General features: G+C 33.8%; 12 protein-coding genes across 12 annotated transcripts in view; 7 read left to right on the top strand and 5 right to left on the bottom strand.

The window, feature by feature from the left end:
* The window catches only part of LOC129890275 (uncharacterized), a 24358-nt gene extending 7076 nt beyond the window's left edge, over positions 1-17282 (top strand). The window contains exons 4-10 of the mRNA XM_055965849.1: positions 10890-11065; positions 12363-12584; positions 14032-14267; positions 14773-14956; positions 16061-16231; positions 16454-16530; positions 17189-17282. Coding sequence (XP_055821824.1) covers positions 10890-11065; positions 12363-12584; positions 14032-14267; positions 14773-14956; positions 16061-16231; positions 16454-16530; positions 17189-17282 — 1160 coding nt within the window. The remainder of the gene's footprint in view (positions 1-10889; positions 11066-12362; positions 12585-14031; positions 14268-14772; positions 14957-16060; positions 16232-16453; positions 16531-17188) is intronic.
* Positions 17283-32103: 14821 nt separating this feature from the next.
* LOC129890376 (uncharacterized) lies at positions 32104-38214 on the top strand. Its single transcript, XM_055965937.1, has 6 exons — positions 32104-32455; positions 33500-33576; positions 34718-34800; positions 36412-36575; positions 37633-37923; positions 38068-38214. Exons 1-6 carry the CDS (start codon positions 32159-32161, stop codon positions 38110-38112), a joined length of 957 nt encoding a protein of 318 aa, XP_055821912.1. The 5' UTR covers positions 32104-32158; the 3' UTR covers positions 38113-38214.
* Positions 38215-43230: 5016 nt separating this feature from the next.
* On the top strand, positions 43231-52436 carry LOC129888919 (enhancer of rudimentary homolog). Its single transcript, XM_055963984.1, has 4 exons — positions 43231-43378; positions 46701-46794; positions 51453-51573; positions 52015-52436. The coding sequence occupies exons 1-4, from the start codon at positions 43376-43378 to the stop codon at positions 52109-52111; spliced, it is 315 nt and encodes a 104-aa protein (XP_055819959.1). The 5' UTR covers positions 43231-43375; the 3' UTR covers positions 52112-52436.
* Positions 52437-54489: 2053 nt separating this feature from the next.
* LOC129890375 (pectinesterase inhibitor 6-like) lies at positions 54490-55532 on the bottom strand. The gene has a single exon (XM_055965936.1). It carries the CDS (start codon positions 55454-55456, stop codon positions 54872-54874), a length of 585 nt encoding a protein of 194 aa, XP_055821911.1. The 5' UTR covers positions 55457-55532; the 3' UTR covers positions 54490-54871.
* Positions 55533-56453: 921 nt separating this feature from the next.
* LOC129888918 (probable folate-biopterin transporter 2) lies at positions 56454-68285 on the bottom strand. The gene is made up of 5 exons (XM_055963983.1): positions 67111-68285; positions 58827-59086; positions 58618-58713; positions 58380-58550; positions 56454-57339 (listed from the first exon to the last, which is right to left on the bottom strand). The coding sequence occupies exons 1-5, from the start codon at positions 67514-67516 to the stop codon at positions 56734-56736; spliced, it is 1539 nt and encodes a 512-aa protein (XP_055819958.1). The 5' UTR covers positions 67517-68285; the 3' UTR covers positions 56454-56733.
* Positions 68286-74252: 5967 nt separating this feature from the next.
* LOC129888917 (mediator of RNA polymerase II transcription subunit 30) lies at positions 74253-78113 on the top strand. Its single transcript, XM_055963982.1, has 3 exons — positions 74253-74779; positions 76627-76725; positions 77675-78113. The coding sequence occupies exons 1-3, from the start codon at positions 74381-74383 to the stop codon at positions 77771-77773; spliced, it is 597 nt and encodes a 198-aa protein (XP_055819957.1). The 5' UTR covers positions 74253-74380; the 3' UTR covers positions 77774-78113.
* Positions 78114-80930: 2817 nt separating this feature from the next.
* Positions 80931-83589, bottom strand: LOC129888916 (conserved oligomeric Golgi complex subunit 2). The gene has a single exon (XM_055963981.1). The coding sequence runs from the start codon at positions 83405-83407 to the stop codon at positions 81179-81181; it is 2229 nt and encodes a 742-aa protein (XP_055819956.1). The 5' UTR covers positions 83408-83589; the 3' UTR covers positions 80931-81178.
* Positions 83590-86501: 2912 nt separating this feature from the next.
* On the top strand, positions 86502-94177 carry LOC129888915 (uncharacterized). Its single transcript, XM_055963980.1, has 6 exons — positions 86502-86716; positions 86895-86951; positions 90630-90783; positions 91001-91098; positions 91234-91299; positions 93808-94177. The coding sequence occupies exons 1-6, from the start codon at positions 86588-86590 to the stop codon at positions 93838-93840; spliced, it is 537 nt and encodes a 178-aa protein (XP_055819955.1). The 5' UTR covers positions 86502-86587; the 3' UTR covers positions 93841-94177.
* A 4255-nt stretch (positions 94178-98432) lies between these two features.
* LOC129888914 (probable monogalactosyldiacylglycerol synthase, chloroplastic) lies at positions 98433-111352 on the top strand. The gene is made up of 8 exons (XM_055963977.1): positions 98433-99303; positions 99572-99744; positions 102411-102572; positions 102648-102789; positions 105869-106093; positions 106972-107034; positions 107155-107229; positions 110904-111352. The coding sequence occupies exons 1-8, from the start codon at positions 98779-98781 to the stop codon at positions 111135-111137; spliced, it is 1599 nt and encodes a 532-aa protein (XP_055819952.1). The 5' UTR covers positions 98433-98778; the 3' UTR covers positions 111138-111352.
* Positions 111353-112056: 704 nt separating this feature from the next.
* Positions 112057-117525, top strand: LOC129888913 (uncharacterized). Its single transcript, XM_055963976.1, has 5 exons — positions 112057-112379; positions 112477-112572; positions 115208-115333; positions 115919-115958; positions 117145-117525. The coding sequence occupies exons 1-5, from the start codon at positions 112224-112226 to the stop codon at positions 117213-117215; spliced, it is 489 nt and encodes a 162-aa protein (XP_055819951.1). The 5' UTR covers positions 112057-112223; the 3' UTR covers positions 117216-117525.
* Positions 117526-118591: 1066 nt separating this feature from the next.
* Positions 118592-124958, bottom strand: LOC129888912 (protein PHOTOSYSTEM I ASSEMBLY 2, chloroplastic). The gene is made up of 3 exons (XM_055963975.1): positions 124658-124958; positions 119006-119155; positions 118592-118864 (listed from the first exon to the last, which is right to left on the bottom strand). Exons 1-3 carry the CDS (start codon positions 124865-124867, stop codon positions 118769-118771), a joined length of 456 nt encoding a protein of 151 aa, XP_055819950.1. The 5' UTR covers positions 124868-124958; the 3' UTR covers positions 118592-118768.
* A 4402-nt stretch (positions 124959-129360) lies between these two features.
* Positions 129361-136325, bottom strand: LOC129888910 (uncharacterized). Its single transcript, XM_055963974.1, has 7 exons — positions 135901-136325; positions 135679-135801; positions 134963-135180; positions 133803-133946; positions 132457-132674; positions 131818-132076; positions 129361-129951 (listed from the first exon to the last, which is right to left on the bottom strand). Exons 1-7 carry the CDS (start codon positions 135983-135985, stop codon positions 129817-129819), a joined length of 1182 nt encoding a protein of 393 aa, XP_055819949.1. The 5' UTR covers positions 135986-136325; the 3' UTR covers positions 129361-129816.
* Positions 136326-144179: the final 7854 nt, after the last annotated feature.

Genomic DNA, 144179 nt, shown 5'->3' with positions numbered 1-144179 from the left:
CGAGGCAACAGTATTTATTTTGGATGTTGACCCTATTCAATTTCCTTTAGTCTGTGCACATTGTCATACCATCATCCTTCTTCTTAACAAATAAGACTAGAGCACCCCATGGGGATGCACTAGGACAGATGAAACTTTTATCAAGGAGTTCTTGGATTTGATCCTTAAGCTCCCTTAATTCTGTTAGAGCCATGTAAAAATGAGGGATAGAGATTTGATGAGTGCCCGATTCCAAGACAATACAAAAATTTATATCTCTATCCGGAGTCATATAAGGCAAATAAGTACGAAACACCTCCTTAAACTCAGACACTACATGAATAGACTCAATTGAGAGGGATTCGGCTTCAACATCCCGAATATGAGCCAAGTAGGACAAACAACCCCGCCCTACCAATTTTCTAGTCTAGATGAAAGAGACAATCTTAGCTGGCTTAGGTTTGTATACCCCTTCCCACTCTAAGCTTTCCATACTCAAAATCTCTAAAGTCACAATCTTAGAATTACAGTTAAGAAAAACATAACAGGGGGACAACCAAGTCATACCTAAGATTACATCAAAATCAATCATATTCAAGATCACCAAATCAAGCAAGTCTAAAAATCCTTAAACATAATAGAACAAGCACGATGGACATGGGTGAGTATAATAGACACTCCAACTATTGTAGAAACATGGATGAGGGCATCAAGCATATCATAAATCGCATCAAAACCCAAGGAAAATTGTACTGACACATAAGAGTAAGTATAACCCGAATCAAATAAAATAGTAGTTATTCGATCACAGATAAGAATGGTACATGTGATTACTACATCAGATGCCTTAACCTCTGTCCTGCTCGCAAAAGCATAAAATTATGCCATGTCATCCTGACGGCCAACCTCTCTACCTGGATGCACTGGTCCTCTACCTGCATTATCGTTCCCACAGTCTCCATGGCCTCTTTGATCTCCTCTTCACCCATCTTGTGAACGTCTTTTACCATTATTACATCCGTCTACCAGTACAACTACTTTGGTCTGCTGCTGTGCGGGGTCAGTTATGTGAGGGTGGGGGAAATTTCTCCTCATGTTCCCTAGTTCCCAATAATTATTACAACTGCGGTCAAGCAACGGCCTGCTGCTTGATGCAAAAGAAGCTCTTTGACCCTCCTAAGTAAGCTTCTATTGTGGAGTCCCTAAGTAACCACCCATAGAAGTGATTATGGCTGACTGAATTGGCGGCACTACAAATGTCGGCCTACCTGAAACCTATGGAGTAAGAACCACTAAAGTTACATGTATTATTGGGCTTTTTAGCCAAAGCCTTGGCCTGCCCATCCCAATGAACCCCTTCTACTTTCTTCACAAAGTCTATCACTTCATTAAAGCATATACATGCAGAGGTTATTTCAATAGACGGTACCTGTAACTTGAGATTTAATCCCTTGACGAACAATTGAATTATCTCCTCCTCAGTAGTCACCAAGTACATAGCATATCTGGACAAGGCATGGAACTTAGCCTCATAAGTAGCTACAGTCATGCCAATGTGCTCGAGACCTATAAACCCATCCTTCTTGTGATCTCTCAGAGTCCTAGGCATATACTTTTTAAGAAATAGGGCATGAAATCGAACCCAAAAGAGTAGAGAAAGAACTGGTGATCGACATTCCACAAAGGCTTTCCACCATTACTTAGCTTCAAGGTTCACCTTGAAGCTGGAAAGTCACGAACTCAACTCTATGTTTGTGTACTATGCCTAACTTGTGAAGTAGTCTAGAATGAACTCGTAGGCATCCTCACTCTCAGAACCCTAGAATACTAGAGGTATGTCAGCAACAGTCTGAAGATGCTCTATACTTAACAAGGAAAGAGCAAGTATAGTATCAGTACACATAAATTAATGGTGTACTGATATAATCACGTGGATATCACAGTGAGTGCAATTTACAAAAGTAACCACCGCATAGTAAGGACAGACATATACATACATATGTTACTAATTATCATTTCATAAGAAACATACAGTTTTAGTGTCAATTCTCAATACCACAGTCAACAATGGTCCTCTCATAGGACCCATACCCAAATTGTCAGTTTGTATCAGTGTGGTACTCGATGCATTATGTGTCAGCTTGACACCCGATTCAATACTTATGTGAGTGGTACTCGATCCAATAGTTAGTATATGTCGGCATGACACCCTATCTAATATTTAACGGCATAGTATCTGATCCAACGGTCAGAATCATAATCATAATGAATAGTTCATAGCTTGCATAATTAAGTAATAAGTTCAATGCATGCAATTAATCACATTAGTCATTTCATCAAGTTCATTACATCTTCTCTAGTCACATACATGCATTCGATACTTTCAATTGCAGTTAACAAGCACATATAACATAGACAGGAAAATAAACCATCACCTACCTCAAAACCAAGACTTGAGGACTCTAAAGAGATGGAGATTTTCCTTTCCAAAAGTCTTTTGCCTGGTTCTTGGTCTTAAAACAACCAAAATTATAAGGAATCAATAAACAATAGCCTACGATACCTGAATTATATCAAAATTCTAACCCTTGATGACTTTCATAATCATCTCTCCCAACTAGGACTTTTTCCATCATTAATTTAGTTCAACCGTTCCCCTAAGAGGATTTTCCTATATTCTAAAGTCTAGGAATCAAATTAAAAGTTAGGGTAATGATTAAGAGCCCATTTGGATGGGCTTAAAAAAGTAACTTTTATGTATGAAGTGTTTTTTGAACTTTAAAGTGCTGAAAGTTATTTTTATAAATAAGTAGTTGAGTGTTTGGATAAAAGTGCTTAAATGAGGAAAATGATGTGAATTTTAAGGTTAAAAGAATAAAAATGGTAGTTTGGAAATTTAGTTAAAATATGAGGGATATAAAAGTAATTTTCATGATCAAAGATAATGACTTTAAACACTTAGAAAAAAATAATTAGGAATCCTAACTTTTCATTTTTGACTGACTTTAAGAACTTTATGGCTTAAAGTTAGCATTAGGCAAATACGTCCAAAAGCTAAAAAGGGGCTTTAAGTTGATTTTGACCAACTTAAAGTCAATCCAAACGGACTCTAACTTACCTTTAGCACAAAAATTGGTGGAAAATTGAAGAAATATCTTCCTAGGTCACTTCTAATCTCTCAAGAAAAAAGTGAGAGAAATAAAGATGATTTTGGGACTTTTTCCCCATTCAAATACATGGTTGTCCCGTCATAGCGCCACTTACCCTGCCATGGAGGCCCCACTATATGGGAATAATCCCATCGTGGTGGGTTGCACGAGAACAGAAACTGGTAACTTACGTTCCAACTCTTCATTTCAAACACACCCTCAAACCATGATATTATAAAACTAACGCTTCACTCCAAGATCTACTACGGGAGATCTACTAGCCTCAATTTGATTCTGTAAAGCCGTACATGCTTCTTAATATCTTGGATATAAACTCAAGCTATCAAAATCAAATTTTAATCACTCATCCATTATCGGATTACCCAAGACCTCACCGAACTTAATTTCACTCAAGTCTGACATATGCTCAAAATTTTCAAGTTACTACTCAGAAGTTTTCTGGCCCAATTTCCTTTCCCATTGGGTTATCCATAATGACGGAAATAGATCGTTACAGAACTATGATCTCCATTATATTTTTTTATATTAATGAGGAAGCACAAATGATCTCGATATCACTAAGGAATCTACCAAATGTCCATATGATCAATGCTGAATCATTTGGTGCATTACTTCCTTTTTGATCGATACTTTGGGATTAACAATTTAGTTTGGCATCTACCTTTTTCTATGAGGATTCGGAAAATAACCATTTGGCGCTTCACTTTCCAATTTCATTGCGACGTTGGTTGAGATAATTTGCTGCTTTAATTTTTGTTTGATCTTGGCGAGAGGATACTTGGAGAATACAAGATTTTGGTGAAGATAACTTGCTTATTTAATTTCATTGGAGCCTTTAAGAGAGATCACTTGGAGAATCCACAATGTTGGCAGAGATAATTTGCAGCTTCAATTTTCATTGGAGCCTTCGTGAGAGACCACTTGGAGAATCTACCTTTCTTGTGGAGTTGACGAACACAACTTGCAACCTCTCTCTTTATTGAGGTCTTGGAAATATTAGCCTTTGAAGTAGCATTTTTTGATCCTTGGAGAGCAAGTTGACATCACATCTTCCTTTGCAGCTTCACGAGAGAGACACTTGGAGTACCTCTCTTTCGATTTACGAAGAGAAAGCACACGATATGAGCATGATGAGGAAAACACTTGGTGTATCCCCTCTAACTTCGTTGATCTACAATTTCATGCTTCAAGCTTCAATGTGGAATAACGTTGGGGCACTCTTCTTCTTCTTGACAAAAGAAGTACATGAAACGTCTAATTACTTACACTTTGTGAATTCCAACTTTGCACATCTTTGCAAGTATATTTATTTTCTTATGTAGGAGGGATGGAATTGTGAGCCACTATCCCACAGAATGGAACTCAACGTACTACAATACATAAAAATTTCAGATCAAAATTTCTTCCAAATTGTTCGGAATTAAATTCTGAAGATAATTTTGAAATTTGATATGTCTATTTCATAACATTGCGCGACTGTAATAGAAAATTAATAACTCGGCGTAGGAGCCTCTCCATGATGAGCTAATTTTTTCATTTTAAAGAGGAATCCAAGAACTGCAATACATGTAAAAATCATTGCCAAAAACTTTACAAATTTGTACCAATATACATTTGAAGTCAACTCAAATTAATTTCAAAATATGTTGGTAAGTTTTGCATGCATTTGAAGTCAACTCAGATTTATTTCAAATTTTGATGGTCAATTCCGCAACCTTGAGCGACTGTGGTAGAAAATTCATAACTCAACATAGGAGCCTATGAATCATGAGCGTCTTTTTTTGTTATAAAGTGTGAAAATCATGATCAAAATCTTTACGAATTTGTACAGATATGCATTTGAAGTCAGCTCAGAATTTGCCTTGCTTGAATCTTCTCCTTTGCATATTTGGCAAAGAAATATCTAGCTCATGTGTTATATATGCCACTTCAACATGTCATTGTGATAATCAAGCAATATGGACCTTTATTTTATTACTTTATTCATGTGATCGAACTTAGAATAACACTATAAGTTTCCTTAGTATCTTTATGAAGAGGAACAAGCCATAACTTAGTTTAGAAAAATGAGTATTTTTTTAACCTTTCATAGTTCAAAATTATTGGGTGAGGAGTAACATGCAATTTATGCTCATACATCGAGGAGTGTTTCAATTTGCAGTTTAGCCTCGTTCATCAAGGAGCATTTCAGAGAAGAATTCCATCAATGTAACTTTTCTTCTAACTCTTTGTGATGAAGCATTATTGCACTTCGATTTAATGTTGGATTTTATGCTTTCACATAATTGAACCTGATTTCACTTGATCTTGTGTTGACTTTCGAAAGTTGTAATTTATAAGTCCCTTGCTTCTTTTGTCGTTTGCCAACGCCCAAATTCCAAATGTCACCATTTTTTTCATTGGAGATGTCATCTACCTTGGATGTATTAGTTATTTTCTTCAAGGCAAGAACTTCAATTCGTTCAAAGCTTCCAAACTATAGTATGGTGATTTATTCTTCAATTTTTTGTGATGCCACAAGGCGCACAGGTTGTAGAGCTTCTGAAATTAAATCATTCTTGTGGTGAAGTTTGATACTAGCGTGGTTTGTCTCAGTTGTCTACCATCATCTATAACGATATTTTCATCTTGTACTAATGTCATGATCTTCTTATTCAGGATGAAACATTTTGTGGTGTGATGATTGACGATGAGATGAAATTTACAAAATTTAGGATCGCCAACTTTGTTGGATTTTTTGGGTTTATATGACGTATGGAGTTCAATGACTTGCTTGGTTAGCAGCTCATCAAGAATTGCAAGAAACCTCATTAGATCCATAATCAATCAAAGTCCTCTTTTTGGGACTAAAGAGGTATTGCCTCTATCCTATGCTGGCTATGTAGTTTATAGAGTTCGAGTTATCATTTATTATTACCCAAATCGGTGCTCAGTAACAATCCCAAAAGACTCAATATACTCATACACTCAATCAAATCGTTATAATCAAATCATCTCATCTAGTCTCGTTGGACTCTCATCAAACTCAATCTCATATTAATCATCTACTCTTTTATTTAAAATATGCTTTCAAACTCGTTCATACATCTTTAAAACACCATCTCAAAATAATTATTTATACTCAAAATGTTCATGTTCAAATAATAGAAATTTTAAAGACTTCTCATAACTCATTCTCACTCAAGACTAATGCTCATTTAAAACCCAATTAAATATGCATAGACTCAGTTTAAAATCATACTCATTTAATGTGTGGAAACCATTCTCATCACCTTAAAATAAATGCATGTTAATATAATGATTATTAACTTAACTAGGGTTCATGTGAATTAAATCATAAACGACAATTTAAGAACGCAAGTTATGGGAATCATCACAATATACTCATATATATATATATATATATATATAAAGAACTCAATAAGAAATTACATAGATACTTCAAAAACTCAATTTAACGGGATTGAAAGTCAAACTCAAACTCAAACTCAATTTTGACTAAATGAAGATAAAGGGCACGGGAACGAAATTAGTCCAACATTGTGATTAAACTTATATACCTTGAACAAAGATTATCTCACCAAAAATCAAAGATATTTTTCTCCTCTCTAATCTCTTCTCTCAAAAGTTTTACGTACTAATGAGAGGAAAAACCCTTTTGGGTATGATAAGGGACTGATTTTTGGTCCCTAAATGTACAGGGTTAAGTTGAAAAAAGATGAAAAAAGACTAAAATAACCCTCATTAAAATCTAGATGGGCCCCTCTACGGACGGGTACCACAACCTGTGAAGCTCGCCATGATTCGTAGTAATGGTCGTGGTCTTGATCCGAAATGGGCTAGGAGGGGTTGAGTTCCACGGAGGCCACTATGGTCCGTGAATGCCACTACCGACTATGAACCCTATCGTCGTCATCTCCCGATTTAAGAAGTTTTGGGGGTCAACTCCATGAAAGGACTATGGTCCATGGTGCTGACCATGAGTCATGATCCCTCTCATAAAATCCTCCCCTAACTCCTGTCACTTTAACGTTCCCTTTCTACGGGCCGTGAAGTTGAGTACGGCCTATGAAGAGTCTTATGGTTCTTTCCTGGTGCAAATTTTCTGGTCTTTAGAGTTAGTTTAGGCTAAGAACTTCAGGAGTGTTATAATATCTCTCTCTTGGGATCATTCGTCCTCGAATGATGACTAGGATATGACCTTACTCAAGGCATGAATTTAAATCAAGAACTCAGATACTCAAACATTCAAATAATCATTTACTCGGACTCAAGAATACACATCATATACTCAAACTCGGAATGAACATCAACTCAAGGATAGAAAAAAGAATATTGCCATCAGCATCGTCATAAAAATGCACGAATAGATGTGGGTAGTTGGTTTTTATATCCTCTTCGGCTTTTCATGTAGTCTCCTCAACAAACTGGTTTCGCTATAGAACTTTGACTGAAGCGACCTCTTTGGTTCTCAATTTAGAACCTGACAATCAAGAATCTAGATAGGAATCTCTTCATAGGACAATCTATCTTTCACTTCAATATTTTCTGTAGGAACAATGAGTGAAGGATCTCCCAAGCACTTCTTAAAAATAGAGATATGGAACACTAGATGAACGACATCTAACTCTGCTGAAAGCTCTAACTCATAGGCAACATTGTTAATTCTCTTTATAAATTGATAAAGACCAATGTAACGCAGACTCAACTTCTCTTTCTTCCTAAATATCATAACTCCCTTTATGGGTGAAACCTTCAAATATACCCAATCATTCATCTCAAACTCTAAATCTCTTCTCCTAACATCAGTGTAGGACTTCTCTCGACTTTGTGCAATCTTCAGCCCTTGATGAATGATCTTTATCCTTTTTGTAGCTTGATGAAATAAGTTCGGCCTTATCAACTCAACTTCACCAACCTCAAACCAACTAATTGACGATCTACATATCCTTCCATAAAGAGCCTCATATGGAGCCATTTGACTGCTCGAATGAAAGCTATTATTGTAAGCATACTTAATAAGTGGAAAATAGTCATTCCAATTACTTTTGAAATCAATAACACAGGCTCTTAACATATCTTCAAGAGTCTGAATAATATGCTCTACCTGACCATTTGTTTATGGATAAAAAGCAATACTAAGATTCATCTTCAAACCCAAACCTTTTTGGAACGACTTCTAAAACTGCATAGTGAATTGAGTACTTCTATTTGGATTGACAAAGGAACTCCGTGCAACCTGATTATCTCTTAAATGTACAACCTTGCATAATCCTCTGTCATGTTTGTAGTTTTAACGAGCAAGAAGTGGGCTGATTTGGTCATCCTATCCACAATCACCTAAATCGAATCATGTTGTCTACGAAATCATGATAAGCCCATAATGAAGTCTATATTGATCATCTCCCACTTTCATTCTGGAATTTCAATGTTCTGAGCAACACAACAAGGCATTTGATGCTCAACTTTCACTTGTTGGCAGTTTGGGCACTTGGACACAAACTTTGTTATATTTCTCTTCATTCCATTCTACCAATATACTTCTCTCAAGTCATGATACATCTTTGTAGAGCCCGGATGAATAGAATATCTGGAGCTATGTTACTCTGTCATGATTCTTTCTCAAATGCCATCAACAATTAGAACACACAATCTTTCTTGATACCTTAATACCCCATCTTTCTCTTTGGCAAAAGCCATGACTTTTTCCTTATGAACATTATCCTTCAACTGAAGTAGAATGGGGCCTTGGTCTTACTTTTCATTCACCACAACAAGTAGAGAAGATCCAGCTCCATTCTAAATAATAGCACTACCTTCACTAGATTCAATAAGTTCAACTCCCAAATATGCGAGTTTTTGCACCTCTTTAGCCAACTCACTTTTTCCTTCCTTCACATGGAAAGTGCTCCCCATAAATAATCTGTTAAAAGCATCAGTAATAATATTATCTTTACCTGGGTGGTAGAGAATGCTCATGTCATAGTCCTTGAGCAACTTAAGCCATCTATTCTACTTCAGGTTCAGCTCTTTCTAAGTAGACACATATTGAAAGCTCGTGTGATCAGCAAATACATCAACATGCACACCATAGAGATAGTGAAGCCAAGTCAGAAGAGCGAACATTACGGGTGCTAACTCAACGTTGTAAATTAAGTAGTTCCTCTCATGAATCTTTAAGTTGCCTGGAATCATATGCAATAACCTTAACCCTCAACTCGTACTCAACTCATTCAAGACTCATGCTCATTCAAAACCCAATCAAATATGCATAGACTCAATTTAAAATTATACTTCTTTTAATGCATCAAAACTATTCTCGTCAACTCAAAATAAATTCATGTTAATACAATGATTATCAACTCAACTAGGGTTCATGTGAATGAAATTATGAACAACAATTTAAGAATGCAAGTCATGAAAATCATCACAATATATACATATATATAACTCAATAAGAAATTACATAGATAACTCAAGAACTCAACTTAACGGAATTGAAACGCAAACTCAATCTTGACTGAATGAAGATGTAGGGTACAAGAACGAACTCAGTCCAACGTTGTGATTACCCTTACATACCTAAAATAAAGATTATCTCGCTAAAAATCAAAGACCTCGCTTGAAAACCTTAAACCCTAGCTCTTTTTTTCTCCTCTCTAACCTCTTCTCTCAAAAATTCTACGTGCTAATGAGAGGGAAAGCCCTTTGGGGTATGATAAGGGAATGATTTTTGGTCCCTAAACATATAGGCTTAAGGTGGAAAAAGGTTAAAAAAGACTAAAATAACCCTCACTAAAATCTAGACGGGCCCCTTTACGAAGGGGCACCACGGCCCGTGAATCTCACCACGGTCCGTGGCGATGGTCGTGGTCCTGAGTTGAACTGGTCAAGGAGGGGTTGACTTCCATAGAGGCCACCATGGTCCGTGAATGCTACTACGGACCGTGAAGCCTATCGTGGTCGTCTCCCAACTTAGGGAGTTTTAAGGGTCAACTCCACGGAAGGGACTACAGTATGTAGTGCTCACCACGAGCCATTGTCCCTCTCATGTACACCTCCCCTAACTCCCGTCACTTTCTTGGTCCCTTTCCACAGGTCGTGAAGCTGAGTATGGCCCTTGAAGGGTCTCGTAGTCCCTGCCTAGTGCAATTTGTTTGGTCTTTTAGAGTTAGTTTAGGCTAAAAACGTGTTATAGTGTTTTCTTGAATGTAGAATGATCTAGACCTTTTTGAGATGTATTTGATCTCTGAGAACATGAGGAAACACTTTGTCGCTTCAGGTTGATATCCGGAAAAAACTCCATTGATCAGAAGAACTATGTAGTAAATGTTATTGCTTTCTCCAATACTTGAAATATTTTCAGAAATGCTTTGAATGTCATGTATATTCTCTATTTATAGTTGTAGATAGTGGACAAGGTTGCTTATAATTCACCAAAATGTCATTTTGACACTTGACAAACTGTAATTGATTCTTGAATTTGACTGAAACTACCACATCATTTGAACACATGACGTCTTCTTGTTGATCTTGGATACCTAGTCACTGTGATACGTGGCATGGGGTTGGGCTCCAAGGTGTAATGAGTCTTGGACTTAAATTTATTAAAATGGACTAATTAATTTGTAAAGTCTAAATAAAAAATAAAACAAACAGCTAACTGAATTAGGTTTATATTTTAATACCCTTTTTTTTGTTTTTATTGGTGTGAAAGATATTTCTCCTTTTTTTTTGTAGGATTTGAGGTTCTAGGATTTTTTTATGACATGGAAGATCACCATTTTACAAAATCCTCTCACCAATGGTGGAGATGGGGGGGAAAACAAATTCCTAAAATTGCATCGGAAGAAGAAGAAATTATTATCGGAGAAGCAGAAATTCGTCAACTTGCTAATTTTCCAATTTTCGGAAAGGTATAATTATATGATATTTGACACTTATTGATTTGACTTATATATAATATACATATTATTTTTTGACCTAGGTATTTTAGATTTTTATCTAATTTATAAATATTATAAGTAAAATAACCCTTTTATGAATTTGTTGCAAACTCTAATGCTACTTTTTATGATTATTGTTTTAATATTACATATTTTAAGAATGTATGTATGTGCATTCATACTTGTCTGTGTATTCAAGTTTCATAGGGAAATTGATTTAGTAGGTTATTTATAATTTTTATTTATTTTATAATTTTATAATTTTTTATAGAGATCTGAAAAGATTATTTTCTTCTATTCATATTATAAATGATCAAAAGATCTCATTTCTCGAAATTAACTTAGGCTAAATAAATAGACAGACATTCAAACTTGATCCAAACTATCAGTTTAGTTGTGAATTTGACAGTTAGGACTAAGTTTAAGTGATGTCCATGTATTGTCTTTCACTTATCTCTTATCTCTTATCTTTCTTGGCTATCAAGATAAACAAATGTTGATTGTCATTCATAAATTATTTTTAAATTCTAATTTAAAAATAATTTTTAAAATATATTATAAAATATACCTCTATTTTTATTGATTAATTTTGTCTTATCTATATTGAAATATATTTATAAAGTTATATTAGAGTTTTCTTTATTCTTAATTAAAAAAATTCTGCTAATTTTATCATAGAATGTCATTAGTTATATACCAAATCCATAGTTTCCACTCTTGTTTGTCTCTAAAATAATGTCTCTAAAATAAAATGTACTTGTTCTATAAAAGATTTATTACCATAGATTACAAAAATCATGATTTTAAAGAAGTAACAGAAAAAGAAGATAAGGGTGAAATAGATATTGTTAAAAAATAATTTTAAAAATGGTGAGAATATCTATTATTTATAATTTAAGAAGGAATTTGATTTTTAAAATAAAATTTACGAGTATAAATAATTTTATTCCAAAGATCCACAAACAGAAGAATCAACATTAGTTAGTACACAACAACAATAATTTTATAACTACGTCTTGATCCCAAATAAGTTAGAATATTTTAAATTCTTTCATCGGATTTTAACCCCTGAGATTGAACAAATTCCTAAGAAAAAATAATCAAACATATCTAATCATATATTACAAAAACCAAAACTCATAATTAATATCAGGTCTGAAATAATTTTGTAGATCACTTATAAATTTACATACTTTTTATAAGAATTTTTATTTTATAAGCTCAAAAACTAAATGAATAAATTATTTGTTTGTATTTTATTTAACAGGTTAAAGTGAATGATAATCATGACAATAATCTTTGGTATTTTCTGAGAAAATCAAAAGAAATTGATAAAATTGAGCATGAGTTTGAAAATTTTCTAATAGATGGGTTTGGAGAACCTATAGAACACTTCATTTGGTTTACTGGAGAAACAGTGGTACAACCTTATTGGTTGCCCCAACCAGGAGGGTATCCTGGCAAACCAGGAGAGTCAATCCGTGTACAGGTACGTACTCGATCCAAATCGAAAAATCAAATTAATTAAATAAATTATTTTTTATTAGATTTGATATTACATTTTTTAAAATTGATAATATTTAATTTGGTTTAAAAAGTATTAAAAAATTAATCTAATCGAATTGAACTGACAAATTATATACATATTTTTTTTAATAATTATATATACATAATATATTGTTCTTATAAATATTTTTTTAATACAAAAAATGTAACACACTAATTTAAAAGCAATGCATAATATAGTTTATGCATTATTCAATAAGTTTATGTTGTTTAGTAATTGAATTAGCTAACAATATAAGCAGGAAGTTAAATATAATTAAAGTTTTGATATAAGAATTATAAGATTCAAAATGGAACGAAAATAATATTTCTTTTTGAATGAATTTTTGTCATCTTTGTTTCTATCGTTTCTTTTATTTTTAATTTTGGTTAATAACTGAATAACCAAATCAAACTAAAATGAAATCAATGAAAGTCAAACCGATGAATATATATTTTATTTGATTTGATTTTAATAATTTAAAAAATAATTAAATAAATTTGATTTTGGTTTTGACCAATAACCAATCCAAATTGATCTGTGAATCTCAAAAAAAGGTTATATTTATCCCTTAATCATATTTTTTTGATATATTTATCATTGTCATTCAATTGTTGACACATAGTTATTTTTTAATTGTTAAACCCCATATCTCTATTTTTATCATCATATGTGGCATCTACATGAATATATTTTTATCACAATTAAAAATTTACTCTCCATTTAATAATTTACCCAATCCAATTATTAAAATCCGATCCATCCAATAGTGAAGACCCATAAAACCTAACTTCAATACTTGGTTAAGCGTTAACCTCGAATCTGTCTATTGAAGTCTACATTAACTAAGGATAGTTGTGTAGTGGGCAATAGTCATATTACTTAGGCTCGAACTCTTGTGATAGAGTTGTTGCAAGCCAAGGGGTGGAGAAGGTTAGTATCTAGTTACAATAGATTGTAATAGATAGATTTGCTTTTGCACCTTAGTGAAGATTGATTTGGAAATTCTGTGGAACAGGTCGTAGTTGTTTCTCCCTTGAACAAGGAGTTTTTCCACGTAAAAGTTTTGTGTTATTTACTTTTGCATTCCATTTATTATCTTTTCTTAGTTAACGAGGACCTGGTCCCATAGTATAGTGGACGCATACATTCCAACATTTGATATCAGAGTAAGGCTCTCTAATTGGCTAACACCCAGAGAGATTCCGGTGAAAAAATGGCTTCTCCACTAAATTTGAAGAAAGTTCAATCATCGACAAGACCCCCTTACTTCAATGGTCAATTCTATAGTTGGTAGAAGACTCGTATGTATGACTTCCACATGGCCAAAGATAGTGAATTATAGGACATTTTTCTTGATGGACCCTTTGTTCGCACAACTAAATTGAAGGAAGGAGAGGTCACCAAAGTTATTACTAAAATAAGGCAACGGTACAGTGAAGCTGACAAAAAGAAGATTAAGAAAAATTACAAAGCTAAAAAGTTTATCATATGTGGCATTGGAGCTGAGGAGTATAATAAGATCTCAGCATATGAATCAGCCAAAGAGATTTGGGATTGTCTGAAGAATGCATATGAGGGAACAGAGCAAGTCAAAGAATCCAAAGCTAGCATGCTAACCACTCAGTATGAATTTTTTGTTATGAAAGAAGGAGTGACCATTCACAAAATATATACCAGGTTTTCCTCCATAACAAATAAGCTAAGGTGTCTAGGTGAACCTATCAGTCAAAGCAAGCAGGTCAGGAGGTTCTGAGAGTTCTTCCAAAGTCATAGGAAAGCAAGGTAGATATTATCACTGTGGCAAAGGAATTGAAGACACTCACCATGGATGTACTTATTAGAAATCTAAAAAACTCATGAGATGAATAAGCAACATGACGGTTATAAAAACGAAAACAAAAAACACAAGTCCTTATCTAACTCGCACATTTCACAAAATTATGAGAAAACATGGTGGATTCAGAAAGAAAAGATATTTTGGGCGAAACCTAAATAACGTTAAAGTTTGTCACAGATACGGAAAGCCAAGGCACTTCATTAGAGACTACCCTAAGAACAAGGCTGAACACAAAGAATACGTCAAGCCAGTAGGTGACAAATGAAGGGACCAGGTTGCTGACAAATTCAGAAGAAAGGCAACAACAGATCTTGTGGTGAAGAAGACACTTGGTGTTTTGAAAAACTCCTCAAGTGAATCTGAAGAGTCAGAATACCCTGAGGATGCATCTATGCTGGTAATGAAAGATGATGACAAACTCTTCAACACATTTTTTTCTTTCATGGAAAAATCTGATGATAAAGCTGAAGAAGAGGTAGCATTACTTGATCTTACATAAAATCTTGATATTTACTCTATTAAGAAACTAAAGAAGCTAGCATGTGTGTTGATTGACTCTTTGTGTGAGTTGAATGCTGAAAAGGATTTCCTAAACAATAGCATTGACATTTTTCAAGATGAAAAAATTGCTTTAGCTCTTCAATTATCAGATCTTGAAAAAAAAACTTGAATTGGAGACTGAAAGAACTGAACTCATGAATATGCTTAACATAAGCTCTAAGTCAGGAGAGAAGCTAAAAGGCAAGGCCATTAGTATTGAGTTTGAACTTGAAGAAAAACTAAAAGATTCAGAGCTAAAACTATTTATGTCACTAAAAAGAAATACTCAACTAGAAAGGAATCTGGTAAAACTCAAGAATGATCTGCATGAACCACTTAAGTGGACTACATCCTCCAAAATGCTGCATGACATGACTAGTTAGAGGAATAATAATGCAAAGGGTCTAAGTTCTAAGCTATGTGAACATGATAGATCCCCCATTTAATCCTCATAGCAAGTATGTATCTATGTCAGATAACTTGTTGTGTCTACGGTGTAGAAAAAATGATCATCTTAAGAAGGAATGTGAAGTTTTAAAAAGGGTGTTTGAAAATCAGTCAAAAAATGCTAATAATAAATCCGTGAAAAAGGGAGCAGGTTCAATAATTGGAAAATTCCAAAAAACAATTGCCCTCTTGGACCAAGAAGTCATTAATAACACCTTTGTCTGCCTTTTGGGAGCTTAAATTGAAAGGTTCCTAGAACTGATAAGTGATTTCATATGCAGGAACAGTCAAGAAGAAGCAGTCAATGCTTGTTCATAGATAGTGGATGCTCCAAGCACATGACTTGGAGGACTGAAAACTTTCTCTCTCTCAAAATGTTACAAGTTGGTAGTGTTTTATTTGGAAATAGAAAAAAGGGTTATATTTTGGGGATAGGTAGAATTGAAAAATCCTTAGAACATTCCATTGAAGATGGTTACTATGTAAATGGGCTAAAATATAGCTTGTTGAGTGTCTCCCAAATCTATGATAAAGGGAATAAGTCAAATTCTTGTCTGAGAAGTGTTTGGTAACACGTCTGTCTACAAATAAGGTGATTCTCACAGTCAGAAGATGCAAAAACATGTATGTGGCTGATCTCAGTTCTGCTCAAAGTGACAACCTGACATGCCTTAGGGCTCAAGATGAAAGTGTTTATCTATGGAAAAGAAGACTGGTACATGTGAGCACATCTCTTCTTAACAAACTTATTGTTGGGGACCTGGTTCGTGGTCTTCCTAAGATAAGATTTGGGGAAAACAAAGTCTATGATACATGTGTTAAGGGAAACCAAACCAAAATTTTCTTTTAAGTCCAAAAAGGAAGTGAATACATCCAGACCTCTTTATGGTCCTGTAAAGATCCAAAGCAGAGGTGGGAAAAAGTACATTTTTGTGATTGTGGATGTTTTTCAAGATTTGCCTGGACAATGTTTTTGAGATCCAAGGATGAGGTAGCGGATGTATTGATCATCTTTGCCAAGATGATTCAGACGAAGATGAACTACAAGACAGCAGGGATCAGGTCAGATCATGGGAAAGAATTTGAAAACTCCAAGGTTCAAATGAAGGGATTCATCACAATTTTTCAGCTCTAAAAACCCCACAGCAAAATAAAGTGGTGGAAAGAAAATTGAACACTAATGGAAATTGAAAGAACCATGTTGATAGACTCTAGCCTTCCAAAAACCTTCTGGGCTGAAGCTGTTAACACGGTATGTTATATTACAAACATGTGTGTTTAATCAGATCCCTCATCAACAAAACTCCATACGAGCTAATTTCAATCAAAAGCCTATGGTGATTCATCTTAAAGCTTTTGGGTGTAAGTATTTTGTTCTTAACAATAGGAAGGATGATCTAGGCAAGTTTGATGCCAAGAGTGATGAAGTTTTGTCTGTAGGATACTCATCTTCAAGTAAGGCATATAGAATTTACAATAAGAAAACTCTTTGTGTAGAAGGAAGTGTGCATGTGATCTTTGATGAATCTGAGAGCATCGAAAATTTAAATGACAAGGATAACTCGGAGATAGTAAAATTCCCACAAGTGCAAAGAGACAGTGTCTTAGATGATGAATCATTAGAAGCTCTATTTTAGAATGAAGAAAATAACAATGATGATGATAAGTGAAGGGAACAAGTGTTGGAACCTAGTTCACCATAAATCACTTGTGAAACCAGTCAAAAGCACCCAGAACCTGATGATGAAAATGATGAAGCTGATGGAGCAGGTGATACTGAAGATTCTCAACTGATATCAAGAGCTTCAGGATAGAAGCATCAGTCATCTCAAACCTTTGGACAATCTAATTTCTCCATTGGATTCTAGTATTCATACCATATCCAAAACTACAAATCTGATGACTTTCTCGGCTTTTCTCTCAATCATTGAGACAAAAAATGTTAAAGAAGACTTGTGTGATGCTGACTAGGTAAACTCAATGCAAGAAAAATTATACCAACTCGAAAGAAGTCAGGTTTGGCACTTGGTTCTTAGACCCTCTGACAGAACTATCATAGGGACCAGGTGGGTGTTCAGGAATAAGTTGGATGAAAATGGAATGATCACCAGAAACAAGTCGAGGCTAGTGGTTCAAGGTTATAATCAAGAGGAAGGAATAAACTATGATGATACTTTTGCTCTTGTTTCCATAATGGAGGCTATTAGAATTCTCATTGTTTTTGCAACATACATGGAATTTAAATTATTTCAAATGTATGTTAAGAGTGCCTTCCTAAATGGATATTTTAAGGAAGAAGTTTATGTGAAACAACCTCCTGGATTCGAGGGCATTAATCACCCAAATCATGTAATGAAGCTTGATAAGACCCTATATGGATTGAAACAAGCTTCCAGAGCATGGTGTGAAAATCTCTCAAGATTTTTATTGGATCATGGTTTCAAAAGAAAGAAAATTGACAACACCCTCTTTTTGAAATCTAGAGGGAAATATCTGTTAATAGTTCAAGTCTACGTAGATGATATAATATTTGGAGCAACAACAAATTCACTAAGCAAAGAATTTGCAGATCTTATGAGGAGTCAATTTGAAATAAGCATGATGGGAAAACTCAACTTCTTCCGTGGATTACAAATTAGACATACTCCAACAAGCACGTATATATATATCAAGAGAAGTACATCAAGGAGCTGTTAAAGAAGTATCATAAGTTAGACACAAACTACACCTATAGGAACCAGTTCAAAGCTTGACAAAGATGAATCAAGTGCTAAGGTAAATAAGACTATTTTTAGGGGTATCATGGGGTTACTTCTGTATCTTACAGCAAGCAAGCCCGACATTATGTTTAGTGTGGGGATGTGTACAAGATTTTAGGGCCTATCCTAAGAAATCTCATCTTAAGGCTACAAAGAAAATTTTGAGACATTTGAAAATAACTGAAGGGTTGGTTCTATACTATTATGGTGGTGACAAATTCAATTTGGTTGGATATCTGATGCAGATTTTGTAGAGTACCTGGTTGACAGAAAAAATACCTCAGGCATGGCTCATTTCTTAGGGTCTTCACTAATCTCTTGGGTACAAAGAAATAAAATTATGTGATTTTTTCTTCAAGAGAAACAGAATATGTAGCTGCAGCTTCTTGTTGTGCTCAATTACTGTGAATCAAGCAACAGTTGGAAGATTTTAGGGTCATCAATGATACGATTCCATTATTGTGTGATAATACAAGTTCTCTCAACATGGTATAAAATTCTATTCAACACAAGAGGACCAAACACATTATTTGAGACATCATTTTCTTAGAGACAATGTTGAAAAAAAAATGTTTGTGTGAAGTTCTGCAAACTAGAAGACCAAATTGCTGACATCTTCACTAAAACCTTGAGTTAAGAATAGTTTGAGAAGAACCATCTGATGTTGGGTTGATAAAATTCAACTAATCCTTCATTACTTCTCTGTTTGGCTAGATCTAGAGGATAGGTATCTGGCTTAGACACATTACAGCTTGACAAAGGCTCAATCTTTATACCATTGCAGGTATACATGCTCAGTTGGATCACTGAAATAGAAGTTACAGAACGAAAAGATTGAATAGCTTATACTCGACACTTGAGAGGGACCAGGTCCCTTCTTAGAGATTAGTATTCATCTTACTACTTTTTGAAATATTATAGGAATCATTGAAATTGCCACATTTCACTCATCTTATCTCTGAACTATTGTCTTTTCATTCTAAAACCTCAAGAGACACATATTCATAGGGACCCAACACAACCTTTCACCCTTTTTAAAACTCACACTCAATTCTTTTTTCAAAACACATCACTCAAATCCTTCTCTCTCTAAAACCAAATCAACGGCCTCTCATCTCTTCATCTTTGTTTTGAAATTCCTAAACAATATCTCAACCTTTTTTTCCCTTCAAAAAAAATCCTTCATCAAATACAGAAACTCTCTCTTCTCAAAAAACAATACTTCACCCTCCGTCCCATACACTCTTCTCTCAATGCTGATGAGTTGAAACTCACTAATAGAGTTGTAAAACCCTCTACAGACCAAGATCTCATAAATGTCTACCTCTATACATCCTCCCCTTCATCCTCTCTAAAAGAAAATACCTTCATTCTTCCGAAGAAAAGGGAGCCTTCCAAATTTCCCCAAATTATTTCTACCGAAGACCAACCATCTTCCTCACAAGCTGGTCCCGTATCTTCTTCTATGTCTGAAAGACTCTTTGAAGGAGATTTACTTGAAGAAAAGTGCATAGAACATTCTTACAGCAGAAGATGAGTGGGTTTTTGAGAGTATAACGGAAATGAGAAGTGACAGTTTCAAACTTTCCTTCTCTAATGTTAAAGAAAAATCCTCTAAATTGCATCTTGTTCTTACATCTCATGTATTTGATCAAACACCTATAAATGTTGTAAAGTTTGTGAGTGTTGATGAGAACTAGGAAGCTGACAATGAAGATGATGAGCCCTTGATATTGAGGGCTAAGTGAAGAGTGGGTAAAGGTCAAAAGAAGGAGGAGATCATCACAATTGAAAGTTCCAAAACTGTAGAAAAAGAAAAGAAGAAGTTAGATAAAGGGAAGAAAGCAATTGTGGAGTCTGGAAAAGATGAAAAGAATCACCCCACAAGAGGGTCTCAAAAAAAATTATAATGCAATGGCTGCAAACAATCTAAAACAATAAAGAAGCGAAGGCAAAGGTCTCAGTCGGTAGTTGAAGAGGAAGATATCCCAAAAGAAAAATTGATCAATGTCTCCAAATAAAAAGATGGAAGTGATACTGAGTCAAATACTATGATTTCTAAAATTAAGAAAAGAAGTTCGAGTATGGTCAAGAAAGGTGTCAAAGGTACATAAGTTGACAAGAAAAATACTAAGGGTGGTAGTAAGAGGAAGAGGGAGGAATCTGCTCCAGCCAAGGGACCAGGTTTAGTAAGCAAAAAGTCAAAGGTAGAAAAGGTTCTGAGTAGTCAAGAAAGAATTCCAGTTCTTAAGAAACAAAAGGTATTGAGTGGAAGAGTATTTGATACAGAGGCCAGAGGAAACCTGGCATGAGTGATTTGATGGACGTTGTGGAGACACAAGGATGGTCCCATTTGTTTGAGTGGCTTATTCCTACTCTTCATGAAGAAGAAGTGCATGAATTCTACTTTGACTTAGAATTTACAGATGATGGCGATTTTGATACTATGGTGAAGGGTGTCAGCATTCATCTGACAGAAGAAATTTGGGGCCAAATTCTAGATGTAAATCAAGTGGGAATAAATTCATTAAGAGGAAAGAAACCTACCAAGAGATTTATTCTTGAAGCTAGGAAACTTCCTGATCTAAATTGTGCAAGAGTGCTTAAAAATATCCTAAAGGGTTAGTTAAACTCTGCTTCGAGTTCATCAACAAGATGTTGCTTCCCAGGTCTGAAAAGCACATTGTGGCCTCCTCTGCTGATTTGTTCTTGATGGAAACTCTAAGTAAATTGGATTCCTTGAATTTGCCTGGTCTAATAATGGAACATATAATCAAGATAATGACGATGAAGGATAGAAAACATGGTTTATCATATGGTGATCTATTGACAAGGTATTTGATCACTTTGGGGTAGAATTAGGCAATGGAGTACCTGGACTATCAAGCAAGCCTCCTCACAAACTACCTTAGTAAAATGTGAGTGTATTGAAGGAAGGGTTGGAAACAAGGAAAAGGCTCAAGTGTTAGGCTTACTTGATCAGCAAGGGAGGTTGAAACACCAAGTGGAAGAGATGATCGTCCTGCTAGCAAATAGAGATGCTGAAATTGCTAGGTTGAATGTTCAACTGCTGCAAGCCCAGAATGAGGGACCAGGTTCAAGTGAGATATCAAGGCTCTAAGTGGAGAATGAGCAGTAGAATGCTGAAGTGAAAGGTCTCATTCAACAACTCCTACAAGCGCATGCAGACTCTAGGATGACTCTCTTACTCCAGTCTCTTGCTCCTAAACCTCCTGCCCTATAAAGCCTTCCCCTTCCATCCTTTTGGTTCAGTTTCTTTTGTTTTCATGTTACTAGTCTCCTTTGGTACTGATTCCTATTTATTTTCTAAGTTGTATTTTATAGTACTATCTTTTTATTAAATGCAACTGTTTTGTCTTTTCTTATTTAATGTTATTTTTTAATGATTCTGATTGTGTTGTGCTTGCCTAAGCGGTAGTGAGCCTCTATTTTGTTATGCATCTTTGTTTGGTTTACTGTGTTTTGTTTTAATGATGCCAAAGAAGGAATAAATGTTGAGGGATCAGTATACAATCAAGAGGAAGCTAGGATTAAGAGGGAACAGGTTGAGTGATATGGTCTGATTTAGGGGGAAGCTGTGATTAAGGGGGAACAGGTTGAGGAAAGAAATCAGGTTTGAGGCTCACCCGAAAAATACACGACATGGTTTTTCATCATTTAAAAGGGGGAAATTTTGTTCTGTGTTTTCATGATCAACAAACCATGAAAACTCATAGTCGGACCAGGTCGTATCAATTTCAACTGACTTCTGCCAAAATACAAGCCAGCTGTAATGTTGACAGGTTGGTGAAAATGTGACTGTTGTCTACTAACTTTGTGGCTCTGCTGCACCAATTAGAGATACCGAGGTTTCTCTTATTGCAACAATTCAAAAAAGAATATTTTCACAAACAAACGGTTGTGCTTTTTGGAGATTGACAAAAAGAATCTATCAAGTTATTCTATCAAGGAGCAACATACAATATTTGCACTCAAGGGACCTGATCTATCACTTCTAGTGGAGTCTTTCCTTAAGTGTTATTGTATTTGAGCTATTAACCATTTTAAGATTGATTTCTAATTTATAAAGAAATATTGATCAGTTAGTTGTCATTGAAGTGTTGGATTCTTGGTTAAGCGGTAACCTCGAATCTGTCTATTGAAGTCTACATTAACTAAGGGTAGTTGTGTAATGGGCAATAGTAATATTTCTTAGGATCAAATTCTTTAGAGTTGCTGCAAGCCAAGGGGTGGAGAGAGTTAGTATTTAGTTCCAATAGATTGTAATAGATAGTTTTACTCTTGCACCTTAGTTAAGATTGGTTAGGAAACCCTATTGAACATGTCGTGGTTGTTTCTCCCTTGAGCAAGGAGTTTTTCCACGTAAAAATCTTGTGTTATTTTCTTTTGCATTTCATTTATTAGTTTGTCTTAGTCAACGGGGACCTGGTCCCATAGTATAGTGGACACATACATTCCAACATGGTTGAATATTAATAAACAAAATATAGACATTTACTTAAATAAATAAAATTGTCACTACTTAATTTAGGTATCGTGTAGACGCCTATCCTATTTCCAATCAGATAGGTTAATTTTTACCATCCAACAAAAATATACAGAAAATCACTTTTCAAATCTCTTAAATAAATGAAAGATATAATGAAGTATCAAATTTACGAATTTCATAACATTAATAAGAAAATATTCAAAACTCAACAACCAACCCTCCTGATCTAGTCTAGGCAAGTACAAGAGCTCTTAAATCAAAACAAGACAAGACAAGACAACAACTTTCGCCAGACAGAGATATACACAAGTTGAGGACGAGTATTTGTTACTTCAAATAAGAGATTTTTAGTCAACCTGCAATACATCTATCTGTAAAAAAGAATATATCAAAAGTAGAATCATGAGTGCACCACACGTAATAGTATAAGTAAACCCGTCAAATAGGCCAGTTGGCCCCTAACCGGTCCCCTAAGACCGGCCCATTAAGGGTCCAGCACGGGGGAGACCGAATCGGGCACCGACCCAACGTAAAAAAGATTTGGGCTGGTCCAGTCTATTTATCGACTCGGACTAGTAAGATCGGCCCGATAAGGAAATCGATACCGGCCCGCCGGTTCATCGGTTCGGGATCGGCCCAGTTCAAAAAAATATTATTTTTTCCAAAAATTCCAGATGGACCTTTTTCCAAAAGTGCCGAACATTTAATCATTTTTTTCCACCAACAATCATCTAATTCTCTCAATTTTTCAATTATCTCTTAAAGTGATATCAATCTTTTATTATTTTTAACGACATCAAGTGGAAGTTTTCAACTTTCAAGTGTTCAACATTTCATCAATTTTATGATTCTTTGTTTAATTCCGATAATTTGGTATAATGTTTCCTTCTCTTACCTTTATTTAGTATATTTAAATATTTAATTTTTGTGTTTATAATTTTTATTAGTTAATTTGCATAATGGATAAATTAAAAAATATAGATAAAAGTGTTAAAAATTTGTGTTCTAGTGAAGATAGTGGTAGTAAGAAAAAAAGTGCTCCCGGTAAAGGTAGTACAAATAGAAATTATTTTTGTATGCCTGAAGCACCACCTAGTGAATTTGGAGAAATAGGTGTAGGTGCAAATGATATGAATGAAAATGAATTTCAAAAAATTACGGTATAAAAGAACCAAATAAATTTGAAATAGAAATAAAATAAGATGATAATGATGAAGTGGATGTTACACCTACTAGTCTTGATGTAAATTTAGGTAATACTCAATCTAGAACTGTTAATCTTCCTCCACGGCCTGTAAAGGAAAGAAAAAAAACTAGTCTAGTATGGCATTATTTTGAAAGCATTGCCGGAACAACTAAAGTTCAATATAAAGAGTGTCAAAAAAAATTCGAGCATAAGACCGGGGTTAATAAAGGTAGAACAAGTTAATTGACTAGACATCTAGATAATGAGCATCGTAGTTGAAAAAATGAATAGGGTGTTACTGGGCCAGTTCAAGTTAGAATAAACCCACAGACTAGAAAATTAACGGAGACTTATAATAAAATGAGGGACTGTAAAGAGATAGCGAAAATGATATTTATGGTTATCTACCTTTTTCATTTGCTTCTTCAGATGCTTTTATTCATTATATACAATCAATTTATAATCTCACGTTTAACGATATTCCTAGAAGTACTTGTACATCAAATATTTTTAGACTTCATGGACAATATGCATATTATTTACATTGGTTATTAACAAATCTTCCATTAGAGTTTCACTTCTTTCTGATCTTGATCATGCTATAAATAAAAATAATTATTTAACTGTTACTTGTCATTAGATAGATATTGATTTTATTATGCAAAAACGTATTTTGGCATTTCAATATGATGAATACCGAACACATAATGCACAATTTATTTGTGATTCTATATCAATGGTTGCAAATTGAATACAAATTTTTATGTATTTCTTTTGATAATGCATCTAACAACACCGTTGTTATTAATTTTTTGAAAACTGAGTTTTTCCCTTTTTTAGATGATATTTTTCATATTAGATGTGTTTGTCATATATATAATTTAATTGTTAAAAATAGACTTTATTTTTTTGAGCCAACAATTAAAACAATTAGGTATGCAGTTGGTTCTATTCAAGAAAATAATAGAAAAGCTAGACTTAAAGAATTTTAAAAAAAATGCGAGGAAAAATAATCTTAGACCTAGATTAATGCTCGAAGAAATTGAGACTAGGTGAAATTTGACTTATAATTTTTTAAAGACTTGTAATATTTATAAAACGTCTATAACTATAATTTTTAATCAATATGCATATAAATTTCATGAAGTCATGTTGGAAGAATCTGATTGGACTAAAATAAATGATGTTGTTATATTTTTAAAATAATTTATTTGGATACCCTTGAATTTTTCGATGCTTATTATCCTACTGTTTTCAATATTTTAGCTTATTTAGCCAAAATTTCTGTATTGCTTATGGAATATCAAAGGAAAGTTGATTACAAAAATGATGTTGTTGAAATGATACAAAAATTTTAAAAATATTTTTTCCTATTCCTCCTATTTATTTAATTAGTGCTATGTTAAATCCGTATATAAAATTTAATACTATGTCTGAATGCGTTCGCTTTATATATATTTCTATAGAAATTGAAAAAGATGAAGATCCTACTATGTTTAAGGCGATTGGTGATACAAGTAATCATATTCAAACATTATATAATCATTATATTGATTTACTTGATAATGCTACCCCTAGCCATATTGTTCCCTTATCTTGTCCTTCTGATGAGCCACCATCTTCTAAAAGATAGGCACGTGGTATGCCTACCTATAGTTTTTCTAATTTATCTATTTGGAATAGAATATAGCCTACATCACAATAGAGCATAAATCGGGATGAGCTTAATTATTATTTGGGATAAGCTCCAGAGACCTATGATGAAAATAGTGTCACTACACTGGAATGGTGGAAGAAAAATCAAAAAAAAATATCCAGTATTATCAACAATTGCTAGGGATGTGCTAAATATTTCAATGTCAACTGTTGCATCGGAAAGCGCATTTTGTCAAGGAAGCCAGCAGATCGGAGACAATCGACACTCTTTGAAGAGCAATGCCATGAATGTTTTAGTTTGCCTCAGAGATTGGATTAGATCAGAGCGTAGGAATAAAGGAAGAGTAGAAGATACGGAAAAAAGACGAAAAACTTGAAGAAATAATGTCAATTGGAGATCCTTCGGCACAAGCTAGTCCAAATTACGGATTAGTTGATTTTGAAAATTATGAGTCAATTCCTGTTAATGTTAATATAGATGAATTAGAAAAAATAATTCAAAATATGTAGAAGTCAAATATTAATTTGTATATTTTGAATTTTATCAATATATTAATAAAGTCAAAGTCTTTGCATTTCTTAATTTTTTTCCCCACAAATTTTGTATGATTCAATTAAATAATTATTTTTACTTCACATAATCATCTAAGAAAAATTAAATTTGTACTCACTATAAGATTTCAATACTTAAAAAAATATTATTATTAATAAATAGTATATTATGAGTATATTTGTTATACATTGTGAGTATATATATATAATATAATGTAAGTAATAGATTGTATATTGTGGATATATTAGATATACATTGTAAGTATATATATAATATAATGTAAGTATATTATTATAATAAATAGTATATTGTGAGTATACTTGGTATACTTTGTAAGTATATACATAATATATAATGTAAGTAATAGATAGTATATTGTAAGTATATATAATGTAAGTATATCATTATATAATAGATAGTATAATGTTAGTATACTTGATATACATAGTACGTATATATAGTATAATGTAAATATATACATATTAATAGATAGTATATTGTGAGTATATTTGGTGAGTATATTATTATAATAGATAGTATATAGTGAATATATTAGATATACATTGTAAGTATATATAATATATAACATAAGTATATTATTATAATAGATAGTATATTGTGATTATATTATATATACATTGTAAGTATATAACTATAATAGATAGTATAATGTTAGTATACTTGATATACATAATACGTATATATAGTATAATGTAAGTATATACATAGTAATAGATAGTATATTGTGAGTATATTATTATAATAGATAGTATATTGTGATTATATTAGATATACATTGTAAGTATATATAATATATAACACAAGTATATTATTATAATAGATAGTATATTGTGATTATATTAGATATACATTGTAAGTATATAGCTATAATAGATAGTATAATGTTAGCATACTTGATATATATAGTATGTATATATAGTATAATGTAAGTATATACATACTAATAGATAGTATAATGTTAGCATACTTGATATATATAGTATGTATATATAGTATAATGTAAGTATATACATACTAATAGATAGTATATTGTGAGTATATAGTAAGTATATTATTATAATAGATACCATATTGTGAATATATTAGATATACATTGTAAGTATATATAATATATAACATAAGTATATCATTATAATTGATAGTATATTGTGATTATATTAGATATACATTATAAGTATATATAATGTAAGTATATAACTATAATAGATAGTATAATGTTAGTATACTTGATATACATAGTACATATATATAGTATAATGTAAGTATATACATACTAATAGATAGTATATTGTGAGTATATTTGGTATACTTTGTAAGTATATATATAATATATAATTAATTATATCACTATCATATATAGTATAATGTTAGTATATTAGATATAGATTGTAAGTATATATATAATATATAATTAAGTATATCACTATAATAGATAGTATATTGTGAGTATATAAATTGTTATAATTACTTCTAAATTAAATAGATAACAATACACTATATTGATGATTGACTCAAATTTTTAAGTACATAAAAGCCGAAAAAAATATCAAGCCCAACGGGCCAACTCGGCCCCGGCCCATTAAGACAGGCCACCATTCCTTAATGGGTCATGGACCAATTTTTTCACATTATTTTTATTGTTGAAACTTTGTCCGGACCGGCTCATTAAGGGTGCCGCCCGGCCTGGTGTGGGCCAAAAAAATGAGCCACCCGACCCAATTAACAGCCCTAAGTATAAGCATCATCGGCTAACCAAAATTAATCACACAATACAAGCATAGAAATCACAAGATCAACATGGCTCATTCTTATACGATCATCTCATTCATCCAACTTAACATTCTAGCCCTTAGACATTCATTTTAATAGACGAGTATATTTAATGATTAGTCACATCACCCATATTACTAGACAAGCAATATATAGTAATAATTCAACATGTGTAACCACCACAAGATAGGTCATATCAATAAAAGCTCACACAGTCCTCAAGTACAATCATCACAAGGTAATTCACATCATTGTCAGGCCACACAATCGTCCAATGACTCAAATGCATCATGAACTCACGTAACAATAAATAAAGTGTACATACATGCTAAGGGACTTATTTATGTCAAGGAAAAGACATAAAATTTCCTCTAAAGTTATACCAAAAAGTTAGTTACACATTTAAATTATCATAACGATCTAATACACACCTAAACTACCTAAAAGTGGAATTATTACCCCTATAACTGACGTGGCAAAGAAAAAAAGAAAGAGTAGCACGTCAAAAATTATGTAAAGTAAAAAAAAATTAAAAAAAACAAAATCACTCCACCCCCACGTCCTCCTCTTCTTCACACCCACCTACCCTCCTCTTCTTCACACCCACCTCTATTTACTCCCATTTTGAATCTTGATTTTTTTTCTTTCAAAACCCATTAAAGTAAAAAAAAATTAAAAAAAGAAAAAAAAAATCACCCCAACCCCACGTCCTTTCTTCTTTACACCCACCCACCTACCCTCTTCTTCTTTACATCCACCTCTATTTACTCTCCATTTTGAATCTTGAATTTTTTTCTTTCAAAATCAATTAAGAAGAAGAAGAATTCTTCTCCCCATTTTGGTGGAGAAGACGATTGGGTTTTGGGAGGGGGGGTCGGATGAGTAGTTAATAATTAATTAGAAGTTAATTCGTATAAAATATAGTTAATAAAATAAAAGTTAATTAATAAAGAAAAGAAAAAAAAATATAAAAAAATCGGGTGGTAGTTAATAATTAATTAGGAGTTAATTAGTATAAAATATAGTTAATAAAAGAAAAGTTAATTAATAAAGAAAAGAAATATAAAAAATCAGATGGGTGGTTAGTAATTAATTAGGAGTTAATTAGTATAAAATGTAGTTAATAAAAAAAAAGTTAATTAATAAAGAAAAAAGAAAAAATATAAAAAAATCGGATGGATAGTTAATAATTAATTAGGAGTTAATTAGTATAAAATATAGTTAATAAAAGAAAAGAAAAGAATATAAAAAACTATAATTTCTAACGTGGCGAAGATGTTACACTGACGTGGTGCCATGTGGCGATGACATGGTACTGACGTGGTGCCATGTGGCAGCGAGTATAATAGACCACATATGACGAGAGTGGTGTTATGCGTTTAGGGAGGTAATAATTTTACTTTTAGGTAGTTTAGGTGTGTAATATGTCGCCATGATAGTTTAAGTGTGTAACTGACTTTTTGATACAACTTTAAGGGGGAATTTATGCTTTTTCCCATTTATGTTAATAGCCATGACCTGTAGGTAGGGGTGTTCATGGTTCAATTTGGGTCGGTTATTGATTAAAACCATAACCAAACCAATTTAATTGATTTTTAAATGTCTAAAATCATAATCAAACCAAATAAAATAATAACCACTGATTTGGTTATTGTCGGTTTGGTTCGATTTGGTTCGGTTTTTTGATTTATGACTAGCCGAAACAATTCAAATATTCTCTCTCCACATTCTTCAAATTTTTTATAAACTCTTTTTTCCTCACGGCCCACAAGGGCGAACTTTGCTGCATATTGAGGGAAAGACATACAGATGGTAAATCAAGTAAACCAAACTTGCAACGCAGTTTAGATTTAAAAGAACAAGTCAAACAGAGGTTCCAAAATACAAACAACTTTGTCCATTAAAATGAAAAAATTACATATTTAAATTAAACCAACTAGAGAATCCATAATATAATTAATTTTATCTTTAATTAAATTATAAAAATTAATAATTAAAAGGTATAAAATATCTTTAATTATTTATGAAAAGCTAATATTATACATATAAATAATTATAAATTTTATGTATATAATTATCGATTTGGTTCGGTTATTTGTTCGGTTATTTTTTACTATAACCATAACCAAATCAAATATTATCGATTTTTCAAATTTAAAACCAAACCAAACCAAACCAAATGTCGGTTTTTTTATTCGGTTTGGTTAAATTTTCTATTTGGCTTTGGTTTTAACCAAAACTGTGAACAGCCCTACCTGTAGGAGACCAATTTAATCCATGTACCATACCAACATGGTACACTAATAATTGTATGTGGGTTTCATGAGAGAACCGATTGGTTGTTGTGTTGTGGTTGTTTTACTAAGTAGTGGTTGCCTGTTCATATTTTGTGTAACTAGAACTGACCGTGTGATCTACCAATACTGTGTCTGTGTAATGATATTGCACTTGCTCTTTTTTTATTGAGTACAAGACATATTCAGTCAGTTGCTTTGCGACCTCAACTGTGATTCTAGTGTTATCTGAATCCAAGGGTGATTACACTTGTCCAGGTTACCATGGATTCGTCCTACTTTTCTGATCAACATTTCGAACTCAGTCGATATTCATAGACTAGTTTATTGCTTTCTAATTTGAGGTTGCATTCTTTTATTTTTAGACTTAATTAGAATTTTGATACTATGACTTTCAGGTTTTAGGGAATTATTTCCGCGTATGTTTCTGACAATGACTATATTCATGGGGACTTAGTCTTTAATTATTTAAAATTGTTTTCTTAGTATCTTATGTGATGAGTTAGCTTCTTTAAATGATTTTTATGAATTAAGTTTAAATTAGTAATTAGTTTTTTCATCAAAAAGTTAGTGTTGGTATTACTTACGACTGAGTTGGATGGTGAAACCCTGCCTCCTCCTTTGCTAGCCCGTATGTCACTTATTTTCTTCTTGAAAATAATGTTGGATGTGGAGGGTTCCCCCGGCTAGTGGGACACCTTTTTCTTTTTTTTTTTATGTTTAAAATAATATATGTATATATAAAAATAGCACTGCTTTTTCCCATAAAGTAAAAAAGGTAGTATAAAACTATCCAAAACCTTAGACTTTCTCCTTTTTTTTTAAAAAAAAGAAATTTGTTCTTTGGGTTATTGAGATCGTGAGATGAATCAAAAAACATAAAATTAACATATTTCTAAAAATAAAAATCAACTGATTTTAAGGCTTATTATAAAGGTCAAATAATAAATTTTTAAAAAGGAAAATAAATCTAATTATTGAGTTTCTTTTTTTTTCCACGGATTTCATTTCTTAAAATATTTTTTTCATATATACTTGTCAAAACTCACTTTAAGGTGGCTTATTATATATTTATATTGATATAAAACAAAGGTTATGTCCAAGAACATGGGAGATTACTTAATTCTACTTAACAAGTTATTTAAATTTTTCTTTTTACCAAACTTTTTACAATTTTGTAAATTAGTTATTTAAAAGGGCTTTCAATTGAAGAAATATTAGATTGTTAGATCACAAGAAACACATTGCTCCCTTGGTCCCATATATAAGAAAAGTTATTGTTTATTACCAAGTCAAGAATAAATAAAGCCAACTCATCATCAATGAGAATGACTTGATCCCTACGTATTTTTATTTTTTTTACTTTTGTTTTCTACAATGACTTTTAAATTAATTTGTGTGTACCTTAAATGTTTGAGTGAATATAAGTTATTTCTCACCAAAATAATAATATTGGATAATTTTATCCTCCAAAATTTAAGTGCTACATGCACGATTTCGTTTTTGACAATAAACAACCTTATTGTATTCATGAATAAACAATCTCAAAGATCGTTAATAATGTGTTACCATAATTAATAACAATCCAACTAGGGAAAACAGAAATTCAAATAGTTTTATGTTATAGCGAAATAGAAAACATGGCTAAATCAGTTCATGTTTATCTGAACTATTCGATAGTTAAAAAAAACTGCAGTTAGTATTTACACGACATTAATACATGCATAACTTGTGTTTGCTAATAAATTATTTAGTCTAATATTTATTATTTTTCATCAAAATAAATATCAAATAACACTGTCTACAAAAGTATGAACACCCTACCTATTCATGCATTCATATATATATATATATAAAAGGTCACCATTGTTCAATATAGCTATAGATAGAGAAAACTCCTTTCCCCTTCCCAACCAAAAACCTCCCAAAGAAGCAATCAAAATGGCCTCTATGGTTTTTGCATCATCACCTTTGAATGCTCAATCATTTGTCAAACTAATTACAAACTCAAATTATTCTCATTATTCATGTTATGTTCCTTCACCCTCTAGGGTACATTTATCCTACAAGAATATTTCTCATATTGAGTCTTCCAAATCTTTATTTATAAAGGGTGATAATAATTTCTCTTTTTCATCACCAAAGTTTCCAAGAGTTGCTTCAACATATTCTCCATCTTTGAATATTATTAAAGCTTGTATAAGAGAAAATGTATATCATTACCCAGCATATGATTTGGTAAGAACTTGAATTGCTTTCATTTTATGCTAATGATTTTGAATTTACAACATAATTTTCATGTTTCTTTCTCATTTGTTCTTTCCTTTATTTATTCTTAATTTTCAGGTGTTTTCAATCTTTGCTTCAATTATCATATTATTTTTAATTGTTACTATTCTCTTGAACTATATTTTTAGCACGACTTCTTCACTATTATATTTTCTTTCAATATGTGATACTGATTTGCTTTATTTGAGTCAAGGACATGGACGGATCTGGAGGGGGTAAGGGTGTTCACCCGATCCCCCTCAACAAAAAGTCATATTGTATATACAAGATATTTTATTTTAGTATATATATATATATATATATATAAAAAAATTGAATCCCCTAAATACAAGACTAGAGGATGACCCAGTAGTTTAGAGGTTCAAAATTCATCTTTAAGTTCTAAATTTAAATCTCAAACATTATATTTTTTTAATAAATCCTCTTAGTAAAAATTATGGTCCACCATTGGTCGAGGATCTATCGCAAACAACATATTTACCTTCATAAGGTACATAGAGGCAAGACTGCATACACACCATTCTCCCAAAATTCACTTGTAAAATTAAATTGGGTATGTTGGTGTTGTACTCACTCCATCCCAATTTATTCAGCATTTTTCATTTTTCGAAAGTCGATTTGACTGATTTTTAAAAGTTAAACCGAATTAGATTGACTCAATATTTTTTAAACTAATATTTAGATATTCAAAAATTAAACTAAAAAGTAGTATGAACTGCATCTCTTCTCATGTTAATATAATGAAAAAATCTACATAATGAAAATATTGATCAAAATTTATTAGTTTGAAATATAAATTTCGAAAAAGTATTATTTAAGTTAATACACTTGTTACCTCTTTATTCTATAAAATTCTTTTGTTGTGTCAAACAAATAGATATATTCAAGATTCTCCTTTCTACTAAATTTTATGCCAAGATAGTTAAGACTATTTCATAATTATATTTATAACAGTTACGTATATATTAATTGTTTGTAATATATCTTTTACAGAAAAAAGGACACTATGTCCAGCTCAACGACGATTACCAGGGGATGATTTTGCTAATTGTTAATATTCCTGTGCAACGGTATATATCTCAAATTGTTAATATCAAATAATTCCTTCATTTTAATTTGACTGTCTGATTTTAATTTGATATGATATTTAAGAATATATAAAAGAAGACTTTGAATTTTTGAATTTTGTGGTCTTAAAATAAAGATTATGAAAAATGTATCAAAATGTCCTTTAATCTGATAGTCTTAAACATTGACACGTGAAAAATGTTGAAGTGTGACCATTTCATCTAAAAGCTTAAGTTGTTAGAAATAACACACTTTTATTATTTAATTGTATTCTCAATATACCCCTTCACATGCGGGTCTAATTCTTTTTTATGGACCAACCATGTGGAAATTCTTTTTGTGATATGGGTGCGGTGAGATTTGATCTCAATTCTCAATACATATATCTGCTCTGATATCATATTAAATTGTGTGACCATCTCATCTAAAAAAGAATAATAAAAAAAATACATTTCTTTTAGAAAGGACTAAAAAAATAAGATAACTTAAAATGGAAGGAATATGTATTTATTCTTTGGATAACCAAAAAGTCTTCAACTTTATACCAAATGTCTCCCTTGTTTATTCAAAAGTATTAACAGCCTACGACAGAAATGCAAGGTAAGGCTGCGTACAATAGACCCTTGTGATTGGGCTCTTTTCCAAACCCTGCACATAGCGAAAGTTTTAATGCACCGGACTACCCTTATTAACTCTTAGTTAAATACCACTCACGCTAAATTGAGTGATTTCTTTGTTTAAATAAAAAAGTTTAGCAACTTTCGTGCAATAAAATAAAAGTTAAATGAATATCGATCAATGAAATTTTACTCTATTTTTTTCGTAAAGCGAAAATTAAATCATTGATCTTCAATCTTTTGAATATCAATTAATTAATATTGTTGCATATATATACGATAAAATCACTCTATAAAATAACATTATTTGTCTAGATATTTGTTGACTACTGTAGCGAGATATCATTCTAGAGAAAATATAATATAACATCATATATATGCAAGTCGCCAGTTCCAAAAAAACTTTAATCGCTATAATAAAATATCGTTATAGAGAATGATTATTATAGAGAAAAATATAATTTCAAGTTTTTTTTTCTTTTTTTTCATTGTAAAATATGAACATATTTTTCGTTTTTTGTTGAAGTTCTATATGGACAAAAGGGGAGATTGAGTTTCTCAATGATCTACGTGAACATTACAAAGGCAAAACATCCTGGTTTGGGAGAGGTACCATTTTTCACCTCTCTTTAGTTATCGTTTGTCTTCTATAATTTATTTTTATTTTTGGAAAATAGCATTTTTAGTTCCTCAATTATTGATATATTTATGTATTATGCAATTTGATCAAATACGAAGTTTAAAAAAAAATTAAAAAAGTATTGAAATAGCTGATTAAATAGGACATGACGTATTGTTTCCTTGATGAGGAAATGACAAGATGAGTTGCATGGATATAAATTATGATGAATGCATATACCACAAATACATAAGAATTTACATAGTCATACTCAACTAGTTTGAGACTGAAACATATTATTATGATTGTAATATTTACTTGAATTTTTTTATTTATATCTTTCAATTGTCATATGATTATTTATAAGTAATATTTTTAACTCAATTACCCAAATAAAGTTTTGGGTGATGTTATATTCGCAAAAAGTCTAACCTACATAGACACTACGTGTATCAAATTTTATTCTTATGCTAGGCATTAACCATTTGTCAAGTTAAGCTCCTAAAAGGTAAAATAACTTTCAAAATAAAGAACAAGTATATATTCAACTTCTAAAAGTCTTTTCAAAATCAAACATAAAACAAATAGTTAATTGAATTAGGGTTATATTTTGCGGAAAAGGGTCAAATATATTCATGTAGTATTGAAAATAGTTTAAATATACTCTTGTTATACTTTTGGGCTAAATATGCCCCTCTTGTTATACTTTCGGTTCAAATATACTCTTCTATTATACTTTGGTCCAAATTCGCCCTTACTTTTAACGGAATAACACTTGAAAAGCTTAAAATTAAATAATTTATTCCCAATTTTAAATATCTGATTTTTTAAGAATAAATAAAATTTCCAAGTATTAAGAATAAATAAACTTAACTATTTATTGGGGCTTATTTTAAGCACAAAATAACTTTAAGTTGGCCAGCCAAACACTCAAAAAAAGCTAAAAATAGCTTATAAGTCAATCCAAACGGCGTTTAGTTCTCCCTTGAAATACCTTATTTTCTCTAAGTTAATATGTTTTGGTTGGATATTTGGCTGCTTCTGTGGAAATGGCAGAATGCATACATGCCTAAGAATTATTCATTTACTGCTACATTTAATCATATGAGAATTATTCATTACTGCTACATTTAATCATATGGTGTATTTGTCACTTTGCTTTAAATACGGATTGTTGATATTTTCATAGTTGTCCTTGTATGTTTGCTTTAGATATTATGAGATTCATCATGATCTTTTCTTAATTGATTCATTTCTAAGGAAAAATAAACTCAAATTAGTACTTAAAAATTTTATTTATTCCTAAAAAAAATTAAATATTTAAAATTTGGAATGAGTTATTTAATTTTAAACTTTTTAAGTATTATTCCGTTAAAATTAAGAGCGAATTTAAACTAAAGTATAATAACGGGGTATATTTGAACCGAAAGTATAATAGGAAGGGTATATTTAGCCCGAAAGTATAACGATGAATATATTTAAACTATTTCCAATAGTACAGAGGTATATTTGACCCTTCTCCGTATATTTTGGTACTATTTTTTTGTTTTTATTGGTATGAAAGATATTTCCCCTTCTTATTCTTCTTTTTTTTTTTTAAGGATTTGAGGTTCTAGGATTTTTTCATGACATAGAAGAGCTCGATATTAAAAAACCAAAATACAAAAAGGAAAATGAAGAAATTCCTGAATATCCACCGGGAGAAGAAATTCTTATGGGAGAAGAAGAAGTTCTTAAACTTGCCAAGTTTCCACTTTTCCGCAAGGTAACCATAGGATATTTAATATATTCATATTTCTTATACATAAATTTAACAAGTTCACAAAAAAAATTAAAAATATACCTCTATTTTTATTGATTAATTTTGTATTATCTAAATTAAAATATATTTATAAAAGTTATCACATTAGAGTTTTCTTTATTCTTCATAAAATTAATTAATTTATTTTGCTCATTTCATTATAAAACGCCATTAGCTTATATATTCAATCAATAATTTTCACTCTTTTTTTTTTCGAAAATAATATTTACTTTTTCTATAAGAGATTTATTAATATAGATTACAAAAATCATAACTTTAAAGAAGTAAAAGAAAAGGGTTTAAAATGTCCTTAAACTATTTAAAATAAATAAAAATGCCCTCAGTTTATAGTTTGTTTCAAAAATGTCCTTGCCGTCAATTTAATGGGTCAAAAATGCCCCTTTTCAAATATATATATTTAAAAACAATCTTGTTACTTATAAAAATATTGCTTTTAAGGAACTATATTCATGTTTTCTTTCTTTTTAAACCACTTTAAGTAATAAAAATGTAGGAAATTATTTTATTCTTCTTAATCTCATTTTATAAATTAAGAAAGAATAATTTCATGTACTCTAAATTTTAACGGATAAAATATGTCACATAGATATATATATAAGATCATAATAAATTCATCATTAATTTTTTTCAAATAACGATTAAAAGATAATTATAATAAAATAAGAAATATTTTAAATTTTTAAATTTTTTTTAATTGAAGTAGAATAAACATTTGCTAATAAAAGAAATATTCTTAGAAAAAAATGTGTTGAAAGGAAAATAAATAATATATTTACAACGGCAAGGACATTTTTAACCCATTAAATTGACTACAAAAGCATTTTTTGACCAAACTATAAATAAATGACATTTTTATTCATTTCAAATAGTTTAAGGACATTTTAACCTTTTTTTTCTTCTTTATATTATAAATGGTCAAGAGAGATCTTGATTCCCCAAAGAAGAAGAAGAAGAAAATTATTTGTTTGAACACTAATATTGTATTGTACTTATTTAACAGGTTAAAGTGAATAATAATCATGATGAGCATTTCTGGAATATACATTTCTGGAATAGTAATCTTGAAGATGGTATAAATAATGATCTTTGGTTTTTTCTGAGAAAATCACTAAATACCGGTGAAATCAAGGAGGAGTTTGAAAAAATTCTAGTAGATGGGAATGGAATACCTGTAAAACACCTTCCTCGATTCGACGGAGAAACGCTAAAACCTAGGAACGTAAAACCAGGAGAATTTCCTGGTGAACTCGGATCAGAATTACGAGTAATCAATCCTTCCTCCCCCGTAAAGGTACCTACTTAATTTTGTCTAAACCCATAATTCATTTTTCAAAAGTAATAAACTATTATTTTAATATAAGTAATCAATTTATTTACTTTTTTTTTTTTTTAATTAATGTCAAAGCTGACTCTTCTTTTTTTCACCTATTTCCAGGAAGCCATTGATGAATATTATCGAAGAGACAATACCCAGTATTAAATAATTTACATCAAAGTTAATAATGTATTGTGAACATTGTAGTAAAAATATTGTAATAATTGGGACATAAATTATGAATAAATATTGTCTTACGTATTTATTCTTATGTTTTACCGGAGCTTCAAGAGCTAATTTCATATTATTTTAAAAAAAAAATCGAAAATATTAAGTCCAACACAAGATATTGCACCAGTATGACCAATTTTTTTTCTTTTCACAACAGTGTTTATACGCTCGGTATATAGTAATATTTTCTTTGTCTTAATTAATGTGGTACATTTGAAGTTTCGAGATTCAAACTTTTAAATCCTAAACTTAAATTCGAACATACAAACTTTAAGATTTTTAAAATAAAATTTATATATTTGAAAACTATAGAAAATATATTATAAATCATAATAATTAACAACTTAAAATATCTAAAAAAAACCATATATAAAGAAATTTCAGTCAAAAAAAATTTAATTGACTCTCAAAATTTTAATTATGCCATAAAAATTGAGATGATGAGATCATATACACTCACTTTATATAATATATCAACCTTATATAAGGATGTATATGAATGTATAAGAGGCTCTTACACACGTTTTTTTTTATAATACTATATGAGCTTATACAAAAATTGGAATATATCTCCTATAAACTTCAACCCCCAAACGTATATAATTATGTACACTATTAGAATTTTTACTTTAATTTACATTACTAGACATGAAGCACATAACAATAATTTACCAACCAACAAGTGTAATTACGATAGAATAGATCATATCACATAACATAGGTCACACAATCATCAAATATCTCAACATATCAAAAGAAATCAGAAATCTGAACATCAATTCACACATCAACACTAAGGTGTACAGTACACTTGTTAAGGGTCTTATTTATATCCAATAATCATGACTTGCAGGAGGTGAACTTCGTCCATATACCGTACCGGCGCAGATTCATAAATAAAATGTACGCCCTAGAATTTGGGACATAAGTTTTGGGTATGAAAATATAAGTTTTGCGTGTAAAAACGTAGGCTCTGGATGTTAATTTTGATTTTTATTGTTTCTAAAGTATTTTTGCTATAAATCATACTTTATTATTATTGGAGTAGTGATATTTATACTTTATGTTATCATATTTTTCAGGTTATAACAATTTTTTCTTAAATATATAAGTAAATAAAGCAACTCTCATAAAAAAAATGGAACTAATCAGAAATAGTTTTTTAGACAATCGTGCCTCAAACTGATAGGATAGAGATTTCATATCACTATGTTCCTTATGCAATTTTAATCATTTTTTTGTCATTACTTTTACCTTTTTTATCCTTTCCTTGTTTGAAATATATAAATAATAATCAATGTAAATATTAATTGAGGGAGGGAAGAATTAGTAAATGTGATATGGATGATGATTTTATAGTCCCTCCGTTTCTATTTATTTGTCAAATATTTCCTAATTTGATTTTCCTTTTTACTTGTCATTTTGACAAACCAAGAAATGACAATTTTTTTCTTCCTACTATACCCTCAATTTATTAATATTAAGTTAATGTCTTTGAAAAATGTAGTGACTACATGTGTTTAAAACTCTATTAATTAATAGGGGTAAAATGGTAAACTCACTATACCAATCATTATTTTCTTAATAGGTGTGTCAAGTCAAAATTTGACAAGTAAATAGAAACGAGGGGAGTATTATAGATTATCTCGACTATTATCATTCTATTGTTACCTCTCTTAAATATCAATTATAAGTATTATTTTTAATAATTATTGTTGATTTATTTAAATTTATTTGCAAAATTATTAAAAGTGCTATTTTTGCTTATTCTTTTAGTAATAAATTATAAATTTAAAGATACATAAGATATACGCCTCGTAGATTTATGAGACTAACACCCCATGCCTCGAAACTTATGCATCGTCCCATATTGCATAAAACCCTTTGCCTCACGCCCTTGTCTTTTGAAACACCGTTGTAGATATATAGAGAATGCAAAGTTAATTTTAATTTTTGAATTTGCTTCAAAATTCTCTAAACCTCAGCAATATTGGAGAAACGATCACATTAATATCACATATGCAAAAAGTAATCTGCCATTGTTTTATAAATTCACTATTTGCATTAACAAAAATACAACGCATTTTTTAGTTATTTATTCTTATGTGTGTTCACTTATTAATAATCTTTAGTTTGTGATGAATAAATAGGGATTATTTGGAACAGTCAAAAATATTCTATATGATATTGTGCATGGTTTTGTGTAATCATTTCAAATGAATAATTAGTATGAAGCAATACACAACTCTATTATAAATTAATGATAGAAGCATTATCAAATGAATCTATGGTGAGAAGGTGTAGAGGCAATGAAAGAAAAAATAGTTCAATACATTTTTATTAATAAATGATAATGTTATATTTTATCTTAAAATATTTATCTTCAAATGTTTTAGCCTTGTCACTTTCGATTCATTAGTAGCCTTCAAAGTAGCAATTATTTTCGATAAATGACCCCCTTTAATTTTTAAATTATTTGTTTCAATCTTGACGCCTTTCAAGGACAATTCTAAATTATGTATGTAAGTTATCTCAAAAAAAAATAATCTCATTTTCAATATTCACAGGAAGAAAATTATCATAATAGTCAAAAATACGAAAACAATAATAAAAAAGTATACAAAATAAAATTGACGAATCACAATAAAATCATTTTATCAAAACAAATTTAAAAAATAAAATCATATATAAAAAATAAATTTACATTCAAATAAATAAAGTGCTCAAAGTGAGATTTTTGTCGATCAAATTACACAATTGCATTTTTTAAATATAATTATTTTGTGACATTTCCTAAATTAATATACTAGATCATTAATGAGATTATTTTAAATTAATATTAGAATACTCAAGGAGAAAAGAAGTAAAACCTGGCCTTAATTGTCTCTAAATTTTTGGGACAATACGTATGTAAAAGAGCATATATATTTGTTTGAGTTCTTTTTAAGTTTAGGAGTGGTGTTTTTTCTCTTTAAAATCGAGTAATTTGTGTTGGTTTGAAGTTTTCCATCCAACTATAGCTAAATATGATTTTGATAGTATGGTAAAGGGTAAAAAATTTTAAGGAATACACTTTCTATCTCATTTTATGTAATATTTTTTTCTTTAAAATTTATCGAAAAAAATTTCTCCTTATTATATCCACAATGATTTATTGAGTAAGAAAATAGGGAAAATTATACAAAATGAAAGTCGGAAACCAAAAGGGCTATTTTTCTTAGAAAAATGCATAAAGGGCCGATCGTTTTTGTGAAAAAACAAAAGGGACAAATGTTTATTCCTCAATGATACCATAACATATGCAATATATTGTTATGGTATCATTGAGAATTTTCTCTAAAAGTATCTCATTAAGAACTTTCAATATCATAATAATATACGAATATATTGTGGCACTATCATTCATTTAATATCGAATGACTTAGGAAAAACATTTATGATACCATCATAATATATATATATATATATATATATATATATATATACACACACACACTATAATGGTATCATTCAATATTTTTGTGATGGTATCATGTCAGTATATGATATATACTTGAAGAACTACTCATTGATGAATAATACCATGCAATTATATATGATATTATGTGATGACATCATTGATATTCACATACTGCTAGGGGTGTACATAGACCGGGTTGGTTCGGATTTTTTACAAACCAAACCAAACCATTTGTGTCGGGTTATTAAATTTATAAACCAAACCAAACCAATAAAAGTCGGGTTTTTCGATATCAATTTTTCTCGGGTTTTTCGGGTTTTTTCGGGTTTTCGGGTTTTTTCGGGTTTCTCGGATTTTTCATAGTATCTAATAAAAAGCACAGAGCAGTGCTTCTTAAAAAGAGTTCTAGTACAAAATATCAACATATAAGATGGAGGCAGAACATTGTTTGAAGTTTTAACTTTATAATATAACTTTATAAGATGTTTTTTTTTTGTATATTATTTAGATGACCTTCTCAAGTCCAAATCTAAATGTAAGAAAGAAAACAAGAATTATGAAAAATTTTAAAAAAATATTTATAAATTATATTTTAATAAATATTTTTATGTATAACATAATTTAAAAGTAGTATATCTATAATCGGGTCGGTTTGGGTTCGGTTTGACTTTTTTTAGTTAAAACCAAACCAACCCTATAATGGTCGGGTTTTTTTTCCAAACACCAAACCAAGTCAAACCAAACCACTAGTCGGATTTTTTTTCCGGTTTGGTTCGGTTTGTCGGTTTGGTGCGGTTTATCGGTTTGCCCTGTACAGCCCTACATACTGCGATGGTATCATACATGATTTGAGGAGTGTTGCTGATTATATGGAACAATCCTTAGAGCCCGTTTGGATTGACTTTAAGTTGGTCAAAACCAACTTAAAGTCCCTTTTCAGCTTTTGGACGTGTTTGTCTAATGCTAACTTTAAGCCAGAAAGTTCTTAAAGTCAGTCAAAAATGAAAAGTTAGAATTCCTAACTTTTTTTTTCTAAGTGCTTAAAGTCATTTTCTTTGACCATGGGAATTACTTTTATATCCCTTATATTTTAATTAAATTCCCAAACTACCCTTTTTATTCTTTTAACCAAAAAATTCACATAATTTTTCTCATTTAAGCACTTTTATCCAAACACTTAACTGCTTATTTATAAAAATAATTTTCAGCACTTTAAAGTTCTAAAAGCACTCCATACATAAAAGTTACTTTTTTTAAGCCCATCCAAACGGGCTCTTAATAATACCATGTCAGTATATGATGATATCATGGAGATGTCGCTGAATGATTGAAACAGACATCAATGATACAATCATAGTATATAGATATACTGTAATGGTATAATTATTGAAGCAAATAATATCATGTCAGCATATTGATATTGCGATTATATCTTGATCGCGAGTCACATGCTTGGGGGCATGAATTGTAAAAGAATATTTGTGTGTAATTATTTTATTTTTACGAGGCACGTAATTAATTTTTCCAAAAAAAAATAAAATAAGCGGTATTATTTTTGACTCTTTGCCCTTTTGTTAAAACCCATAACGTGTCGTCCCGTCAACCTGTATATTTGATTGGAACAACATTGGACGGAATAATTGTGAAGCCGTTCCCCTTCTTTGTTCCTTACCGGGTTTTCCGATTCTCCGTTTCGAAATCTCAGCAAATAGAGGCTCAATCCTTATTCACTAGTAAATGGTAATTCCGACATTGTTTTTATGCTTCTTCCTTGAATTTTATGTGATTTTTCTATAAATTTACAACTTTTTTTTGTATTTTTTGACCAAACATTGTTAGGGTTCCGATTTTTTTTTTGCTTTCTTCAATTGTGGGTGTATTTAGGGTTCTTAATGTTGTAGATAAGTAGAAAATAGGATCTTTATGCGATTTGTAATAGGGGTTATGAATTTATATCTTATTCTTTTGAACTTTGTGACATGGTATGGTAGTTAAAGCTGATTTTTTTTTTTGTGTGTGTTTTACCCCTACTTTTTGCTTTTGTTTGCTACCCTCTACCCTCTTGGATTAGCTTGATTTTACTTTTTGTATAACTCTCTAACTCCCCGAGGTAGGGGTAAGGCTATGTCTTTGTGCACTCTAGCCTCTCCAGACTCCACTTTTTATTTGCTGAGATGATTATGCATCAGCTGGCTTAAAGCCTTTGACTAACATAATATCTTAGTTTAGGCTGATTAAAAAACTGCACTAGGTAATGCAGCTTTATTTTTATTCTTTTACTTCTTTTTTTCCTTTGGTGGGGTGGAGAGGATGAAGGGGAATGATATTGGTGATATCTGAACCTAACATCCAGGATGCTACAGCTTCAGTATCATCTTAGTTTAATAAAAAAAATTCCCGATGGAGTAAAGGGAAGTGGATGAATTGTTTGAAAAAGGAGGGAGCTAGCCTATATAAAATGAAATGGGGTGCATAATTTGGTACTGTTGAATCTGCAGTTAAGGGAATATCACGAGCTCTTAGAATAAGAGCTCAGGACTTCACGGCTTTGAGGCATACAAGTGTTGTAATGTGTTTTTCCATGGGTATCTAGTAACCATGTGTCTAGGGGGATAATAGGCAATTTGACCGCAAAATCAATAAGAAATTCTATATAGAACAATTACTTTTTTGGGTTTGTGGGTGGATGGAATATTAGTACATTTTTAGCTTACCGAGGACCATGACCATCGAGAGTGTGGAGGTGACGATTAGTGTAGAAAGTTAGTAGGAAGTTGGGCGTTTTTCTTTTCCATTCTAAGAGTATTAATATTCTTCTTCTTTTTTTTCCTTATCTTTAGATTTTTATTACTACCTGTTTGTTTCTTTAACCTCGATAGCTTTTTTTCTTGCTGCTTGTTACTGCCGCCTCTTTTCCATCATTCTTTCAGCCAAGGGTGTACCAGAAACAACCTCTCTACCTTCTCAAGGTAGGGGTAAGATCTGTGTACACTCTACCCTCTCTAGACCCCACTTGTGGGATTACAGTGGGTTTGTTGTTGTTGTTTGGTTTGTGGGTGGAGGAAGAGGGGGAAAGAGAATCCTGTGGGTGATATTAATCATGCACTACTCGAGTGTTAGATGAAGTTGCAACCACCAGTTTACAACTCCAATCTTGTCTTAGTTTAGCTTTGTGTTTTGTTGTTGGAATCTGTGTCGTCCTTTCTGTTTCTTGGAGGAAATGAGGTAATCAAAAGGGTTGATGCAACAAGGTTACTGATTTCCTGTGACTTCAGCTTTGGTTTTCAATAGTTATATGCAACTAAATTGTTTAAACATATACAATGGTTGAACTTTTCTTTGTAATGAAGAGAAGCTTTGTTCACAAAGGAATGGTTGATCGGTTGAAGCATATTAGAGACAATCTGGAAATTTCAGCTTTTACCCCAGGTACAACACTTAGTGTGAGGTTAGCTCTGACCTCAAACTGACCAAACAACTCCGTCATAGAGAGAATGATTCGAAAGAGGCTTTGTGTTACACCTGTTACCCCCCATTATGCCATTATAAACTTTATGGTAGCAAATTGATGGTTAGAAGAGCAGTTTTACGCACTAATAAAAAAAGAGCAGTTTTGCACTAACTATGTCCCACATATGATGTATCTGTAATTGTTGTGTTTCCATGTGGTGGTTGGCATATTGTAGAAGTAGATTAGCTGAACTGATGAGCAAATCAGTTGTCTCTCTTTCATTTTTGGTGTTTTTTGAAACTTATCTATTTAGTTATTGTTTTCTGGGGTGAAGTGGGGTGCAAGAGGGACTATGATTACTAGTGAGCACCAGTACAAAGTCTTCGCTTTTCCCCCTTTCTAGAAAGACTTCACTTTTCCCTTCTAGAGCATTAACAAGTACATGAATTCTTGTTTTCAAAAGTCTAGAGAAGAGATTATAAATTCATACACTCGAAGCTTATGAATATCTGAAATTATACCAGTCATACACTCGATGCTTATGAATATCTGAAATTATACTAGTCATACACTCGATGCTTATAAAGTTGATAGTAGTAAAAGTCATTGAGGGTATAGTATTTTCTACTCTCTGCTAGTGGAGAAACACTTCCTTGAGGAAGTTCCACTGTGAAATAATTTTAATAAGTTGAACCTTTGTTCCAGTTAACCTGGCTTTACTGATTTTGAAAGAGGCTTAACTCTACATAATGAGGACGTTTAGTTGGTTCATATGGATGGTATTAGCTTCTTTTGTAATAGTATCCTATTGCTCTCTCATGGCCACGCTATAAGGTATTCTGGTGCTGCCTCAATAAGGTCTTGTCTCTTTCTTCTTACCTTTTTCTTGGTCAACATCATAATAACCCCTTGTCTTATTGTCTTTACCAAATAGCATTATTGCTTGGGCTGTACTGGATCACTTTCTCTTTTAGATCTTCTTTCAGTGGAAACTGGAAAGATATGTTTTTGGTGACCAATGATCCGTATCCTTGGACGTACTGTAGCGCTTTCTCTTTTAAGATGTTCTCTCTGTGGAAAGAGATTTTCTTCGTGATTTATGATGCTTATCTCCAGATGTTGCTTTTTCCTTTTGGAAATGTTAAGGTGCCCAAAGTCTTCAATCCTCTATGTGTCATAAGTAACATTTTCTGAATACAAGGACATCTTTGTCCACTTTGTTTTTCTTTTGAGGGGTAAAAACATACAAAGACACACCATATGCATCTAGTTAGAGATAAAAGTTCTGATCATCTACAACACTAATTTAAACAGTTGAGAGAAATAAATGTACATGATTCCATCCCACTTTATGTACAGTTGTTCCATCTTGGGAAATCCCCAAGGAGAATATAGCTACTTCATCGGGCTTAGAGATTTTTAGGATAAGTTGTATGTGCATTCTGATGTAAGGAAAGTGGTACAACATTGAATTCTAATAGGAGTTCTGTATGAGGACAACATGATCTCATTGGCATGATGCTTATAACTTTAGTACATCAAGAACAAGATGAAGGAAAACTCAAAGAGCTACTAGCATATTTATTTGACTACTCTTTGGGTGCAATGCAGGCAAACAGGCACACTATTGTTCTCATGCAGACATCTCCGAACCGAGCAACTCGCACTTTCATGGATTATGAGTCAATAAGTCAAGCAATGGATGGTATGTATTGCGACATTGCTATAATTGCATTGGCACTTAATATATTTGTCCTTTTCTGATTACCTATGCAATTGCTTTGAGGCAATACTTCATTTCCCCCTAAATGTAGGTACCAAAGTTTAAGGCACAAACTAGGAAAATATGTCAAGTTCACAAACTTAATTAATCAACAGGATTTGTATCAGCAGCATGAAATCTGAAACTAGAATCCAAAACATTACACCTGTAGTCCTTGCAAACAATTTCATTATGTATTATTATCCATAGAGAAAATCCTTCTCTTTCCAAACTTTGACGAACACTTATTCTTTTGTCTTCTCACCGAGTTCAAGGAACTTTGTCTGGCTAATTCAAGCGTGTTAGTGTAACTTCCTTTTTGTTCATCTCACTTCTAAAATTATGGTGGACTAGAATTTTTTTGGTTGGAGAAATTATGTTGGACTAGAGCTAGATGCATATAGGAATGATGTCTATCTTTTGACTTCCAGGTAAAGGAAATCAAGGCAAATAAAGAATCACTCTCATGATGGGATTAGATAGTAGAAAGGAATGGGACCTATACCTACTTTTTAGGGATGAGTAGGATCTTAATGTTGAAGGGAAGGGATTTATTGAATCTCCATAACTTCGCATTTTTTTGCTTTGCATTATAGGTGGCACTACGCATACATAGGTGGTTGCTTTCTTGAAAGCTTGTAAAACACTAACAAAGATCTGTTGTTATAGACCCCATGACAAGCAAGAAGGTTCATTGTTGGGATGTTAGTTCTGGTATAATAGTGGAACTTAACATATACTATAGCTAGTAATGAGCTTGTAAGGTGAATTATCCAAAATAATTTAAAAGAAGACCTGATAAGATAGGTTTACTTACATATTAGCTTACTAGTTTTTCTTTGATGTATCTGTTGGTATGTTTCTAGAAATTGTAGTAACTGGGTTCATAGGTCGTGTTTTGATGATTAACTGCTCAAAGTTTTTCTCAAGTATTTGTACTTGAGAAGTTGTAGTGTTCATGAGTTGTCTTGCTCCCAGGAAGTATTGGGTTTCTAAGTTATTATCTTGACTAACAAGGTTTCACCTTGTTAGATAACCATCTTTTGTTGTTCTCAACTTCTCATCTCCCTATCAATCAACTATGTCTCAATCTCAAACTAATGGAGGTCATCTATATGAAACATCTATATTCTAGAGAATTGATCATGATGATTTTCTATACTAAATGCAACTTAACCTTAGCCTTTCTTTATCTTGGCTTGGAACCGGCAAGTAAAGCTCACATAGGCTTAACTTTCTCCTCTCTAATTTCTCTTTTCCTTCGCTACAATTTGTGCTATTATTCACCAGTTTTCACGGATATAGTCTTTTTGTACTTATTATCATCTTCTGGTTGACGTGAGATGAGCTTAAATGGAACACACAAATAATGAGCACCATCGCCAACCCCAAACTTGTTTGGGGTTGACGCAGAGCTGTTGTTTGCTTGCATTGCTCCTCTCTCGATGTTGTCAGAATGAAACTGAACTTGTTTATGGATGTTTTTCATTTATAAAAAAAAATTATGCAACTGCTATAGAAGGTAATGGGACTTCATCAATGAATAATTTTATGAACCAATATCAATTTTTCCCACATTAAATTAGTCCAACATCATCCCTAAAAAACAATTAGTCCAACATAAATAAGCTTCTTGCCTCTTTGAAAATGATGCAAAGGGGTGATTAACACTTGGCAACTTGATTAAGCACAAAGTAGGAGGAGGGTTTTAGCTCAAATGATACTTGTGGATGTGTTGTCTTATAGATTTGTTGAAAAACAAGGGTGTAAAAACCTTATGAGAGTCACAATAACCTCAACTTTCGAACGGGGTTTGCCTAGTGCGATTTACCTCTCATGTGTGGTTTGCGAGGTATTACACAGGAGCGGGGTTTACCCAATAAGCACCACCCAAAGGGTAGTGTTTGTGGGTTCCCTTTTCATTAAAAATAACCTCAACTTTCAAACTACTCCTCTTAGAACATTGACACAAGAATGTTGTGAATTTTCTAGTAAAGAGAAACCCAGTTTGAAAAAGATTTTAAAAGAAGCACATTCGGAAATTTGTCTTACAACGGATACTTGGACTTCTTTGGAAATAATCAACTATATGTGTTTTACTACTCATTTCACCGATAGAGATTGATTTTTGTTAAAATACTCAACTTTTGTCCCATCTGTAGTCATAAGGGCGATGCTAAATGCTTGCTTTATTGAAGTTTGGAAAAAGTGTTCATTATTACAGTGCTAGAATCCAATTATTATTTTTGGAACATTGACACAAGAATCCAATTATTATTTTTGACAAGAGTGCTAGATCCAATTATTGCCCATCAAAGAAGTGTCTAAACAATTGAATAATTGAGGAACTAATATGATTTATGATCAACACCTTCATTTGTGATCTGTTGGTCATATACTTAACCTTATTCTGCGAGATGGTTTGAAAGAAATTGGTGATTCGATCCAGGATTAAGAAGCTCAAAGAATATTGTGAAATAAGCAGAATGATTGCTCCCACGGTGACTCGAACCCATAACCTCAAGGTTGGAGGTGGAGGGTGAGCAAATCAATCTAATTGTTGTGTTGTATCTAACGTAAAGTATGTAGAGTTCTAATGAAGAGACATATCAAAACATAATAATTTTCTACAAGTTTACTTATCAATTTAACAACATTCTTTAAACTAATTAATCCTTGATAGAATATCTTTTTATAAACCATCTTGCTCAATAAGATTAAGTACATGTGCCATACATCTCACAGGAACGTGTTTATCATCCAACATATTAGTTTCTCAATTATTCAATCATTTAAACACTTCTTTTACCGGGTGATCATTGGATCTAGCATTATCAATCATAATAGTGCACACCTTTTCCAACTCTAATTAAGCAAACACTTAGTAATAACAATTGTCATAGTATAACCCTTATGACTAGAGATAAGACAAAAGTAAGTAGTATTTTATGCAAAATCTAATATTTTGTCAAATAAAATGAAAGTTGTAAGACAGTTGATTTTTTGCAAAGAAATTCAAGTATTTGTGGTAAGACAAAGTTCTTAATGTTCTTCTTTGGAAAACTTTGTTTCACTTCACTTATAGTTCATAACAATCTCTTGTCAATGTTGACGAAAAAGATCGGAAATTGAGGTTATGTGACTTGTAATGATTTCAAAGCCCACTTTTTCAACAAAATTGAAGGACAACGCATCCACAATTATAATTTGAGCTAAAGCCTTTCTATTTGTGCTTGATCAAATTTCTTAAGGTTAATCACCCCTTCCTTCGAACCACTTAAAATCAGTTGAAAGCTTTTTTCCGTTCGACTAGTTTAAATGTGTGGAAATTTAGGATACTTATTCATATGATTATTCATTGATGATGTACCATTACCTTTTCGTAGCAGGTGGATAATTTTTGTCACGATACGTGATTTGCTCCAACAATAAACAACTCCATTAGAATTAGTGTGCCTCTCAAAATGTTCCCCAAACAACAGATCTAGGTTGCATGACCTTCCGTTTCCTTTGATTCTTCAACTGGATTGGGCATAAAGTGTTAGTATGCAATCATGTGAACCCCTATTTTCAAATAAAAGACCTGAATGAATAGAGGAAATGAAACCATATTCAGATCAGAATCATAAACAGATTCAGAAAGCAAACTTGAACATTATAGAGTGAAGTCAACCATAAGCATCTCTAATCTCTAGGACAAATGAGAGAAATACATAAAAAATAAAAAGCTTACCTGGAGTCCTGGACTGGGTACTTATATGAGAAAAATAAGTTTACCTGGAGTCCTGGACTGGGTACTTATATAGTATTATTTGATGGGAGAGATTTTGAGTAATGTGTTACTTGCATATTGTCAATTATTCCCATTGTTTATTCGATTTAATTTTTTATTAGAAGGGGGAGTGTGAAGAGGAGAAGCGTAGATACCTCAGTGAGGAGGTGTGATAGGTTGGGAATGGTGGGCGTCAGGAGACGTAGAGGCAGGCCGAAGAAGTATTGGATGAAGGTAATTAGACATGATATGTCGCATCTTTAGCTTACTGAGGATGTGACATTCGATAGGAGGATTTGGAGGGCATGGATTAGAATAAAATGTTTGTTGGTAGTTGAGCGTTCTCTCGCTTTTCTGCGGGATAGACTTGGTGGCTGTACCTGCACCTACTTTCTTACCAGTAGTATTAGCAATATTCTCGTAGTTTCTTATTCTTCGATTTCAGTTATCACCTGTGTTTGTTTGTGCTTCGGTCTCATTATTTCACTGTTGTTACTACTCGTTCTTTTGTATGTTGTGTACTGTTTTCCATTTCGCATTATTTTGTTGTTGTTGCTGCTTTCATTTCTATATTCCCTTCTTCAAACTACTTTGAAATGTTTTTTAAGCCAAGGGTCTATCGATAATAGCCTCTCTGTCTCTATAAGGTAGGGGTAAGATCTGGGTGCGCTCTATCTTAAAGTGGTTATGTTGTTGTAGATGGAGGAAGAACTTATCATGGGCAGAAAACTTTCTCATTTTTTGCATAAATTATTTACCATGTGCATGTAATTTAAGCTTCAATGCTCCCTCATGTTTAGCCATTTTCTAAGATACTTTTCTCCTGCAGGAATTTGTGCTTTGTATGAGAGGAAACTCAAGGAGTTGAACCCAGCCATCAGAGAAATCACTTACGACATCTCAGATCTTTACAATTTCATAGATGGCCTTGCTGATATGAGTGCATTAGTGTACCTCTTCCTCCTGCTCTCTCTCTCTCTCTCTCTCTCTCTCTCTTTCACAAACCCAGATTCCACCTGTGCACCCTTCAATATAATCCCAAACCAGAGAAATATGCAAGTATTGCACATTTGGTTATTGACACAGAAAAGCATATATGAACATGGAAATATGGCTCCCTAAGAGCAGGTCTTTAAATGCTACTGCTTTTTCACACCAAAATTTTCAGTTCATCTCATTGATTTTGAAACACATACATACATCTTACACACGTTTCCATTTGACCTCTCGGGTTTCTGCACTTTCAGTTCATGAACAGGATGAACTGCTACGTGCACGTCAAACGATTGGCCACTGGTCCATCAACCAGATAGAACACATTGTTCATATTCTTAGCACTCATTATGCTTTTGAAATGTCAACTAATTCCAGCATTCTTTGTTGACTTGCAGGTATGATCACTCAATCCAGGCTTACCTGCCCTATGACCGACAGTGGATAAAACAGAAAACATTGCAACACCTGAAAAAGCTGGCATCACAGAGATAATATATCTTGAAGGCTAGTTTCTATATACCATATTCAATTAATTTCCTGTTGGCTTTTATGAAGAAAAGAAAAAGAGCTGTGGATTGGCGGATTGCAGTTTGGAGTAAAAATCTACGTATGATATGCTTATTTTCCCTGAAATCCAAATCCTATCTGCAGAGCGTCAAGTGGGAAACCAACTGTTGTCGGAACTGAACCTACACTGGCCTTGCAATTTGAATTGTGGATGTATAACTTTGCATAGTTCTGTAAATTGTACGAGCATTTTAAACTTGCTAATGATTTGATTTCTCAGCTACTTTTAGTGGATATACAAGTTTATCTATGATACTGAGCCTCGTTTCTTCTCGGTACATTTACTTAAACAAATATATGGGCATAAGAGAGTCTAGGTGTTGTTCAAGCCTAATTTGCTGTTTTTTAATCTTTATGCATTTTGTGCTGATGGTCTATCGGAAATAGTCTCTCTACCATCACAAAGTAGGGGCAAGGTTGCGTACACATTATCTTTCTCAGGCTCCACTTGTGGAATTACAATGAGTATGTTGTAGTTATTTAATCTTTATGCATCTTCTATCTAAAACTCAGACTTGACTAGTCTTGATTTGTGTTCCATAAGACTTTTTGAGTTCTCTTATTCTCAAGGACTCAGGGCTTGAACACGAGAACTTTAATTAAGAGTAGAGAGATTTGATTGATTGTATTACTTTTCTTGGTGATGCTTGATTCTTTATTGGTTTGTATTTGTTTGTGTTTTTGTTAAATTTGGCGTCCCTCCATCCAAAATCATTTGTCTATTAGCTAGTGTTTTAGACAATAGCTACATCGAATTTGAAATATGAATGGATGTTACTAAATGTGAAAACATCCATGAATGTGACATTCTAAAAAAGGATGATAAAGTACTTATTACAATAATAATATGCCCATAAAGTGTGCATAGACATTCTACACGTCGTGAAGGTAAAGAGGTTATTTTCAATAGATTCTAAAGAGATTATTTTCAATAGATTCTCAGCAATATTTTTATTATGATCAAATGTAAACCTATTTTGTACTCTTCTAACAGATTAATTGGATTATTCTATCACTCTGTTGGTTATGCTTCCGTTATTTACTTATTAGAATTATTGCATATACTATCAAAGAATGTGATGCAGTAGATGATATTGCTCCTCTCTTAACCAAAGGTCTTGGGTTCGAGCTTTGGATATGAAAAAAAATTTAGTAGGGATCGCTATCCCCGAATGGGTCCCTACCTAACGCGAGTTCGGATTAGGACTCCAATGAGGGTATCAGACACCAACTGCAAAATTTTTTGCTTATTGGGTTATAAAAATAGTAGAAATTCAAATAAGTTCAGAGATCATACAAAAATTCAAAATATAACGGTGTTTTAAGATTATAATATTCGTTGATGAAAAGGTAAAAAAAAATGGACAAAAATCTAATTAAACTTTGAATTTATTTTTTTATTCATAGGTTTAGACAGTAACCACTCATCTTGAACTCGATGAGCAATTAAGTTACTGTACAACGATCCACACTATCACTAATAGAATCTTGTACTTTATTTTTTCATGTCTAATCTATACTTTATTAAAAACACGAATATCTTTAGAAATGTTGATTAATTTTTTGCCTTTTGTTAAAAGATTCTCTTTTAGACAATATTGTCTTTTCCTATTTTTCCAATTTTTTTTTATCTTTATTATAATATTTAGAATTAAAAGGCCCTAATAAATATGGTAAAAAGAAAATACATAGTAGGTATTATTAGAAGAACTAATAATTAAGGAGTGCTAAAATATATGATAAAAATAAAATATATTTTTAAAAAAGAAATCCTAAAAAAATGATAAAGAAAAATATTAAGAATATTGAATAAGATCACATCGCGTACGTGATTTGCACTTTTTAAAATAGATTTTCAACTTTTATTTTAGTCAAACACTAAACATGATAATTAGGAAGTAGTTGGTGTCAATAAAAATATCTTTTATCCTTAAATATTTACATTAGCGTTTACAAGAACTAATAAGAAAAGGACTCTATTAAAAATGTACTTTCTAATGACGAATTTAAGTTGTAATAGATTATATTTATATTTATATTGATAGATTGTGCAACACTTACATAAATGCAAAAAGTTAAAGACTCCAAATTTGAATCAACATGAAATACCCATGTCATGCACAATAATAATTTAACCACGAGATCAAAAGAATAACATTTATTTATTTTTATTTGCATAAATATTGTATTTATTTTAACAGCAAGTACTATTTGTTTACTTTTTTATATATATAAAAAAAATTTATTGACGTGACACATACGTGCAAAGCATGTACTCTAAACTAGTTATTTATAAAAGAAAATGTGACTTAATGTTATTAATCTTACACAGAGCCCAGAATTACATGATTCAACATATATATGTACAATGCACACGTCAAGAAACTAGTCTATTTTTTTTTTAAAAAAGAAAATCTTTCACCGATATGTAAAAGATATTTTTTATATTATCAATATACTCTAACCTTTGATAGAAGCTGATTATCAAAAACAATAACATATCCAATGTAATTCTATAAGTACGGTCTAGAGAGGGTAGTGTGTACACAAACTTAACCCCCACCTCGTAGAGATAGAGAGGTTGTTTCCGATAGACCATCGGCTTAACCAAAAAAAAAAAGCATTTCAAAGTAGTTACCAAGTTACTAATAAATTCATATAAAGAAAAATGTCTAAGTTCTTCTATTATGAATTTTCTAAGCATTGTGGTCCAGTTGTTGCAAGCTTGTTGACTAAAGCAAGTGCATTACTAGTCATATAACTCACATTTGAGACTTTGTTCAAGAGTAACTTAACTTGTTTTCTCTTTTTGTCTTCAAGTCCATCGAAGCAAGTGTCTTCATCAGTTAGAGCAGTACTTAGCCAAGTGGTCACATCCCCCATTTGGTCATTAAAAGCTTGGCTACTAAGTTTTCTTAGCACCCCTAATGAGTTGTGTAGATTGTCAAGTGCATCTTGCAAACAATCAACACAGTCTAAAATAGCAATTCTTCCTTTTCCTTTCAAGAAATTGTGTTTCCTTAATTTCAACAAGGATTGAGTTACACCCTTGGCTTGACTTATTGTCACCGAGACCCCGGCTCGGGCCCACTTGCTAGGGTTGTCCTTGGCCGTGCTCGAGAATGATGCTAGCGAGTGGAGGCAGAGGTCCTGGTATCGAGTCACACTACATGCATCGCGAACATAACTTTTTCCTCCCTTAGTCGAACACGTTGTAGAACAAATTAGTGTAGTTAGCCATGCTAGGACTAGCATAAATCTCCTAGTCATGAATAGAAAGTAAAGATGTCTAATTGAAGCAAATAAGAAATGGTAATACAATGCTTATAAACAACTTCATGAAGTCTCACCCTTTTAAAGAAATGATATATGGGTGACTTTATTTGAGGAGTTTGTAAATGAAGCAAGAAAGTGGTGAATACATTAAAAGAAAGCAATTGTGTCTTAGATATGAGGGAACAGATCTTTAGAATAATGATGATCATGTTAAAAAGGCCAAAAGGAAGGTGAGGTTCACAGAGGAAAAGTTATTTTATGTCCATTTCTAACTACACTTTCCTGGAAATTGAGTAAAGAAAAACACAAGAAATTAAAATCAAGAAAAGATGAAATCAATTAAGAACTTCTCTTGCCCAAAATAAAATAAAAATAAAAACTTATTTTTCTACTTTCTTTTCTCTGTTAACCAACAGAAGGGAAAGTGTATTATCATTCTTTCCTCTTCTTTTCCTTTCCTATTATCCCTAGGTTTCAAACAAACTCGGGGGAGTTTTTGGTAATACATAAATAGACACTTAAATCTGACCTGAGTTGGCAAGTAAGCACTCTAATTTTGAGAGTGCACATCTAGACACTAAACTTAGTTGCAATTGGCTGCTAAACACTCCAACTCGTCCCCATTGTATCTCGTGGATACCCGATGCTGACGTGACACATAAATTTTGGAGATGTCTAGTTAATCATTTTGTAAGTTGGAGTGTTTAATTAACATGGTAGAGAGGAGTTGAGGTGCCTAGATATGCATGCTCAAAGTTGGAGTGCTTACTTGTCATCTGGAGCCAAGTTTAAGTCTCTGTTTATATATTAGGCCAAAGGCATTCATCTTCAGAACATAAAAGTAGAGTAACAAGAGAAGAAAATTGATAAGAAAGTAGAGCATCTTTCAGGTTTCATATAACACAATCCATTTCTGAAGTTTCAAGCTGTAAAGAAGAACTCAAATATATGATAAGAATTAATCCAATACTTGTAAAAATTAAGCATCAAATGGTAAAAGATCAAGCTGAATACATTATACTTATATAATCCACAAGAAACAAGTGCCTTGAAAGTTTACAGACGGTGTGATTTCTGTTTTCACATGCTTGCTGTCAATGTGACAAAAGCTAGTAAAAATACAGAGGAAAATGAATCTTCTATCCAACAACTTTTACTATCTAAACTAAACCAAAAAAATAATAATGGGTGGTGTCTAAAACTCGTACCCGGTAATTACTTCTATAAGTATAGTTATGGAAATAGATTAGCTGAAAGGCATGTAAAATCCGCTATCTAGTATCCATGTTATGAACCAGGGAAACAAGTTCGATATTTTCATTCTGAGTTGCTGAGGTTTCAGTGGTTTCTTTTGAATCGGACATCTCATCAGGAAGGATAGAGGAGTTAGGATCACTTCTGGGAACCAAAAATAGTATAAAAAGTGGAGTGATTCTCAAAATGTTCCTTATCAAAATTGCTAGCCAGAGATTATGAAACTTTGTCCTTGTAATTTTGAAGACATGAAGCAACAATCCACCAAACCATGTTGATGTCAGAAGTCCGGTATTGTCAATTGACATGAGCAAGGCGAAAAATGTGCCTTCAATGCCAGGAGGACAGAGCTTGGAACTTAGCACAAGAAGTGGCATCCACTTTAGTCGTCCAACCATTTGAGTTACACTTGCATCCATCACCATGAAGAAATAATCAGGTATGCCAATTTTCAAATTTAAACGCAACACTAGCACCAAATCTAGCATTCCTGATAGACCAAACAATAACTGAGTCCAAAAGAGCAGGTCTCGAAAAGAATGGTCTTTCAATCCATATTGGTACAGTATAGCCCCTAATAGTGCTCCAATGGAGGCTACTGCTGATATGTATCCAATATACTCCTGCAGGAATAACACAGTTACAGAATTTCACATTTCCATTGTGAGTTCCTCTACCAATAATGCCAAAAAGTACGCATGTTTAATAGAACGCATAATACATACACATACACTCAAACTTGGCCTCTACCGGCAATTAAATACTCTAACATTGAGTATGCACATCTAGACACCTCAACACGTCTTGTTGTGTCAGCTAAACACTCCAACTTACAAAATGATCATCCAGACACCTTCAAAATTTATGTGTCACATCAGCATCGGGTGTCCACGAGATATAGTAGAAACGAGTTGTTAGTTAAGACCAAGTTGAAGTGTCTAGATGTGCACTCTCAATGTTGGAGTGCTTGTTAATATATTGTGCCTTAATAGAATATCTCATGTGGCCTTCTTTCATTCTGAATAAGAAAAGTTACATGAAATAGGAAGAAAGAAAAGTGATTCAATCAGGTACATCAATTTTTGTTATCCCCAAAAGAGTACAAAAAACACTTCTAATCTGATAATAGGTTCTCTAATGCAGTCACAAATGAACAAGAAGTCAAACCAAGATGTCAAATGAAAAGATGGGAGAGGCCTACTGTATTAATAGTTGATAGGGTAAGCAACATTTGGCTTGGCATCTAAGCAGGTTAAGTGCCTGTTTGGCTTAGCTTATCTAAAACAACTTATAAGCTGCCCCCAATTATTTTTTGGGCTTATTTTAAGCACAAAATGGCTTTAAGTTGGCTAGTCAAACACTCCAAAAAGTTGAAAACGGCTTATAAGCCAATCCAAACGGGCTCTAACTTGGGCCACTGAGTTCCCATATTTTGTTTTTGTCCTCCTATAATTTGTCTCGTGTTGTTTGTTAGAGGGGGATAATCTCAATTATGCAGAACCTCTCTTTGTGTGACATCTCTTCACTCTAATTAAAGCCTTACAAGTTGGATATTTTGGAAATGCCTTATTAGTTTTGTTTAGTTAACAGTAAGTTAAATGAATTTATGATTCCAAAATGTACTTGGCTTGATTGGAATTTTGCATGTCTAACACCTATTCACCTTCGAAAAATGTGGTCCTCCCTCTGCATCTGTTGCCCAGTAGAACATTCCTTCCTGGATATCTACACTCACCGCAAAGGATAAGTACATATAAAGACATGGTCGCCAAACTTCCGGGCATTTCAAAGTATTCCACATAGCCTTGGCAGCATCAGTTAAGTTCTGACTTACCTGAGGACGGATTATGATTTTAGAGACTGAATTGTTCACAAAATGTATTGAGATGAGATGTAAGTACCTGCTGATAAGCAAAGCTGTGTGTCTGAGATTCCTTGAGCAAAACTCCTACCAAAATAACAAGCCCGGCTGGTATGGACAATAAGCCATATACCCCCTTTTTTTTCAAAGAAAAGGATTCAGAAGTAATCTATACTATATTTAGAGATCCACTAGACTTCCCATAATGAATATATAAAAAGTTGTTTAAATCATGGATAGAAAGCTAACCATAGGGCCAAGTAAGTGAACTAATATGCCACTTAGAGAAAATCCCACTAGTGCCCCAATAGAGGAACTCAAGGCACATAAGCTTTGCATATCAGCTGCAAGGGAAGGATGAGAACCACTGTTTTGCGCCACACATGCATCAACAGTCACGTCAGCTATAGCAACCGCAGCACTTCCTGCTGTCAAGGAGAGCAGTGCAAGCACAATATGCAAGTTCTTGTGCAATGATAAGAACAGCATGGAGACAACTCCAAGAGAACCTGGAATCATTAATGTCAAGCTTTCATATAAAGAAATTAAAAAATTGCAAATATGCCAAAGAAATAATGAACAGATAAGATATTCAGTTAACTTTTTCATTGAATTATCTTTTTGTTGAAGTGTGTGACCATTTTATCTAAAAGCTTAAGCTGTTAGAGAGAGCACACTTTTATTATTTAATTGTATTCTCAACATTCCCTCTCACATGATGTAGCAAATCACAAACCATGTCAATATTCTTCCCACTTGTCTTCATTTCAGAGAGATCATCAAAAACATGACCCATAAACCAAAGCTCTAGGGAATCAAGCCACCACAAAAATTAAAAAATTAAAATAAAGTGGAGGGTCCTCCATTTTCTATAGTGTTATTGTTGGAGTGTTAGGGAATAACAGACAAAAATCTGTATTCTTTGATCATTGATGTCCATCCTATCATATCACTGATAGAGTACCAAAAGCAGAAGATTGGACTGAACGAAGTTGGCATGGAAACCAAGCAGAGTACTGAAAAAATTAGCAATGCATGGTGGTGCAGCTTTGACCATTGTACTCTTCTCAGCTAGACTAAACGAACTATGTGCTGAACATTGTTGTTTTTGTCTACTGAGTATTAGAATGGTAGAGCAAAATGAATGCCATCCCTCTAAGAATTGAGAACATCTTGGAATGAACGGGGTTCAAATCAAGAGTCGAGACAAGTAAAGCAAAATGAAGATTGACCTCTTTAGAATGGAAACCAGGTAGAGCAGCACGAACATTGACCAGCTCCAGTAGAATAACACTAAAATTAGTCTTTTCTTTCCCTTAACTATGATATACTCTGTGAAGAATAAGAGAAACCAAGACTACACAAGTTTGAGAATACATGAAAGCAATGATTCTCGATCAGTTGTGTATCCATTATATATATTCTTGTCGTACTAACAAAGTTATAAATCCTTGGAATATGATTACTAATTTTCTTAGTATCATCTCGGCATTACAGTACTAAATATTCTTGTCGTACTAAATAGTAATTCTCTAGTAACAAATCTTTGATTCCAGAAATTTCCTAACCTGATGATATACATCTTTTTTGATAATGTTAAAATTATTGACGAACGAAAGCACTAAGTCCTACATAAGTTTACAAGTTCAATAATATACTCACTTACTTCAACTTCCTGTTGTAGCTTCCAATAGTTATGATTGAATAACTACAACTGTTAGGAACTTCAGAGATGTTCTTAGTTTATGCATGACAACCAACAAAGTTTTATTTGTTTGTATTAAACCTAACTGGAGTTAGTTAGTTTGTTAGAGCTAGTGCTAGTGGGATCGATGAGCTGTCATTAAGTGGTCAGGAAGGTTCAAGCTATGGCTGCCCCATGGGATAGTGAAGTTGTTAGTAACTAACTAGTGACAGCTATATATATAGCCTACTTGTATACATTGTAGCTTACAATGAAAGCATCAATAAAAATGAATTCTCTCCTTCCCTTCTCAATACTCTGTATGCATAGCATCTGAGTTTTAATTTCTGCAATGTAGTATATCAATTGTTTGTAATTTGACATGGTATCAGAGCATCGATCGTTTTCGTTGTAGTTTTACTGTGAATTTAGTTCTTTTTTGAGATCACCATGGCAGTTCATGAAGAAACTGCATCCACAGAGGCATCACCTGTTATTGTTGTTGATCATCATCATCCGTTGTTCCTTCAAGCTTCAGATACGCCAGGAGCAGTCATAATTCCAATCAAGCTTACAGGACCAGAGAATTACATGCTGTGGAGTCGATCGATGAAGCTTGCTCTTCGAGGGAAAGGCAAGCTTGGATTCATTGATGGAACATGTACAAAGCATCAGTACAGAGGAGAATTGGCTGAATTACGGGAAAAATGCAATGCGATTGTGCTTTCATGGATTGGTTGTACAGTGGCTGATGAGCTGATGCCAACTATCTTGTATGCATCGCATGCTAAGCAAGTTTGGATTGAGTTCAAGGAGCGTTTTGATCGATCAAATTTGACGAGGATCTATCATTTCTGGACTGAAATTGTAACATTACGGCAAGGTATGGATCCTGTAACTACTTACTATTCGAAGTTGAAAGATTCATGGCATGAGTTAGATATTATGGCACCATTGCCTCACTATGATTGTGAGGAATCACGTCCCTACCTAGAACATCTAAGATCTCAGCGATTGTTACAGTTTCTTATGGGACTAAATGAAAGCTATAGTCAAATTCGAAGTAGCATTCTAGCTAGGACTCCTGTTGTTACAGTAAATGAAGCCTATGTTATAGTTTCACAAGAGGAGAGTCAAAGGACTTTAGGTGTTGTTGATGACAAGAAGGAGGTAGTTACATTGTTGGCAGGGAAGTCAGTCTTAAAGGCCACCTTTTAAGAAGGAATTGGAGAGGGACACTTCCAATGGACCTCAGAGATTTGATTTGTTTTGTGAATACTGTAGGTATAGAAATCATAAGAAGGACAACTGCTATTGATTGGTTAGTTATCCACCTGGTTTTCAGAGTAAAAACAAGGAGAATAACAATGATGGAACAGGACACTCTAGATCTAATGGAGGTATTCAAAATGGTGATGGATCCAACACATTTGGAAACAATCAAAACAATGTTACTGGATACAGACATCAGGGTAGAGGTCAACACAATTCAGGTGGATTTAGGCCTCCTAGACCTCATGCTAGAGGAGATTCATCAGGCATTAGGCCTCAAGCCAATGCATCTCACACGGCAGAATCATCCTCATCTAAGGGATACTTTTTCAGTGATCGGCAATATGATGAAATGCTACAAATGTTAGGGAAGGAAGGTACCCCTGAATACTCATCAAATCTAGCAGGTATCACTGCACTCTTATCTTCTGCATTAGCACATGAATGGATAATTGACACAGGTGCTACACATCACATTACTCCATTTAAGGGACTTCTTACTTCACTTAAAAAGTTACAAGATGATTGCAAAGTTGAAGTACCAACTGGTGATAGATCTCAAATCAGTAGTGAACGAGAGACATTAGTCATGGGAGATCAAGCTATTCACAATGTGCTACATGTTCCTGAGTTTAAATTCAACTTACTCTTAGTTTCCAAACTAACCAGACAATTGTCTTGTGTTGTTACTTTCCTACCTGATTTTTGCATCTTTCAGGCACTCTCCAATGGCAAGGTCATGGGGATTGGTAGAGAAAGAGAAGGTTTATACATACTAAATGATTGCTTTCCACACACAGTTAACACATCAGCCAATATTTCAGCTAAGATTACTAGCAGTGCAGAAGACACTCTATGGCATTACAAGCTAGGACATCCATCTGGTGCAGCCATGCAGCATATTACAGCCCTTTCTAAGAAAATACATCCTCATGTACATTACCAATGTGACATTTGTCCACTAGCTAAGCAGCATAGACTTAAATTTCCTGTTCATTCTACTAAGGCTATAGCCTGTTTTGATGTAGTTCATCTAGATGTTTGGGGACCCTATAAGAAGTCTACATATGACATGAAGCATTCCTTTGTCACTTTGGTTGATGATCATAGCAGATATACTTGGGTTTGCTTGATTCAATCTAAGAATCAGGTGTTTACTGTATTGAAAAATTTCCTGTCATTAGTAAAGAATTAGTTAGGTGTGTCTATCAAAATATTTAGATCTGATAATGGTAGAGAGTTTGTTAACTCACAATGTGATACTTTGTTAGTCCGAAGAATTTGTTCATCAGACTAGTTGTGCATACACTCCTCAACAAAATGGGACTGTGGAAAGAAAGCACAAACATATTTTAGAGGTGGAGCATTGAAGTTTCAAAGTGGTATACCTATCAGATTCTGGGGAGAATGTGTGAGAACTGTTGTGTATCTCATCAACAAACTTCCCTCACTGGTGTTGAATGGGAAATCACCATATGAGATGTTATTTGGGAAACAACCAAAGATTGATCATTTAAGAGTGTTTGGATGTCTTTGTTTTGCTAGTGTGCTTCCTAGAGGGGACAAGTTTCAAGAGAGAGCTAGGAAGGCAGTGATGCTGGGTTTCTGTGAAAGACAAAAGGGGTACAGGCTATATGAATATGAGACTGGAATTCTATTTGTCAGTAGAGATGTTGTATTCAAGGAGACAGTATTTCCTTTTAAGGAAGGATCAAATTGTGATGCTGAAGATATATTCTCTGTCATTCCACTTGGAGCCACTGATGAGTCAGCTGCTGAAAATACTTCTACTCAAGAGATAACTCAAATCCCTACTATAGTCCCTAATATACCCACACCAGATGATTTACCATCCGAGACCACTGCAATCACAGTTCCAGCTGTCAATGGGAATGACAATTCCTTAGACACATCTCTAACCAACAATGAAGCTCCTCCTGATGTTGTGCACCATGAAGAACTGCTAGCTATTCCTTCTAAAGTTCCAAGAAGGGTTCCTAGAAATGCCAAGCCTCCTATTTGGCTCAAAGACTATGTTACTACTGCCAAGAATGCCACCAATTGTGTGTATCCTATTGATCATTATATTGGTTACTCACACTTGTCTAGCAAGTATCAGGCTTACTTGAGTTCTTTTTCAGTCATTCAGGAACCAACAACATTTGAAGAAGCCTCTCAGTACCCAGAATGGGTAGATGCAATGCAGCAAGAAATCAATGCTTTAGAAGACAATAAGACATGGGAGCTGGTGCCCCTACCATCTGATAAGCAGCCTATAGGGTCCAAAGGGGTGTATAAGGTGAAGCTCAAGGCTGATGGCACAGTTGACAAATATAGAGCTAGATTGGTTGCTAAAGGCTACACTCAAAAAAAGGGCTTAGACTACCATGAAACCTTCTCTCCAGTGGCAAAGATGGGGACTGTTAGGACAGTTATAAGTGTGGCAGCTTCCAAAGATTGGAACCATTTTCAAATGGATGTCAGTAATGCATTCTTACAAGGAGATCTTTATGAGGAGGTGTATGTCTTTGCCTCAAGGATTTCATAGTAAGGGGGAGACTAGAGTGTGTAGGTTATTGAAGTCACTATATGGACTCAAGCAAGCTTCCAGACAGTGGAACATCAAATTGACCACTGCCTTGCTTGATGCAGGCTATAAGCAGAGTTCACATGATCATTCTCTATTCACTAAACATTGTAGTGATGATATTGTGGTGTTATTATCTATGTGGATGATATACTACTTACAGGGAGCAGTTCTAAACTTATTAATGATGCCAAACAGTACTTGCACACTCAGCTCAAAGTCGAGGATCTAGGGGAGCTAAAGTACTTCCTAGGGATTGAAATTTTAAGGTCTCAACATGGGATTTTAATGAATCAGAGGAAGTATAAATTGGACCTCATATCTGATGTGGGATTGGCAGGAGCCAAACCTGTGCATACACCATTGGAGCCCAATGTCAAACTTACCTAAGTTGAGCATGACCAGTGTACAGGAGCACAAGATGATCCATTATTTGAAGATATTCACAGTTATCAAAAGCTTATTGGGAAGCTAATTTACTTAACAATTACTAGGCCAGATATTTGTTTTGCAGTTCAGTTATTAAGCCAATTCATGCAGCATCCTAAGCAATCACATTGGATGGCTGCATTGAGGGTTGTGAGATATATCAAAGGGTAACCAGGATTGGGAATATTCCTAAGGAAAGGTCCTATAGATAAAATGGTGGTGAATTGTGCTTCAGATTGGGCTGCCTGTCCCAATACAAGAAGATCAGTCACAGGTTTTGTCTTGCAATTAGGGACTTCATTGATCTCTTGGAAATCCAAGAAACAACAAACAGTGAGTCGCAGCTCAGCAGAGGCAGAATATAGCAGCATGGCTGCTGCAGTTGCTGAAGTCATTTGGATGGTTGGATTGCTGAAGGATCTATGTGTGGAAGTGACAACTCCTATCCAACTCTATTGTGATAACAAGGCAGCTATGCAGATTGCTGCAAATCCCATATTTCATGAACGTACAAAACATATCGAGATTGATTGCCATTTTGTTAGGGAGAAGCTGAAGGAAGGCCTTATTCATCCAGTTCATGTGTCAACCAAATTTCAACTTGCAGATTTGTTAACCAAAGGATTGGGAGTGGCTCAACACAGTTTTTTATTGTCCAAGCTGGGAGTTCTTGATATTTTTCACCCTCCAGCTTGAGGGGGAATATTAAAACTAACTGGAGTTAGTTAGTTTGTTAGAGCTAGTGCTAGTGGGATCGATGAGCTGTCATTAAGTGGTCCTAGTGAAGTTGTTAGTAACTAACTAGTGACAGCTATATATATAGCCTACTTGTATACATTGTAGCTTACAATGAAAGCATCAGTAGAATGAATTCTCTCCTTCCCTTCTCAATACTCTGTATGCATAGCATCTGAGTTTTAATTTCTGCAATGTAGTAGATCAATTGTGTGTAATTTGACAGTTTGAAATCCTAAGGTTAGCCAAATCACAGCAGAGACCAAATCACTTCGTGATTTCTTTCTCATCTACCTAAGCCTTTATGGACAAAGTTACTCGATACCTTACTAGTAGGAGGTTGCAGGTACCCCATAGAATAGTCAAGGTGCGCACAAGCTGCTGTGGACACCACTGTTATCAACAAAAGAATCCAAAGGCTACCTAAATAAGAAAATATTCATGGAACCTGCTCCGTAAGACGTGTCAAATGGACATGTTATGTCATATTTGAGATGATTGAAATAGATAGAGGAAAAAGAACGAACTATGATTGAACCTATACAAAATCTATTTGTGTCGACATGAATTAGTTTAAGTATATATTGATTAGTGAGTAATATTCTTACCTACCCTACTCACCACAACCCTTTCTTTTGAGCAAGTGCAAAAGATGAAATAGAAATCTTAATCCTAGATATAGTAGATAAGCTTATTTTCTAGTGCCTGTAAAGTGTACTATGAAGTCTGGACATTCAAACCTGAAGCACTACACACTCGGTGAAAGAATAGTGTCCATCTCAGAAACTTAAGGCAATGGGGCGGCGCAGCTCAAGACATTATAAACGGATAAACCCCTTTGGAACCCTTACACAAACAAATGTGTGAAATAACCCAAAATTTTGGAATAGGTTTGGCTTTCATATCATATGAAAGAATTTGAACATCCTACCGGAAACATCAAGACAATGGGTGGAGTGCACCAGGCATTATAAGCTTGCTTGCGAAAACCTTACATTGCCCATGGAGGATAAGAGTATTCAACCCCTTAACTAGCACTACATTTTTGTTTACTTTTTTGAACATTCCCAAGAAGGAAACTACTATTTCTAGACTCACAAGCTTAGTTTGTGACTCACATTTGATTCCTTCTCCATCAAAGAATTAATAGATGATTTAAAATATTACGATGCACCAACAATTGCGATGTCATGTATGTTCTTAGCTGATGATGAAAACCCATATGTTGACTTTCTCACAGGCGGCATTCTTGGAAATCTTATACTCACCATTTGAATACAGAAATGTAATTCAAACACTCAACTCAAAGTCCAAGCCTAATTTTGAGTTGTTTGTAACCGACCAGTGGCTCAACTGAAGCTACATCCTGAACATGCTACGAAAGGAAACTATTTTTCAGTTAATATGGCTCTAGCTTTGAACTTTACTGATAAAAGCTTTCTTTACATAAAGAGCTAACTATGTGCCAGTAGCATACTCAATGACAAAAAAAAAAAATCAGATAGCTAAGGCTAAGAGCAGGAGAATTTAGCTATAGTTCTGGAAAAGATATCACATTTGGATCTTATCCTTTTGTACCAAGGTTCACAGCTATTCATGCACCTAATTCAAACTAAAGTTTTCATTTTTTTTAATTGAAATAAATCCACTCATAACATGGGAATATCCAGTTTTAGTAAGTACTACTACAATGTTACATGGACAGATTCCAACTAGCTATCATCCTTGAAACAACATTAACTACAGCTAAACTAACAGATAATCAAGACAAGTTTCTAAAATAAGCAGTAAAACTTAAAAAAGCTAAATGGCATTGCATATTTTACCCGCAAACAAGAAATAAGGTCTGCGACGATACCCCAAAATGGGAACAGCATCAGTGAGAAGACCCCAAAGAGGCTTGACCATCCAGGGGATTGAAGTTATCCCTGAATAAACCTGAGATTCAGAAGGCTGCACTTTTTGTACATCCTTCATATAGTACTCTGTGCTTATGCGGGAAAAAGCTCCACCAAGTCCTTGGCTTACTCCATATACAATCACAACACTAAACACAAAATTCCAGTGCAATTCCATAGCAAGCATTTTGAACCAGTTGATAGGAGCACAAATAGCACTACAGATCCCACCATTATGCTCATTTTCTTGCACTTCCTCCTCCTCACTATGAATAATTTGAAGTTTGGCTTCTTCCCCCTCACTATGAATTTGAAGTTTCTCTTCTTCCCCCATCACTCCCCAAATCTGCAAAATGGGATCCCAAAAGAACAAGAAAACCCCAGTTCAAGATTGAGTCTTTTCAAGATTCTGGTACAAAAAATGTCCTGGAAAAGTCAACTTCCAAGCAAATGAAGATCCCAATCTGTAAAACCCCAGTTCAAGATTGGGCCTTTTCAATATTCTAGTACAAAAAATGTCTTGGAAAAGTCAACTTCCAAGCAAATGGGCATCCCAATCTGTAAAACCCCAGTTCAAGATTAGGCCTTTTCAAGCTTCAGGTACAAAAAATATCTTGAAAAGAGTCAACTTCCAAGAAAATGGGGATCCAAATCTGCAAAACCCCAGTTCAAAATTAGGCCTTTTCAAGATTCAGGTACAAAAAATGTCTTGAAAATGTCAACTTCAAGCAAATGAGGATCTCTTATGCTTGTTCTTCCAATGGGGTTTTAGAGATTTCTTCCTACTAAACTTTAACTATCTTATGTCTGAAAAAGATTCAAACTTTATCTGATCTGAAAGCTAAATGCCCAAAAATATGCCTCCCAAGACCATTAATTATTCTTTCATCTTGCATATTGCTACAAAATCTCTCTCTGTGTTTGAGAAGGGTAAAAAACAAGTAGATTCAAGAATGGTTATTGGGGACAAGGGAAAGTTTCAAGGTAGCTAAGTTTTAACAATTTTTTGTTCACACTTCACATCAACTTCAGAATTATTATAGTAAAATCCAACCCCCAAGGGAGGAGGAAGGCTGTAATAAAGTAGCATTTTCAAACGAAAGATTATACGGCTACTACCTGCTGTTTTGTCTTTGTTAACGTCCATACAATAATAAAGAAATTACATTTCATTTGTCTATTTTGTGTGGATTTTTAAACTTCAGAAACTTTGATTCAGTTGATAATTATGAACTCTAACTTTGTTATTATAAAAATAGACACTTTTAACTATTCAAGTCTTACACAAATAGATACATTCTCCCTAAATGGCATCTTACATTGTGTCCTACGTGGCGTCCTAGGAATATTATGTCACGTAAGATACGTGTGTCTACTTATTCAATTTTATACAAATTTAAATGTTTATTTATACAGCCCCAAAGATGGAGAAAATAAATATCAACTGAAACTTGTGAAACCAAGTTAAAGTATATATTTTTGTGTTATGCCTTTTTTATATATATATATAAACATTTACTCTATTTTTTCAATTTGTGTGTTCTATTTTCTTTTTATGATAAAGGATATTTATTTTAACTCTCTTTCACTGCACTAACCTCAAAATATAAACACAATAGAGATAAGTGTCAAAAATACACCTGAACTATATCTTTTTTGAGTTTCAAACCTAAACTATTAGGAGTGTGAGTTTCATACCAAAACTATCACTTATTAGTGTTAGTAAACTGTATTGGAAACAAATAATGAAACAGCAACAATAAATTCTAAAATAAAAGACAGAACTATAACTGAAAATAAGAACAATGTTTGGAAAAATTATGTAAGAACAATAAACCGAGCCCACTGAATGCACATTGTATCCTTAAGGAAATTATTCCTCTCAATGTACCCAAGGTTTTGGAATGTTTCCTCTCAGGATAGAACGATTTACTCACCAGAATAGCGGTACAGCAAATTATGGTGATTTTGAACCACTCGAAGGTAGCATATCACATGAATTTTTAAGAAGTGCAGAAAAGAAGAAGAAGAAGAAGATGTCTATCAATTTTTTTTCGTAAGGAACAATTATGAGGATTAACTGATATATATAGCCTGTTTGCATCCTTTTTGAAAAGGTATCTGTTGGGAAAAGGTTTGCCAAAGGTTTGAAACTTTTCAGACAAGGTTGCAATCTTTCAGAAAAATTTCGTTGGAAAAACGGAGGGAAATATTTTAAATTAATCCGAGAAAGAAAGAAACGGGTCGGGCCACGAGTCAGGATTTTCAATTAATTAATCATATCAATGGACCAAATTCAAATCCAAATCCGAAGCCGAAGCCGAGCCAAGCGAGCGACGAAAATATACCGAGACTTAAAAAAGTTCTATTGATGGGATGGCATGAAGAAGGACATAGCAAGGTTCGTGTCTGAATGTTCAAATTGCCAACAAGTGAAGGCCAAACATCAAAGGTCGGGTGACCTAACCCAAGACATTGAAATCCCTAATTGGAAATGAGAAGATGTGAATATGGATTTTGTAGTGGGTTTGCCTCATACCCGGAAGCACCATGATTTGATTTGGGTAATTGTTGATAGAATGACTAAGTCAGCTCACTTCCTATCGGTTAACGCTTCCTATAGTGCCGAAGACTATGCCAAGTTGTATATTCGGGAGTTAGTGAGGTTGCATGGTGTGCCGTTATCCATTGTTTCGAATTGTGGTACCCAATTCACTTCTTACTTTTGGAGATGTTTCAAAAGGGCCTCGGTACTAAGGTAAAATTGAGCACCGCATTCCATCCTCAAACGGATGGGCAAATCGAAAGGACGATTCAAACACTAGGGGGTATGTTAAGGGCTTGTGTGTTGGAGTTTAAAGGAAATTGGGATGATCATCCACCGCTCATTGAGTTGCCTATAATAATAGTTACCACTCAAGTATTGAGATGGCGCCGTTTGAGACTTTGTATGGGAGACGATGTAGATCTCTGGTTGGTTGGTTCGAAGTAGGTAAGATGACCTTGTTGGGCCCCGATTTGGTACTTGATATTTTAGAGAAGGTGAAGATCATTAGAGAAAGGTTGAAGACGGCTCAAAGTCGTCAAAATTCCTATTCCGATACTAGAAGAAGGGATCTTGAGTTTAATGTGGACGATTGGGTGTATTTGAAGGTTTCACCCATGAAGGGTGTGATTCAGTTTGGTAAGAAAAGGAAATTAAGCCCTAGGTATGTAGGGCCTTATAGAATCGTGAGACGTGTTGGCAAGGTTGCATATGAGTTGGAATTGCCATTAGAAATGGTCATGGTTCATCCGGTGTTCCATGTTTCTATGTTGAAAAAATGTGTGGGTGATCCTAGTTCCATTGTTCCTTTGAGAGAGTGAATGTTGGAGAAAACTTGACCTATGAAGAAGTTCCGGTTGAAATTTTGGACCGGCAAATTAAGAGATTGAGGAACAAAGAAGTTGCATCTGTTGAAGTCCTTTAGAGTAATCAACAAATCGAAAGTGCTACATGGGAAGCGAAAGCGGATATGATTAAGAGATACCCTCATCTTTTTCCCTTTACCCAAACCTAAGGTATTAAGTTGTCTTTGCTCAATTACTTAAAATCCTTCCATTTCAACTTTTCTTGTCATATGCATACAAAATTATGAAATATATTTCGAACGATGTTTTAAATTACACTATTGCATTAATGATGGGTTGTTGGTTTACACTCTACTCTACTCAAGTTAAGTCTTTCCTCATTCGAGGATGAATGTTCCCAAGGGGGAGATAATGTAACACCCCCTAAAAACGTTGTATATGATGTTTCAATTCTCGATGAAAATGATATCGCTTCTGTATTTTGGGCATAACTTTTAATAGGATGGTCCAAATTAGGTGATTCAAATTTTGAAATAACCCTAATATCATTATTTATAACTTTTGTGAAGACCATATTTTAAGTTTCGGAGGTTAAGTAGGTCAAATAAATTAATTATTGCAAAGACATGGTGCTATGACGAAATGGAGTATTTGTAGAAGAAAAATCATATCTCACTGTACGATGATCCAAATTGGTTGATTCTTGAACAACATGAAAGTAGACTTCTAGAGCAACAATTCATATTAGACACCAAATCCTAATGAGAAAGTTATCTTTTTCAAACGTAGCTCCGAAAAAAGGATATTCCGTTAAAAGAAGGTTCATCTCACCAAGCATGGAAAGATCTAGATCCATTTGACATCACCCATGACATCAATAGTCCTCCATTTGACATCACCCATGACATCACAATCTTCTATTAAATTTTCAGATTTTTCTTTATAATTATTTTAGTTATTGTTAGGTCCCCCCTTCACACCTATAAATACCCACCTTATTTCATCATTTTGTTCATCAAACTTTCTCAAGCAACTCTTCTTTCTATACACTCCCTTACTCATTCTCAAAATATAGTTTTAGTTCTTAGTAGGTAGAGATATTATTCCGGTGATTCATATACTCCGAGTAGTACACAAAATGCTCCAGTGAGGAGAAAATGCTAGGATTCAAGAGTGTTTATTAAGTCTTTCGATTTTGAGTAATGCTTCGGATTCCAAGTATGTAAGACTTCAATGAGAGTATTCCTTTCACTCTCATGTCTAAAGTATATTTATTATATGATAAATTATGTTTATTTTCTTTAAACTTTACTCTAATATGTGTGGGTATTGATTCATGGACCCTTTCATCCATGAAGCGCAAATGAATTATCAAAGTCTTCTATTTAATTCAAGTATGTAACTTTATGGGTTTTCATATTATGATTCTAAATGTATAGATTATTAAGTATTTGAAGTTTAATTACTTATCTTATATTAGCATATGTAAGGCTTCAATGAGAGTATTCTTTCCACTCTCATGCCTAAATTATTTTAATTATATGATAAATTATATTTATTTACCCAATTCTTTTCAAGCTTCACTCTAAGGTATGTGGATGTTTATCCATGGGTTCTTCCATCCACGGAGTCTAAAGCTCTTTCAACTAAATCTCTTGATTTCAAAAAAGATGTTCTTATGGGTAATTCTTATTTCTACTTAATAGCATGAATCATGGTTAAACTAATGATTATTGATCTATTTTTATGCAAAATGATTTCATATGTATGAATTGATGGTTTTCAAGTATTTTTTCCATATTTAGCTCTTTAAAGGTTTTTGAAATTCATGGTGGGTTGTTTAAAACATGATTTTTAATTAATTAATTTCAAATTACTTATGCATAATTTCATTTATATACATGTTTGAAAGTTGAAGTGATTTAAACCCACCTAGTTTTACTATATTTTCAATGAAGTTTGACTTGAAATCTTTGACTCCAAATAAATGTTTATGAAAGCAATGTCTATGATCAAAAGGGAGTCTTATGAAATAAAAGAATAATGAAATGCTATGAATGATGGATTCTTTATGCTATAAGGACAATTCTTGCATATTTGAATCATTAAAGCTTTTAATGAGCTATTCCACCGAATGTGATATTTTGAATTCTCAAGCTATATACTATGACTATTTTGAAGTATTAAACTATTCCGTGGGATTGACTTAGCACCGAATGGGGCATTGAGGTGGGATTCGGTAAGGGAATCCTAGTAGCAACCCCTTGTCTCATTAACTATGTGCCAACATAGGAGCTCTTGTAAGCTTAGGCTAATGGATCCATGAAAGCCTTACAGTTAAAGTTAAAGAAATGAATGAAGTTGACGGAGTTCTACCCGGCAAGTAGTCTCCCCGGTCAACGTAGGGGGTTACGTTGGATTTCATGTAATAGTTCGCATGGTCTTAACTGTCGGTTATGGTCATTTTCTCACAAAATGAATGTTTTAAAGGATATATATATGATTGATTATGCATGCATTGCATTATGTTTCATATTACATAAATGTTTTAATATTTCCTCAATGTTCATGCATGCTTACATATTTAGTACATTCAAAGTACTAACGCATACTCTTTTACCTACATGATATCACCATGTAGGGACCGGTACTCCTCCTCGTTCTCCTCCACATGGCTAGTTGAGATTTTGTTTGAAGACTACTTTTGGTGAGTTCCTATGTTCCGGGAACAATACTTCTTTATCTTTCTAGCTTATGATATGTTGAGATCTTTAGACACTTACTATGATATTTCTTTCTATTATGATTGAGGGTGAGCTAGGACTTGTATTAGCCCCGTTAAATCTAAAAATTAGAGGTATTGTTGGACATATGTAAATTGAAGATTTACTATTAAAGGCTAAAAGAATGTTAAAAGACTTGTTTGAGGTATTTTCGGGTTCCTCATTCGTCATGTCACGTCTAGGCTCTAGGCTTGAGTCGTGACAGAGTTACTCTCTTGCTGCAGTAGCAAGTAGGTCATTGACAATATAATAATTAATATATTAAATTATTAACATGTTTTGTTTGCTTTATATGGTAAATTGATAGTAGCGGTATGTAGGGTTTCACTTTATATTGTTTGATCATTTATAATCTTTCTCATAGCCGAAGACTCAATGCCCAAGATAATTTATTTTTAATAATTTTATATTTTAAAATTTAGTATATATATATTTCAATATATTTTTTATAAAATAAATACCTATCTAATTATTCGATACGGTTATAAATTTATACTAAATATCATAATTTTTTTAAAAAAAATCTAAAAATCGATTCGGTTCGGTTCAGTTCGGTCGGTTTTCAGAATAATTTTGACACCGCTATAAGTTACTTATAAGCTATTTTCAAATTTTTAATGCTTGACTAACCAACTTAAATTTTTTTTATTCTTAAAATAAGTCAAAAAAATGATCTGTTTGACTTAGCTGCTTAAAACTAAGCCAAACAGACAATATATTAGTTTCTCCTAGAAGCCGTTTGAATTGGCTTATAAGCTATTTATAAGCTGTTTTTAGCTTTTTTTTGAGTGTTTGACTGATCAACTTAAAGTCATTTTGTGCTTAAAGTAAATTTCAATAAATAGTTAAGTTTATTTGGATGAGAAAACAGCTTATAAATAAAAAAAAATAAAATTGGCCACCTATTTTTTTTTTTTTTAACGTAACCAGTTTTCAACCTATAGCTTATTAAAAATAAGTTCGGCTAGTAAATTAATTCTCCTTAAACCTTCTCGCACCGCCTATCGCCACCACTCCGCCGTCGCCGATCTAGGGTTTTGACAAGCTGGTGACATTTTTCCAGAATGGAGGACAAAGGCACCACCATGACAAGCCCTAAAACCATACAAGAACTCGCAGTGGAAGGGCAAAAGCATTTAGAAGACACAATAGAAGCAGCACATCAAATCCTATCCGCCATGAACGATGAACTCTGTAACCCATCACTTTGGTCCACTCCAAATACAGCTACTTCTGCTGCTGCGGCGTCGGCGGGTGGAGTTGCTGGTGCTAGTGCTGTTTTGAGTAATGGACAGCAGCATCATTCAAACGGAGACATTTCGTCCGATACTTCTTCGTCTTCTTCTGCATCTGCTCAGCATTTGGATATTGGTGGTGGTGCCCTTGATGAATCTCGTATGCGTTATAAGTCTTCCATTGCTTCCTTGCGTTCTGTTCTTACGGCAATTTCTAATTCCCAGAAGGTAATTCTAAGTATAGAAATGCATATTTAAAAAATAAATTGTATTGGTCTCACCGGACAACTAAACACTCCAACTTGTTTCCATCGTGTTTGTGGACTTTGGAAGTGTCTAGATGATCATTGCGTAAGTTGTAGTGTTCAACTAACATAGTGGAGACAAGTTGAGGTGCCTCGATGTGCATTATCAAAGTTGGAGTTTTTACTAGGCCAAGTTTGAGTGTGCCTATTTATGTATTATATTTTTTGTATTAAATATAATTTGTATGGTTAAGATAGTGATCCAAGCAGAAGTTAGTTTGATATAATCATGAATCAACTATGGAGCGATCATAAACTACTTGGATTCAGCTAATGGCTATGGATAATCAAACAACCGAATATTATATTCATAAGTCAAGAAGTGCTTATCCCCATGTCTAGAGTATAGGAATTTGGAAATGGAATTTGGAAATGCTTCACTTATGGTTACAATTTTGTCAACACTGGCAATGCTTAATCTGTTTTGTCTTGTGGGGTTAGTGAAACAAGTGATCAGAACAAGAGAAGTGGGATTGAGATATGCATTTGAGACTATGGTTTTGCAAATTTTGCTGTGTGTATTCTTGGTTTTGATCAACTTGCCTATATACAATGCTCTCTTCTTTAGGCAAGATTCCTAGCTCTGTTGCAGTTCAGTCAGTTGTCTTCACATTTTCTGCTTGCACATGTGTTATTAGTGCACAACATTTTGGATCCTTTTAGCAACAATGTATAATCTTGGAATGAGGTGAAGTGCTCCTTAATTAGTTATTTACCAGAAGAGCTCAAGCTTCATGCACTGATGGTAATTTATTCTATAGTGAAGTGTCAAAAACACATTTAAACTATCTCTTTTTTTTAGTTTCACACTTAAACTATTGGGAGAGTTGAGAAACTAGGGGTGGCAAATGGTTGAATTGGATTGGATTTGGATGGACTAAATATGGATTGAGCCAGAATTGGATTACAATCCACCCATACAAAACATGGGTAAATATGGATTTGGTCAAATATTGTTTTGGTAAATGGTTCTAACACACTTTAATCACCCCTACCACCCCAACCCCCAACCCCACCCCATCCTATGTTATTATTTTTTTAAAAAAATATTTTTTCATACAAAAAAGAAATTTATTTTTTTTCTACCCCATCCCCCACCTCAATTTTAATTGCAACCATAAGTGAAGCATTTCCAAATTCCTATACTCTAGACGTGGGAATAAGCACTTCTTGAATTATGAGTATAATATTCGGTTGTTTGATTATCCCTAGCCACTAGCTGATAAAGCTCAACTGTGCTGCTTACCATTTTTCTGATTTGTCCTATATCCTTCTGGGTCTCTGGGCGGCTCTGTTGGGCAGTGGGAAAGGAATTCAACTAGGTTGTTCTTGTTTCCCCTGTTTAAATGCTCATGAGGTGTAAGTGTTTATACTAATAAATTACTGGGCTTTATTCTTTTCAAGAAAGATTGAGCTGTAAAATCACATCTCAGGTCCTTGGTTTTGGTGTATGGATTGCCTTACGTTTGTGCATTGGAGAATCTGGTTATGAGTTAAGAATTTTGTAAGCTGTTTCTATTTGTCTGTTTTAACAAATAGATCACTGACGCTGTGTGCCTTTTTGTTGCTCAACATATGAGCCACTGCACATTAAATGAGTTTAATAAGTTATTTGAATTGCGCAAGTATTTGATCCATTTTAACTGCAAGTTGTCAAACTCTCCTTCGTGTTGTGTCTCATGATTAACAAGTTATATTTTCTTGCACGTTTTGGAAATTTTTTGATTTGTTGTATGGTATTTCACACTCATTACTGACTATGTTAGCTAGGCAAAAGCATTGGAAGCTGCTTCTGCTAGTGGTTCACTATCTGCTGCAGATCAAGCTGAAATTGAGCAGCTGGAGGACCGGGCCACTGCATTAAAAAAGGTATTTATAACATATCAAATTTTGACGTCTTGGAATTTCCTTGGAGTTTTGCTGATTTTGGTGGTGCATGGTGGGTGGGGGTTGGGGAAGCGAATCATTATGCCAACATTTGAACCATGACAGATTTCTTCCTTGATCCATTGGGTAATTTCCTCTTCATTAAAACTAGGGGTGTCAAAATAAACCCAACCCAACCCGTTTAAGTTTGGGTTGGTTATTAACCCGCCCATTCATTAGCTCATCTCATAAAAATATGGGTTGATATGTAACCCAAATTGGCTTAGGAGAAATTTTGTTAAAATATTTTTAAAAAACTTTATTTTTCAATTTGATATGTTATATATAGCCATAATAAAGAAAAAATTAATTTTATTAGGTATTAAATAGTTTAAAAGAACAAATAAAACAATTAAGCTTAGTAAAAGGATTGGGTTGGGTCTTGACCCGTTATATAACCCATTAGCTAACTTATTTTGACCCAAACTAATTTGGGTTGTGTTGGGTCTTGACCCAATTATTGTCTTAACCCATTATGACCCGTCCAAACTTGACCCAACACGCCCAATTGCTACCCCTAATTAAAACTATATTGAGGTATACCACATGTTACATTTCCATTCCGGACCCTCCAAAAATGTCTCACTGGAAACCTCAAATCTGAACAATTTGACTTTGTGATATCATATAAAAACTTGGTTTCGACATCCTCTGCTTGTTGTACATACTGTATTATTATTAATTTTATTCCTATTACGTTAAAATTAGTCAAGTCATATTTCATTTGCTTGATATCTCCCCCTAGTGACAATGAGAAGTCTTCAATGGAAGTAGAGTTTTATCATACTTGAGTGCATGCCTATAAGCTTTCTATTATCTTACGGTAGTGAAAAAATCAAGTTGATAATGTGATCAAGATTTAAGCATATTCTATTGTTCTTTTAAATTGCAGGAGCTTGTAGACAAGAACAAGCATCTCAAGCTTCTGATTGATCAGCTTCGAGATATTCTTTCTGACCTATCAACATGGCGGAGTCCCTGTTCTACATGACTCTGCTGCTATAACTTCAAGCTGATAATTAAACCGGTGAGGTGTTAGAAATGTCAAAGGGAATTGAATTCAACCCTACGAAACTGTTTTCTTTTCCTTCTTTTGTACAGAGGTTACTGCTAGATTCAAACTATTTGTCAATCGACGAACATTTACAATACTCCTGGTTGCGGTGCTACAGTTGTTTATGTTTAGATGTTCTGTCTGGTCTGAAATAAGCTGATAATATGTAGAATATAATCTGTTAAGAGTGGGAAGACTGAAAAAGGAAAAGGAGACACCTTTTGATCTCAACTTATTATGCTAAATTTATTTTGTTGTACACTATAATTGCATTGTATCTTGGTTTGCTCTAGTGATGAGCTTTTCTGTCATTTCCCCATTATTCAGAGGTTTAAAAACATAGAGCTTTTGGAAAAGACATATTACATGCACTAATTGAGGTGTCTAGATATGCATTTTCAAATTGTCAATTGAAGTCAAATTAAGGTGCCCTTGTAAAATAAGTTGGTGCACTACTGGTCTTTCTTATTTTGATTATTAAATATTTAGTGATCTTGATTATAGTGATTATTGAAATCAATCATTTTATTGAAGTTACGTGTAGTGGTTTTGGACAAGAGGAAGTTGCTTGGATGGTAAACATTACTCATTCTAATTTTTAGATTGTGAGTTCGAATAATTAAGGGAGCAAAAAGGTGAGAGCTTCTGGGAGGGAGGGGGGTTAAAAATAAATAAACATGTAGTGATTTTGACCGAATTGAACTATTGAACTACGTCTTTCCGAAATTCCCTTTAGTTCGGATTTTCCAAACCCAATATTGTAGGTTTAAATAATTTTCAGGACGCAAGATTGTGTGTTTAACTCCTATCGATCAGATGGTTCAACATATTCTTTTGTGATTAATCAAGGAAAATAACCTTATAAAGACCTTTTGTGGATTATTTTCAAATTAAGTACGTATGAAAACAAAGAAGAAGAGATTTGATATAAAACTAAGATAATCAAGCTAAATGAGATATGGCATAAACCTAATGTTGGAGAAGTTATAAATACATTGTATTGTGAATGTCTATTATATTATTTTTTGAATAAATTTGAAATTAAATAGACATGTTGCAAGTATTTTAAGTAGACATGTTGCAAATAGCTTCTTGAATAGCCCTGCAGTTGGTTCCTCCGGCTTGCAATCAAACAAACAACTTGCAAGTGGCTCAAGCAGGCAGCTTGCAAGCAAATTATGAAAAAGCCTTGCAGTTGCTTCCTGAAAAACCACACAACAATTTTTTCTTCTATAATATGAAGTCAATTAGTTCATTTGTACATCGTTTGAAGTTGAATAATATATTAGTCTTTTTATATATTTGTCTCTGATATATTTACTTTATAATATCTATTTCATAACACGTTATCGGTATAAGATACTGTCATCTCAAATAAATACTTTGAAAGCCTCGAAATCATAGACTTTCTTTTTCTTAATTAATGAGAAAACTTTCCAAACGTAAATTTGTTACTTTAGATATATCACAAAAGCTACTTGTCTTAAAGTGTGTGATGCTGAAATTCATCTTGATGCAATGGGTCTGACAGACACCATCAAAGATAATAATCAGGCATTAAATAAAAATAATGTCAAAACAATGATATTACGGCTTGAAAATGGAATATCTCACTACTAAAAATCCTCTTATCTTGTGGAATAATATGAAAGATAGACATGACCATTTGAAGTTGATCATTCTTTCACAAGCACATTTAATTAGATCAATGATAAGCTGAAAGATTTTAAATCTATCTATGAATATAATTCTTCAAAATTTAAAACTATTTCACAATTGAAATTATGCAGTGAGAATATCACGTAGCAATGCTTGCAGAACAGTATTAATGAAGCAAATATTCCCAAATTGTTCAAACTTTCATATTTTTGAATCCAAATCAATCCCAAGACTCAACCTTTCGTCTTGCAATCTTTTTGTTGATAAAGTAATTAATTTTATTAAAAGATTGTACCGAGAGGTTATTGTAAAAAGTACATTAGGAAAAACTGCAAGTCCACTAAAACCTAAGGGAACCCAAAAATTCCAAAAAAAAGCATGTAGAATTTTCTAACATATTGCCCTTACACCAAAAATATAAGTTCTGTAAAAATCTTTACTTTACAAAAGAAATATGTTGACTCATTCCTTCGAAATTCTCTTGGTCAGTCACGTTCAAAAAATGAAAATGACAGAGATGAGGATTTTGCGATAAATATGTGGGCATACTAGAAGATAAGATTAAAATTGAGGATATTCAAGACCAAGTGAGAGTAACTTTGGTGGAGGACAAGATGGGGGAAGCGAGGTTGAAATGGTTCGGATATGTGATAAGTAGATGCACGGATGCCTCAGTGCGGAGGTGAGAAAGATTGGCTATGGATGATTTCAGGAGAGATAGAGATAGACCGAAGAATTATTAGAGAGAGGTGATTACACATAACATGACGCAGTTTCGGCTTACCAAGGACATGACCTTAGATAGGAAGTTGTGGAGGACACATACTAGGATAGAAGGTTAGTAGGTAGGGGTGCATTGTCTTGTTCATCCATACTAGTAATCGTAGTGTTACTTTTGTAGTTTCTTGTCGTTCGATTTCTGATACTATCTGTTGTTTTTTGTCCTCCAACTATCGAGCTCTTCACATTCTGTGGCATCACCCAAGATACACCAAAAATATTCAGGGATAGGGTCCAAATTTGATTATGGTGAAGTAGCAGATGTGATGAATAGATTCCACAGAATTTTCACAAAAAAAGTTCCCCGTTGAAGACGTAATTAAATAAATAATAATAACGTATTATCTCTAAAGAATCGTTTGGTATGGGGGATGGAATAGACAAAGTCATCCCGTGGATTGGTCAGATTTGATGTAGTAGTTAAGGTCATCAAGAAGTAAATATTTTGGTCAGATTAATAATTCTGGATTGACAGGAAACAGAGAAAGACAAAGTTACAATAGAAGGGAAGGGAAAGGAAGAAAAATGAGGGACTGTTGTTCATCTAACCAATGCATCTTATCATATGTGTACACAAACACTAGTGTTACCATGCAGTGCAGTTCATTTGTCTGAATGGAGAAAAATTAGCTGTTAATCTCTGTTGATCAAAGGGTAAACAAAGTGTTCTTTTATTTCTAACTAAGATAGTAGTCACTGTATTTATGTATGACTTTGGGAAAATCTCCCTTACAATATTCAGATATCCACCCCACAATCAGCATATCCATGTCAAGAGATCTCAGAAATCAATTGCAGCTTTGTTTAATCAAAATTTATAATATAACAGAGGGGAAAAACAATAAGAAAAGAATGAGATATTGATACAGAATGAAGTAGACATATAAAATAACCAAGTCTAAACTAGAAGCTTATTGTGTTTTTTCTCTCAGCAGGGGCAACACACTGCCATAATGATTGATAAGGTGGAATACTAGCTGCATCCACCCCAAGTAATGAAAGGCTCCGCGCATATTCCTGAATATCAAGAAATAATTGCATGCAGATCTTGTCGGTTTCAGACAAATTGTGATCCGAGACATCTGAACTTGCTCCAGCTCGTCTTTGAGCACCCAAACGTAGTTTTTGAAGAGAAGATTCCGTTCTTCTACTCATATTGACAAGTTCTGAAGTTAAATCATTGTAACGTTGAGTTATTTCCAAAGCAGCACCTTGCAAGAGCTCATTTCTCATCTCATTTGTCAGACATGTTGCAGCCCTTTCTCCCTCCAAAAATTCCTTCAACGGACGCAATACTCCAGAGACATATGGAGAATGCCTGACAGGGAGAGGCTTGTTAGTCATCCTGTAAGTAGCAGTTATTCCTTTCAACTGCCTCAGGTCCTCTACAGATTTCTCAACTATCGTCTCAATTATTGCACTCATCACAATTGGCAAAAGGCCCTTCAGGGACTTCCCACCTTGTAAAATACTCTGTTTTACAAAATCACAAACTTCAGCAGGGCATGACTTGAGCAACTCAAGTATGTGTTCAAGGTAATCACCACACACTTCCTCCACCAAATGGTTCAAATCATGAACTACGTATACTAAATCGTCAGGGACTGCAGAAATAGCCCATTCAAATCCTGGGTTTGAGTCCACATTACTATCTTTACGAGCAGCCAATCCGGCAGATAACCAGCTTGAGAATCTGGACATAAGTTGCAAAGACAAACGCAAGAACTTGTCTGAGCAAGATAGGACAAGAAAATCATCTTTCCAGCAAGATCTTAAGCACTCTAAAAGAGACATACTCTGCTTCAAAATCAAGTCTTGAGGCTTCCTCTGGTCAGAGGCCACTGGGACAAGACCAGCAACACTAAGTGCAGAATCAAGAGCCCCAGCTATCTCCTGGAACCTCAATGAGAAATAGACACCCACATTCCACAGCTTCAAGAACTCAATATATGCAGCTTCAGAACGAAACTTGACTACTTCAGATCGCGAGGGACAGTAACCTTCTAAATGTGCCAGGAAATCCAAGCTTGCTTTGTAATTTTTTAGGAACACCGTAGGCCTTCCAGGAGAGAATACCACTGGTTTTCCTTTCTGGATAGCAGAGTGAACCTCTTTAAGGATAGAATTCGCTAGGAAGCTAGAAACATGTAGACCCGAATTCTCAATAGATGATATATCCAATAGAAACTTACAATCATCCTCTATATATTGCTTGATCTTAACATAGTCCTCCTCAAGTTCATTTCCAGATGATCCACCAACAACCCCAGATGGATTTTGCGGGATGACTTTTTGGATCAAAGGTCCCACTATAGTTGATCGAAAAGTTTCCTCCGCATTCTTGGTATTATCAATAGCAGCATACGCGCGCAGGCAGTTATATATAGCATTAGCATCCTTATATTCAAGTCCATCTACAAGACAATGTCCTAAGCTAGTATCTAATAAAGAACTAGCATTCTGTATTCTCTTCTCCATATTCTTAATAAATGGCATATTCTGTGCATGAGAAATGTAAAATTTTAGCCTATTCATTTCACTAGCAATTCTCTCTAGTAACATACTTTGAGTTTCCCTCAAATTAGATCCACTCTCAACATAATCAGTTTGCCCACTTGGTAATTCCTTAATCAATTTCTCAACTTTAGAAACAACATGAAAAGTATCAAGTAAAAGTTCAAGAACTTCCCTGGCTTCTCCAGCATCAGCTCTTTGTTTAAGCCTGTTTTGTAAAGCAGCAAGAGACCCATCAACAGCATTACGAAAAGCATCAATTTTCTCCCTGATCTCAAACAACGGTGCCCTCATACGCACCACAGCAGCATCAACATCAGTAAGCTTCGTACTAAGGCTAACAAAATCAGCATAATCTCGATTGATGAGATCTACAAGGTCACGCTGTAGCGACGTGAAGTGTGAACGGAGTTCCGAACGAAGAGTTTCAAGGGGAACAAAGGTGCGTAAATCGGAGATATATGATTCTGGATCGAAATCTTGGGATTGGAACAACGTGGGGTTTAGCCATTGTGGTGGATTTGGGTCAGTTGGGTCTCCGAATAGGTCTGTGGCGGAGCGTGGTGGCGCGTGTGCTGATTGTGGAGAAGGGGGTGGTGGAGATTGAAGATCTTGCATCTGGGTATTTGCTAAATTCGATCAAATTGCTCTGAATTTTGAGGAAATGCAAGCAGTAATCAAGATCTGGAAGTGAAAGAAGATGAACTTCGTAAGAAATGCAAAATTTCTAATGAGATCACTCTTTACTGTGTGTTTACTTGGTAGAGAAGAGTTGGGTAAGAAGAAAATGATCAAAATGGTGCTTAATGTATAGAATTTGACTACATTTGGTCCTTATTTATAAATATGATGAAAATAATTTTTACTAATATATTTTATAAAGTGTTACTAATTGTTATGGGACATTTGTTTTTCATTAAGATTTAGACGTTTAAAATTGAATATACATCAAAATGATTAAGATATTATTTCAAGATTTAAATACTAAATGATCAAGGTTGCTTATTTTTAACATCTGAATATACTTACTTTATTTATATGTACATAATAAAAATATAATTTTAAAAAAAATTAATTAAATATTTAAAATATTAATAAATTAAAATTATTATTTGATCAAAAAAATGAAACACTTATGCTAGCTAATGATGATGGAGATAGTTTGTAGGGTGGTGATGATGGTAAATAGTTGTTAGTAGTTAGTAATGATGTGGTGATAATTGTGACTCTGGAGGTGGGTTGGTGTTATGGTGACCGTCATAATAGTGGCGATTGGTAGTGGTATTGGTAGTTGTAATGGTGAAATTGATTGATATTAGCAGTTGGTGGTATTGATGGTGGCGACGGAAGAATGTGTGGTGGTTGATAATGTGTTTGTGGTAATTAGCGACGGTGCTAGTTATGATGACGGAGGTTGTTGGCAGTAGAGATTGATCATAGTGATGGGGTAGTGACTGATAGTAGTGATGGAGGTGCAGGTGGTGGTGATGGTGACCGAAGAATGTATGGTGGTAGTTGACAGCGGTACTAGTTATGATGGCAAAATTTGTTAGTAGTAGAAATTGATTGTACTAATGGTAGGGGTGGCGGCGGCGGCAAGTACAGAGATGAGAGTGGTGGTGACAATTGATATAATTATAATGATGAAGGAGATAATTGTTGTAGTAGTTGATAATAGCGGTTAGCAACAATGATGGTTGTGATGATAAAAGTGGTTGGTGGTAGACGACGATAATGATGGTTGACAATGACGGTAGGGATTGATGATTGTGGATAGAGTAATAATGAATATTATCCACACAAAAATAAATTTTGTTAGAAATGCAAAATTTATAATGAAATCACTCTTCACTGTGTGTTTACTTGGCACGGAAAGTCGGGTAAGAAGAAAATAATCAAAATGGTGCTTAATGTATAGAATTTGGCTACATTTGGTCCTTATTTATAAATATGATGAAAATAATTTTTAGTAATATATTTTGAAAAGTATTACTAATTATTATAGAACATTTGGTTTCATTAAGATTTAAACGTCTAAATCTAAATACACATCTGAATAATTAAAATGTTATTTCAAGATTCAAATACTAAATAATTAAGATTGTTTGTTTTGCAATATCTGAATGTACATAATTTATTTTTACGTATATGATAAAAATGCAATTCAAATAAAAATTAATTAAATATTTAAAAATATTAATAAAATAAAATTATTATTTGATTAAAAAAATGAAGCACTAATGCTTGCTAGTGATGATTGAGATAGTTTGAAGGGGTGGTGGCGATAGTAATAGTTGTTAGTAATTAGTAATGATGTTGGTGATAATTGTGACTCCGAAGGTGGTTATTGTTGTAGTGACAGTTATGATAGTGACTATTGGTAGTGATGTTGGTGCTTGTAATGGTGAAATTTGGTTGATGTTAGCAGTTGATGGTATTGATGGTGACGATCGAAGAATGTGTGGTGGTTGATAATGTGTTTGTGACAGTTGGTTGTGGTGCTAGTTATGATGACGGGGGTTGTTGGTAGTAAAGATTGGCCACGGTGATGGTAGTGACTGATAATAGTGATTGAGGTGGTGGTGATGGTGGTGACAGAAGAATGTATGGAGGTAGTTGGCGGCGGTGCTAGATGTGATGGTGGAATTTGTTAGTAGTAGAAATTGATTGTTGTGGGGGTGGAGATAGCGATAACTACAAAGATGGGATGGTGATGACAATTGATAAAATTATAATAATGAAGGAGATAAGTGTGGTAGTAGTTGATAGTAGTGGTTAGCAATAATGATGGTTGTGATGGTAGAGGCGGTTGATGCTAGACGACGATAATGATGGTTGATAATGATGGTGGTAGTGGTTAGAGGTAGTGATTGACGATGATGAATATTATCCACAGAAAAAATACATCTTAATGATATTAACACTTTGTTCTACATCTTAATGATTAAAACCTACTCAGACCAATTAAGTGCTTCAAATTTAAATAAAAATAAATGTACTTAATGATCTAATGTTTAAACCATTAAGATTCAGACGTGCATTAAGTGAAAATAAATGATACCTTATTATTTCTCTTAAAGGATTAACGATCGAGAAATTCTTTACAACGAGGGAATCCTTTATTTATAGTGAAAAACTGACTTAGTTGGAATTCCTAACTTTTCTTTCAAGGAATCTACGTAAACATTTACTATAATATAAATATGTTTATAACACTCCCTTTGAATGTCTATTTGATAGATTATGTGTCTCTTTAAAATATTATTAAAAAAAATTTAGTGAAAAAAATTTAGTGAAGAAAAAAGAATACATATAATAATACGCATTTTGGATGGCTCATTGAGAACTATACATGGAAAACCTATTGGGATAACCTTGTGAAGAAAAAAGTGTACATCGTACATTAGTTATCCTATGAGAACATCAATTCCAAAATTTGAATCTTCACATCCAAGTTTGTGTATTATTTTTCCGAAAGTTGCATTTGATAGAGACTTTATAAATAAATCAATCATATTGTGATTACGTCGTTATCTTAATTTTTTATTCTTATTTTTCTTCACTTATGAATTAATAATTATATTTTATTTTTTACTCCATCTTTTTAAAATAGCTCCACCTAGTAAATTGCATTTCTCCTAGATTTATCCACAGAAAGATTTACACTTTGCCCCTCTTATTTCTCACCCTTGTGACCTTCTCCACCCTATAAAAACAACAGAAGACTCCCAAAACTCCTAAATTTCATCAATCAACGAAAACACAGCGTGTGTTGTGTGTATGAAGTGAAAATTCACCATGGATAAAGGTAAAGCAGTGATGGGTATGGGCCGTAGATGGGCAGTGGACTTCACCGATAATTCTACTTCTCCTCCCTCTCGCGATATCCCTGATCCCCTCGGATTCACTCGCGCATCTCAAGATCAGGTTTTTTTTTTTTGCTTTTCCCTAAATTATACACGAATACTTGATTTAGAGCTAGTGGGTTCGTAGTGGATGCAGTCTATTGTATGTATATATGTTTAATTTTTGTGTTTTAGATCGGCCGCTGGATTCATGTTACACTTGAGTTTAATACCCGTGATGTTTATGTTTTTTTGGTTAGGATGATTCAACTCTGAGTCGCGAAAAGAAGAATGCTGAAGCCAATTGGAAGTCCCAGGTAAGAAAGCTGAATTTATTTTGTATGTATTTTTTTTATAATGATTTTTGGATAGGAAGACTTGAGTTATGTGAATGAATACTCTCCATAGTTTGTGGTCATGGCTGGATTCACCTCTAGGGCAATGAGGGTCAGTACACCCATTTGGCCCATATATGTATACTCCCCTTCGTTTCAATTTGTTTGTTTACTCCCCTTTTTAGTCTGTTTGCTATCACAGATTAAAAGGGTATTTTGATACATTCTACGTATCTTAAATTTTAGACCTCAAGATTCAAAAATCTTCTTTGCTTTTCTTAAACTTCGTGTCAAATCAAAAGCAGTCAAACAAATTGAAGCTCGAGAGTATTTGAATTTGTTAGAAGACTATTTTTGTACTAAATCGGTAGCCTTTGTTGCAAAGGACTTGTGAGACACTGATGATCTGTGATATATCTTTCTTTGTGGTACCAATCTAGGAGGATTGTGCTGTGATGGGTTTGGTTTTTAGTTAGCTTTATGTGCTATTCCTACTAATTTGTTACTAGATTGTTGACTTGTTGTTAACAAAACATGGAACCTTCAAAGAAAATGTTTGTTTGTCAGTTAATCCATTCTAAGTACTTTTATTAATAGTTTGCAGGATTTCTAGAATAGGAATAGGCTTTTCACTTTTCAGAGTAAGATTCATTGCTTTCTTCTTTCGGCCAGCTCAATGGATGAGCGGTTGTTGCTACCCCACCATTTCTGGACCTTTATCTTACCTTAAGAAGAAAGAGAAGGTATGAAGCGTGGGACAGAATGCAAAAGTGTGTGATACAATTGATAACCTTAAGGAGTTCAGTGAGCCTCTTGATTGATCAACTATAGTGAACTGTGATTTGATGGTTTTAAGTTTCATACGTTGACTTTCAATGTGATTAATAGTGAAACTATGATGAATCCCAACTAGTATGGTAGTTGATCGATTGTTTGCATTCACGTATAAGCTTTTGATTTGAGTGTGTATTGTAGTATTATCCTTGCCTATTGCCATACACCAAGTTGACTGTTTGAGATATCTGCCGTTGGTGGTGTGTGTGTCTAATTTAAGAACAGGAAAAGGCATTGGTATCTTCTTATAATCACGTGGGGTTTTGAGATTTGAAGTTGGAAAGGATGGATAAGCATTGGGATAAGGGCATTCAAAGGTGCTTACATGTTTGGTGGCTGTTTGGAGCAGAAAGAAGAGTAATGAAATTGGGATCTGCAACTCTGGCATTGTTAGTGAACTGAGAAAGCATGCTAGTATTGGAGATTCGGATTTTTGAATGCAGAAAGCACTAGACAAATTTGGGCCATCTTCCTTAGTCTCACAAAGACAAATTGGACCATGCCCGAGCATACTACGGACTTGTTGAGTTGTTGGATAAGAAGAGGAGGGAGCAAGAGCCAGAGGGCATGGTGGAGGATAATTCCACATTGCATTTGGTGGACAGTTTGGAAAGAAAGAAATAGTAGAAACTTTGAAGATATGTCTAATTCCATTCAAAAGGTTAAATGGAATTGTATTGCATCTTTTTATTTTTGGTGTAAAGAGAAAGGTTTAGAGGAAACAGAACAGATTGTGGAATTATTAGGATCGTTGTAAGTATTTTTTTTCTTTTCTTTTCCTTTCTTTTGTTCCCCTCTGTTTTCTGAAGGTCACCAGGATAATGCTGAAGAATACAACATTACCATTTTCAAAAAAGAAAGCACTATACAATGGGGATATAAAGAATTGTGAGTTGCATTTCTTTTGTTAATCACACTGGGATTGATATTGTATCCAAACAACTCAGAGCTGGTTTATTGTGTTGTGAATTGAATTCTGGGAATTATAGTGTGTGAATTACTTTAAATTGTTCACAGTAAAGAATAGTTTCTGAAGAATCAATAGTTAGGGCACATGAGTGAGAGTCAGTTTACTTGCATTTGTTACTCTGAAATTATTCCTTCTCCTCTCTCTCTCTCTCTCTCTCTCTCTCTCTCTCTTACTTTTACTTTTTAAAAATCAGTAGACACTCAAGCTTAACCTCGCGAATTCAAAAACTTAGATAGGAAACAGGATTTCATCTTGTTGACTTTTTCACATGCATTAGTGTTGTGTGGTTCTTTAGGGCAAAAGCTACTACATATTATTATATGAACTAACATGCAGAACTTCGCTGCTTTCAACAAAGATTTAAGGGAAGTTTAGTGGAAATTAGATTAGCCACTAATGCTTGCATTAGGGTAGGTTGTCGACATCACACCCTTGGGGTGCGACCCTTCCCCCGGACCCTGCATGAGCACGGGATGCTTTGTGCACCGGGCTTCCCTTTCAAACAATGTATTTATAATAACCTGAAACTCTTCCTTATCCCCAATAATGCAAAACTCAATTAAGGAAACGAGATAATTATCCTTTATTTCATCCAAAAAAAGGGAAACAGGATTATTGTCAATCGACTTTTCAGATGCACTAAGTGATCTTTTCCCATGCTTTAGTGTAGTGTTGGGTTCTTCATGCAAAGCACAAAATACATATTAGTATATGAACTAGCATGCAAGTATTTGGCAAAGGAATTTTGACTATATAATTGTTGGAGAACTAGAAATCAAATGTGTTTTGAAGACAATCATAGCTCTATACAGAAGCTGAAGTTGAAATGACTAGCCCTTTTCTATTTTTGGTATAAACATGAATATATGGAAGAATCTTTTATTGATGTTCTAGGATCTCTGTAAGTAGGTTATAGCTTAGTACATCTTCCTATATTCCCTTGCAAGTATGGACAGCTGTAGTTTTTTTTTTTTAGAAAATAGTCATACAAGAAATGTTACATTCTCAAAAAAAAAAAGCGGTTAATCTATTACTTTAAGAGACACTCAAGAAATCACAAAAGCATAACATTGGTCTAGGAAAGTAAGAAACAGTGTTCATTCTTTTCGGAGAATTTTCCAAAGGATATCTTCACATTAGAGTCCACATCTTCACAAGTTTCCAAAATGTTGGTGCTCAAAAAAGCCTGAGGTCTCTACTTTGAATTTGGACTGGACATGGTGTTAACTTTGAGGCCTACAAAGAGTTTGGTCGCACTGTGAAAAGCAACCAATTCTATAGTTAAAAAAGAAGTTTGGTCGCGTGTCACACAAATTCAGAAGTCATTTGAAAAAAGTTGTGCTTATTTCTTGGTTAATTTTCCAGTGAAAATTTCTTCACAATCGTGTAATGTATAATTCTGATTATGTAAAATGCTTTGTTTTTTCCTTTATACTAAATTTGTACTGAGAACTTACCAAAATATGAGATTGGTGTCTCCCTTTTTTATTTACATCTTTTTAGATCGGTAGGTTTTCTTTCTTAACTCTCTACTTCTCCATCCTCCTATTCACAGTTTCATCAATTATTATAAAATAATTTCAGCTAGCTAAACTGCCCTTAAATCTCATTGATTATGAGTTGATTACTTCTCAATTCTGGTTCACAACTATTAGAAGGTGATTAGTTTTACTGTACATGTTTAGATTTCTAGCATAGGTAGTAGGATATTTAAGATGATTATATACTTGTTATGAATTCTATAATTTGGAAATGTTCCTTGTTTCATGAAGCCTAAACTCTTATACAAGGAGCTCTTTCCTTGTCTCACTTTTTCACAACAATCATGTACTTAATTTTGATATTCATTGGAACAGAAAGCGTGGGAAGTGGCACAAGCACCTTTCAAGAATTTGATGATGATGGGTTTCATGATGTGGATGGCAGGAAGCACAGTTCATTTGTTTAGCATTGGTATCACAGTCTCAGCTCTGTGGCAGCCTGTCAGTGCTCTTCAAGGAGTTGGGAAAGGTCAGCATCATATCAGAAACTATTAAATTAACTGCTTCATTGTTCTTGTGTAGTGTAGTTAAACTTTGACTAGAGATGGATTTCTTGGTTGAAATTTGTCTCAGATTCTGGCAATTTCATACTGTTTGTACATTTGCTGAATTAAGCTATGACTTGATATGACTGCTCCTTTTATTTCTTTTTACTTATCTCTTCTTATGTTTCCTTTCTGGGGCAGTTTTTGAGCCTTACAAGGACAGCAAAGTGGATCTTCTTGGGCCAAAATTAGTATTCATTGCACTCAATCTAGTGGGTTTAGGACTGGGCGTCTGGAAGGTAGATATTCATCTGTGTCACATATGTTATTCAGCATCAGCTTCTCTGAAGATATTCATCTCTTCTACACATGTTATTCAACATCAGTTTCTCTGATAAGTGGTTGGCTAACATGGAACTACATATATTTTGCAGCTTAATACTTTGGGTCTTCTTCCAACTCATGCGTCAGATTGGGTTTCATCCTTGCCACCTGCCCAGGTTAGATTTTTAGAATTAGTTGTGTATCAACTCTTTTTTCACATATACGAATTGAGGCTTGGAAATCTTAGGCTGTTACTACTGTGCGAAATATGTTTCTGAAAGAAATATTGGCATAGTCTAGTCTAATATGGGTACATGAGGTTGAGCAATTCTACTTTCCCACCCAGTCACTGTCATCGAGCTCCTAGAAAATGGAACTGATGTGGTCCATGAAATAATGAAAATCCAAAGAAAGATTGTGTACTCGTTTCAATATACAACTTAAATGTCCTACTTCATTATGTTTCTGAATGAGAGGCCACACATTCTCTAATATGGGTAAATCAGGCTGAGAAGTTCTACTTTTCCATGCAGTCATTGTCAGTCATCCTGCTCCTGGAAATGGAATTTATGTGGTTCATACAATAATGTAAATCCAAAGTTTGTTTGAATGGTTATATAATTTTATTATTTATGGGAGGAAACACTCTTGTATACCAGCGGTATATGAAAAGGAAGAGAATTTACAGAGTAATATGATTCTCTATGAAAAACATCCAATTTTCTATATATAAATTGAAACCACATAGTGCACCAAAAATAAATGAGGGATAAGGGATCCTCTAATGTACAAAATCATTCTGACCCTTCAAAAGCTTATTTTACATGGTCTACACAATACATGTGGATGCTAGTGGAGCAACATCTTACGCTCTTCGTCTTATCCTCCATTTCGGAAAGTGTATTTCACATTTTCTACGCAATACGCATGAGTGCTAGTGGAGCAACATTCCACACTCTGTCTTATCCTCTATTTTCTTAAGGTCGACCTGAGAAAGGCCTCCCTTCACAGTGTGTGGAATCAACAATTGTAGCCCAAAGCATCTCTAGCTTTCCAGTGTGAGCGAGATAGTATCTGATATTGTAAGGGGAGGTTGTCAGTGTTCACTGGAACTCTTAAAACACCAATCTGGCATTTGTAGTTCTCCTTGTCCTCAAGTTTTAAGCAGTCAGAATCACTCTTTTCGTTTCCAATCAAGTGAAGAAAAACACACACTGGCATCCTGATGATCCAAATTTATTTATGTGAAATGTGTCCAGTCAAGAGCTTATAGTAGTAGGACTTTTCAGAAAGCAACCCACTATTCCCCACTTACAACTTCCAAGAATTTTGATTGTCATGAGAAGACCTCTGTTTATAAAGCGATTCATTTAGACTTCCGAATTTCGCTACCTCCCAGTCCGGAGGTTCTACTAAACCTTGAGTCCAGTGAACTTTCCTTTCTCGTAACTTTTGAACTCATTCTGGCAAGATTATGCATATTATGTTTTGAAACATGAATCTCAATGCATTATTTATGTACTACCTGTGCCCTACCCTGACCCTGCACCCTTTCCCTACCCAGAAAGTGATGTTACCACTAAACTCTTCCCATCCGTTCAAAATTCTGTAGCTTTCACCCCTAGGTAACTCAAACTCTTTGGAGTTGTAACCGTCTCTCAATTGACCAATGAAACGTCCTTCTCCCATGTATCAAGTTCCATGAAAAGTTCCTTCACAGTCTATCCAATTAAGCTGTGCCTGTGACACACGTCGGTACTTGTAACAAAGACATAAAGTATGTGGGTCTATATCGGTTAGAGGAAAGAGTTGCACCCCAATTGCAAGGGGAAGACTCATCAGTTCAGCCATCATTTATGAGAATGTCACATGATCCTAGAAGGACATCATCTTGTACCTGATCTTAAAGAGCGAGTTGCTAGATCTCGATCTGTTAAACTTTTTAAGGCTAGATTTGGTTGACCAAATACTGGGAAAAGGTTGTCTTGTCTTGCTTCACTTACAGCACTAGCTATGTCTATCTATCTGTTAGAAAATAAAACAATGAGTGGTTCTTGACCCTTCAGTCACTTCATTCATGGCGGGAGCTGATCAGCTATTCAGTCAGAATATCCTACCACACAACAATCAAAAAACCTGATCTTCTCTGATAAATGCATTATCAATCTCCACATCCAATTCTGCTCAGTATTTGATTCCACTCAGATAAACATTTGATTAATTTGTCCCAAGTAATCTCACACCAGTATTTCTTACGTCTCTTGTACTCACTTCTTTTTCACGAAATTTTGGGTGGATCTGAAATGAATATGAATTAAGAGATAGAATTTTAGAGATGAGGAATAAATGAAACAAACAAACCCGTGTTTTCCATCTCTCTCCAATCCACATCTTTTTCTCATTTTTTCCTAAAAACAAATTTCGTATCTTCCGACGTTTTGGACTTCTGTTGTTTTCATTAAGCTGGGGTGATTGGAAACTACTTTTATATCTTATTTAGTTATCCTCTATTATCTGTCCTTCAATTGTGTTGTACTCCCTACATATTATGCAGATTTTAATCTTCATTATTGTTCTATCTAGCATGCGTTTTCTCTAGCTTTTATGTCTGGAAGTGGTTGTTTAAGAAAATCATTCATGGATTAATTGTGGGATCATAATGTTTTGGAGTCGTTGAAATGCAGGAGGTTGAGTATTCTGGTGGAGGTTTCCTTTGAATTGAACAAGACAGAAAGATCTTGAATTTGGTCAAGATAGAAATTACACTTCTTGAAGCAGGAGTTTGACAATATTTTCTTGATGTAATCGAGGATAAAACACGAGATGGATACTTATTATTCATTTCTCTCACGATATCTATCATTATTGTCTCACAAACTGTATGATCACTATTGTGTCTTGCTCATCCTCACAAGAGCCTATGTTTATTGCATCTGGAGTTAGCCATGATGTTCTTTTAGTGTAATGTTTTTCAAGGGACCACTTTTGTATCATATAGCTATGAATACTTAATCTATGATAGTTGAAATTCCAAGCATTCCCATCAGTTCCCAATTTTTTGTCCAAATTGTCTGTATTTATCATTGACTTGTTATCATGTTCAAGATAAAGGGTAGGCAACTTTATACTGTACCTTTAACAACTTCATAACTTAAAGGAGATCAACATGTTCATCATTTTTTTTGCGTTTGTTTTTATATTCGCACAATCTTTAACAACTTTTTTGTTGTCAACGTACTACCTAGTACTTTCTTCTGAAAGACTTTTGTTCAACATCTACATATTTTTTATTTCATATAATGTGCCGATGATAGTGGCGGAGCCAGAATTTTTAACAAGGAGGTTCAAAATTTGAAAAATTAGACACATGAATTAGCCGAATGAGGTTTGATATCTATTATATATATGTAAAAAAATATTCTAATAATGTATAAATAGTATAAATTTTTGCCAAAGATGGGCGATAAGGAATTTTACATAAATGAACGCTTTTAGATTAATAATTATCCCCTTTTAGGGTATTTTTTTAATTACGGTATATAACATATTTATTTTAATTAATAACTAAAATCACCCATTACCCCCTCCCCTCTCTCTTTCTCTCTCCCTCCCTTCCCCCCCTTTCTGCGTGCTTTTTTTTCTATCTATTTTTCTCGTTCTTTTTCTAAGTCTCTTTCTCTTTTTCTTTCTCCCTTTTTTTAAAATAATAATTAATTATCCTAATTTAAAACTAATTTAAATAGTACCGAAGTGTTTGAAATTCACATATAATACTTATAATATATTTGTATTAAAAATATTTTAATTATATATTCACCATATTTATTGAAAGATACCCATAATATGTATCATAAGTTAATTTCAAAATGTATTTTAATTATTGTTTATTTTTTCTCTTATTAATGGTGCTAAAATATATTATTGTATTATAAATATTTTAGTTATATATTCACCACGCGCATTGAAATATGCCTATAATATATTGAATTCAAAATCTATTATAATTATTTTTTATTTTTTTCTCTTATTAACGGAATATATTATTGTATTAAAAATATTTTATTTATATATTTACAACGTGCATTGAAACATCTCCATAATAAGTATAATATATTGAATTCAAAATGTATTACAATTAGAATTCAATATTATACATTGTTGTAATTTCAACAAATATAATACATTTCTAACAGCGTAAATTAATTTGAATAGTACTAAAATGTTTGAAATTCATACATAATACTTATAATACGTTTGTATTAAAAATATTTTAGTTATATATTCACCACGTGCATTGAAACATGTCTATAATATGTATAATAAATTGAATTCAAAATGTATTACACTTATCGTTTATATTTATTTATTTTATTGTGTTAGAAATGCATTATATATGTATTTATATATAAAAAATTATTTAATTTAAAAAATAGTAAAAGCATTATTTCTATAATATCCAATTCAAAATTAAGTTTTAAATTAAAATAATTAATTATTATTTCTAAAAGAGGGAGAAAGATAAAGAAAAAAAATGGATAGAAAAAAAAAAAGAAAAAAAAATAAGAGAAGAAGTAGAGAAAGAAACGAGAGAGGAGGAAAGAGAAAGAGAAAAAGAAATGAAAAAAACGGAAGAGAGAGAGAGAAAGCTTCATTTATACAAGAAAAGTAAGGGAAAGAAAAAAGAAAAAGAAAGGTACTTTATTTTTTTTGCTATTTTGGATAAGAAAAATATTGATATTTTTGATAAAAGTAAAACATGTATTAAAATTCGTAATTAATTCTATATATTATATTGTTTAAGTAAATATGCCTAAAAATAATCTATCAATGCAAGTCAAAGTTTCCCTCTAAGATTGCATTCAATGGACCTAACATTGTTCATTTTTTTAAAAAAGTTTTTATTGGAGCTCATTTACAACAATATATAGTGCAATCTCACAAATAGGGTTATTGAGAACCATTTAATTTATATAATTTTGTATCTCTTATTCCCATTTTCCCTCTACCTTGTCGGAATTAATTAATAATATGTACAATTTATTTATGTAACCAAAAACTAAATTGAAAATCCATACATTGGCAAGTTGTTTTTCAGCTCAAAATGTTAGTATTACACTATCTTTACATTATTTCGCAGCCAAAATCATTTATGATTGGCATGCTCATACAAAAATTTTACAATCTAATTAGAAATTGACTCAAATTAACTTACATTAAAATAAAAGTAAAATTGTATGTAAATTTTAAATTTGATTCTTGTGATATACGACTCCTTCTATTTAATTAAAATAAATGATTTTGATATCTTAATGTAGGAGACAACTAATTTTCAGACTATTTTTAAAAGCACATTACTCTCAATTATGGAGTAATAGTACTCTCAAGTTCAAATTAGATATATTTGAAATTTGATTAGATATCAAGGAAATTTCATGCTATATAATATTTCATGTAATTTTTTGATAGAATACTTAGATTAATATACTTTCTTTCATCTGACCTTTTTTCTTGAAAAAGAATGATGTTTATTGTCCTAAACTCTTTTAAGAAACTACAAAATCATCTTTAAATCCAAAAATTTAAACGACTAGATGATTCTTTTAAAAAATGTTACAAAGATTTTTGGGTGGTATTTATTAAAATACCATTAAATTTTTACGTGAGTCAAACTATATTACATAGGGAGGGGTGCACCAAAGGGTGTGATACTGTGATTTATGGGTCGTTTGTTTAGTAGAGTGTATAAAAATAGTACTGATTATGAATATTAATAATGCTGATATTAGTTATATTAAAATTATTATTTTTAATTTGATGTATTAAAAACAACATGCATTGCTATAGTCCTAAAAAGAATTATTTATTTATAAAAATACCTATCATATTCTATAGCTTTGTTTTTTTTTTTTTTTTTTTTTTTTTTTTTTTTTACCCCCCATTTTGGAGGATTAATAGTGTTTCCACACTTCCCCTCCAGTGTGACTCGAACCCAGGACCTACCGGTCGTGGGTGGAGGTGCTTAACCAACTGAGCAAGCCTCACTTGTCCTATAGCTTTGTATACTTTCTTGACAAAGCTTTATTATTCATTTTTAAAAGTGAAAAACAAAAAAAAGCTTGGTATTCTCACTTAAGTGCCTTTTTGGCTTAACTTATTTTAAGCAGCTTATAAGCTCAAAATAACTTATAAGATAAAAAAAATAAGTTGGGATGACCCAACTTAATTTTTTTTTGGCTTATAAGCTTTTTTCAGCTGCTTTAAATAAGCTAAGTCAAATAGACCAAATTATTTTTTCAGGGCTTATTTTAAGCACAAGTTGACTTTAAGTTGACCAGCTAAATACTCAAAAAAGCTAAAAACAGCTTATAAGTAACTTATAAGACAATTCAAACGGACTCTAAGTTATTCAGAGGGAAATTAAGGGTTAAGAACCATGATATCTCATGTTTAAATTTCAGCAAAAATAAAAATATTAGATAATTTTTTTCATTTTTCTAAATCTCAGATAGAGTCGCCCAACGTTTATGCTGATGTGAGGTAGCATTATTTAGTCGAAGTGAGCACAAATTGACTCGAACACATCTAAGAAATTGCTCAATTCTCTTTTTTTTTTCCTGTTAAAGCAAATGTTCATAGATCATATATATTGAACATGTGAACCACATTTATTTTTGTTTTTCCAGTGGATACTCAATTGGTCAATGTGGTAAACTCCACCAACCAATCCTATTTGTGTTTGCTTTCAATATGATGCCGACCAACTTAATTTTTTTTTTTGGACAATAAAATAAAATAAAAATTTATAATCATTTGGTTGCTGGTTAAAAAATCAATAAATTCATACACTAAAATTAGTATAGTTAATATTATATTTGGAAATTATTCTGTATAAATTCGACATATTAAATACGGTGTTTGATGATTATTTTATAATATCACATAACTAAATTTTATATAAAGTATGAATTAAATTGTGTATTCTTTATTTCAATTTATTTGATATTCCTTTTTTAGTTAAATTTTTTTTAAATTTTTTTTTCTATATTTAATACTAACAATTTAACTCTAAACTTAAACTTTTGATATGATTTATAACCATAAATTTCTATTACTTATTTTAAATCATAAATTTCAGTTTTTTTTCTTAAATTCAATATTAAATCAAATAATTATTTTATATAAGACAAAAATAATCAGCTTAATTAATCTCATTATAACTCTTTTTTTTAATTTCACATTCTATATTCAAAAACTCGACTAATCCCAAAAAAAAATAAAAAATCCCTTTATAACTCTAGCCAGCAGCAAGCAAAACTAGCGTTTAATTCTTGATTTTTCGGTTTCTGTTAAGCATAGCTTTGGTTTTGTAGCATTTCAAAAAAGAAATCCTCAGCATATTACAATCTCCCGTTAAATCCTCTCCTTGTGGCTCTCCAGCCTCCTCCAAAACACCACAATATCTTTCATCTTACTTGGCTCTTTTTGTTAGTGACCCTTTTTCTCTCTCTGTCAACTAACTTTTTCTTGCTAATGTAGAATTCATGATGCCCCAGAAGAAAAAAATCCAATCTTGATGTTATATGGGAACACCCTTTTGGATTTTCCACTGATTTTGAACTTCTTTTCCATCTCTTTACAGTAACAGAAGAGAAAGAATGATGCATCATTCTTCTGTGACTCAAGAATCTGCTAACCCCTTTGGTTTTGTATCTCAAAAAGCCCCTTTTGTATTCAATTACTCAAATAGTAACTTCAGTTTAGATGCATATTCAAGTTTGCTCTCTAATTACTTATATTTTGATTCTAGGGGAAAGAAAGATTCTTTGTTATGCAAGAATAAGCCAAAGGCTGTATCTTTATTGAGTTTGAGTGTTAGTAGTAGGAGTGCTTCTTCAAGAATTAGTAGAGCTATTTTTCAGTTTAACAAGGCTATTAGATTCCATTGTGAGAAAATCCCTCTTGGGTTTGCCTCAGTTGGTGGTGGGGTTCATTGTGGGGAGAGCAATGGGGTTAGAGATGAGGGGAGTGTACTGGAGAATGAGGGGATACCTGTCAATCGTGTCGAATCAGAACCTCCAAAAAAGGTACTTATTTTGATGAGTGATACCGGTGGGGGTCATAGAGCCTCTGCTGAAGCTATTAGGGCTGCGTTCAATGAAGAATTTGGAGAAAAATATCAGGTCAGTATTGATGGACTCCTATTGACTTCTCATGTAATAAGCTTAAATGATCTACGATTTAGAGTCAGTGGGTTCGGAGTGAGTACAATCAGTTATAAGTTTGTATTTATATGTATATATGGTCTGAACTGAAAGCATTGGATTTGGTTGAACTTTCTGCGAGGGCTATGCTGATTAGTCGTGGAATTATGTGTGTTTTATGTGATAATGAATGAGAGATATGAGTATGTCGATTTTGTTATATCCATTTAAAGAGGGTGCATTGCAGGTGTTTATTACTGATTTGTGGACAGAACATACACCCTGGCCTTTCAACCAATTGCCACGGAGTTACAACTTCTTAGTGAAACATGGCTCTTTGTGGAGAATGGCATATTATGCTACTGCTCCTCGTGTAGTTCATCAAACTAATTTTGCTGCTACATCTACTTTTATTGCTCGGTAAGAATGACTTCATTGATTATGTAAATCCCTTTATCTGTTAGCATCAATAATATCCTTGACATGACTAAGATTGAGTTTTTGATTGATGAAACTGTTGGTAAATCTCACAACATATATACAGTCCTTCCTTCATCATCATAGTGCACTGTCTATTTTGCATGATATTGTATATTTCAATACGGTAAGGTTCTTTTTATTTTCTAATAAAAAAGAATATGTTGTCTATCTTGTTGTGTTAGTTACTGTAGGACATTTGTTGAAAGAGAATTTGGTATAGTATTCTTTTAAGAACATTGGTAAAGTATTCTGCAATCTGTATCCCTATTTTAAATGTGCTGAGAGCTAGATGTGCTTTATATCACTATCAGGCCGTACGTGTTTGCTTTCTGCACCCCTTTTGAATAGCATTTAACTGAATCAAGAGCGTGAACTTGAACATTGGTACTTATTCACGTGTGGCTTTAGCAAATTTGTTATATCAAGTAGCTGCTCATCATTCAATGACAAGCCACCTCCTATAATCTTATTTCAAGGACCATTGCCAGGAGTTCATCCTTAGTTCTTCTTCTTCTGTCAGTGTTAAGTGATAAGGTTCCTTTTGTTTTGGTTTCTGCAATTTATGGCGATTGATTATATTTTTAAAAAGTGCTCGTAAAAGCAATCTGCCGTTTAAAATGGCAGAACAATTTGAAGTAAGATATGGAGTACTTTACTTTCAAAGTGGGATGTTTCACCCCAATAAGAAGCCATAACAAAATGGATACACATAATCTATTGAATTCCAACTTGGACCTCCTTCTACTGTAAACGTGCCTACTTGGTGCTCTTCACGGTTAAAGTCAACCCGTTGATGGCAAGGTGGGAGACTAAAACATATTTTGTATCGAGCTAGTTGTTGGGTAGTATTACACTCAACGTCCTTTTTTTCTTCGTAGTATCAAGGCCAGACCCATTCTCTTTCTTTGTATATTATCCCACTCCAGATGTCTAGCCCTAGACGGGCAGGGGATGTTGTGTATCTCATGTTGGTTGAGTGAATGAGGATTGAGGAGTTATCTCCTTATATGGTCTTTTCCTTAATGTTGCTCGGACTATTCAATAATGTCGACGGGGGCGTGTTTGATCCTCCAAAAGTATTGTATTTTTGGAGGATCTGATACGTGTGGCAGTATTTTTGGAGAGTCTGACATGTGTATGGAAGCATATTCGAAGCGATTTTGTGAGGATATCTGCTAAATGGTTCTTTGAATTGAACATAAAGGTGTGGTATAGTGGTCAATGAAGTGGGTACAAAGCTCAAAAACTAGGATTTAATGATTCCTTTCCATCTGTCTAAGCTTTTGTGGGTAGAGTTTTTAGTACAATTGCTGGTTGGACGTAGTAGGTACTTGGTGGGATAGTTGAGGTGCATGCAAGTTAGTCCAAATACCACCGGCACCATTATAAGAAAAGATCATTTGAAATAAGGATGGAGGTGCTAGTGGACCATGTCTACCGTAGAAATAAGGCTAGAAGGTCGTGCAATTTTATCTATTGGAGATACAATATCATAATAGTCAAGCTCAAGGCCATACACCACCTACATTGCACCTTGGACTCTGGAGGGGACATGGGCTGCCCGCCTATGATCGGCCCAAGTGGCCGAGCCTATGTCATAATAGTTAAGGCCATATATCTTTATCAAAAAATAGTCAAAGCCATATATTTGAGTGTGTCATTTGACAACCAGACTAGTTTTAAGACGGTCAACTTTCTCATTTTGGCTTATCTTGACTATAAATACTCAAAAGCATTTGATTGTAGTTTTATCTTGTGATAAAAGAACTATCTTCCAAATGCCATTACCACGTTGAATAGTTATTTCATCGACAATAACCTTGCACCAATCAAGACGAACGATTGCTCTTTTCATAGTTATAACTATTGGGACAACGGATAAATTTGTAACAGAATATGATATTAAGGAGATAAATACGTACATCCGTATTTTTGTAAAATGTGTGCTTCACTAGTGTTAGGCTTTTGCTTCTTGCATCTTGCTTCTCACCCCAAGAGTCTGGTCACTTTTTGCCTGTCTAAATAGCCTGTATAAAAGTAAGCCTCTTGACATAATACAAATTACTTCTTATGCGTGACTCAATTTGTATGGTGCCGTTTTTTTGGGTCAGTAATTTGCGTGGTACGATATATTTGCTATGTCGTCTTTGATTCTGTATTTTTCTTTTCTAATTGCTTTGATATGTTTTACTTGAACCGAGGGTCTTTCAGAAACAACCTTTCTTTCTCCTCAAGGTAGGGTAAGGTCTGCGTACACTCTACCCTCCACAAAACCCACCTATGGGATTACACTGGATAGTGGATATGTTGTTGTTGTTGTTGTAATTTGTGTGGTATGATACTATCAGTTTTCTACTTATGTTACTCCTATTTCTCAGTTAATCGTTTTTTTTTGGTTGTTCTCTTAATATTATGGCTCTTATTACATTCTGTTATATTAATTTTTTTACCCAGAAGATGTTCCCTTCTGTGCCTTTGGTATAACATGGAGTGGTTCTGGTTGAACGTCCATATACATATCTGACCCAGCTGTAAGCTGACTAATTTCTAATTTCCCTTGTAGTAGCTTCAGCTGTATAACAAGCCTTCTCTCCTACTTTGTGCAGTGAGGTTGCTAAAGGTTTAATGAAATATCAGCCTGATATTATTATCAGTGTTCATCCTCTAATGCAGCATGTGCCCCTTCGCATTTTGAGGTCCAAAGGTCTCTTGAAGAAGATCATATTTACCACTGTTGTAACAGATTTAAGCACTTGCCATCCTACATGGTATATTTTATAGTTATTCAACCATTCTGTTATTTTGATTGTTGTACTAATATTGCTTTGCAATTTCATATTTAGGTTTCACAAACTTGTTACGAGGTGCTACTGTCCATCAGAAGAGGTAGCAAAACGAGCACTGAAGGCTGGTCTCAATCCATCTCAAATAAAAGTTTACGGGCTTCCTGTACGACCGTCATTTGTGAAGGCAGTTCTTCCCAAGGTAGGTGTAATTCCTCTACTTCCCCTTGCGCAGGGTGCATGGAAATAAGGAGCCGTGCAATCTTACTTCTGTATCTTATGCATAGTTTTATTTTTTTATGTTTTATTAAACTCTATGCATAGGTATTTATTTGCACTAAGAATTGACTAGTAAATTTCACCCACTTCCCAATTCGGTCTATTCTTTCATGTTGTGGTATTGCAGAACAAAGCTCTGGCATTTTGCAGCATTTTGTTAGTTGTAGTGCGTGTAAGAGAGTGAATGGAACAGTGCCATCTCATAGATGAATTTTAAGGTGCCAATAAGCAATATTGGCACTATAGAGTGTGTAGATATATCCAGAGTATAACTGAAAACATTCGTCCAGATTATGAGTGAGATTATTTAGGCTGCAAAGATTTGTTCCTTTTGATATGGTAAACACCATCCCCTCCCCCGTTATGCACAGTGGTCATTTATCACTTTGCTTCCTTGGTGACTCGGACCTCCAACCTCACGTTTCCACTATGCTATTGTTCAGTCTTCTTTAAATAGTCTTATGCCATTTTTCTCTACAAGCCATACTTTACAAGATAGAGGAATGAGAGAACCAATTGCAGCATTCTATTGCTGTATTGCATGAGGCATTTACATTTTTGAGATGGTAATGATTATATTAAAAAAGCACCAAGAAAATGCTGGAAAAGTATGTACATCAGTAGCCAAATCCAGAACTTCAGAGTATCTCTATCCTATTCTTGTTGGGCATAAGATCTAAAACTGATTCAACATCATTTTCATATGCTTCTTTACTCCAGAATAAAAATAGCAAAATACAAGTCATTTTGATCTTTTATATGGAGCTTGGCTTTCCTTCAAAACATCTTGAGTTCTTATCTCTCCAAATTGTCCACCAGATGCATGCAGGAATGGTATCCCACCATGTTGTTTGGCTTTTGGTCATGCTGAATCTGTTCCAACTGCTCAGTAGTTCACAGGGATTGTTAAGCATCACCCAGCTGCTCAGTATTGCATGAGTATAAAGTGAAATGTGATATGAATAAGCAGCTAGAGATATCATCACATCTTTGATAATTGATAAACTTAAACTGAATAGCTTGGTTGTTGCAGTAAGAGCTTTTGCTGGTGCCTCAGTCTTTGCATATGTGGATTAGCTTCTTATGTGTTACCTTTCCTATCCACTATGATAAGGGTGACTTGGTCACAACATTTTCACAGTCTCAATGTTTGCGTTGCTGACTGACAGGAGACAACTTACAAAGAGGATAACAATCAAGAAAGAAAAAGAGGAAAGCTGCAAATAGGATATGTGAGGTTGGTCTGGTGATAAGAGCACTCTACTTCCGACCTAGAGGTTGGGGTTTGAATATCCAAGTGGGGAAGTGGGAAAAATCCAATGTTGGCTGCTGGGGAAGGGGAGTTTGGGGGTGGGATTTACCAAATCATTAGGAAAAAAAGTGGAAGGAAAAGCAATTTTAGGGGTTGTGGGGCTGTTACCTCTAAGATAAGCTCTTGGCTGTATGAATTGAATTTGGTTTAAGTAATGAAATATTGAAAAGCAATGCCATTTCCTTACCCTGCGAAGGAACTTGCGGCAATAACTTTTGTACCTTATCACCTGAAAGAAGAAAACTGGAAAAACTGCATTGATTATTTGCCAGTCATTGTAGTGAATCTCAATGGTAAAATAATTATCAAACATTACCTCAGCCTTGTGGGATAAGGTAAGAATGCCCTCCGTGGTTGACAAGATGAAGGAAGCGAGATTGAGATGGTTTGGACACGTGAAGAGGAGATGAGACACCTCAGTGAGGAAGTGCGAGAGATTGGATGTAGTAGGCATGAGGAGAGGTAGGGGTAGGCCGCAATTCCAATCAACCAATTCATTAACTCTTGGGTAAACTATTAAACTAATAAGAGAAAAAAATATTGGGGAGAGGTGATTAGACACGACATGCTGCAACTTCAGATTACCGAGGACATGACCTTAGATATGAGGGTGTGGAGGTCGCGTATTAGGGTAGAAGATTAGTAGGTAGTGGAGTGTTCAGGCTTGTTGGTGTCTGTCATTGTACTAGCAGTATTCTTGTTGTTCTAACTTTTGATAGCTATCATCATTTGTTTATTGTGTTACAGCTACTGCGCTATTTTGTTATTGTTCTATGTTTTCTTCACCGTTTTATTCTTCTTTATACCTGTAATTGTTGCAATTGAGCCGAGGGTCTTTCCAAAACAGCCACTCTACCTCCATGAGGTAGAAGTAAGGACTGCGAACACTCTATCCTCCCCAGACCCCACTTGTGGGATTTCACTGGGTATGTTGTTGTTGTATTACCTCTGCCATGTCTACACTGCCAACCTTTCTGACCCCAAACCCGCTTATAGTTGTGTCCTGGATCATTTGGACTTCAAGTAAGATCAATATTAAGCAATTTTGTCCAGGATCAATTAGACTTCAGGAAAGATCTATATCAAGTGAATTCTGTTGTTTTTCCAGGATCATTTAGACTTGAAGTAAGATCAATATTAAGCAATTTTGTCCAGGATCAATTAGACTTCAGGAAAGATCTATATCAAGCGAATTCTGTTGTTTTTCTTCATCAAAAGTGTATTCTGTTTTAAAATTTAGAGAGTACTAGAATATTTCCCTTCTTATCTGTGGCCTTATCAGTGGTGAACTTTTCTGGCCTTCTGTGGGTAGAACTTTCAGATTGCAAAGAGATCTGCTTTGTTTCTTATACTATGTAACTGTGTAAGATCTTAATCCTCCCATGTTGGATAAATGTACAATGGAATCAGCTGATGCATTGTAGTAGAGCGACCAAATAAAGTAAGGACTTGTGATTTGCGAAAAGATCTTGAACTGGGGATGTAAATAGAATTGTTTCCAATGCTAAGTAAAACACTTTCTCAAATTGCGCCATTTTAAAGAGATCCTTTCCCCAGCATCTTATCTCATACACTTGTGACTGAATGTTTACCTTACTGTTGAGTTCTTAATTCTTATATTTTCTCATATTCCTTGCACCATCTCCCACATGATCATTGCTTTTTAGACTGCTTTCTAATCCAATTCTAGGTTGAACTGAGGAAGGAACTTGGAATGGAGGATCATCTCCCAGCAGTTCTACTGATGGGTGGTGGGGAAGGAATGGGCCCAATAGAGGCTACTGCTCGAGCACTTGGAGATGCACTGTATGATGAAACTATAGGGGAGCCAATCGGTCAGGTCCTAGTAATATGTGGGCGCAATAAAAAGCTTTTCAACAGGTTGACTTCAGTGCAGTGGAAAGTTCCTGTTCAGGTATTAGTCACTGAAACTTTGCCAGCCTGATGATTTCATGCAAAACTATTTGTTGTATTATCTGAAAGGTCTCTGAAATTGTTGAGTATCTCTTAAGAAACACTCAATTGTGAAACCTTTTATATTTTCCGTTTCATTTTGATTGGTGTGGTAAGCTTGGTATCCCATAATCACCCCACTCTATTGTTGATATCAGACCTCCATCTTCACGCGATTTTCGTTTACACCTTTCTCATTTGACTGGTGTACTAAGATTACCATGTATCATAAACTTTTACGGTTATATATTTAGATCATGTTTATGCCATCCTTGTCAAGTTTTACTCAAATAATTTAGTCAGTGATCACAGACAAGATGGTTATGGATACTTAAAGACACGAAGGCTGGTAATTTTGATTGGTGTGGTAAGCTTGGTATCCCATAATCACCCCATTCTATTGTTGATATCAGACCTCCATCTTCGCGTGATTTTCGTTTACACCTTTCTCATTTGACTGGTGTACTAAGATTACCATGTACCATAAACTTTTACGATTGTATATTTAGATCATGTGTATGCCATCCTTGTCAAGTTTTGCTTAAATAATTAGTCAGTGATCACAGACAAGCTGGTTATGGATACTTAAAGACGTAAAGGCTGGTAATTGTTCATTTACATTTTAACTTGGGGTTTATTGTCAATTTTTCATACTTCTTAAGTACGGTGGTTTTCCTTTTAATATACTTAGAGTAACATTTTGCTATATGTGAGTTGCAGATGTATATGAGTGACTGACATATAATACCAAATTACCAATGTATGTAGTATATCTTTGACTAAAGCTTTACATGTTCAAACATGTATGCGTCTCCTTAGGGTATCTATGTCACATTTCAGGTAAAGGGGTTTGTCACTAAAATGGAGGAATGCATGGGTGCTTGTGATTGCATTATTACTAAGGTTTGTCACTTTCTTTCTAGCTGTCTTCACTAAAACAAACTGAAAAAGGAGGACGAGATCCACCCCTCTACCTCAAATTCAATTAAGAATATTACTCTGATTTATTCTGGTTGTCTGTAGGCTGGTCCAGGGACTATTGCGGAAGCCATGATTCGTGGACTACCTATAATTCTTAATGGTTACATTGCTGGTCAGGTATATCGAGTATTCAATGTTATGTGGTTCTTTTTCTTGGAGTTCCTTTAATTTGTCTTGCGCTTAATAAGAATATCTTTTTTAAGAAGTTTCCATTCTATCACTTGTGTCATCCAAGGGAGAAAAACAGCTGATTTTGGTTCCTCAAATTTTCCATTTAAAATGTTAACCATTTAAAAAATAAAAAGAATCTTCACCATATTTTTGGTGTGGACTGGTTTTCCAGGTTTATTCTTTACCATATTTTTGTTTGGAATGAGCCGGCTGTGTTTACATCTCTATCTAGATTAAGCCACCAAGGTTGTGCCCTTTGAGAGTTCAGTTTTTCTCCATCTAATGAATTAATACTGTACGACACATCTTAATAAGTAGGCTTACTAAAACATACCAAGGGCTCTTTACTGAAAGCTTAAAATGATAACAAAGTACTCAATGCTGACATGTATGGGACGGTTGTAGTTGAAAGGTTTTCCTCAATGGTATCTGGTGTATGGGCTGCTGTTTTTAGAAAGTGGGATTTTGAATTAGGCAGAAAACATGGTTCCAGAGGTTTTCAATGGCGACGTAATCTAGTATGTATATGAATCATGATTTTAATGTTTGAGGAGACAGAAGACAGGACTATAAAAGGTGGGTGGAAGTGGGAGAGACATGGATTCCTTGCGTTCCCATTAATTAAGAGTATATACAACAAATTGATTTTACAGAAAACTGCATAGACTTTCAAATATGAGACGTGACAAAAGTACCACTACTACTAAGACGTCTGTTAATTATGTAAGAGCTTACTGCATGAATAACCATGATTTGTCTCTTCAATATGATAGATCATCTTTGATGAGGAAGAGCTATAAGACGATTGCCAGTCCAATTTCACCAATACTCTTGCTCCTAAACTAATCTGGGATGGAAGCATAGTTATATTTGCTTTTGTTCTTACCTGGTAGTCGGTACATCCTGTATTGGGAGTATAGTGAACTATCTACTTCCTTGGTATGTTTTCACTTTTGACTTCTCCTTTCCAAAAGTGATTTCCAAATGCACTGTCTGTCACGCCCCGAGCCTACACCCTGGACGTGGCTGGCACTCGATGCCATTGTTGGCCTGAGCATACCCATAACATGGCATTGGACATGAGCATACATCTAAACATGAGCAAAAGAGTACATTTGAAACCATTTGAAAAGACAAGTTTCATAAGAGATCAAATTTCATAACGTAAGTCATAGAAATTTAAAACCATTGTCAAAGGAAATAAAGATCCAAACATAACATAACTATTCATCTGTCTATGAAGCCTCTAAACATAAGTGAATAATGTCAACCGGGACAGGGCCCCCGATATACCTTAAACTAAAATAATAAATTCCAAAAATAGGTAGACTAAGCCCCAGGAACAGAGAGGGGCTCACCAATAGCAGAAGATATGGAACCTAGCGAGCAGCCTGATCTCGTGTCTACGTACCTGAGTCTGCATCAATAAAAGGTGCAGCGCCCCCGACAAAAGGGACGTAAGTACATATGGAATAGTACTGTATGTAAAATGGCGGAATGAAACATAACGTACATGTCAGATCAATAGAAGCAACTAACACAGTCATAGTCATAACATGGGAAGGTTAAGAGATGAGATTGTTCAAACTACCTTATGGATATTTCTTTCATTATTTTTTAGTTCATTATGGGAGTCTAATAGTGTAACCGACATAAACCACCATATGAGCTCATGGAGTCTGATCTCGGCCCGATCAGCTAAGCCATCTCATACCTTACCGGATATGAGACATACGTATACATGTCTTGTGGATCCATAACTAGCCCTTACCAAGGGCATAAAGAAGGAGTCGCCCAAACCAATGGTACGATCCTTATCCTACGTCGGCAAACGTAGTTTCAGGCGTTTGTCATTTAGACTTGTGCCTTCTCGGTTAACTATTTATCTCCCTTAGGCTCAGGTGATCATGGGTTAGCCCGAAGGCTCATATTCATACCATTCAAGGACCATAGTTCATAAACTTCATTCATATCATCACATCATAAGGTTACATTTCATGTATCATAGCTTGGCATTCATGAGAGACATATATCATATAATAATAATAAAGTTAGAGAATCATAAGATAGCATCATAAGGTCTCACATTTGGGAACTTTCATAATTCATAGTTTTAGGGTTTATAACATAAGAATTTTTAAGAAAACATCAAGAAATCGTTAAAAAGCTATCAAGAAGATCATTAAAGTAGTTTTCAAGATAGGAATCTCTTCTTACAATAATCATTCGTAATTTCATGTAGAAAATCTAAAAGAAGCTCATGGGTAAAAGAATTATCAAGAAATTGAAGTACTTTCATGGAGGGTTCTTGGGGTTTCATTGAAGTACTTTCATGGAGGGTTCTTGGGGTTTCATTGAAGTACTTTCATGGAGGGTTCTTGGGGTTTCATTGAAGTACTTTCATGGAGGGTTCTTGGGGTTTCATTGAAGTACTTTCATGGAGGGTTCTTGGGGTTTCATGGAGATTCAAGAGTAATTCAAGAATATGAAGTTTCATCCTAACCCTAATTCATTCATGGAGGATTCTTTGAAACCATAGAAACGTAGTTCATGGTGTTCCCACACGTGGAGATAGTCTTACATACCTTAGTGATGAATCTTGAAGATTGGAAGATGAACCCTAGCCTTGGGGTTTCTTAAAGTTCTTGAGTGTAGAGGTTTTTGAGAATGAGAGTGTTTTATGATGAAAACTGATTTTCTACACGTTTAAGGACGTTTAAGGCCATTTAGATAACTCCCCAAAGGTTTTAGGACTAAAATACCCTCTTAGAAACTCAAAATAGGTCGAACTTACCATTCTGCCATCATCTGAGTGACGGGCCGTCACTCAGACTGTCATAATTGACCCAAAAAATGGACATTCTGCCTAAGTGTGACGGCCAAGTCCGACGGGCCGTCACTTTGGCTGTCGGACACTGACAGCTTGCAGCATCTCTGGTAAAATGGTCATAACTATTTACTCCGAACTCGGATTGATGCAAACTTGATGACATTGGAAAGAAGACTCAAAGACCTTTAATTTGATAGGTCGTGGGACACCTAACTCTTTATAATTTGAGAGATATGGTTGTTTGAAGTTGACCCTTATATCTACTCATGCGAAAACTTAGTCAGTATGAAAGCTTTGCACTTGACTTGGTGTTAGAGGTTTATTAAGACCCTAAACCACATCCAATACAGTTCTCACACATAGGAATGAACCTTAACATATATGAACAAGTAGTATATAACTCGACCCAAGTTGATAATCTTACGACAAATGGTTCGAATCCTTAGAGTAGAGTTGCGAGGTGTTACACTAAGTTCCAAAGTTGCACTTCAATTGTTCCGCGTCATTCTTTCCTGGTTGCAGATGGGATAGTGTTCAATCTTCCAAACTTTAATGGCTGATAGATTCACATACTGCATTTGAATGCTTCTCATGCTGTTTATTGATGTCTTGATCATCCTAGAAACAGAATATAAGTTTACTACAACCAAACATAGAACGACTAAATTCCAATATCTCCTCTTTTATCTAGGTTCATTTCCTTTGTCAATGCGGTGGTTTTCCTGTTATGCATAACTTTGGAGTCGTTCAACCTCTAATTTCTTATCCTTATATGTTTGATCTACAACAGGAAGCTGGAAATGTGCCATATGTTATCGAGAATGGATGCGGGAAATACTCAAAGTCACCTAAAGAGATTGCCAATATAGTTGCACAGTGGTTTGGTCCCAGACAAGATGAACTCAGAATCATGTCCCAAAATGCTCTAAGGCTAGCAAGGCCAGATGCTGTATTTAAGATAGTCCATGACATGCATGAACTGGTCAAACAGAAAACTTTTGTACCACAGTATTGTCCTGCTTAAATTACTTACATTAGTCAATTGGTGGGAGGTAGCAGACACTCAGTGGAATACTCGGTGTGTACAAGCTAGCTCAGATACCATCATTAAAAAGTAATTATTATTATTATTTCAACTCAATTTTGGCTTGAATTCTTAGTAGAGTGTACCATTGCCCTGATAAACATTCATTCAGAGTAAACTCCTTGGGTTTAAAGTAAAACTTTAATTACACTGAATATGTTGTTATTGATGTATGGATAGACTCTTAACTAATGTCAACTTTTACAACATATTGTGACAAAGCAAGACTTTTAGTGTTTGGCATCTACACTGTTGAAGCAAATAAAAGTTAGCAAAGTTTGATATACTCCTCTAAATATGTAAATTTATGCTGAACAAAAGGGTGCTTAGTGTTTGTGATTTGCTCTAGAATAATGAAACAAAATATATGGTAGAGCTAAGACACTATTGTGTGGCGTTTTGGAACACTATTGATCGCATCTCTTGCCAGCACAATTTTTGGTCATAAATGGAAATAATCATACGTTGTCAAAGGCGCTTTTAATTTTCCTTAAAGATTCTTAATACAACATGAGTTGAAATCCACTCATATTGAGTTCTAAAAAAACCAAAAAATAGTTTTACATTCTAGAGGCTGCATGAAGCTTACCATATATATGGAATAACTTATTCCATTATTATAATATAAAAGATGGAATGAATAATCAAATGCAGGATAAACTAACTCTCTATCAAACGACCTCTTAAGATAATATCTTTTGCTTACATATCGAACACAAGAAAAAAAAAGATCACTTATTTTCCCAAAAAAAAATATTTATGAAAAACATTTTCCTTCGTACCGAAGATAATGCAAAAGGGAGGTAAATAAACTCTCACAACTTAAGGGATCATTTCACAATACTACAATAGTTCAAGGACTCATTTGACAATTCCCTCCAATTTCCCTCTTTACTTCCTTCCCTTTCCTTTCTTCCAAAAAATTCAAAAAAAAATACCTCTACTCTCCACTTAAGCTATACAGCCAAGATTCTTCCTTTCTGCAATATCCGAGCAAATCGCCAGAAGGGGTGAGGGAAAAGTGAAATGGGTCATCGTAATCTCAGTCATTATAACCATTTGGAGAACGAACAGTATGAATCAGTAGATGGGTTATTGACCCTTTTCACCAAAGCCAACCATGACCTGACCATGGTTCAGAACAAGCTCGAGAGGGAATTTCGACAATTCTATCCTGATAATGTTTGTAATTAACGCAACCCCTTTAATTTTTTCGTCCACCCATTTATGGGTTTTGATTTTTTGATGTTTTTTTTCCCAAAATTTCTTTGGGTTACAGGTGAACCCCATGAAGCTAGTTTCGAGGATTAAGAAAGTTCAGGATGAAATGTCCAGCTTGAAGGAGCAGTGCCGTGAGCTACTTGCAGCTAAACAGGTATTGCTTAGATTACAACTAACTTCCCTTCAATCGCTTTCCTGTATGAATTATCTATATCCGTCTGCTCTATTTGGGGCGGACTGTTGGTCACTTAAAACTCTCATGTTCAAAAGTTGAGACTGATGGAAATGAGGATGCTAAGGTGGATGTGTGGACATATTTGGAGAAATAAGATTAGGAATAAAGATATCCGACATAAGGTTGAGATAAGATGGGAGTGGCCTCCATGGTGGAAAAGAGGAGGGAAGCAAGATGAGATGGTTCGGGCATGTGAAGAGGAGAACAAATGCTCCAATGATGAGGTTTGAGAGGTCGTCTATGGTGGGTTTGAGGAGAGATAGAGGTAGGCCAAAGAAGTATTGAGGAGAGGTGATTAGAAAGAAAAGGACGGATCTTCAACTTACCGAGGAAGTGACCTTAGATAGGAGGTTATAGAGGTTGCAGATTAGGGTAGAACGTTGATAGGTAATTGGACATTTTTTCGCTTCACGACAGAATAGGCTTGATGGTAGTTTGGTGCACTGTGCTTGTTTACCCATTCATGCCAGTAGTAGTAGTAGCATTTTTTCCGTAGTTGCTTGTCTTATGATTTTTGTTACTCCTCGCTATTTTATGTGCTTTGGTTATCGCATTATTTGGTTATTGTTCCTTGTTTTCTTAATGTTGTGTTATGTTATGATTTCCCTATTATTTGCTATGTCCTCTTTACTTCTGTATTTTTCTTTTATTGCCTTGATGTGCGTTACTCGAGCTGAGGTTCTTTCAGAAACAACCTTTCTATCTTCACGAAATAGGGGTAAATTCTGTGTACGCTCTACCCTGCCACTTATGGGATTACACTAGATATGTTGTTGTTGTTGTGTCTGCTCTATATGGATCTGTTTTATTCAATACTCAATAATTTGTGTTTCAAGACAAATTAACGTATTTATGTATAATCTGTGAGTGTATTTGTCTTTTCTGCTTTGGAACCTTAATATTATTTGAATTTCTTACACTTACATAAAATTAATACTTAAATGTAGGAAGAAATGAACCAGGTTGCTTGAATCATGCCATATCTATGAGGAACAAGGCACTGTCATAAGATTAAAGTTTTAGTTAGGTGTGTTGGTAAAGCCAGCTATTTTGTAACTGTAATCTTCTTCTTTTCTTGTCAATATTAGACTGGATTTCCTTCTTTTTCTCCCCTGTTTTTCTTTCAAAGTATCTAAAGCTATTTCATGGTTCTTTAGTCAAAAAACAGTTTTCGGACGACTTTCTAGCGCACTGCACTGACGTCAACACGTCTGGACAAAATTTTTTGAGTTCCTTGTGAAAAGCTGAAACCTGGTTATCAACATGGGAAAAAGAGAAACTGATTGCTCCCCACTTCTCCATCCAAATGGTTTTTTATTTGCTTTTCAAAAGTCAAAACATGTTTGCGTTATTGCTTGGACATCGGGAATATGATGTTGGAAACTGTATAATCTGGTAATAAGTTATAACTATTTTTGAACCCATGCATCAAGTCAATCACAGTCCAAATTTTTCAATCTTGGTCGTGTTGTTGTGTATGAGAACTAGATTTGGTCAATAATACTCCAAGTTCACTTCCATATGATTGTAGAATCCATTGAAACGTGATTATTGTTGATGGGTGACATTATATGAGGCTTCACTAAGCGAGTAGGTAACGATTACCATTGACTCTGACTTCAAGTCGATGTTGAGCTTAGCAAGTCGCTTTATGATGTTTGTCTGCTCGTACCCTTTGGAAAAGTAAAAGAAAAAAAGAAATAGAAGATGTGTGGCGTGTTGTTGGTACCAAGACTGTGTGAGCTAAACTGCTTATAAATGCATTGCATTTTTATTTATCATTAATTTGTTATCATCGTGGAAATGCCACTACTATGATGATGAAGTGACAAGTACTATGTTTTCAAACTACTGGATCTACAAAAAAATGGACCATGATGATGTCAAGCTCAGTGACATCTGTTAAGTGTGGGGCAATGAGAAAGCGTAAGGAAACTCCGGGAAAAAAAATTCACAAAACTTGGTCAAACTGACTGAAGATTTCATAATGCTAAAGTTTAGTCCTTTGGAAAAACTAAAGGCTGTGTTGAATATGTAGTAGAAACCTTACCACTAAATCTGGAGCATTGAGTTTCTGATACTTTAGGCTACATCAAATAATCTTCACATGAGAAGTCTTGAGACAGAAATTGAGTGCATTAATGATGGAATCCATGAAAAATCAAAAGAAATGCAGTTCAAAAATTAAAAAGAAAAATTAAGAAGTGTATTTAGTTGTGTTTGTAGCCTATGAATTTAGTTATCCTCTACCTTTTGATTTTCTTGAATATCCTCCTTCCTTGGATTAGTACTGGAACGCATATATCAAAAGCTCAGTGTGAAATTTGAATGAGATATATCTTTCTTTTCAGTAATTGAGGTTACACAAAGTCACAGTGTCTGTATATAAAGTTCATGTATAGCTTTTCTGTACTTTACAAGTTGCTACTGTTGGGACCAAGACTTTCTGGTTATTTGAAGCAAAGAGGTGTCCAATCACCTCATTCTTTGTTATATATGTTGCTTTTACTTTGCTGGGATTTAGAAGTATTTATGCTGGTTGCACTAAAAACAGGATTTGATTGATAAAGCTCAGGCAACCTTAGTTGGGAACAGGTCGTTGCTGCAGAGGTTGCAATTATCCACAGGTGTTCCAGTCATCAGTGATTCTGATGATCCATCATATGCTAGTTTCAACCAGGTAGCTTGATTTTGCAGCATAATCCTGGAGGATAATATGTTCCTAAATATATGGTTTGAGTGTTAAGCCATTCCTCTCTCGCCCAACCTTAACCATTCTATCTGGAAAGATTGCATGCTTGAGTTGTAATCAGTGTGTATAATATATTATATTGCATGCTTGAGTTGTAATCAGTGTGTATAGTATATTATAATTTGCTCCAAGAGATATCTTGTGAGGTTTTAACATGAAAAATGATTTTCATCTCACACCCTTCTTTATATATCACTTCCTAGGTTTTACTCCACTTTGTGATAGGGGAAATTACTGCAATTTTATTGACTTCATCTAGACTGTGGCAAGGTTGCAAAAATTTCCAAATGGTGTCTAAAGATTGTGCACCATTTGCCAGCAAGCAACCAAAATCTAATCTGAAGGGCAAGGATTGCTGACTTTGTTTCCATGGCATTTAAGTGCTAGCTGTGGTGGCAATTTTCCTTGCTATAGTTTTTTCCTCCCCTACCTCTTTTCTTGGTGTTACGTCTCTCTCTCACACTCACTATATCTCGCTCTCTGCCCTAACTTTTCTTTTTTCTTGATGTGTAGGTCATTGATGAATGGACAACTCAAGTCAGATCAAGAACAGGTGCAGTATCATTATGGAAGTTCTATAACTTTATGTTGAAAGTTTTAACACTGGACTGGTGTACAAATTATGTTTTTTATCTAAAGAATGCATAGAAATGAAAGGTTATTATTTGGGGTAAATATGTGTCTGGTGGTTCTGTTTTGACTATGACCAACAAGTTAATGAAACTTAAAAGCAGCACTTTCTTTTGCTTTTTTCTCATCACCACTAGCAAATTGATAATCCTCATTCATTGATGATTTGTTAAATCTTCTTTTGAATAGGCTTGTACTCCTGCAGTGCATTGTCAACTTTGGGCATCTAAACTGGATTCTTAAATTAGTAATTGGGTGCAATACACAACTTAGTATGATCGCAGACTTAGGTAAGAACAATACAACTTAGTGGAAATCGTAAGTCAGAGATTTTAGAGAATCTCTAATTTGTCTTAAAAGACTATCATCTACAAGTAGTGGTATGAAATAGGTCCGAATAAAGCAAAATAGATATACATGATTTAAATAGGTAACGCCAACTAGTTTGGGATTAAGGCATAGTTTGCTGGTTCACCTTTATTTCTTTGAGTGCTTCCCAGCTCTGACCCTGGAATGGGTGTGGGTTGGCTTTTCCTGATACTCATTACACTCATAGTTAAAATAAATTTGTACTTTTAGTTTTTCTTTGTAATGAGAAAGGTAAAGTCTTATGTTAAGGTGTATCAGTGAGGTGGCAAAAAGTACAACAAAGAGAAATATGAAATAGCCTTCTACAGGTTGAAGGAATTCAGGAGGGCAGACAACATACTCGGTATAATCCCACAAGTGGGGTCTGGGGACGGTGGTTTGTACACAGCCTTACCCCTATCTTGAGAAGGTAGAGAGGCTGTTTCCAAATTCAGGAGATCAGATATGTAGACAAAATCATATACAGTGCTCTGCCTACATAAATACAGACTCTTCAAACATCTAGATTTGACATGAAAGATACCGTCTCTCTTGTCATTGAAGCATCTGTTGCATGTGCTGTTCCTCTCCTGCCATGAAAGCATCTGTTGTGCTTTCAGATTTTGTTACGGGATTTAATCAATGATCAATAGTAGAATGTTGGAACTCATATAACAATACCAATTCAAAGTCATTTGTTTTAAGTAGGTTTCTTGACGGGGGATACGTACTTTGTGCTGACTAACATCTCCATTATGCAGAGGATGAAAGCCCTGAATCAGGGGAAGATATCAACCAGATGCTGTTTTCAGCAATTGTCCATGACAACTAAGGTGTCATTCAGCCCCTGAACTGGGAAGATGCTTGATGTAAGATGTCTAGTATATGAGCTTGTATGATATATCTTATCATGTTATAGTCCAAACTGGAGATTTTGCAATGGTTTCTTGGAGCATTCTTGTATCTTTTGGTTCTTTAAGTTTACATGTCCTTTCCTGCTATTTCAGGCAGAAATTAGTAACATAAAGTAACTTTTTTTCTGTCACAAGAAGGTAAAAAAGATTGTAATACATGTTAGAGAATAATGCTTCATTGTTGGCACTTTCATTTTAAATTTGGTATGGTAGGTGGCTTTTGACCCTTGTCGCGGACAAAGTGTTGGTAATTACGTTTGGAGAAGGGTAGAGGGATGGACCCATACTACCCGGAGTTTTGATCTATGCACCAACTAGAGTCGGACCCATATGTTAGTTGTCATGTTTTGTTTGTAATTTTATTTGATGGTATTTATTAGTACTTCAATATAAACAATTATTACGAAGTTGTCTTAAGTTAATTACCAAAATATTATAAGAAAGATGATAAAAGTGGGACGTGACTCAATTTTTGTTGCGGTTTAACTACAGAAAAGAAAAGGCAGACTTTCACGACATAAATAAAATAATAGCTCCAAAGTTTCAACTAAATAATAAGAGCACAACACATAATGTGTAAATTAAGCTTACATCCCCGATTTGGATAAACTGAAAATCTTATGAGGAAATGTTATGACCACAATCTAAAATGTTATAGTTATTACCAACGTTAGATGTCGTATAACATTGTCCATTAAGTTGAAAAATATATGATCAAAACATTAGACTCAAAACTAACATTATTCGGAAGGACAGTTTTCAAAGGCTATAAAATCTAAACAGTTCCCTAAGAAAATATTTGCATAAATCAGCCCAAACTACTCCCCCACTAGCGCTAAGTCTCAGCTCTGAATATTTTCTTGGAAGAAGAAAAACTGAAATAGGAGCTATTGTCCCAGTCGTAATAGATCAAATCGACTTCCATGTTAGTTCTTGCTCCAGCATAAAAATTGCATGTTTTGAAGTGTTTAGAAACCTTGCTTAAAGTTTAATATACTGAATCCTTAAAAATGAAAAGCAAACAAAAGTGACAGACAATGTGAAAGTATGGGAGCCCGGTGCACTAAAGCTCCCGCTATGCGCAGGGTTCGGGGAAGGGCCCTCTCTTTTTTTGCTGATAAAAGACAACTAAAATTAAGACAGGAATTCTACATTACCTTAAATCTACTGTAAATAGAATCATGAACTTCTACTGCAAGACGCATATGTTGCTGAACTTCGCGAAAAATAATGCTATACAATCTCCTTTATCGCTTTCTGAAAGCTTCTATCAGGCCCAAAAGAGAACCAAAAGGGAGAAAGAAATGTGCTTTACACAAATGGTATATCATGAAACTAATGTAACAATTGTACAACTGAGAAAGAAATATTGTTTTCAACAATGAATACAAGTATCAAGATGCATTCTGAACATTGATCCTGTTCTAAGGATCAAGAACTTGATTAAAATTTCAAGAAATCAGTTGAGAAGTTACTCTTCAGTAACAGGAGGCTTGGGAATAGGAGGTTCTCCCAACCACTTTGCACGATGACCTGTTCCTTTACAGTCGGTGCAGCATACGGAACCCTAAAATAGCAGAAAATAAACTCACTTAAATTGCATCTAGTCTAACACATATATACATTACAACTCAGTCTATCAGAACACTAGCAATCTTAAAGAGGAAATCTGCAATACTTAAAAAAAACATAGGCTCAGGACAATTACCTTTCCAGTGCAGATGACACAGCTTGTGTTTCGAGAGGGCACTTGACAGAGCATATTGTCGCCTAGTATAAAGAAACCAGTACCACCGCACCACTTGCAATCCACATGGCCATTTGAGTCACAAGTAGAGCATATAATTGGCCTAGGTTGCTGCACACATCAGGGAAGCGAAAAAAGAAATAGACGCAACATCAATAAGTAGGAAAGTCTTGTTACAAATACAAGAAGCTTTAACATTGTACTCAGATATGTACGAGATAGAAGAGAACAATTTGAGTTAGTTAACATATTAAAACCGAGTGAATCTCTGACATAAGTACTTGGTTAAAGCATATGGATCACATGATTTTCGAAAAGTATTCTTTGAATGCTTTGGAGAACACAAAATACTCCATTCAATGTGGATAATAGGATACTCTAGGTAGAAATTATGTTCTGTAGGATTTTCTAATTTCTGTTTACTTCTTGTATTCGGGGTTTTTCTATTTACCAATAAACTATTCAACTTGCCTCTCTTTCATGTGCATCTCACTGGTAGATTATAAAACCTTGCGACTTGACTTGGGTTACAGGTATGGTTCTAGCTGCGTGAGTAGGACTAAACATTTTTAGGGGTTGCTCTACAAAAGTAGTCCGGCCCAACCTGCCAATTGGTGACTTGAAAAAACCCATAATTAGCTAAACTTTTCATCTACAAAAAGACACCATATACCCTTCAAGCATATACCATATCACAGCATTTAGAAAATAACACCAAAACAAGTATGCAAGCAGTTTAAACATTTTGAATATACCATATCATAGCATTTCTAAACTGCTCACAAGTACGGTAGCAGTTTAAACATTTATGTTTGACCACAAGGCACTTCTCTTTTTATCCTCCCCCCTTTTTTCCTATATGGTGTATGCAGCCTTTTTCAAGCTCCTTCCTCACAAATGGAGTTCTGTGAGTGGATTGTTGACCCATAGATCCTCTTTCAAGTTAGAGTCAGGGTCCTGGGACATTTAAGATTATTTGATCCAAAGATCCTCTTCATGACCTACCAGGCTACCAGGGCTAAATCGTTCTTGACAAGCAAGGGTTAAGTGATCTAGGAAGCCAGCTAAGCTGCTCAAACATTCTATATCCCCTGTTCCTTAATATAGGACAGATAGTCTACGCCTAGTTAAATGGGAGAAGAGACATGTATATTACTCCCTCCGTCCCATTTTATGTAGCACCTTTCCTTTTTAGTGAGCTCCAAAAAGAATGTCACCTTACTATAATTAGAAAAAAAATACTTTAAAATTCCCCTTTTACCCTTAATGAAATGATTTGCAACCACACAAATATCTAAGAATTTTTTTAGACCACAAGTTTTAAAAGTCTTCCTTTTTTTTCTTAAATAACGTGTCAAGTCAAACGGTGCCACATAAAATGGGACAGAAGGAATAATAAATTAAAGTTTCTCCCCAATCAAAAAGTAAAATACAAAAAAATATATCTCCTTCATTATCTTTTGAAAGGTAAAGTAAGAGTTTTATTCACTATGAAGTTCACTCTATTGAAGAGAGTTTAAAAGGTTTATTGGGGTATCTACTTCATCTACATTTCAAGTTATACCAAGAGGCTAAAATATGTAGTATATGCTTATATTACAAACAGAGTATAGATTGAGATTTCCCTCTCTCATTTCTTTCCAACCACATCACTTATCAGTCACCACACAAGCTGGAACTGTATCCCAAATCATCTTTGTCCTCCCTCAGACCACTTAATTGTCGGCAGCTAAAAGATATAACAAAAGCAGGCATCACTCAAACAATCCAAAAGATACAACCACTGGCTAAGTTGCTCGGACTCGTTTGCGGGTGTCCGAGACGGATGCGAATCCGAGAGTCGGATTCGGCAAAATCTAAATTTTAAGATTCGGAGATACGAATCCAAATATGGATACGGGTGCGGGGATTCGACTAAAAATATTCAATATTATAAAAATATAGTTATAAAGATAAAGATATTTTTCCCCTTAGCAAAGAAAAAGAAAGTCATTCAAAACCTTCCACCAACTCTCCCTATAGATCATTGCTACTGTCTACCATAAGTCGGAACACCCGCTTGAATATTTGGCATCTCTCTGTGTGGCTTGAAACATGAAGCAACGAATATCAACCAAGAGGCTAAGTTGCGCGGACTCTTCACTTTCGATGTTGCATCCGTGTCGGATTCTCCAAAAATACACTACTTTTGGAGAATCCGACACGCACCCATTGACATTTTTGAAGAGTCCGAGCAACATAGCTAAGAGGAAAAGCATCTTGGTCAAAGTATCTGATGTGGCTTGACCAAATCCCACATGTATCCCGCATCCGCACCGACACCCGCACCCGTCTGTTGTTTCTGATGTGGGTTGTCCATGGACTATTGATCAAAGTATCTGATGTGGGTTGACCGAATCTCACATGTATCCCACACCCGCTCATATTGACACGGGTGCGGTAGCAAAAATGAAGAGTCTGCGCAACTTAGGCCACTGGAATATCTCCACACCCATTTCACATATCTAACGTCTTTCTACATAATTGTATACCCCTCTTCATCGAGGATCTGATGTATCAAAATAGCATCATGGACAGCACCCAAAGGTGTGAGTCTAGTAGTCAATAAAGTAGGTGCAAATCTTGGAGAACAAAGTTCACTAGATGATTTTTTTCCATCAGCCTAAGCCTTGGTGGGCAGAGTTACCCAATATTATGCTAGTACAAGGTAGCAAGTACACTGTGCAAATAGTCGAGATGCCACAAACTAGCCGCAACATCATTGTTATCCCCAAAAAAGAGCAGCCTCCTAACAGCAACAGGCTACCTTACATGGAGCTTGATTCTCCAAATTCTACTTCATGACCCCTCTTCCCAATTAATTGAAGAAGTTACCAAGCTTCTGCAGCTATTAACAGAGAAAATAGCTTTTCTGGTAGCAGGCTAAACTATTGTATCCGACCTAGTTAACTCCCCATGGCTTCCACTAGTGCCAAACTGTTGTGGAACCCTCAAAATCTCCCAATCCTTATAAACTCTTATAGAATATCCCACCAAAATTCATTCCAACACTCCTTAATGGTAGTATTAGCATCTCAGAAAATTTGTAAAGATCTGGAAATCGATCTTTTAAAGGTGTATTGTCCATCCATACATCACGCCAAAGTAAAATCATCTTCTATTTCCCACCTTTAACTTATTCATAATAAAGAAGCATCCCAATGTTCTCTGATGTGCTTCCAAACCCCAAATGCATGAGGTCCAAGCACCACCTTGGTGCATCATGTATTCTCTTGATGTGATTAAGTCTCCTTCTTTATAAAGTATATAGATACTGGAAGAGGATATCCCTAATGTGTGTGAAATCATGCTATTCTTGGTGTTCCTAATGTGTGTGAAATCATGCTATTCTTGGTGTTCCTTTCAAAGAAAGACTACAGCCCTTTGGAAAATCACTGTTTTCAAAAGAGGACATGAACGAGGTTGCATGCTTCTCTTTCTAGAAGAAATCACATTCCTCTCCTTATGGCAAAGGTTGTCCTATCGGAAGTACAGTAATAAATGCAATAGTCTCTCACTATTGTTTGAAAGAGGGTTTTACTTCTGAGGTTGTCTAGGAAAGTGCATCATTACATTTCTTCCGTGTGAGATTCAATTTCTTTCACTTTCATTCATTTGATTCATCATTGTTAAGATGATATGTTCTAATCTCCCTCCCACCAAGACAGGAATTTGACAAACGAGAAATCTAGTAAGCCAGATCAAGCATGAAAAAAAAATAGAATCACAGAAATATCTTGAATGCTATGTTGAATTTAGAATATGAACTTCGCCATCTCATTGTAACTTCTAACTAGCAAGAGTACTGCACGTGCCATGGAAAGGTGAAAAAAATATAGGGGGTATTCCTTTTATCTTTCCACCTCACTGGCTCAGCTATGTATATATATCTCAGGCGTACACCATAATGTTCCATTTCCTCATCTCTATATAAGCACTCCACAACATGAAGTTATTGGGCCTCTTTCTGCTGCCTTTCTTTTTGCAAGTTGAGCTCTAAGATCATGTTGTGGTTGTTTGTGTTCTGCTTCTCTTAAATCTTACCGTTTTTACAAGTGTAGGTACTTCTACACCACCTCGGTTATTGCTAATATGAAAATCTTACTTCTGGAATAAGAATTATTGAAATAATAACGATAGAGTAATTGTGCATCCCTCCGAACTCGTATACTTTTTAGCACTCCACATCTTCTTCATCTTTTTTCTTTTTGTAATATAGCTCTGTAGTTTTAGACTTAAGATAAAGTATCTGAAACATACATGTATGTATCCTATGCTAATTTCAACTCAGCTCTCTTTTACAATATTCACAATGTTAAGTCCTACTGGTCAAAGGCCAATCCAAAGTAACTTATATCAATCATCACCATCAAAGGGAAAACAGAGACCAAAGTATGTTTGTAAAAAGAGGGCAATCATCAGACTAGGAGTTATGAGGCTAGAACAAGCAATTAGGAAAGTTGTACCTCATTAACAACTCATATTCCTAGGTTAACATTTCTGGATAACACCAGCTATTTAGCCAAGAACAAGAACAACAACATACCCAGTGAAATCCCACTAGTGGGGTCTGGGGAGGGTAAAGTGTACGCAGACCTTACCACTACCTCATGGAAGTAGAGAGACTGTTTTCGAAAGACCCTCGGCTCAAATGTATCAGCTCCAAGCATAAATAAAAATCTTCCATATTTATCATTGTTTTTATAATCCATTTTCCTTTTTCTTCAAGCTTAAAACTTAATCTCCCAAAGCTTCACTGAAAATAAACCAGACTTCAAGATAAACTAAAGGGCATGACATGAAATACAAGATGGTATAAGGGAGGGCATATGATGAACACAATACTTAAGAGGATTCATGATACTATGATTATTTATACTATCTGTCAACTTGTTCACCCTCCTCTTTTATCTTGACTTGGGACTTGAGACCGTCTATGGGAAGCTCACATAGGCGGAACGGAATGGATATAGAGGATTTACAAGGCCAACTTCAACTAGTTTAGGGTTACAATGACAGTTGATTGCTAAACTTTTTCTACAACTAAGTGTAAATACCAGCTTGTGCACTCCTCTACTTATCCACGAGGTACCTACTACCTCCGAAGGAGAATTTATAGTCTATATGAGGCACGTGAACCCGTGGTCTCTCCATAAAACTAGGGATTTTATGTATATATTTTCTAAAATTGGCATAATGCTAACATCCATGCTATAAAAAAGCTAAATGGTAACTTGGTTGAATGTTGAATTATTGCACCCATATTTTTTAGAAATCCTAGATTCGCCTCTGACTATCTCCCACCCACACAAGTAGTATTTAACTCCGTCCACCAAAGCTTAGACCAGGGAAAAATCACCCAACTTTTTTTGCTTCTACAGGAATTTAAAGCCTAATTTTCTATGGATTCATTCCAGCTTCACTGACTGCTAATCTCTATACACACAACTTCGGACGCATGGTTGATTGATTAATTAATTGATTAGACACACACAAAACACATACAGTAATCATTTTCTTTAAGCATCTAGAAAATCTAAAGTTGATGAAAAACTGAAATGACAAAGGAAGTACCTTAGAAATCAACCATGCCTTCTCGATGCGTTGAACAAAGTTGGATGAACTATCAACTGCTGATGCTCTTACAACACAAATTCTGGGTGTTTTCTTTAATCTACGGTCTCCATGGATCATCAATCTTGGTGATAAAAACCTATGAACAACATCTAATTTTGCAGAAATTATAGGTCTATAAGAACATGAACAAGTACAGCTACTAGCCATTTTTTCTCAATTTCTTCTGTATAAATGCATATTTTTGTTTTGCTTCCTTTCGTGTGGCGTAAACAATTTTCGATGAAAGTTCCGTCCGATAATATAGAGTTTGTCTTATTTTTATTTAAAAAATAATAATTTATAGTTCAACTTATTATATTCATGCTGATGTAATAAATTTATTATTTTTTAAAAATTATGTCAAATCAAATATAAATAATTAAAAAAAAAATAAAGGGCCTATTTTCTTTCCAGGCATGTAAAGAAAAATACGGCAACAGATAAGTCGAAATAGATGGAGTATATTTAGGTAGTGATTAGTTTGGTTATAAGTTAATAGAGGCCGTTTGAATTGACTTATAAGTTATTTTTAGTTTTTTTGAGTGTTTGGTTGGCCAATTTAAAGTTATTTTGTGCTTAAAATAAGCCCAATAAATAGTTGAGTTTATTTGGATGAACTTATTTTAAGCAGTTTATAAGTTGAAAATAGTTTATAAGTCAAAAAAAAGTTGGTATGCACCTATTTTTTTTTAATTTATAAGCAGTTTTTAACTTATAAGCTGCTTAAACTATATAGTAAACTAAAATGATGCATTTGATGAAAATCGTTTTTAATGTATTCGAGAAAATGACAAGTTTGATCTTAAGTTATATAAGTAAAGAAAATACCTATTGAGGAAATTTCACAAATAACTATTATAAATATTTTAATTATGCTTTTGTAGCTATAGTTTGTCCAGTTACTCTTCATAGCTATAATTTTATTTATTATGAATATTTTTATTTGTATATTTCGCTTGTCAATATACAAACATAATAAGTATATACAAAATATGTATTTATATATTTAGGAATTTTTCAAAACTCCGTTTGTATATTTCGTTTGCCAATATATAAACAGGATAATTATACAAATTATGTATTCATACGGCTAAGATTCTTCAGAACTTATACAAATCAAATGTATCAACAAATTATATACAACACACGATTATTTTATACAAATTCTGAATTTATACAGTTATGAATTTTTCATAATTTATACAAATTAAATGTATCAACAAATTATATACAAATAGCTGGGGTAAAAATACTGAATTTATACAATTAGGAATCGAATTGTACAATTTAAATAGCAAAATTAATTAAATTGTAGCCGCATTTAACAATTAACCAAAATTATAACTTAAATACATAATAATCATTAAATGTTTGTTATTTCACATAATTTTTTCATAATAAATGTTAAATCTGTTGACTTCTTAAAATTCTAAATTCGTCATTGATCATTAGAAATGCACAATTCACTCTCAAAAATCGATTTCGAAATCGAAAGGATAGCTTTCTTTTGCAAAAATTTCAAAACGGCAGTCTTGTAAGAAACCAAAAAAGCAAATACGCACCGTTAGATTACAGCATGCGACTTACAAGTCGCACGGCAGCATGCGACTTTCCTTAACGGTGTGGGCCATTCTCCTCTTCCCTCCCCCATCCCGTTGCCCCACCCCCTCGCCCCTCTAGCCCACCTCCAACGTTTTATATTAATTAAGTGTTTTTTTATATATAAATTTGTATATTTATATGTTTTAGCTTAAATTTACAAATTATGTTTTATCATTTTTAACATTAATTTATTTGATATTACAAATATTTTTTCTTTAACTTTCATTCTTTATTTTATTTCTTATAAATTTACGATCATAATTTTTTCAAGTTTGCGTGTTTTTGGTAAATTAATAATACTTGTAATGTAGGATAGAAATTCTTATTGCATTATCCAACCCATAAACGTTTTTTTATTGTAATTTTAAACATATCACGTAAAAAGTTAAAATTAAAATTAAAAAATTCCTAAAAAAATCAAAAATCATTTTTTTAAACGGTCTAAAAAAATAGATATGTTACTTATAAAAATAGAGTAAATAACATGTTTAAACATGTTACATTCTTTCTATCTCAATTTCAAATTTTGAATGATGTAGTTTTCCTTTATCCATTTCAAAAAGATGTCACTTTTAGAAGTAATTTAAAGTGATTTTTAGTAAGTTCTTTTATAATCACATAAATAATTAAGGCTCGTTATAGATCATAAATTTTAAAAGTTATCTCTTTTTTCTTAAGTTCTTTTAATTATGTGAAGGAAGTATTCCTATTAATAATATAAATTTATTTACTACTAAAACCTTAATTACAAAGTTGTATTCTTTTCGTTTTAATTTATTTGTCTTATTTTTCTTTTTATTTCACTTTAAAAAAATATATTTTTTGGTAATTCTTTAATTTTAAGTTTTCATATGACATGTTTAAGATCATAAGATTAAATTATATTTTGGTACATTTCACATATATTTTGTTTAAAATTATAAAAATAAATTTTTATTTTTATTTTATTAAATGTTGAACAAATTAAAATCAGATAAATAAATTGAAACTAAAACGAAGTGAGTAACCACAACCAAGTGTATGTGCTACTTCAATCTATTACCATAATTAAATAATGGGATCATACATCAAAATCCTCTCAAATTTGGCAGCATAACTTATTTTAGTACTTTAATTACATGAGTGTTTAAATGTCCCCTTTAACAATTTTAAAATGAATTAAATATCATCGTATGATCATAAAATCACTCTCACCTATCACATCATCGTCATGTAAGCACCACATCATTAATTTTATTTATTTATTTTTATTTATTCTTTAACACTTCTGAAATTAATTTATCCTAATTAATTTAATTAATATATATATATTTTTTAAATCAAAATATAAAAATGACCCATTTTTATTTTCCTCCCAAACCCTGCCTCCACCCCTGCCCCACGCCCCACCCCCACCCCTACCCACCCCTCACTTCTTTCTTATTCATTCTTCACCATTTTTGGCCTTCACTGTTCCTTTCCTTTCTTCTTTCTCTTTTCTCCCCCCCCCCCCCCCACACACACACACACATATTTTTCCTTATCCTCTTCCTTTCTTTCTTTTCCCTCAAAATGAGATAAGAAAATAAGAATGGGGGCTTTCTTCCTCTAAAAATAAATAAATCACTATTAATGTATCTTAATTTCTCACCAAGATGTTCATTAATGGTGAATTTGAGAAATTAAAATTTCAAAGCAAACATGTGATTGATAATTCGATGATGGGTATGCCGAATAGGTATGGTAGAGTTGAAGATGAAGATGAAGGAAAAAATGATGCTTCTATGGAGAAGAAGCTATATTGGAGAAGAATAAAGAAAGAAAAAAAAATTAAAAAATTATAGCCAATAAGAAAATTTACATATTTTAATAAAAGTTAGTATATCAAGAAAATATTATTTAAAATATTAATTATATTGACCTATAAAAAAAATGTCATGTGTATGATTTTATAATTTTATTTTTAAAAAAATGTCTTCACTCGCTTTAAGGATAGTACAGTCACTCTCTCTGCCACATCACCCTTTAGAGTGATATTTAATTCACTTAAAGTTGTTAAAGGGGTATTTAAACGCCCGTATAGTCAAAATACTAAAGTAAATTATGTTGCCAAGTTCGGGGCGGTTTTGATGTATTTCCTCCAAAATAATTTCTTCTCAAAGTAGGCTAGGTGGTGGAAACGAGTGGTACAAATCAATACTCCTTTTTTCATTTGGTGTTCGAAGTTTTTGGAACTCTGATTAATATGGATCACATATTGTATGGTTATTCACGGATAGCATGAAAACCATTCTAATTAGATTTACTCATCTAATTAATGAAAAAACGTTTATGGGTTGGACAATGCAATAAGAATCTCCCTCCTACATTCTAAGCACTATTAATTTATGAGAAACACGCAAACTTAAAAAAACTATGATCGTAAATTTATAAGAAATAAAAAAAAAATGAAAGTTAAAGAGAAAACATTTGTAATGTCAAATAAATTAACATCAAAAATGATAAAACCTAATTTGTAAATTTAAGCTAAAACATAAATATACAAATTTATAATAAAAAAAACCTAATTAATATAAAACGTTGGGGGTGGACAACGGGATGGGATAGGGTGGGGTGGGGGTGGGAAAAGAGCCATGGCCCACACCGTTAAGGAAAGTTGCATGCTGTCATGCGACTTACGACTTTCTCTAATGGTGGGCTTAACGGTCGTCACTGACAAAAGGAAAGACGTGCGTATTTGCCCTTTTAATTTCTTATAAAAATTGATCGTAGTTTTAAAATTTTTATAAACAAAATATAAAAAAATTACCTTTAGGCTCCGAATTCCTAAAAGTCTCCCTCATTGTATACACTTTTTTCTTTTTCAACTCTCTCAGCCACCATTGTTGACTAACCAGCCACCTTGCTCACATCTTACCTTTCTCCATCAATGCCGGACCTACCACTTAATTTCCTCTTCAACAAAACCACCCAATTTCACTTTTGAACAATGTGTTATATTTTCAACTGTTACTGCTATATGCTCAAACTATAGTGTGAAACCCAAAATAAAAAACAAATCAAGAAACTTTAATACTTTATTCTGGCAACCATAAACAATCTCATAAGCATATAAACTCAACAACACATATAAGTGATATCTTTTACATTCCAGAAGAGAAGAAAACAGTGTTGAAGTTCCTATAGACAGCGCAAAAGTTAAATGCTAATACTGATCTTGTTGAAGTTTCTAGAAAACAAAGAAGGAAACATGGAATCAATTTTCAGTAACTTACGTATAGTTACACAAAAAATAAGAACACAAGTTGTGTCTGTTTCATTTTAGCTAGAAACCATCAGTCATCTGAGTCTCTAAAGTCACAACTGAGCAGTAATATTGACCTGTTGTTTTAAGCTCAAGCTCCATCTGGATCGTGAAAATTGACTGGTCTTACAACCAACAACTTCAAACGCTCTGGCCATTCTTCTAAATGAATGTGCGGACATTCTTGCTCAAAAAGAAAAAATCCCCTCTGATAACACCAAATTAATCTGAACTAGAAATCGTACTTTGTCCTGCCACTTCTTAGGATTAGGCATAACATGTCCGCGATGTCTGAAGATGACGTTGACTTTAAGAAGCTCCAAGACTCCAGCATAAGTCTCTTTCTTGATCCCTTAAAATGCACAACCTGTACCCAAAAACGAATCCAAAACTCAGAACGAAACCAAGTATGTATCCTTTCACAATCTCATTTATGAAGTATGTCATTCGTCAGGTACAGGACGTTTACCAACTCTAGATTCTTTTTCAGATTTTCAATAGCTGTATGCAGAATCTTTTCCTTAAGAGGTCCACGTGGAAGTTAAGTTAAGAACAGGTCTATAGATATATGGAATCAATCTCTCTCCACAGGAGGAAGACTAACACTAATCAATAGTGTTTTGGACTCAATGCCTACATATATGATGTCCCTTTTCCCTATCCCTGATGGGGTCATTGAGAGACTTGATGTCCTCAGAAGAAATTTTCTCTGGGAAAGAAACAGTGAAACCAAGAAATTCCACTTGGTAAAGTGGGATGCACTGATTGGGAGTAAACAGAAAGGGGGTATGGGGGTAAGGAACTTAAAAACACAGAATCAATGCCTTACGATGAAGTGGCTCTGGAGACTTGCATCTAGTGAACTGGCACTCTGAAAAGAAGTAATCCAGTCGAAGTATGGAATGACAGACCATTGGACCACCAAAATGGTCACTAACACTAATGGAATCAGCCTTTGGAGGTCCATCAGTAATTTGTGGCCAAAGCTAAGAGAATTTTTGTATAAAAACAGAAGACGGCAGGAAGGTTTCTTTCTGGGAAGACAACTGGCTTGAACAAGCTTCTCTAAAGGATACCTTTCATGACATTTGCATTCTAAATCAGCAGCAAAGGGCCACTGTGACTGAAGTTTGGTCAGAACAGGGATGGAACTTGAGTTTTAGAAGACCTTTTAATGCTGGGAGATTTTGAGGTTAGTTGAGTTCTACAGCAAGTTGCATCAATTCAAAGGAACTTCTAATGACCAAGATAGATTGGAATGGCAGGGTCACAGTCAAGGCAGATTCAGTGTGAAAGGGGCCTACAAAAAGCTTAATCCTTATGATAATCAGATTGATGACTGGCCTTGGAAGCTTATATGGAAAGTTAAAATTCCTTGTAAAGTATCCTGTTTTACTTGGCTTGTGGCTAAACAAGCTGTGTTAACTCAAGAAAATCTCATGAAGAGGGGGATCCATCTAAGCCCTAGATGCTTCTTATGTAAAGAAAAGGCTGAGACAGTTACTCACCTATTTCTACACTGCAGGATTACCTATCTACTGTGGAAAATCTTCATAATTATGAAGGGTCTGAGCTGGGTGATGCCAAGAAAAATAGCTCAGACCCTGAAGATCTGGAGCAACTATACTAACATCTCTGACCATAAGGATAGATGGAAAATTATACCAGGTTGCATCTGGTGGTCAGTTTGGAGAGAAAGAAACCTCTGGAGCTGGTGGTCAGTTTGGAGAGAAAGAAACTTCAGGTGCTTCCAGAACAAGAGCAACAGCATCCACAAGATGAAGATGAATTGTTTAGTGTTGTTTCATTTTTGGTGTAAACAGGAGTATATGGAAGATCTGGAATCAGTTGTAGATGTCTTAAGCTCTTTGTAATTTTTTGGTAAAGGGTTGAAGATCTTCCGGATACTCTACCTCAATTGTAATTAGGAAACCTGTAACTTGTTAGAATACAAGTTGTTACTTCCTCAAAAAAAAAGTCTCTCTTTACTTCAGCAACAATACAAGTGACAATCTACTACATAATGAAGATTCAGACTTCTGAAAATCTAACATGGAGAATGCACTTGGACATTTTGTTTCAGTTATATGTATGTTTAGTTGATAACTATCTACACATTTATATGTTAATAATTTACAACTCCCTAAACTGGAAATTCAATATTCATTTCAGAAACTCACTAAAAATTCACCATTTATAATAACCCAAAACAAAGCTTAAACCAGAACTGTACCTTAACATCCAAGGGCATCCCATGAAATTGACCGGCACCCTCTGGTGGTGTCCAGTTATAAATGGAACACGGCAAAAATAGCACTGAAGCGCCACTGATTTGGTCCATAAATGCTTGTTTTCTAGAAAACCTTCGGACATCAAAGGAAGAGTGAGATTTTACAACCCAGGCAAGAGCTAATTGATCCCCGAGCATTCTGGAAGCTTTCATGAACTTTGAGGTGTAGACTTTTAGTACTTCTTCCAAGAAAAACTTTGCTCTGCACAGTAAAAGAGTTATAATGGCTTTAGGAAGAGATATAAACAAATGTATTTCCAAGTTCTGCTGTTAAATTAATAAAAGAGACTTAGTACATTCTGACAAAGAAAACAGATATACCAAATCACAAGTTTTCAAAATTTCAAGCATACAAACAAAGAAACATCTGTTGAATCTCCGGGGTTCTTACTAGACAGTCCTCCTAAACAATATCAGAACTACATAATACAACATCTATAAGCTTAGAATTCACTGAGGAACGCCTACCACAGCTATTATAATCTAAAAAAATTCAAACGCACAAGCAAATCACCATTATTAGATATCTTTTTAGCACTGTCCCCCATAAATTCAGGTAGAATAAAATACAGATAAACAAACCTTAAAATTCCCTCAGGAGTGCCCCTCACTGCTATAAATCCTGAATTCAGAGGTTGCTCTTTGTTGTTACGGAATGTTAGAGCCACATGAAAATTAGGGTGATCATGAAATATCTGCCCCAAATCATCAACCACTGCTATATCTGAGTCGGTAAAGATGTAATGATTCACTTGTCCCTTCAATTTTGAATGCTCCGCAGCCCGCGTTTCTAGAAAGACCTGCAACGGAAAACTATAAACAAAAAAGAACACCGTGCATGACACAAAAGACAAATCATCTAAAATTTTCTTAGGGGATTAGACTCAACAAATCGACAGAAATAGAGACATGATAGCAAATTTTGCAATAAATCAACACTTACATACAACAGATGGTACTTTTAACTGTGTCCCTTTACTATATGTTTAAACGTCATCATTCTAGACAATTGCTTGACAATTTCTGGAAACACACAGACACTTAGAGCATGTTTAGAAAGCCACAATGAAATTGAGATTTGGTGTAATTACACTCTTTGGCATGTTTGGTAGACCAAGTAATTACTTGGTAAGAAAGGAATTTGGTGTAATTGAAGGGGAGTAATTACGCTCTTCAATTCCCAAGGGAGGGTAAGAAATTGGTGTAATTACAATTACATGAGGCTTTTTAAAATTCTTCTTTTATTTATATTTCTATTTTTTCATTTTAATTTATTTTTTATTTCTACTATTTTTTAAAAAAAAATATTTTTATTACTCTAATATTTTCTAAATATATATATTTTATTTTTTTATTTATATTTCATTTCATTCTCATTCTCAACCTTTACTTTTTCATTCCATGCAATTTTTCATACTATTTATTTATTTACTATTCTATTTATTTTTGAAAATAATTTTATTAATATTCTAATTTTTAAAATCATATTTATGTACGTTGTGTTAAAATTTGCTATAAGAGCATTATGTTAAATTTTTTGTTTTGAATTTAGGATTTATCTCATATTTTCAATTTCATTTATTTTAGTACTATTGACTTGATATTTCACATTGCAAAACACTTAGTTTTTAGTTAAACTTGATAGATTATTTTTTTGTCAAATGTTTTAATAATTTTGACATTATATTTATAATATTAACATTTTTGTCAAACATACATTTCATGACGTCAATGAAAATCTTATACTTTTAGTTTATTTGATTAAATTATTTAAAATATACTAATTTAAAAAATATAAATAAATTATTTTTTATAATATTAGATAAGAACACTTGGTATGCTGTAACCACATTAGGAATTGGGGAAGTTCTAAAGCCAAATCAACATAAAAGAAGAATACCCTTCATAATAATGAACTGTGCTCTTACAATGTAAGACCTGATTCTTTGTAGCATCAACATTTCTCGTGAATAATCACCTTGAATGGGCAGAATGGTCAGTCTATCTCTTTCCACTGGAAGCTTAGATGATGGATTAGTAAGGATGATGATGTTGCTCTGAGGCATTGTCTCCTGCACGTATCAAATCCAAGTCAAATAAATTGCAACTGAAATTAACTTCTAGATAATACAGATAATACATACGGTAACAGCTTGCAAAGTTTGGCTTGGTAATGACATTTTATCAGAAGTACTCTAATTTTGGAGCAAGACAGGCACTTCGGAAATAAAATAAGAAAGCGAAATGGAAGTGCCAAGATATCCAGAAGGAATATCAAGGTTCTCATAAGACGATGGAAAAAAAAAGGACGAAGCAAACCATCGCATATTTTTGTTTGCCTCCACAAAATAAAGCCAAATAAGCAATCAAAGCTCACTCTAATGAATTTGAACTAAAGGCTAGTGAGGAAGGCAGTTTGAACGACTTTTCATGTCTCGCAACAACCTTTTCATGTCCCGTTGTGCTGTTTTAATGTTTTGTCGTGGATGCTTTTACCCTACACCTTGCCAAACATCACTAAGAAGGATGCAAGAGGCCTTACAAATAGGTGCATCTACCATAAAACCATTGCAGTTGAAAGCCTTCACGCATCTCAAGCATACATATACAAAAAATATACTTCACACTATCAATCCTAGACAAAATTCTTTTGTAGGATTCATTAAGAGGTATGCAGGTCACGGGTTCAAGCCTTGGAAACAGCCTCTGGCAGAAATGCAAGGTAAAGCTGCGTACAACAGACCCTTGTGGTCGGGCCCTTCCCCGGACCCTGCGCATAGCGGGAGCTTAAGTGCACCGGGCTGCCCTTTTATTAAGAGGTATGCATAAAACAATAACCTTCGCCATAATTATTCTCGACTATTTCAAAGTGTGATAGGAAGAAAACAATAACCTTTTTTTGTGGATAAAGTAGGAAGAAAACAATAACCTTTCAAGGAGAAGTTTTCCAAAAAAATGATTTCTGCTGGTGTTTTGTTTGATTATCCAATTTGCATATCAGCAAAGCGGAGCTTATGTCATCAAAGTCTACTTGAGAATCTTAACAATTACACAGGATTGATCAATAATGTCTTGCACATGGGTTTACCTGAATGAAATTAACAAAGACATTCAAGATGGTAATTGACCTTTCCAACTTGTTGTAGGAAATGTTCCCAACCGTAACACTGTCTAGTGATTTGCCACTTGTCTGCTGATCAACAGCAGTATTATATGTGGCAAACACAGTGACAATGGAAATATTGCCTCCCGCCTTCAAATTTTTAGAAGATGCTCCAAAATGAGTCTTGGTGAGAGCTTTATTGCCTGTCATTTAGATTAACAAAGGTAAATTTACCGATTTTAAATTAGATGCATGAATATATACACAGATCAAATGGTAGAAACACTACTAAGTTAGAGTTGCATAAATCAAAAATACGCATTCATGCAACTGAATCCAGAAATGCACGTTAAGAGAGCTAATTGAATAACACTGCATTTGGAAGGAGGTTATACTGAGCTAGAAATTATTAAAGTAGACACATACACGGAGTAGTACACTACTAATTAGAGCTTCTCACTAAAATTTTGAGCAATATAACTAGTTCAACATGATACATACGCTTACAAACACACCATTTCACGAGTTTCTAAATATCCTAAGAGAAAACTACATAGAAATTTGCCTCAAATCCCAGCACTGACAAATACACTAGATGATTTCTTCATATTTATTCTAGACTTGGTGGACCGAGTTATCAAAAAAAAAACTACAGAGAAATTTAATAGGAATCACAAATATTAACGAAAAAGGATGTAAACCTTTGCACTGTAGCCGATCAGGCAATCCTTCCCCCGCAGCAGGTCCAAGAACCAGATGATCAAACTTATTGTATTGTTTCCTTTGTGGAACTTCTGCAGTAGAGTGCTGCCGTAGTTCTAAAACTGAGAATCAGATTATTTAAACCAGTAAGTTATATTGATGCTTCAATTTAGAAAGCTAAAAGTAAGAAGATTGAAATAGGGAAACTACTCAGTATTCACCTGACATTATATGAACAAAAACAAAAAACAGAGGTAAACATAGAAGGAACGGGCGCCATCCACTGCACACTCTCTTTCCTATCATATCTTTGCAGGAAACACCGATTCCAAATACTATCCCAGCTTCAAAGAGAAAAGGACAGAATCCGATGGGAACTCACTGCAGAGCCTATAGTCCGGTCTAGATCGCGAGGATTGCGCCGGAAAATGGATTACAAGTGTAGATTTCGCCGGAGAAGGAGAGGTGATTGAGAAAGTACGGGGAGATTTGAAAATTGGGCCTTAATGGATCGGATTGGGCCCGGTAGAGCCCATTGAGATTTGGCTGGATCTTTTTGATATAAATGGAGTAATGGAATTATAAATTTCTCTTTCTTATAAAATAAACTAACTTGATAAATTAATGCGGAAAGAATAAGGGAGAAGAAAGGAGAAACAGAGAAGAGAAAAGATTGTCGTGTCTATATATCGTCTTCAATCGCTTTTTGGACCTCTTCAGGGGTTCCAATGAGATTTATGTCATCAACATAAACGGCGAGTATAACAAACTCTGATTTCGTTTTCTTAATAAAAATGCATGGACAAATGACATCATTTATATAGCCTTCATTTATTAAGTACTCACTAAGGCGATTATACCACATACGCCCTGATTATTTTAGACCATATAATGATCTTTGCAGTTTTATTGGGTACATCTCCCGAGATTTATTACATGTTTCAGGCAATTTTAATCTTTTTGGAATTTTCATGTAAATTTCATTATCAAGTGAACCATAAAGGTAAGTTGTAACTACATCCATTAGATGTATTTTAAGATTTTTATGTACAACTAGACTGATGAGATATCGAAATGTTATTTTCATATTTGACCTTGAGTCTTTGAGAGAATCTTTGTGCAACAAGGCGTCCCTTGTAAATTACAATTTCATTTCTCTCATTTCATTTTCGCACAAAACTCATTTATAGCCAACTGGTTTTACACCTTTAGGGGTTTGGACTACAGGTCCAAAAACCTCACGTTTAGCAAATGAGTCTAATTCTGATTGAATTGCCTTTTGCCATTCTGGCCAATCACATCTACGTCGATATTCTTCGATGGATTTAGGATCAAGACTTTCACTATCTTGCATGAGGTTAATTGCAATATTATATGCAAAAACATTATCAATCGTGATTTTTGATCGGTCTAAATTTATCTCATCACCGATAGAATTTATTGAAAGTTCTTCATTCACTTGAGTCTCAGGTTCACTGATTTCTTCAGGAATATCAAGATTACTCAAATCTCGACCTTCTTCAGGAGGTTCTTGTGTAGTATCATCTTTATTATTCCTTACGCTTCTCTTTGTGGTATTTTTATCCTTTGAACCCAATGATCTACCACGCTTCAGGCGTGTTTGAGATTTAGAAGTTATGATACTAGTAGATGATGCTTTTGGGACTTCAATCCGGATAGGCATATTTACTGCAGGAATATGTGACTTAGTTATCCATTTCAAATCAGTAAATGTATTTGGCATTTAATTTGTTATTTTCTGTAAGTGGGTGATCTTTTGGACCTCCTGCTCACATGTGCGGGTACGTGGATCAAAATGAGATAGTGATAAAACTTTCTACGCAATTTCTTTTTCGGGTTCCTTTTTCTCTTTCCTTAATGGCGGGAAACTTGTTTCATCAAACCGACAATCTGCTAATCGAGTAGTGAATAAGTCTTTAGTCAACGGTTCAAGGTATCGAATTATGGAGGGTGAGTCAAACCCAACATATATGCCCATCCTTTGTTGATGGCCCATCTTTATACGTTGTGGTAGTGCTACAGGCACGTATACCGCACAATCAAAAATTCTTAGATGGTTTATATTTGGCTCATGTCCAAATACTAATTGTGACGGAGAGTATTTATTATAATGTGTCGGTCTGAGACGTATAAGTGCTGTTGCATGTAAGATAGCATGACCCCAAACAGTAATTGGCAATTTTGTTTTCATTAGTAGAGGTCTTGCTATTAATTGTAGGCGCTTTATAAATGACTCTGCAAGGCCATTTTGAATATGAACATGAGCAACAAGATGTTCAATTTTTATCCCAATTGATAAGCAATAATCATTAAAAGTTTGGGATGTAAATTCTCCAGCATTATCAAGGCGAATGGCCTTAATTGGATAATCTGGGAATTGCGCTCTCAATATTATTATTTGTGCTAATAACTTTGCAAATGCCAGATTGAGGGATGATAAGAGGCATACGTGAGACCATCTAAATGATGCATCTATTAGGATCATAAAATATCAAAACAATCCACTAGGTGGATGAATAGGTCCACATATATTTCCATATATACGCTCTAAAAAGCTAGGAGATTCGATCCCAACCTTCAGGATCGACCTTGATAACAAGCAGCACATGAAAGTTCATCATTCGTAAGAATCTTCTGGTTCTTTAACGAAAGTCCAGTTGAATTTTCAAGGATTCGTCTCATCATTATTGATTCAGGATGACCTATTCGATCATGCAATAACACAAATATATTTAGATCAGTAAACTTCTGTTTTACGATCATATGTGCTTCAATTGTACTAATCTTTGCATAATATAGGTCAGACGACAAAGTTGGTAATTTTTTCAAAACATATTTCTGTCGTGAGACACTCTTGGTTATACCAAGATATTCAGTATTCATTTCATTTAGTGTCTCAACATGATATCCATTTCTGCGGATATCTTTAAAATTTAACAAGTTTCTTGGAGATTTAGAAGAGAATAGTGCATCTTCTATAACAATTGTTATCCCCTTAGGCAGAATTATAATAGCTCTTTCGGAGCCTTCAATCATTTTTGAATTACTAGAATTTGTAGTAACATTTGCTTTTCTTCTAAGCAAGTTGGAAAAATATTTCTTGTCTTTAAGAATAGCATGAGTTGTTCCACTATCAATTATACAAATATCCTCGTGATTGATCATTGATCCAAACAAAATTTGAGGCATATCCATATTTTTCTTCAAAAGAAAATAAAGTAAATATTATAATTAATACATGGTTTATTACATAAATTTTATTTATTTAAATGGACTAGGAAAATACAAACATAATATGTAGTACAGATAAAATTAAAAAAATGATTTAAATATTATTAGTCTTATCAATATTCATATTTTCTTCTGAAAAATTAAAGAAACCAACTACATCCAGATGCATAGGCTCAATATTATCTTCAGAGATAAAATTTATCTCTGGATTATTTTCTGCCCTCTTTAAGCATGTCTGATATAGCTGAACCAGACGTTTTGATGACCGGCAAATCTGCGATCAGTTCCCCACACCTACACATCTATGACATATGCTTTCTGAATTTTTCTTGGATAAAGCTTCTGGCCTTTTACTCTGCCTTTTATATTGTTGATCATTTTTCGGTGCCAGCCGAACATCATTATTATAATTTCTTCTTCGACCATGACCATGACCACGACTGGGGTCATGGCCTCTTCGCGTTGGTTATAATTTGCCTGATTCACTTCAAGGAGTGGCAAAGAACCAACGGACCGACTATCATAATTTTTCATTGATATTTTTTTGTGGCGTTCAACAATAAGAAGGTGAGATAGTAATTCAGAATATTTTTTAAAATTCTTTTCGCGATATTGCTGCTGAAGAAGCATATTCGCGGGTGGAAATATGGAGTATATTTTTTTGAGTTTATCTTGCTCAATTATTTTGTCTCAGCATAAATTTAACTGAGCTATAATTCTAAACAAGACAGAATTATATTCAGTTATATTTTTGAAATCTATTAATTGCAAGTTTAGCCAATCATGACGTGCTTGTGGAAGCATGACCAACTTCAGGTGGTCATATCTTTCTATTAAATTTTTTCATAATTTAAGGGATCTTTTAATGTGAGATATTTTAATTTTAGCCCATCGTCAAGATGGTGACGGAGAAAGATCATGGCTTTAGCACGGTCTTGATTAGATGTTGTATTGTCATCTTTGATGGTGTCTACTAGACCCATCGATTCTAGATGAATTTCGGTATCAAGTGTCCATGATGAGTAGCCTTTTCCAAAAATATTAAGAGCAACAAATTCAAGTTTTGAAATATTAGACATTTTAAGAAAAATAATTTTTTTACCCCTTTTGTTACTTTCTAAAAATATAGCTCAAAGTGATGGAGACTCGTGCTGATAACGTGTTCTAAAATAAACTAACTTGATAAATTAATGCGGAAAAAATAAGGGAGAAGAAAGGAGAAACAGAGAAGAGAAAAGATTGGTGTGTCTATATATCGTCTTCAATGCCTCTACAACATTGCCTATATATAGGCAGAAGAGGAAGAGTAATACCAAGTGGGAGAAATAAAAGGAAGTCCAAGTGGGCAACTTGCCCACTTTCAGTGGGCCCCACTTGAAAAGCAACCTCCAATACATAATACTCTTCTATTTTTTAATTTTTTTCTTGCTATTTTTGTCAAAATATTTTATTTAAACTTAATTGTTTCTGGTTATAATTTAGTTTGGACATGTATCAACTACTTGAAGGTTTAACTATTTACATTATTGCAATACAAAAATTATTTTTCTAGAGATTTTCTTATATTTTCGTTTTACAAAAAAATTAGGAGAAGAATAAACGATGAATAACTCTTAACATATGTATAGAAATAATACATATGAAATTATTCAATCTAATTATTTAATCTATGCATACCAAAATTATATCTAAACCTAGTATCAATATCTAATATATTGAATATTCTATATATATATTTGATTGAAGTTGACAAACCAACAAAATCAATAATATATTTTACTAGTATAGAATAAAAAATTTACGCGTCTTGATCATAGATAATGAAATTATTAAAAAAATTGAGTTTTGTCTTTAATTCAATAGAGGCCTCCCAAAAAATAGAAAATGTGCAAGAACGACATAACTAACAAGAAGTAGGAAAAAAAGAATAAAAGAACTCCTGAATATTAACAATCTCAAATATATCAATTGTGAATCAATGTGTATATTTCAAATTTTTGTTTCGAAGATTCTTTCTCATTTCTAAAAAAATGGTGTTTCTTCAATTTTTTCAATAAAAACCTACTCCCTCCTTTTATTTTTACTTTTACTTTTACTTTTACTTATTCACTATTTTAAAAAAAATCAACATATTTAGAAAAAGATTTCCCAAGTTTGTTGAGACTCTATACCAATTAACATAGCTTATAGGCTCATAGTAAAATATATACTTTAAAAAAAAAGGTGCAAATTTATTTTTGTTATGAATAAATAAAAGTAACATAAGGGATATTAAGTAGTACAATATATGCCATAAAATTTAATCATTCAAACGTCTTAACTGGTTGTAAAATTACAAAATAAATTAACTTAATGATTGAGATGTGATTGATTACAATAACAACATGTTCAATAAAATCTCACAAATAATTTATGGAGAGGGTAGAATATATGCATGTCTTACTCTCTACCTCGCATAGGTAAAAAGACTATTTTTTGAGGTTTCTCACCTCAGCATAATACATCAAAGTAATTATGAAAAAGAAAAAACGATAGTGAAAAAATAAAACAACTAATAATAAAGAAATAATAGCAAACACAAAATTGCAATAACCTAAATACAATAAACAACAAACGATGATGGAATCAAAAGCAAGACACTACAAGAATAAGACTACTCCTGAAAAAGCAAAACAAAACTTCATACCTACTAACCTTCTAGCCTATTATACAATCTCCACACCTCTCAATAATCTAGAGTTACGCCATATTAAGTGCAAATAAATGAGGTTTTAAAAAAAGAGGTCTAACTGTAGTTTAGTTTTGAGAAGATGATCAGGTGTGTTTGGTATGGAGGAGAATATTTTTCATGAAAAATATTTTCTATGGATATTATTCTTTTCTGAAAAACAAGTTAGTTTCTAACTTACTTTCTAGTGTAAGAAAAAAAATATTATTCTAAGGATATTTATATATAGTCTAGCAAACAATTATAGGGCCTAGTGGGGGTGGGGATGGGGGTGGGGGTTCGGGGGTAACAGGGTTGGGATGATTAAGGGGTATGGGTTCGGGGTGTTGGGTGAGTGGAAAAATGTAGTCACTTATAAAATTTATTTTCCTATTATAAACACATTCGTACTATAGTGAATGTCTATTATGTAGATTCCTTTAGAGAAAAGTTAAGAATTAATCCTACTTAGGGACCAAGTCAGTTTTTTCCTATAAACAAAGAAGTTTTTCTTCATTGTAATTTGATCTGTGAATATATCTCAATCTATGAATATTCTTATAGAGGAATGAGAAGTCTTCTCTCTTCTCCCTACTTTCTTCTTATTATTATTTTATATAGTTTTATAACACGTTATCATCACAAGTCTCTAATTTATCCCAAAGATATACATGAGACGAGATGAGTAGCAAGAATTGGGAAAATCTCCAGTAGTATGAAAGTCATCATATTGTCACGATCCGAACTAGGACCAAGCCGCGATACGACGATCGGGATGCGAGGGCCCCCAGCCATAAGTCATCTTAGCATACATTGCATACATAAGGTAAAGAATACGATAAAGATAAGCGGAAGTAATAATCTCAAAGGGTATGAGACTAAGGGATAAAATCAACCAATCAACACCCACATGGGCTACATCACATTATCGTCTAAACATGTCTCTAGTTTAACCCTTGATGGGGGCTTAGGACAAGCTCCTAGCTCACCCTAACAATAGAAGAAAGTGAATACAATAGTAATCATGAATAAAAGTCTTATCCTCGGTAGAATAAGGACTCAGCAACTTCTTTGAAATCTAAAGAAATCTCTAGCCACGAGTGGGATGATCGCGAGAGTCATCCGGCCCTACATTATGAGACAATGTTGACAAAATATGCATTAGTACGTTTGAATGTACTAAGTATGTGAGGTATGCATGAACAAGTAAAAGAACGTAATCAATACGCCATAAGATGAATGATCAATCATAATAAACATGTGTAAAGCTTAAAAGCAATTTAAATCATAAGAAACTTTTGGTCAATGCATATCATAAAACTTTATCATAAACTCATAACTTGACAATTGACATCTCATAACTTTAACTCCAACTTGTGTGGGATAGGACCATTAACTGATAATTAAGAGTATGCGAGCTATTACATGGAATCTAATGACTCTTGTATCGAGACAGGCCGATGACTCCTGCATCGAAACAGGAGAGGCTACCTTGCCAGAGCATGCTCCAAAAGTAACTCAACTCAACTGTGCTATATGTGGATCCACTAGCTAGGACATGAAGGTAACCTACGTGGGCAACGTAGTTTGGAACTTTAGGTTGCTACTAGGTTTCCCTCGGATAACTAACTACGTTATCAGACCGAACTCCACCTAGAAGCCCTCTAGGTGCTTAGTCAATATCCCAACGAAAACTCATAAACATGATCATAACATAGTAGGAAAAGATAGTAACTGTCTATCAATCCATTTTAAAATATATTAGGAATAGCTCATCTACTTGGTGATTCATAAGAATCCATAACTTCGATGAGAATTGTCCTTATCACCATCTTTAAACATCTTTTGATCTTAACTCTGATCATCATCATAACTTTAACTTTAGAATCATAAATCTCAACTTTAACTCATATAAAACTTTCATTGAAAATCATTTAACTCATCATCAACTCATAAACTCATCTTAACTTCATAATCATAGCTTGAAAATATAGCTTTTGAATGAGCATCTATAATTCAACTTGAAATCATGCAATTTATATGAGAACATGCATATAAAGATCATTGATAACATTTAAAAATGAAATCAAACCAACCCAATGCAATTCATCAAAACTAGGGTTCATAATCAATTAAAAATTGAATAAAAACTTGAGGAATCTTTGGGAATTCATGGGTGAAAAGAGCCCATGAATTAATCCCTACATGCCTTTCTTGAATTCACTAAGAATTCAAGAAGAAACCTTGTAGAAATCTGGAAACCCTAGCTTTAGTTTGAAGAGGAAACCTTGAGAGTCTTTGTTCTTGCTTTAGAAAATTTTAGGAGAATGAATTGAATATAAGGGGAATTTGAAGGATTGAATATTTATAGAATTTGAACTTAGCCATAAAAATGTCTAGGTTCATTGAACCGAACTTGGAAAAAGATATAATTTCCCTTCATTAAAATCTGGAAATTTGGCCCGATGGATCTATTTCGATGGGTCGTCAAAGTATTGACGAGTCGTCTAAATGACTCATCCTGCAGGTCTGAGAAAAGTA

The sequence above is a fragment of the Solanum dulcamara genome, chromosome 5 (genome assembly GCF_947179165.1).
Source record: "Solanum dulcamara chromosome 5, daSolDulc1.2, whole genome shotgun sequence".
Lineage (NCBI taxonomy): Eukaryota > Viridiplantae > Streptophyta > Magnoliopsida > Solanales > Solanaceae > Solanum > Solanum dulcamara.
This window is presented reverse-complemented; position numbering and strand designations above follow the sequence as displayed.

What these genes read in the sequence shown, in the direction of transcription:
- LOC129890376 (XM_055965937.1), top strand. Translation starts at nt 32,159, where the DNA reads ATGGCCTCTATGGTTTTTGCATCATCACCTTTGAATGCTCAATCATTT. An exon ending in GTTAATATTCCTGTGCAACG is followed by an intron (nt 33,577 to 34,717) that starts GTATATATCTCA and finishes TTTTTGTTGAAG; the next exon opens with TTCTATATGGACAAAAGGGG. An exon ending in AGTTTCCACTTTTCCGCAAG is followed by an intron (nt 36,576 to 37,632) that starts GTAACCATAGGA and finishes CTTATTTAACAG; the next exon opens with GTTAAAGTGAATAATAATCA.
- LOC129888919 (XM_055963984.1), top strand. An exon ending in AATAAGTCAAGCAATGGATG is followed by an intron (nt 46,795 to 51,452) that starts GTATGTATTGCG and finishes TTTCTCCTGCAG; the next exon opens with GAATTTGTGCTTTGTATGAG. An exon ending in GCTGATATGAGTGCATTAGT is followed by an intron (nt 51,574 to 52,014) that starts GTACCTCTTCCT and finishes GTTGACTTGCAG; the next exon opens with GTATGATCACTCAATCCAGG.
- LOC129890375 (XM_055965936.1), bottom strand. Translation starts at nt 55,456, where the DNA reads ATGACTAGGAGATTTATGCTAGTCCTAGCATGGCTAACTACACTAATT.
- LOC129888918 (XM_055963983.1), bottom strand. Translation starts at nt 67,516, where the DNA reads ATGGGGGAAGAAGAGAAACTTCAAATTCATAGTGAGGGGGAAGAAGCC. An exon ending in ACCTTATTTCTTGTTTGCGG is followed by an intron (nt 59,087 to 67,110) that starts GTAAAATATGCA and finishes TAATGATTCCAG; the next exon opens with GTTCTCTTGGAGTTGTCTCC. An exon ending in GAGGACCACATTTTTCGAAG is followed by an intron (nt 57,340 to 58,379) that starts GTGAATAGGTGT and finishes TTATTCCTGCAG; the next exon opens with GAGTATATTGGATACATATC.
- LOC129888917 (XM_055963982.1), top strand. Translation starts at nt 74,381, where the DNA reads ATGGAGGACAAAGGCACCACCATGACAAGCCCTAAAACCATACAAGAA. An exon ending in CAATTTCTAATTCCCAGAAG is followed by an intron (nt 74,780 to 76,626) that starts GTAATTCTAAGT and finishes TATGTTAGCTAG; the next exon opens with GCAAAAGCATTGGAAGCTGC. An exon ending in GGGCCACTGCATTAAAAAAG is followed by an intron (nt 76,726 to 77,674) that starts GTATTTATAACA and finishes TTTAAATTGCAG; the next exon opens with GAGCTTGTAGACAAGAACAA.
- LOC129888916 (XM_055963981.1), bottom strand. Translation starts at nt 83,407, where the DNA reads ATGCAAGATCTTCAATCTCCACCACCCCCTTCTCCACAATCAGCACAC.
- LOC129888915 (XM_055963980.1), top strand. Translation starts at nt 86,588, where the DNA reads ATGGATAAAGGTAAAGCAGTGATGGGTATGGGCCGTAGATGGGCAGTG. An exon ending in CTCGCGCATCTCAAGATCAG is followed by an intron (nt 86,717 to 86,894) that starts GTTTTTTTTTTT and finishes TTTTTTGGTTAG; the next exon opens with GATGATTCAACTCTGAGTCG. An exon ending in TCTTCAAGGAGTTGGGAAAG is followed by an intron (nt 90,784 to 91,000) that starts GTCAGCATCATA and finishes TTTCTGGGGCAG; the next exon opens with TTTTTGAGCCTTACAAGGAC.
- LOC129888914 (XM_055963977.1), top strand. Translation starts at nt 98,779, where the DNA reads ATGATGCATCATTCTTCTGTGACTCAAGAATCTGCTAACCCCTTTGGT. An exon ending in ACATCTACTTTTATTGCTCG is followed by an intron (nt 99,745 to 102,410) that starts GTAAGAATGACT and finishes TACTTTGTGCAG; the next exon opens with TGAGGTTGCTAAAGGTTTAA. An exon ending in GTGATTGCATTATTACTAAG is followed by an intron (nt 107,035 to 107,154) that starts GTTTGTCACTTT and finishes GGTTGTCTGTAG; the next exon opens with GCTGGTCCAGGGACTATTGC.
- LOC129888913 (XM_055963976.1), top strand. Translation starts at nt 112,224, where the DNA reads ATGGGTCATCGTAATCTCAGTCATTATAACCATTTGGAGAACGAACAG. An exon ending in AGCTACTTGCAGCTAAACAG is followed by an intron (nt 112,573 to 115,207) that starts GTATTGCTTAGA and finishes CACTAAAAACAG; the next exon opens with GATTTGATTGATAAAGCTCA. An exon ending in TCAAGTCAGATCAAGAACAG is followed by an intron (nt 115,959 to 117,144) that starts GTGCAGTATCAT and finishes TCCATTATGCAG; the next exon opens with AGGATGAAAGCCCTGAATCA.
- LOC129888912 (XM_055963975.1), bottom strand. Translation starts at nt 124,867, where the DNA reads ATGGCTAGTAGCTGTACTTGTTCATGTTCTTATAGACCTATAATTTCT. An exon ending in AGGCATGGTTGATTTCTAAG is followed by an intron (nt 119,156 to 124,657) that starts GTACTTCCTTTG and finishes TGATGTGTGCAG; the next exon opens with CAACCTAGGCCAATTATATG. An exon ending in GTGTCATCTGCACTGGAAAG is followed by an intron (nt 118,865 to 119,005) that starts GTAATTGTCCTG and finishes CTGCTATTTTAG; the next exon opens with GGTTCCGTATGCTGCACCGA.
- LOC129888910 (XM_055963974.1), bottom strand. Translation starts at nt 135,985, where the DNA reads ATGATAGGAAAGAGAGTGTGCAGTGGATGGCGCCCGTTCCTTCTATGT. An exon ending in TCTTTGTTAATTTCATTCAG is followed by an intron (nt 133,947 to 134,962) that starts GTAAACCCATGT and finishes TGATACGTGCAG; the next exon opens with GAGACAATGCCTCAGAGCAA. An exon ending in ACTCCTGAGGGAATTTTAAG is followed by an intron (nt 132,077 to 132,456) that starts GTTTGTTTATCT and finishes TTTACTGTGCAG; the next exon opens with AGCAAAGTTTTTCTTGGAAG.